This window comes from Coloeus monedula (genome assembly GCF_965178545.1).
Source record: "Coloeus monedula genome assembly, chromosome: 22".
Taxonomy (NCBI): domain Eukaryota; kingdom Metazoa; phylum Chordata; class Aves; order Passeriformes; family Corvidae; genus Coloeus; species Coloeus monedula.
This window is the reverse complement of record NC_138802.1, coordinates 3,464,595-3,602,481: the sequence shown is the minus strand read 5'-3', so window position 1 is coordinate 3,602,481 and position 137,887 is coordinate 3,464,595. Positions and strand designations below refer to the sequence as shown.

The 137,887-nt window shown below is 52.4% G+C and overlaps 8 protein-coding genes across 9 annotated transcripts; 5 read left to right on the top strand and 3 right to left on the bottom strand.

Moving 5' to 3' along the window:
* Positions 1-47,898: 47,898 nt before the first annotated feature.
* On the top strand, positions 47,899-50,095 carry LOC309581336 (UPF0688 protein C1orf174 homolog; the record flags this gene model as incomplete). Its single annotated transcript, XM_082295894.1, is given in 4 exon segments — positions 47,899-47,915; positions 47,917-48,094; positions 48,666-49,151; positions 49,934-50,095. Coding segments are annotated over 4 exon segments (798 nt in total). The 3' UTR covers positions 50,051-50,095.
* A 1,710-nt stretch (positions 50,096-51,805) lies between these two features.
* Positions 51,806-55,749, bottom strand: DFFB (DNA fragmentation factor subunit beta). Its single transcript, XM_082295531.1, has 7 exons — positions 55,616-55,749; positions 55,178-55,304; positions 54,910-55,098; positions 54,142-54,221; positions 53,810-53,983; positions 53,367-53,467; positions 51,806-52,917 (listed from the first exon to the last, which is right to left on the bottom strand). The coding sequence occupies exons 1-7, from the start codon at positions 55,727-55,729 to the stop codon at positions 52,701-52,703; spliced, it is 1,002 nt and encodes a 333-aa protein (XP_082151657.1). The 5' UTR covers positions 55,730-55,749; the 3' UTR covers positions 51,806-52,700.
* A 57-nt stretch (positions 55,750-55,806) lies between these two features.
* CEP104 (centrosomal protein 104) lies at positions 55,807-69,183 on the top strand. Of its 2 annotated transcripts, none has more exons than XM_082295551.1 (22): positions 55,807-55,874; positions 56,515-56,678; positions 57,200-57,373; positions 57,658-57,796; positions 58,420-58,485; positions 58,847-58,923; positions 59,067-59,235; positions 59,517-59,675; positions 60,274-60,501; positions 60,715-60,918; positions 61,415-61,582; positions 62,167-62,340; positions 62,692-62,868; positions 63,274-63,480; positions 63,958-64,068; positions 64,501-64,537; positions 64,616-64,697; positions 65,301-65,409; positions 65,684-65,822; positions 66,534-66,601; positions 66,837-66,927; positions 68,078-69,183. In XM_082295551.1, exons 2-22 carry the CDS (start codon positions 56,566-56,568, stop codon positions 68,209-68,211), a joined length of 2,826 nt encoding a protein of 941 aa, XP_082151677.1. In that variant the 5' UTR covers positions 55,807-55,874; positions 56,515-56,565; the 3' UTR covers positions 68,212-69,183. The 2 variants fall into 2 exon arrangements, with proteins under 2 accessions (XP_082151677.1, XP_082151676.1); XM_082295550.1 differs by having other exon boundaries at positions 63,952-64,068.
* A 2,100-nt stretch (positions 69,184-71,283) lies between these two features.
* LRRC47 (leucine rich repeat containing 47) lies at positions 71,284-76,296 on the top strand (the record flags this gene model as incomplete). The annotated part of the gene is made up of 7 exons (XM_082295641.1): positions 71,284-71,919; positions 71,995-72,441; positions 73,149-73,265; positions 73,570-73,685; positions 74,007-74,109; positions 74,500-74,589; positions 74,768-76,296. 7 exons carry the CDS (start codon positions 71,284-71,286, stop codon positions 74,978-74,980), a joined length of 1,722 nt encoding a protein of 573 aa, XP_082151767.1. The 3' UTR covers positions 74,981-76,296.
* A 1,733-nt stretch (positions 76,297-78,029) lies between these two features.
* On the top strand, positions 78,030-85,866 carry LOC309581316 (myo-inositol 2-dehydrogenase-like). Its single transcript, XM_082295864.1, has 9 exons — positions 78,030-78,094; positions 79,963-80,487; positions 81,362-81,432; positions 81,847-81,955; positions 82,090-82,220; positions 82,616-82,723; positions 83,618-83,736; positions 84,493-84,649; positions 85,103-85,866. The coding sequence occupies exons 2-9, from the start codon at positions 80,078-80,080 to the stop codon at positions 85,249-85,251; spliced, it is 1,254 nt and encodes a 417-aa protein (XP_082151990.1). The 5' UTR covers positions 78,030-78,094; positions 79,963-80,077; the 3' UTR covers positions 85,252-85,866.
* Positions 85,867-88,463: 2,597 nt separating this feature from the next.
* On the bottom strand, positions 88,464-105,992 carry TP73 (tumor protein p73; the record flags this gene model as incomplete). Its single annotated transcript, XM_082295927.1, has 11 exons — positions 105,759-105,992; positions 94,148-94,334; positions 93,928-94,043; positions 93,291-93,400; positions 92,812-92,954; positions 92,401-92,489; positions 91,982-92,106; positions 91,367-91,521; positions 91,127-91,259; positions 90,313-90,406; positions 88,464-88,784 (listed from the first exon to the last, which is right to left on the bottom strand). Exons 1-11 carry the CDS (start codon positions 105,975-105,977, stop codon positions 88,464-88,466), a joined length of 1,692 nt encoding a protein of 563 aa, XP_082152053.1. The 5' UTR covers positions 105,978-105,992.
* An 11,870-nt stretch (positions 105,993-117,862) lies between these two features.
* On the top strand, positions 117,863-133,240 carry WRAP73 (WD repeat containing, antisense to TP73). The gene is made up of 12 exons (XM_082295560.1): positions 117,863-117,991; positions 119,099-119,251; positions 119,799-119,915; positions 126,871-126,943; positions 127,749-127,852; positions 128,690-128,776; positions 129,314-129,448; positions 129,535-129,612; positions 130,892-130,997; positions 131,469-131,594; positions 132,307-132,498; positions 132,796-133,240. Exons 1-12 carry the CDS (start codon positions 117,923-117,925, stop codon positions 132,903-132,905), a joined length of 1,350 nt encoding a protein of 449 aa, XP_082151686.1. The 5' UTR covers positions 117,863-117,922; the 3' UTR covers positions 132,906-133,240.
* Positions 133,241-133,660: 420 nt separating this feature from the next.
* Positions 133,661-137,494, bottom strand: TPRG1L (tumor protein p63 regulated 1 like). Its single transcript, XM_082295661.1, has 6 exons — positions 137,288-137,494; positions 137,120-137,211; positions 136,471-136,647; positions 135,769-135,922; positions 134,808-135,033; positions 133,661-134,600 (listed from the first exon to the last, which is right to left on the bottom strand). The coding sequence occupies exons 1-5, from the start codon at positions 137,489-137,491 to the stop codon at positions 134,839-134,841; spliced, it is 822 nt and encodes a 273-aa protein (XP_082151787.1). The 5' UTR covers positions 137,492-137,494; the 3' UTR covers positions 133,661-134,600; positions 134,808-134,838.
* Positions 137,495-137,887: the final 393 nt, after the last annotated feature.

Here is a 137,887-nt window from a genome sequence, read left to right as displayed (position 1 = left end):
GTGGGCACTCTGTGAGGAGCAGCCGGGAGAGAAGGGGTTAAGTGTCTCCCTCCCTGTGACCACACCTGGGAGGAATTTGTTCCTTCTGAAAGGTTGAGGGCAGGGAGGGAGATCTTCAAAGTTTCTCCACAAGCCACTGAAGCTGAATTTTAATGGGGAAGAAAACAAAAATATGAAAGTGAACAGAACAAACAAGAATAAATTATTTATGAGGATGAAAGTGAAGAAAGGGAAGTTAAGCGAAACAAAGGGAACCACGCATTTCCCACAGCTGAGGTAGCATGATCAAAGCTCTCACGAAACCAAAGCCGATCGCTCGCACCCGCCGCGGCGATAACACCGAGGCTTTGATAGCGCGCTCTGAGCGGCGCGGCACAGCTCAGGCACAGCCCGGCACCCCGGCCCGGCACCGTGTGCTCCCCTGGAGCCTGGAGTGCTCCTCTCCCACATGTACCTGCCCAGGGGACACCTGTCACTTCCAGGGAATGGACTGGAGCAGAGGAAGGGACCTTAAAACTCATCTTGTTCCAACCCCCCTGCCATGAGCAGGGACACCTTCCACGGGCCAGGCTGCTCCAAGCCCAGTCCAGCCTGGGGCTGGAGGGGGTTGTGCCTCCCTATCACTTCACCTCTCAAATAATCTCCCTCTTTAGGGGAAATGAAAGACAAACTACGGTGCGCCCAGGCAAACATCTCCTTAAATATTTCAGAGCCGTTAACCTCTCTCCACACTCGTCGTCATCTGCCAGGTAATTGAAATGGCTTTGCCTAAGCAGAATTTTTCGGAGATCAATTATTTACTTCCAGCAGAAGGGTCTGGTTTCAGGCTTGTTTACGATGCAGCTGTTGCTACCGCTGGTTCCTCAGCCTTGTTTATCCCTAAGCAGATAAAAGCTGGCTGATTGGAGATAAAGTTCTTGATTTTCCCAAAGTGCCTGATGGATCTTGTTGGCCACACTTGGAAATTGGGATGCAATTCCTTCATTACGCTGTTGTCTTCCCTCAATTGCTGTTCTGCAAATAAGCAACAGGACGGTGGAATAAGCGAGCACTGGGAAGAGGAAAATCCACTTTGATGTCTCATCCCGAGGAGCAGCAGCCATGGATGCATGAGGACATGCTCCTCTTCCCTGGGGAAGCCCAGTGTCCCTGGATGGGAATCTCCCTGCTCTGGAGTTGCCTCCGCTTTTGCTGCCCTAAAGGCAAACGGGGAACGTGGAAAGTCTGCCTGCGAGGGAGGGTGAAGTGCGAACAGATCATTCGCTCTTTGCATGAATAATGTAATTACCAAGCAAGGCCAGCATGGGGAGGGTGAACGTGCATCGACACCAGGGAACAGCACAGGGTTTGAGGAGGGGCCTGGAGGCGCGGGAGAGGCAGTGGCTGCTCCGCTCCTGGGCTTGCTGTGCTGCAAACAAGCTGAATTTGACCGTATAAATGGTCTTATTCAAAGCAGAGAATTAAGGTAATAACAGTTCTCCAGGAAGGAGAAGGAATTCAATTTCAAAGCCAAATTAAACAAAGCTTCCAATTAGAGCAGATAATGTTTGCAGCGAGCTGAATGGCCTTTCTTCCAGCTCAGCCTGAGTTTAATTTTTCTAATCGTCTCTATTTTGCACCTCGGTTACTTCAAGGTGGCCAATTTCTTAGGAATTGGCAGATATTGACTGACGATGCCGGGCTCAGAATTGGGTTTTTTTTCCTCCAGCGCTGAAGTCTTTGATCGCTCACACACCACTGGCACCCAGCTGGGCTTCCAACACCAGCCACTGGCTGGGATCCCACCACTGTCCCCCAGCTGGGATCCCAACACTGGCACCCAGCTGGGCTTCCAACACCGAACTGCAGCTGGGATCCCAATGCCAGCATGGCCCCGATCCCTGTGGCACAGCCCCGATCCCTGTGACACAGCCCAATCCCTGTGGCACAGCCCGATCCATGTGGCACAGCCCCGATCCCTGTGGCACAGCCCCAGTCCCTGTGGCACAGCCCGATCCCTGTGGCACAGCCCCGATCCCTGTGGCACAGCCCCGATCCCTGTGGCACAGCCTCAGTCCCTGTGGCACAGCCCGATCCCTGTGGCACAGCCCCGATCCCTGTGGCACAGCCCGATCCCTGTGGCACAGCCCGATCCATGTGGCACAGCCCCAATCCCTGTGGCACAGCCCCAATCCCTGTGGCACAGCCCAATCCCTGTGGCACAGCCCCGATCCCTGTGGCACAGCCCCAATCCATCTGGCACAGCCCCAATCCCTGTGGCACAGCCCGATCCCTGTGGCACAGCCCGATCCCTGTGGCACAGCCCCGATCCCTGTGGCACAGCCCGATCCCTGTGGCACAGCCCGATCCATGTGGCACAGCCCCAATCCCTGTGGCACAGCCCCAATCCCTGTGGCACAGCCCAATCCCTGTGGCACAGCCCCGATCCCTGTGGCACAGCCCCAATCCATCTGGCACAGCCCCAATCCCTGTGGCACAGCCCGATCCCTGTGGCACAGCCCCGATCCCTGTGGCACAGCCCGATCCATGTGGCACAGCCCGATCCCTGTGGCACAGCCCCGATCCCTGTGGCACAGCCCGATCCATGTGGCACAGCCCGATCCATGTGGCACAGCCCGATCCCTGTGGCACAGCCCAATCCCTGTGGCACAGCCCCGATCCCTGTGGCACAGCCCAATCCCTGTGGCACAGCCCGATCCCTGTGGCACAGCCCCGATCCCTGTGGCACAGCCCGATCCATGTGGCACAGCCCGATCCATGTGGCACAGCCCGATCCATGTGGCACAGCCCGATCCCTGTGGCACAGCCCCGATCCCTGTGGCACAGCCCGATCCATGTGGCACAGCCCGATCCATGTGGCACAGCCCGATCCCTGTGGCACAGCCCCGATCCCTGTGGCACAGCCCAATCCCTGTGGCACAGCCCTGATCCCTGTGGCACAGCCCCGATCCCTGTGGCACAGCCCGATCCATGTGGCACAGCCCAATCCCTGTGGCACAGCCCAATCCCTGTGGCACAGCCCCAATCCCTGTGGCACAGCCCGATCCCTGTGGCACAGCCCGATCCCTGTGGCACAGCCCCGATCCCTGTGGCACAGCCCCGATCCCTGTGGCACAGCCCCAATCCCTGTGGCACAGCCCAATCCCTGTGGCACAGCCCCAGTCCCTGTGGCACAGCCCAATTCCTGTGGCACAGCCCCGATCCCTGTGGCACAGCCCCGATCCATGTGGCGCCGCCCCGATCCATGTGGCGCCGCCCAATCCCTGTGGCACAGCCCGATCCCTGTGGCACAGCCCCAATCCATGTGGCACAGCCCGATCCATGTGGCACAGCCCCGATCCCTGTGGCACAGCCCCGATTCCTGTGGCACAGCCCCAATCCATGTGGCACAGCCCCGATCCCTGTGGCACGGCCCAATCCCTGTGGCACAGCCCGATCCCTGTGGCACAGCCCAATCCATGTGGCACAGCCCGATCCCTGTGGCACAGCCCCAGTCCCTGTGGCACAGCCCGATCCATGTGGCACAGCCCGATCCCTGTGGCACAGCCCCAGTCCCTGTGGCACAGCCCAATCCCTGTGGCACAGCCCCAATCCCTGTGGCACAGCCCAATCCCTGTGGCACAGCCCCAGTCCCTGTGGCACAGCCCAATCCATGTGGCACAGCCCCAGTCCCTGTGGCACAGCACAGCAGCTCCTTGCACAGGGCAGTTTTTCCCCGTGCCGTGGGTGCCAGGGCTGCAGCAGGCAGCTGCCCACACTCCTGCAGCCCACATGTACGAGGCCCAGATTTGTGTTATTACAAGTGACCCAAAGAGCTTATTGGGTTCATGTAGATGAAAATATTGATTTTGCGCTTTCAGGAAAAAGCCCAATTAAGAAGATCTAATGGAAAGGCGACCCTTTATTGCCTCTTTGTCTTATCTATCAGGAACCAATATTCCACCGTTTAAATGAGGGAGAAAATCTGATCATTTTTCCTCTATTTCTTTCTTGCTACTTGTGGCAAGAAAGACTTGCTGAGCATGAAGGAATTCACCCCAAGGACAGCTGACCTGCTGACTGCTGTACCGGGCTCCCAGGGGAGCCGCTGCCTGGGAAACACAGGTGGGATGGGGAAAATCAGCCCCAGTACCACAGGGCAGCCCCTGTTACCCCACAACCGCTCCCCCACTTTATACAAGCCAAAGCGTAACAGGAACGAGTCATCAGCCTCGCCCGCTGATCCCCGACTCGTTTTCTCATTGATTTCTCTCCGGACTACACGACAGAGATGCCACTTCCCAGTAAAGAAGGGCTCTCCTGAGAGCTCATCCGCACTCCTGACGTGACACGAATAGAGCCTCCCGCTCCGGCCGTGCCGGGGAAGCTGTCACGGGAGCGGGGCAGAGCAGACAACATGATTGCCTTAATACGCGCCTTTAAGCAACTCCGCTCGCTGGGGAATCGCGCGGGGCTGACAGCAGAAAGGATGATCAGCTGCACTGGCGCTCCCACTCCTATCAGTGGGGACCTGTGGCCAGGAGCCTCATCCCAAATCCAAGCACCTTGCAGAGTTCCTGTTCATCAGCTTCCAAATCTCCCTGTGTTAAACCAGCACGGGAGGGGCCATCCCAGACTCGCCTGGTGTGAAGCTCTGCCCAGCACAGCTTCTCTGAGGAGCAGTTTGGGGGAGGTTGCTGGATCCAAGGCTCTTCTCCCTGCCTCTGCTGCCTTGGGGAAGACCTGATGGAGCAATGCCAGGAGGAGGGCGGGCTCCAGGACTGCCTCCCTGCCCCTTGATTAGAAGGAGGAGGGCTTGAGGCTGCAGTCCCAGCACCCATTCTCAGCCCTCGGACTGCAGTGCTTAAACCTTCCAGGGCCAATCTCTTCACTGGTTAATTATGTTGGAGGATTACACTTATTAAAACTTCCCACTTTGGCAGCTCATCTGAGATGAAATCCTCCGGCTTTGCAAAAATAATTCGCATCGGATCTGCTGCCTCATATTCCGAGCTCGCTTGTTAGCAGCGTGCTGGGCAGGTGCCAGCAGCCGTCATCCCAGACTCTCCGGGAAACGGATGATTTCCTGAGAATAAGCTGGTTTAATTTCTCCTGAATTGCTAAAGCACACACACTCTGGGATTTTCAGGCCACCTTCAGCGGAGGCAAGGGAAGGTTTGTTTTTCACACGGATCTGCCTCCCGTGGGAGCGCCGGCAGCAGGAGCTGTGTGAGTGGGGGCACTGTCCTGTCCTGCTGCCCACTCCAGGGGCATCTCCCCGGCCCAGCAGGCAGGAGCCCTCGCAGCAGGGTGGCCGCGGTGCGTGTGGCATTGCCCTCTCCCGGGAGGAAACAGAACTCCGTGCAGGAACTACCCGCAAGTAAAGAGTGACAGTAAGTGCCAGGAATAGCCCAGCTCCCGGCGACACGGGCCCTTTCCCCTCTTGGTCAGATGGCCATGGCCGGCACATGGATTGGCTTCTGCCTGTGGATTCTGCCAACAACGGAGCAGTGATAACGTGGATCCCAGCAGGAGCAGGACCTGAGTGGCCCCAGGTCCTCATGCAGCTCACAAACCACACTCTGTGCTTGCCCAGAGGTCAGAGTCCTAGAGGGATTTGCCTGGGATGCCAGCAGGGAGCCAGGCTCCAGGCTGCAGCTGAGGGACCACCTGCCCACCTTCCACATCCCTCCTCTTTTTTTTTTTTTGCCAGGTCTTTCTCAGTTCCAGCGCTGGCACCGGTTCTTTGGAGCGCGGGTTTGTAAGCGTGGCGCGGCTGAGCAGCTGCGGCACATCCCAGCAAAGCTCTCTCCCCCAGGCTTCCCAAAGGCAGAGCTCTGCCAGCCCCGTGCCAGGCATCTGCTCCTGCACATCGCCCGCCGGGACGGGGCGGGAGCTGTGCCGGGAGAGGCACCGGCACCTGGAGCAGCAGCTGCCGATGCCTCCAGACGAGGCATCCCATGGACAGGAGGATCTGCTCGGCTTTGCGTCCAAGGGATGGCATGGAGCCGGCTCCGAGCTGCTGCGCAGGAGGCAAAGCTTCTCCTGCTGCACGTGGGGTGAGGGCAGACACCGAAGGGCTCAGCCCCGGGTTTATGCAGAGCTCTCTCCCTCCTGGGTGAGTTCCCCGGCACGTTCAGAGCCGCTGCCTAAACCCGCAGCTGTTCCAGCGAAGCCGCCCTCGCACGGCTCCTCCGCCAGGAAAAGTGATTTGCAATTAGTTCAAACGCAGGTTTATCTCCTCCCCGCACAAAAGGGGCTCGTGCAGAGCTTTGAAATAAATATTGGAGAGAATAACCAGAGGCTGATAGAATAGAGCCGTCTACTCTGTATTTTACCTCTTTCAGGAGAAGAGTGTGAAATATGTTTATAGTCCCACTCCCAGCCATCCCTAGGAGCGGCTCCGTTGGGCAAATGGAGCTGATGAGCAGCAGGGATAAATCACACTTTCCCACCGCAGTCAATAAAGCTCCATCTCGGGCTGCTTAAAGCCTAACGGGGGATGGAGCCCGGCTTAAATCCAATCTGGATCCGGCGGCTGGGAAAGCTGAAGGGATGGGAGCCGTATTGATTCTCAGGCTTTGCACAGGAAACCCTGGGAACCTCAAAAAGACAAATGTCTGTTGGGAGCAGATTTGGAAAGAGGAGGCCTGAAAACAATAAATATGCCTCATAAGAAAGGTTAAATGCATTAGTCACATCTGCGTGAGGCAAACCAGGTTAGAGCCCACTTGGAGGGGATGGCTGGCAGAGCAGAGCACGGCTGGAATATGGAAATTCCTGCTAAGAGACGGTGATGGATAGACCTGAAAGTGAAATGGAAGAAATTGGTGAAATATGGAGTTCTCAAAGTCCTCAGGAGCAGTTTAGTTCCCAGGTGTGAAAGTTTTGAGAATGCAGCCAGCATGGCTGGGGCCAAGGCTTGGGATGAGATGGGGAAAAAGCAGCCCCAGTACCCAGGAGTGTGGGATGAGACGAGACGAGACGAGACGAGATGAGATGAGATGAGATGAGATGAGATGAAATGAGACGAGATGACACAAAATGATGAGATGTGACATGAGATGCTTCTCATGTGCTGGAGCAGGGGCAAAAACAAAACTTGGTGGCCTGGTGGCCTTGGGGTCAAGGTGTGACTCGCTGTGGCAGTGCTGGCAGTGTGTTCTGCCTGTCACACGTCACCGCCATGAGATGAAGCTGTCTGGATGTCCTGAGGTCTCTCCTGTGCTCCATCATCCTCTCCTCCTCTGAAATGCTAATGGCATTAATGTGTTTATCACTAACAAATGTTTTAAGTCCCAGAACTGGATCAAACTGCTGAGTCGTAACACCTCATTTATAATTTTCGTCCCCCGGGATGCCTTTGGATTATAAATACACTCACTGTTGCTAAAAACACATGGCACTTCAGGAGCCTGGTCCAGGCTCTCAGGAGCACAGTGATGGCTTTGGGGAGCGGGGAGAGCTCGGAATGCCCCCAGTGGAGCAGCAAAGCCCAGTGCTGTGGTGGGATGAGGCTCCAGGCTGTGATGGATGAGTGACACATAGGAAGCAGGGAGGAATGAGAGCAGTTCAGCACAGTCATCCCTGATGTGCTGGTGGCACGAGGGGTCTGGGATTGCCCCTTGTTCAGGGTTTGCAGAGCAGCAACAGACTCCTCCCAGGGCTCGAGGGTGGTCAGGCAGCGGCAGCGACGCTCTTGGGATCGCTGGGATGGCTGGTGTGACCTCTGGGATGGGGCTGCTTCCATCACCCACCTCACAGGAGGAGGATTCTCTCCTGCCAGCAGCCTATCCCGGTGGGAATGCTGCTGGAGAGCAGCAGCAGCACCGCAGCATCACCTCCTCCTCCTTCTCTCAGGATGCAGCCGGGTCACAGGGCTATGGACAGGTTACACCTCTCAGGAAGGGTTATCAGGATGATCACCACTGCTCAGAGTTACTGAGACAATGAGCAACAAACACCGGATCTATTTATAGAAGTTACAGGGAAATCTCGCTCGAGCCACAAACCCCCTTAATTGCGAATCTGCACAGATGTTTCCTTTGAATTTGAAAAGTGATTAATAAATAAATGAGAGTAATGCTTGTTTTGGCTGAAATAGAGCAATAAATAATGTCTGCAGCTCCTCGTTACCAAAACATCCCCAGCACTGGGTGAGGGATCTGACCTGGGACAAACGGCGAGAGCTGACAAGGGGGAAACAATTAACACCAGGCTCAAGCCAGGAATAAACTCAGTGCCACAAGCGCTGCTGTGGGTGTGCAGGAGTCCCTTGGGCCCCAGGGCACAGGCAGGACACGGCTCCTGCATCCTGGCACCCCATGGCATCACTCTGCCTCTGACTCCCACACCACAGGAACCTCCCTTGCACCCCCCTCCCTTGATCCCCCCTCTTCAAACCCCTGGCAAAGCCAACGTGTTTACTGTGCCGCTCGTGTTGACTTTTTTTAATTCATGCATAATTCAGGCTATATCTATAATTCCTGGGTAAACACAGACATAACTTTTCTGTTGACTATTCCTTGACCCACTTACTGTACAAACACGCCTTGGAATGGAGCAGCACTGGAAAGGAGAGACCTTCAGAGGCATCAAGGGCTCCCAGGGGGCCGGGAGAGCGTGGCCTTGCAGTGCCAGTGCCGTGTCAGTGCTGTGCTGTGTTGGTGCCCTGAGTCTGCTCACGGTGCCACTCTGTCCCTGCCAAAGCCAAGGCATTCCCAGTGCTGAGGGAATGACCAGTCAGCTCGGCAGCTTGCAAAACTGCTGTCAAATCCCTTCAGGTTTCCACTGAAATCGGAGTTTTTGTATTCATTTGTATTGTGATGAAAGCGTGTACCAGCACCGTATCAGAAACACAAACAGGGCAATCTTATAAAAATTTCATCTTTATCTATTTTGGGGAGAAATAGCCGTGTCTGCCTAATTGAAGCATCTGTCATTCTGACATTAAATAGTGCATCCATGGCTCTTCTATTATATTTCCTTGTATTTCCCATACACTGTTAAATTGAAATAACACTGGTGGCTTAGAGATAAAGGGAGATAATAGGTATTTCATAATGAGCAAAGAAGAGGATTCATCTGCAGTCAAAGCCCAGAATTGCTTTGGGGTTTTTTTATTTATTTTTTGGATGTTGTTATTTTTGTTTGGTGTTGTTATTTTGCCACCCTAAAGGGGGGATTCTGCCACTCATCTTTCCCAGTGCAAGGAGGAGCCTTTATCCACACGGGAAGGGATGCAAGCGCCAGCAGCTGCTCAACAGCATCTGAGGTGACACCGTTTCGACCGTGCCACTCCTTGTTTTGGCAAGCTGGGGTTTAAAAGAGGGATTTTGTGCACAAAATTAAGTTTAGTGAGTACCACTCCTGTCAAGGAGGAGCTGGAGCAAATCAATTCGGCCTTGGCTTTGCACGGAATAAGTAAAAGTGGAGCCAAAGATCCACGTGCTGCCTGCTCTGCTCTCTGCACCAACACCCGTCACCTCCCTGCTGGGACAGGACTGTCCCAAGGACAGGGACATCCAGGCCAGACCTCCCCAGCTGCAGCTTCCCCCCGCTGCAAACAAGCCCCAGAAAATTGAACGTGCCGTGCTTTCCCCGTGTGGATTCTGTAATTAAATCCCGTGCAAAACGAAGCAATTACCGAAAAAAGGCACCGTGTGAGTACAGATAATTATCAGCGAGGAGGCTCCCGAAGGTAGCTGGCACGGAGGCTGTGGCAGCCGCTCGCCCTGCCTGGTACCCACCCGCAGGGATGCTCCTGCTGCCAGGGAGGGGTGGCCTGGCCCAATCACCTCGCTGGCTTTGGGTGGCCCCCACTTCCAGAACTCCCCGTGGATCCCCGTGGCTCCTGCTGGACTCACCAGAGGGCACAGGGAACCGTGGGGAAGGAAATGGTGCTTAGGGAGGGGAAGGAACAGCCACTTCTTGGAGTAAAAGCACAGATATCTAATTGAGATTTCCTCGAAACCCACTGGAAATAATTAAAATTGACTTCTAATACTTTACAAACTAATTAGGAGTATTGGACTGGATAACTACATTGAAGTATAAGTGGCATTTAATTGGGATAAACTGAATCATAATTGGAAATAAATGCAGCCCAAAACAATAAACAGCCTGGTAGGAGAGGTTATGGGCAGCAGCGAGTGTGGTACTGGCTCAAAGCCTGTCCAAGGCACTGGGACATCTCTCATGGAGCCACAGAATCTCCTGAGATGGAAGAGATCCACAAAGATTTAACCACAGTTTAACTCCTGGCCCTGCACAGACCCCCCAACAACCCTACCCTGGGCACCCCTGGCAGCGCTGTCCAAACACTCCTGGAGCTCTGGCAGCCTCGGGGCCGTGCCCATTCCCTGGGGAGCCTGGGCAGTGCCCAGCACCCTCTGGGGGAAGAACCTTTCCCAAAATCCAACCTAACCCTGCCCTGGCCCAGCTCCAAGGTCCTGTCCCTGTTACAGGGAGCAGAGGTTGGTGCTGCAGACCCTGATGAGGTCTGACCTCAGTCTCCTCCAGCTGAACGCCCCAAGTGCTCTCAGCCGCTCCTCGTGTGGCCCCTCCTGACCCTTCCCCACCTTCGCAGCCTCCTCTGGACATTCCCTAACGTGATCTCTGCTGAAGTCTCTCCTGGCACACCTCTGCCAGCGCAGGCACATCTCCTGGCCCATCTGTCCTGGCACATCCTGAGCAGAGCACGGAGCCAGTGCCCCTGGCACTGCCAAAGGCGCCAGCACCAATTGGATCCATTACAACAACCCCAGAGACGCTGATCCCTCTCCAGAAGCCCCAAACTCCATTTCAGGAGCCCGATGTGTGTGAGCAGCCCCCAACCCGTGCCTGCTGGGTTATTTATCTGAGCTTTAATAACGCCACCCTTTCAGTGGTATCAAACAGCCTCTCGCTTCTCATTCCCCTCAATGAGCTGCGAACAAATGAAGTGGGTGCAGAGCTGCCGGCCCTTTGTTCTCCCTCATCTGCTCCACTCATTACTTTGAGGAGCCCTATTTTCCTCTTCTTTACTGCTTTCTTCTCTCGAACAATGGGCTCTGAATGTATTCAAGTAACTCTTTTATCATTCACTTCTGCGGAGATCTTTAAGTTCTCCACCTGAACAGTTGGTATTTCTATTTATGAAAACTTTCTTGCTGACTGCCGAAATTGGGATTTTACTCTTGAAACGACTGGTTAGCTCAATTATGGCCCATTTCGTTCCCCCCATTTAGATTTAATAGCTACAATTTATAAACGCCAACCTTCCCTCTTGTTTCCTCATCCCCCACACACCGTCAGCAAAGCCAGGAGCCTTCTGATCTCCCCCCGATGAGGATCCAAGGCGGCCAGGCCATTTTTTGTACATTTTTTACCCTACTAAAAGAAAACACAAAACAAATTGAGAAAACCCTCAATGCATTCCCACCCTTTTCATCATTTTCCCAGCAGCAGACCTCACAAAGTGCTTTAAGGGATGCAGGAAAGTCCTCCCCAGCCTGGGAGCCCCCTGGTTCCCCCGTAATAAAGAGGATGCTCCTTTTCACGAGGTTGTTTGTTCTTCCAAGCCTGGCGCAAAATATTAAAAAGCTGAATGGCTTTTTCTTCTCTCATTCACTTCACCAGCTTCTCTGAAGATCGTTCTGCTTCTTGCTGGTTCCTGGAAGTTTTCCCTCACTGGTGATTGCTGTTTGCACTTGTGGCTGGACAGTGCCCGAGTACAAAACCTCCTGCCCTGCTTTTGGGCTATCAGCTTTTCGTGCTGATGGCAGGTGCTGGGTGCTCTGAGTGGCAGTGACAGCGGGTGCTGGGTGCCCTGGGTGTCCTGGGTGGCAGCGACAGTGGGTGCTGGGTGCCCTGGGTGTCCTGGGTGGCAGTGACAGTGGATGCTGCGTTCCCTGGGTGGCAGTGACAGTGGATGCTGGGTGCCCTGGGTGCCCTGGGTGGCAGTGACAGTGGATGCTGGGTGCCCTGGGTGGCAGTGACAGTGGATGCTGCGTTCCCTGGGTGGCAGTGACAGTGGATGCTGGGTGCTCTGGGTGCCCTGGGTGGCAGTGACAGCGGGTGCTGGGTGCCCTGGGTGCCCTGGGTGGCAGTGACAGCGGGTGCTGGGTGCCCTGAGTGCTGGTGACTGGGGTACTGAGGGCCCTGCATGCCCGGGGTGGCAGTGGTGGCATGTGCTGTGTGCCACAGGTGCTTTGGGTGGCAGTTCCAGAGAATGGTGGGTGCCCTGGGTGCCCTGGGTGGTGGTGGCAAGGAGGTACAGGGTGTCCTACATGCCCTGACTGACAGTGGCAGTGGTGGTGGCAGTGCTTGGTGGCAGCGCTGGGTTTGCCCAGCGACGGGGCACGTGGGGCCATGGCTGGAGTCCTTCACAGCGTTCCCATCTCGGGGCTCTTGGAGCACTGGGAGGAGCTCCAGGGCTGCTCTCACTGGCTCGTGGATCAGCCCAGCTCCTCAGCTGGAAATAATGTTCTTGTTACCTCCAGCCCATCTGTTATCCCCTTCCTTTGCTAACAGAGCTTGGGTTCTTTATGGTTTATTAATATTTATTTAGTCTGCTTGAAACCTAAGCCTGTTGCAGGAGACTTGGGATACATCTACAAAGGTTTAATCTCCCAGCTCAGGTGCTGCTGTGGCATCAGAGAGCAAATGGGGTGTGGCAAAGGGATCCCTTCAGAGGTGGTGGCTGGTGCTGAAATCCAAATCCATGGGAGCTGCTCCTGCTCTGAGGTCACACATCCCACCTGTCCCCAGCATCTTCTCAGCGCAGGTCTGCCTCTGAATGATGCCTTAGCTTTTAACTTTTCTGTTTTTCAAATCCTGCACTGCCTGGTGTGTATCTCTGAAGTTTCTTGTAGCCTGTTCATTTCTGCTCTCGTGCTGGGCAGACATAACAAAGCCTCTCCGGGCCTGCTCTCCAAGGACATCCAGACTGTCCTAGGCCCAAAAAGTATAAACCAAAGAGCTGCTAAGGGGGGGTAAGCTGAGGGGAATTACAGCATTAAACTGAAGCTTTAATTGGAGAATTAACCCTGCTATGCAAATGAACAAAACCTATAAAAGTGTGAAGAACTCGTGACCTGTTGTCCATCTTGGGGTCCATCTCAGCAGTAGCCTCTGCCTCCCCAGGGGTACCTTTGAAGGCCTTTCAAATAAATACCTCCCTTTATTTCCTTACTCCTGTCTAGTCTCTGTTTTTAGGTGGCCTCTCAAGGCATCAGTTCTTTGGCACCACCAGAAGGGACAACGAGGCTTCCGAAATCCTCTGGGATTCAGAAAGATCCAGCTCATCTCTCTGCCCTCTGCCAGCACCTGGTGGGGCAGTTGCTGCAGTCCAGGAGGCAGAGGAGACCCAAAAGCCCATCCATGCCCTTCTGTTTTTAGGCAACTATTCTGGATAAAACCGTAGGGACAGCAGGGTGCCTGTGCCAGGACACAGAGGGAGCAGCTTGTGGCACCGTGATGAGACCCTGACCCAGAGCAGAGTGAGCCCTGCCCACCCCCAGCACCCAGCTCCTTTAGCAAGAGCCTTTCAGTGCCCTGGAAAAGTCAGGGATGGGAAAGGAGATTAATAAAGGAGCTTTTCCACGAGTTTGATAAGCACTAACACGCTGCAGGCTCGCGGTGAGCGGCGCAGACGTTGGCTATAACGAGCTGAGCAGCCTCTCAGGAGGCTACAGGAAATCAAGTTTAACATCAATTTTTAACTCTTGCTCTGCATTATTTAATAAGTGGTTTGAAACCTGCCTGGCATCACGAGAGGTTGGAACTCGTTCCTGCGCTGGAAGGAGAGAAGAAAAATATTTTGTTTTGTAATTAGAGGAGCATCCCCTCAGCTGCGGAGGCGGCATCGATCGGCTCGGCAGCCCGGGGTTTATAAAGAGCCCCCGGCAAAGCTTTTCTGCTCCTTTAATGAGATTGTGCAAAGGTGGAAGATGCAGGAGCTAATCTGAACCAGGGCACCTTGTGCCTGTGCCCTTGGGTGGCGCACACCCCTGGGGAGGTTTGGAACAGCCTAAAAATGAGTGTCCTGTCTGGTTTGGTGACCAGTGAACAGGAGCGGCCCGTGCTCTGTGCTTCCCCTTCCCATGCACAGGGACTAATCACACATCCTCCCTAATATTCCTCACCAAGCTGTTACAACATCACCCAAAACTGCTCTCTGAATCCTCACGCTGGGGTGTTTTATCTGTATTTTCCCTGGCTGGTGGCTCTTTCCAGAAAGGAGTGCCCGGCTTTTTGCCGGCTGCAGCTCATCGTTGCCAAAACCCCATGTGGAGAGTCCAGCAGTTGACAAAGCTGCTGAGTTGACCCCAAAACAGGGTGTTTTTGGCAGAGTGGCACCTTCCTGCTGGATCAGACCAGGGGTGGTGAGAGGAATCACCTGCAGCCTCACTGCTGTTCCCAGAAAGGTGGGGTGTCTGTGCCTCCCTGTCACCAGGCAGGACACAGGCTCCTCTCCAGCTCCTGCACATGAGGGGTTTGACTTTTCAAAGATTTCCAAGTATTTTCCTGTTGGAGTAAAACTCACCTTTAACGTTTTATGGAGGCATCAAGCTGTTCACGCTTTTCCATCCCTGTTTTAAGGGAGGCTTTATTAGGTTGGTCCATGGATTTTCCAGTTAAAATAATTGGTGTTTTACACCATGGGCATCAATACAAATGTAAACACAAGCCGAAACAGCAGCGGCAGCGATGCATGTCCTGGGTTTGGCTCCCTGGGCTGAGCTGGTCTCAGGTCCTCTAAGGAGTGATAGAGGAGTGTCAGACCGGATTGACCAGTTCTCCATGGACCTTCACCACCAAAGCCCACCCTGTGCTGATTCTGGAGTTCTGCTGTCCCTGCTGGGAGCTGTGAGGTGTGACAGGACCCATCCTGGTAGCAGGAGATGCTCTGAGCAGAGGGGACAGGGATGGGTATGGCAACCACTCTCGTGTTGGGAGGGCTGAGCAGCTCTTCCATGCTCGGGAAGGAGTTGAAGAATAGCTTCCAGCAGCTTCTGGAAGCACAATTCCAGACGGAATGTCACACCAGGACGCGGCATTCACAGGCACCGGTGCATCCCTCCCTACCTGGGCTAGTGAACTCACCCTGGGCTCTCTGGCAGAGGGGGAGGGAGGCTCTATATGCTATTCCATACTTCCTCCTCCATTTAGATGGATTAATTGACCTTTAAAAATGTGCCCAGAAAATAAATGACCTAATAAAATGAATTATCCTCTTCCACAGTGCTCGAAATCCACTGTAACTTGAGAGGAGACTAATGAAACATTGAAAGCATTGAAGAAACGACTAATGAAAGAAATAACCCTAATAAAGAATAATTGATTAGTCATTTGAAAGCACTGCAAAGCGCAGGGTGAGGGCTCAGCTGGGCCACAGGCTCAGGGCGGTGTGGGCTGGCTGGGAGACCCATTTTTCCCCCATTTCTGGTCCTCTGGTGGCAGGCAAGAAGGTGGGAGCTGCTGCTTGAGGCCCATGTGGGACCTGAGTGCCACCAGCATGTGCTCATCTCACGTTATCCTTCCTTGCAAAAAATCAAGGGTTAAAGAAAAGCTAGATGAAACTTCTGGAACTGCTGCCACTTCTTTAATCATAGTTTCCAAGAATTTAGCAAATTGAACATGGAAGAGGGAAGCTGGCACTGCTGCCACAGCCTCCTTGGGCTGGAACGACTTTGTGCTTGGGTTTTGGCACCACAGAGCCCTTATCTCACTGAGCTAAATCCGTGCCTTAATTTTTACGAGTTCCTCGGCGAGGCTGGTGGAGCAGAACGACAGCAGTATATCCCAGTTCAGTGAGGGGATATTGTTCCCTGGGTGAGAAGTAAAGGTGGAAGTGTCCGCAGCGAATTTACAGCTGGCCATAAGCAGGGTTTCACCAACAGTCCCCCAGCAAGTTCTGTTTATTGTCAGCCTCTCACTGCCCGGAGCTGTGTCCAGGACAGAACAATTCAGTGACACCTCAATTGTCTCCCATCGACCTGCCCGGTGCTGCCTGGGAATGCTCCTGCTGCTCCCTCCAGCCTTGCTGGCAAAAGATGCTCATCCCAAAGCTCATCCCTCTGGAGAAGTAACGGGACCAGGGAGCCTCTCCCTTAATGTCATCTCTCATTCTTGATAACCCAGCTGAGCCAGGGGATGAGGAGCATCTCCGCCGTCCTGACTCCTGCGGTGCTGGAGCTCCCTGCGAGTGACACCCGACACCGCGTTCTCCTTGCACAGGATATTCCAGAATTGTGGGAGGGACGAGCTGGGGAGGGGGCTGCAGACCCCGGCTCGGTAAATAACAGCCCCGTTGGTCCTGGCTGAGCCAGCCCTGCAAGGCTCCCAGGGGCAGAGCACTCGGTGATACCGGCACAGGCTGCCAAAGCACGGATGCATATTTACATATTTCTTTAAGCAGTCATTAGAAATTCTGCAAAAGAAGGTCCTGATGAAGCGCTCATTAATAATCCCCCGGCCCGCAGGTTGGCGATGCGGTTGTTTGCACAAGCAGCCATGTTCCACCATCCCAATAGGATGTTCTCCTGCCATGGTGCCATCCATAACTCTGTATTAAAAGTGTCACACGCAGCGTGCTCTCGTTCCTCAAACCTGCGCCTTCTGTTTGTTTATTTGTTCTTCCAGCACAAAACAATGCAGCCTCCACAGTTATTTTAAGCAAATCAGGTTTCTCTCAGCGTTTCATTTCCATTTTAAAAGGTGTCCTTGCAGGAGCTGCGGGAGGTGCGGGCGTTTCCAGCAAATCCATCCATCCTGGTTGAACCGTTTTTGTAAGGGTGTTATTAAAACTGGCAGCCAGAGAAGGGCTCCACAGGATGCCAGCCCGCTCTCCCACAAGATGCCAAATGTGGCAGAAAGTGGGGGCATGGGGGCAGCCAAGCCAGGGAGTGTTGCCCTCACTGGAACACAGCTCCAGGCACAGCACTCATCATTTCCTCAGCCTGATTTTCTCCTTGTCCCAATCACGACTGCCAGATTAGCTGGAGGTGAAAGGAATATTAAAACTTTAATAAAGTCGTCAAGACTGAGCCATGTCTGGGCTCTGTCCTTGTCTGTGTGCTACCTTTGGTGGGGATTTAAATTTTTATAAAAGATGTCAGATCTGGACTGAGCTGGGAGGAAGAAATCAGGCTCTCATGTAGTTACTGGTATCCCAAAAGGGAGGTGCAGCAGCATGAGTGAACTCCGTGCTGGGGATGGGAATGCAGCTGGGTCCACCCAGGGATGCTTCTCTGTGAGAAAAGGCTTTGCCCTCTGCCCTGAAGTGTCCACAAATCCCTGTAAATCTATACTTTTCATCAGTCGGGGCTTCTGCTGGGAAGATCCACAGCCTGTCTGCACAAGGCCCCTGAGAAGTGGCTACAGAAGGCGTTGGGAAGCAGCTCCAGCTGCCGGATCACTGTCCATTACTTCAGTCCTTGCCATCGATTTTCCTCCTGCCCGCTTGGCACATGATGTATCTGGTTAATAAAAGCTAAGTGGGAGCTACTGCTCATGCCACAGAGCACCAGTGCTGCTATCCCTTGACATCCTTGTCCCCAGCTCCTGATGTCTCCAAAGCGGCTCCACTGACATCTCCTGCATCTCTCTCCGGGGCCGGCCATGGTGCAGTGATGGTGACTCTGGGGTCTCTCACAGGGTGCAGTGATTGCTTGAAGCTGTTATCAGACCTGAAGGTCCTGACATCCTCTTTGGAACCAAATCCTGGCCTTCCCAGAGGGAACAGAGCACTTCTCCTGCAGGTCTGGGATGTGCTGGCGGGGTTTGGGATGCAGCAGCTCCAGGCACTCAGGATGCTGAGCCGTGCATCCAAACATCTTTCCCTAATTCCCCTCCACATCCCTGTTTGTGCAGCCCTGGATGTTCCACTGATTAATCACGTGCTGAGTGTCAAATCCCAACAAGCAAAAATTGAACCATAGTTCAAAACCAGCACTGAGGTCATGGCTCAAGGTATTGAAGAACTGTCTGTGAGGCACCATAAATCCTAATCTGGGTTTGTTAGGGCTTTATTAGGAGGGGACCCTCTCGGCTGGGGTGCTGTGGCTTTGCTGCTGCCCATGTGCCTGCTCTGGGCTCCCTGGGAGCTGGAGAATTCCCTGGCCCTTCAGACAGAGCACCAGGCCCTCTCCACGTGGCCTCAAGTGGAGACTCCTCATATTTCACACAGAAACTTGTCTAAAAATCTCAGCATGACGAGGGCACTTGGCACTAATGGAATGAAAAATGTTTCTGTTAAGCAGAGAAACTGTTAGGACAGCTTGAAGTATTGTGCTCCTCTGTCAACTCCAAAGTGGACCAATTTTCCACGAGGTTCTTATATGTATTTGTTCTTAACCTTAAGAATATGATTGCAGGGATAATAATTCAATCCTGCGAGCAGGAGGGAGAGCAAACAGAGAGCTGTCCCGCTGTTTGCCTTGGGAAGGAAGAGCCCAGAGCTGCAGCTGCCTTTGCCCTGGGCATCTCCTGAACGCAGAACTGGAGACCTGAAACAGCCTCTTTGGGGGTCCCTGGCTGCAGCCCCCCTTGGCTGGTTCTCCTGGGAGAGATGAGAGTGCTCTCTGTGGTGGAGTGAGTAATGCCATGAGTGTAGGCACAGTGACAGAGCCTCACTAGAAGTGAAATGAGATCATCCACCAGGTAGAGCGTAGGTAGGGAGCTCCAATTCATCACGACAGAAACGACATTCCAATGCAAATTTCCCAGCTCTGTTGGCAATTCTTAATTGGCCAGTCTATCAAAACAGGTATCGGAGCTGTTCCATCCCAGGGATGTGATACTTCCCTCCAGCTTTCAGAAGTGGCTTTATGTGTTTTCCAAATTGTTCTTCAGCTTTGAAAAACCTAATGTAGCCTGAACAGCCGAAATGAAGGACTGCAAACAGAGAGCTGGCTCCGTGCAGGATCCAAATCCCCGAGCAGCAGCATCGTGGTGGCTGGGGAGCGATAGCACAGAGCAAGGGTTATAAATTACCCAGGATCTCCTGCTTCTATTTTTTTCCCCCCACTTTTTTAGCAAAATGTGAATTTATGAACATGGACTTTGAATTATTACCCCAAAAAGGCACATTAGGTATTTTACAGCATATTTCATGTAGTTTCTCATCTAAAAAAGGCAGACAGGCAGAGGAGTGTAAGAACAAACTGTTCTTCACTAACAAAGTGTCGCCAAAGATAATCGGCAATTTCCTTTCGCTGTAGAGCCTGTACACGGGCTGGGTATTTATAGTTCCTTGTGCCAAGCTGGGCCCCTCTGTGCTTCCCAGCTCCAGCCACCACCAGCCCCCCAACCCAAAGGAAATTTTCCTTCCTCCCAAGCTTCTCCAGGGTGACAAAAATCTCTATTAAGCCCTTCAGCAGAGCCTAAAGCCAGTGGATCTGCCTGACATTATGATATAGCTCGGAACAGCTCAAAATCCACCCTCGCAAAGTCCACGGAGTAAGAGGATTAGGAGTGATGGGAAATTAAATGCCAGTTTCTCCAGAAGATGAGCGGAGGAGGCTCTGCTGGTGCCCTCCTGGCCATGGGCTTGGTGCTGAGAGATGCTGGTTGACAAAAATGTCCTTCTGGGAGAAGGAGCCAGCGTTGAATCCCTGAACTGTCCCCTCCCTCTTGCCCTTGGGTCTGTCCCAGCTGAGCCTGGCTGGGTTTTGCCTTTCCCAGAGACGTGGCCCTGGCACTTGGCTTTGCCTGCCCAGCCCAAGCTGCTCCTCCAGGATGAAGGGACAAGGTTTGCCTAAAAACATGAGGTTGAGGCAGCAAATGTAAATTGGATGTATCTGTCTGCCATGAACTACTTGACCTGGAGAAGAGTTATGGTGGCTTTGAGAGCTTTCGGGGAGAGGAGAAACACTGGGCAGATCGGTTGGAGCAAATGGTAACGAGGATTTATGGGGTCTGCTAGTGGCAAGAGTTTATCTGGGCTCCTGCAAAGTGCTCCTGAGAGAGGGGTATGGATGTGTAACTCAACAGGATGGCAGAGGCCACCAGAAGTGTCGCTCAGCCCAGCCCAGACATGAGCACTAAACTGGCCGCAACAAGAAATTAATGAAGGCACAAGACTTCATCGCGGCTTCTCCCCTGGAAAGCTGCTCATTTTGGGGTTCTTTGGAGCACACACAGCACACAGGCACCAACTGGGCTGGCTGCAGCTGCCAGCACTGGCGTTTCCTTCTGCTCCTCCGAATCACGGCCACTGGAATCCGCCTCCTCATATGTGGCAGCTTCCCAAAACTGTGCAATTAAACAAGTGGCTGGAAATGAAGCAGGAGAAGGGGCAGCTCTGCTGTGGATGCGGGAAAGGAAACAAATGTTTTCATATAAAGGGAGTTTACACTGCATATAAATCTGAATGCCAGAAGCTTAATACATTGTGGACAGAAGCTGTTCCATCATTCCAGGGCTATTAAATTTTTTAATCAAACGCTTTAGCTATTAAACTGCTGGGGGTTGGCAAGGGCTGGCTCTTCCTGTAGGTTAAACCCACCACAGTCCAAACAAATACAAAATTAATTCCAGGTGCCAAAGGAATGGAGGAGTCAATATAAGAGTAATATTTCCTGAGGCCTGGCTGGTACCATCCCACCTGCTGGGAGGTGACCTGAGCTTTGGAGGCCTGGGGTGCCTGTCCAAAGCCACCCAGGGAGATATGGCAGACCTTTGCAAGGACTGGCACTCCCCTGCCCTGCCCTGCCCTGCCCTGCCTCCTCCCAGCATCCCAGACCCCACCTAGGCACTCCGGGATGCTGACCCCAGCTGTGGCTGCCTCCATGCTGTGGCCCAAGTGTCACATCTGGGAGGAATCACACCAGGAGGACAAGAGCTTCTCCTGAACTGTCACAGCCCAGGGGAGGAGCTGCTGCTGCAGGTGGCTGCTCTCATCTGCAGCCCTGCCCTCGGCAGCTGCGCTGCACAGCTGGATGCCCTGCTAGCCCTAACCAAAATATGCCTGTGAAAGTCCAGCTCCCGTGTCCAGCAGAGCTCCAGCAAGGCCGGTGCCACAGGGAAGCCCGTGCTGAGCCCGTCTGCCTCGGCAGCTCTGCCGGCAGCCGGGGGCTCGCTCGTCCATCACTGCTGAGGAGCTGCGAGCAGGGGCACTGACACGCTGTCATGGAAAGAACCAACGCAGAGGAAGCAGTGGGAGGAAAATATCTGCAGCCTAGTGGTTAAAGCTGGTTTTAAGGATACAGAGAAAATTCTTGGTGGGTGAGAAATGTAGTTCACCTTGATTAAGTTGCCTGAAACACGGCGGCTTGCTGCACTCCTGCTCTGGCAGCTGGACTGGTCGTTACTCCTCATGACACTGCTGCAAAAAAATTCCTGAGCTGCAAAGATGCTGGGAACAGCTCTCCCACCTTGAGATCTGCCTACCTGGCCTCTCTGCTGCGTGGCTGAGGCAGGAGCGTGCCCGTCATCTCACTGTCTTCTGTCCCAAAATAACCCGTAACTGATGGTGCAGCAAAGTTTCAGGGAAGGAGGCAGCAGGTAATTATGAATTCCTGCCTGGACCTCGGCTTCTTGCCTCACGTACCGATACCCTTGTAGGTTTTCCCTCAGGCAGAATTGTAGTTTTGGATTTGCTCTTTATCCCTCTAAACACATAATCCACCCCAAACCCTGCTGGTTCCTTGCAGCTCATCCCGACAAGGCAGCACTGCATGTGCCTAATAACCCATTCTTTTAAAAAACATTTGATTTTATCCCTTCTAATTGTTTTTCCCTGCGATCTTGAGGGGAAAAAAAGCCACATAAAGCTGCCAGCTTTCAAGCCTAAGAAGCTGGATCTTTGAGCTCCCTGGGTTCAGGAGGGAGGCTGTGCAGGTGTCGGATGGGTGGATGGACAGATGGATGGACATGGACAGAGCTGAGCTGTGGGGTACACTGGCCTTGCCCCATCTGCTGATGTTTCCAGGGGCTCCAAGCCTGGCTGGGTGCCCCAGCAGCCCTGGCACTGCTGGTGAGGCACAGCAAGGACATATCTGGGAGGTCACTGGTGATGGCCAAAGTCACTTGCTCACCGCAGCTGCAGGTAAAGCAGGAGACAGGGGCTGGCATCACCCACCAGAGCCAGCTGCATGCCATTCCCGTCAGATCCCCGACTTCTTTTTTCCTTGCTGACCCCAAAATATATGTCACTGTGGGTCTCTTCACACACACATAGAAAAAACCCTGAACTTTTTGTCCTGGATTTCTAGGCACTGAAATAAGTCTGGAAAAGGTTAAACCTCATTTCAAGGTCTGCTGGGTGGAGGAGTTGCCCCGAACCTTTCTGCTGTTAAGTTTTAAGTCATGATCCTGTGAGCCCAATGCTTCCCTTGGCCATGCTGGAGAGCCCTGCACGGCACCTTCCCATCCGAATCCCATTCCCCATCCCTGCCCCTTTGGTGCTGACGTGTTCACCACTTTCATTACATCCTGTACAGTTAAGCTTAAAAAATATAGAATGTTATCAAATTAGAATAACAGCCAAGAAAAGACGGAGGCACTTAGCTGGGAAATGGAAGCGTGAGCGTTACGGTGGCTGCGGAGCACACACAGGCCCTGCAGGAAATTGAGCTGGGTTTCAATCACTGTAATGACACCTTGTCCAGCCACACAGGGAGAGCGGGAGCTGGAGAGCAGAGCAGTCAGTGAACAGAGACCACCTCTGAAAAATGGCCCTTGCTTATGGGCAGCAGGAGGGATTGCCTGTGGAATGCGGGCAAGGGAGCTGCGAGCAGCCTCCCTCATCCTTCCTCCGGCATGCACAGACCTTGCTGGTGCTCAGCACACTCCGAAAGAAACGTGGCTCAAGCATCAATGTTTTACTGTTCGTGGAGCAGCCTGGTGAGCACAGACCACCTCGGGAGCCCTGAGATGGGCGAGAGCAGAGATGGAGGCTGCGTGCTCATCCCTGCAGTGGGAACATCCAGTGGGCTTCGGGATCATGCATATCTTGGGTCTGAGCAGCTGCAGCAGCAGAAGGGGTGATGCCCTCAGCTCTGGGGGTTTAATGGGGGAAGGTTCAGAGCACCTCGAGCTGGGGTCACCATTGCACAGGTGGCACTGGCTGCTGTGTATGGCTCAGGAAAACAGGGCACTGTGTAATTAGCGTGTGCAAGGAGGGCGATGTGGTTTCTGCTTATTGGAGATCTCTGGCCGAGCTGAGGTGATACACGTGGCTTTAGGGACAGGGGAGTATTTTTCTTTTAAATAACAGGACCTATATGTTTAATTTAGGTAGCACAATAACCATAAACCCTAGAAAGCAATTCTTCATTTTAATAATTCATCTCCTCAAGTTTTACTGTGATTGATCAAAGATATTAAATTTAATAAGAGAATTTATCAAGGTTATCTGATGTCAAAATAAAAGAGCACCAGGGCTGTGTTCCCTGGCCGGGGGACGCTGTGTGTTTGTGCGTGTCCACATTGTATATCCAGGCATCACATGGGGGAGGGGGAAAACCGAGGTCATGCTGCTGCAGCTTCTTGGGAAAATCCTTCAGGAATGTGCTCCGGCTCCAGCTTCTCACCCGGATCCCAGTGGCAGGACTGAACCATGTCCCCTCTGGCTGCAAGCTCCGGTCCTGGTGTTTTTTGCATCGAAGTTGGACCCCTGCACGGTGGCACAGACCTGCTAGTGTGGAAGGTGCCTGCAGATCCATCAAGGAAAGGAATATCTCAGGAAAGGACAGGGAGAAAGGGCTGGCAGTGCTGGGGATGCTCGCAGGGACAAGGGCAGCAAGGAGCAGTCAGGAGCTCAGTCAGGGCAGAGCCAGAGCCCGAGCTCTCCCCTGGCACTCAGCGTGGGATGGGGAGGAGAGCAGGAGCAGAAATCAGGATCCCTAATTAACGTCCCCAAGCACCGGCATTGACGCCAGGAGTTTGCATCCATCACCCAGTGCTGCTGGTGATTAACATCATTTTGCCCTCAGTGCTGTAGGTGTGACTCGATTACAGAAGGGAAACCCCGCGAGTTTAATGCAGTTATCAATCTGAATTACATCGGGCTTTTTGAATCATGTAGCTCATTCCAGGAGCCTTTCCATGCTGGCTTTGTCATCATCCTCCTTCCTATACTTCTAAAAACAACTCACAAGGAAGAAACAAGCAGAGCCCGTGTTTGCCTGCAAACAGCTCTGCTCCTACCACCAGCCCAAGGCAGGAGGGGCCAGGCTGGGTGGCACCAGCGATGTCCCCGTGCCAAGCAGAGCAGCTCCATGCCGTGCTCCTGCCTCCTACCACCAGCCCTGACCAGGAATTATTCTGGTCATGAAGAGGGCAAATTACATTTTATATTTCTTGTTAATGCTTCATCCTTTCCTTGAGCTGAAGGATAAGCTCCCTTTATGAACGAGGTTCAAGACCCATCAAGAATTATTCAGACAGGTCAAGCGGGACCTGATATATTCAAATAATGACTGTAAAAAATGACCGTAAAAAATGTCCATTATCTGTAAATTAAAGCCAGGATGGCCACAACTCCTCTCACCCCTCTGCTCAGGAGCAATTGTGTTTTGGAAAGTCACATCTTCCAGCCCAGGAGTAAAAAAACCCCTTAATTCGCCTCGCTACAATATTGAATTACCATTACACCGCTGAATAAATAAAGAATGTGGTTTCTGGAAATTCCCATAGATCACCATAAAATGCCTCATTATTGTCGATGTGGCTTATGACAGGGGCTATTAACAGGGAATGGAATCAATAATGAGAGGGAGTGCAGGGAACAGGCTGTGATGGGAACCCCACAGAGAAAGGTGGGCTTTTGGGGCAGGCAGGGGTGGGTGGGTGGATGGGTGGGTGCCTGGGGGCTGCCCTGCTCTGCCACCCTACACCCTCGAGCCACTAAAACCCCACGGACAGCACCATCCATCGCGGGCAAGTGTCAGGTGACAGCCAGCTCTGGGCAAAGATGCTTTTCCAGATGCAGGAGGGGGAATTTGGGAGGAGCCCCTGGGCACCTTTGGCAGCTCACCCAGACAAAGCCAGAGCACGGCCCAAGGCTTCCCAGATGTAGGATGTTTTCCAAGGAAGTAGCCCTGCGGGCCAGAGAGGTGGAATCATTCATTTCAAAGACTAAAGTACATTCTGCTAATCAAGATTACAAAGAGCAGGGAAAAAGAAGCCAGCAACAACTCTGTCCTCTAAGTGCTGAATTTGCCCTTGGACACAAAGAACAAATTGATAATTGTTGTTCTAATTCTTTTCCCTGAAGGCCTGGCTAGAGAATCAAACCCTTGAGCTTTCTGGAGACAGAATACCCCAGTTTATAATTTGCTGCTTCCCAAAGCACATTGTCCTGTGGCTTCCTGCTTGCTCCAACCTCGCCTCCATCAGCTCCCACCACCCTTGCTCCTGTTAAGGGGTCACGGGGAGCCCCTTCTAATTTTTTCTGTGTTATAATGAGTAAATAAACTGAACTGGTGATGCAGAGTATGTGGAGATGAGGGGTGAGCACAAAACCCACCCCAGCACCAGGAGAGGAGCTGGGATGGGCAGGGGCAGGACGCTGGTGACACCAGGGAAGGGCTGACCTCAGCATGCCACCAACAGGCAACATTCCTGTTCCATTCCTTAAAAATCTCCTTTAAGAGTCATTCCCAGACCCACCACTCTTGCAGAGGGGTGAACCAGGTGCATAAAGCCCACCCAGCCCAGAGGGGCTCGACATTCCCGGGGTGTTAACAGCACCTCAGGATGCTTGGGCATGGTGAGGCACTCAACTCCCTTCCCCTGCCCAGGACACTTCTTATGCCAGCAAAGGGAAGTGCTGCTGAAATGTGTTTGCTTTTCAAGTTAAAAGAGAAGCTCCAAAGTGTGAATTAAGACTGGCTTAAAAGGCCTGGAACACAAACGCTGAGGTGGCAAAGCACCCATGGCTGAGCGACGGAGAGGACAGCCCCATCCATCTCCAGGCTCAGCCCTTAAAACCCAACCAGGGGTGTTAAAAGAGAGTAGATTTGAAAGATACGCAGAGTCCAATATTATTTAAAACCTCGTAAGTCAGTAATAATGCTTTAAAATCCTTCCCTAAATCTTGCCAGCGGCTGGGGCAGGCTGGTTTGAGGCTGGGAGCGGATGAGCTGTGTTTGTTGTGCTGTGAACAGGGATGGAAGGGAGCACAAAGCAGGGTCAGTGATGGGTAGCACCGGGGTGGGGAAGAGAGAGAGGTCTGAGGTGCTGTGGAGAGCTCCTGCTCCGTGTGGGACAGGCTGTGTTGGCGCTGGCAGCGGATGCCGATGTGCGGTGGTGAGGTGTGCCAGCTCCTCGGCACTCTCTGGCAGAAGTGTGTCCAGCTCAGTGCTCCCACGGGCTGTGCCCGTGCCCTTGTGCTGAGCCACAGTCTCACGGGGACAAACTCATTGCCCTCTGGGCTTCGGAGCGCTGCCACCGCCGGGCCCATCACCGCGGTGCTGCGCGGCAACCCGGCTATTTATAGCCAGGAAAAGATGTCAAGCGCCTCGGAGACAAGGGACAACGTCTGGGGATGGAAACAATACGAGTGCATTATGTGGCCTCCCTGGCAGCCAAAGGGGGGCTGAGGGCAGCAGCTCCTCGTGCTGAGCCCGTGGGCGCTGCGGTGCCGGCGAGGACCGGCACGCGCGGCACAGGACGCGGCACGGAGCCAGGCGGCTGTCAGGATCCTCACCGCCGCGACTCGCTCGTCACAACGTGGGCTGGAGATGGGAGATCTGTTTTTCCTGGTTAATAAGGTTTATTTTTGTTCTGAATGAATAATACATGATTAGTGTCAAAATAAATTACAGTCCTTCCATTATAAACCACTTTGCTGTTCTGTATCTTCTCCTCTCCCTGTCTTTCTGTTTCTTTCAACTATCTTTCTTTCTCTTTGGCTTCTTCTCTCTCTTTAAAGCTCCCTCTTCCTCTTGTCACCGTCACACCACTCATTTCACAGCAGCAGAACAGAATGTAAATGCACTGCCTTAGGGCTCGTGGAAGTTAAGCGCGTGTTGCGTGAGGAAGCGCTGATTGGCCTAAATTATGTAAGAGCACCCCGAAGCAGCTGGGATTTCACTCCTTTGATAGAAACAATAACAATTTCAAGATTTAAATGCCCGCATTTTCCAGCCACACTGGGGTCCCAGGCTGAGGGAGGGAGCAGGGCTGGGTGCTCCCTCCCACATGGAGCCCGCCCAAGGGCTGGGTCCCCCGGGGTTGGAAGTTCAAGCACAAGTGCAGCTCTGATGGCATCTTTGAAGCATCCCTGGATCTGCCCTTTGATAGAATAATGGAATCATAATATCGGTTGGGTTGGAAGGGACCTTAAAGATCATCCACCCCCCTGACACAGGCAGGGACACCTTCCACTTGATCAGGTTGCTTCAAGCCCATCCAGCCTGGCCTTGGACACTTCCAGGGATGGAGCAGCCACAGCTGCTCTGGGCACCCTGTGCCGGGGCCTCCCCACCATCACAGGAAAGAATTTCTTCCATTTCTTTCCCCCTTCAGTTTGAAGTCATTCCCCCTTGTCCTGTGACTCCAGGCTCCTGTAAATAGTGTCTCTCCATCTTTCCTGTAGGCTCCCAGCAGGCACTGGAGGCACCGCTGCCACTTGCACCCCCACAGACCTTCACACCATCTGGGCTACAGAGTGTCTGGAGCTCAGGGAATGCACATCCCCTCCCTGGAGCACACCATCACCCACCAGCAAGGAGGTCCCCAATGCTGCTTTGGCCGCTCATGCCACTGCCATCACCTGCCTGTGCACCGTGACCAGGGGGCCGGAGGGAGCTGCGGCCTCTCCCCTGGCAGAGCCATGGCATGGCAGCCTTCAGCCAGAGCCTGATCGCTTGGGCAGCTCCAAGATGTATAATCTAACAGAGGATATTCCATTGCAGACTCCTTGCTAAGATGCCTGGAGCAGGTGACTCAGGTACCGCAGGCTCCGAGGTGGGATTGTTGCATTTCCCACCTGTCACTGAAGAGCCAAGTGGCTGTATTTTTCTTTATTCCATCATTACAAAAAGAAGCAGCTTCATAAAATATTTATATTTCTAAAAATAATTGATTTCCTTTTAAGATCCTTGAAGTGAAACCTTAGGGTGGTGTAAGAGCTGTCCAGGTCACATTCCAAAGAGAACAAACCATAATGAAACTGCTGGCACAGCCACTTCAGAGGGAGGACCGACGGCTTTATTTAATTACTTTATACAATCCAGGCTCTACTTCTCAGCCTCAAACAATGGGAAATGATCAGAATCTCTGCAAGGACCCACAGCTCAAGCCTGCTGTGGTTCCTGATGGAGCTGCTGAGGCGCATGGGGCTTCAGCAGCTCAGGGAGGGTGGGGGGATGGGAAAGGCAGCTTGAAAATTTGGGAGTCTGAGGGGACCTGGGAACCTCAGCCTGGCCAGGGGGAGCAATGAGGTGGGAACACCCATGTGTTAACTTGCTCCAGTGAAAAAAAAATGACAAAAAAGATGGTTCCATTTGGGTGCTCTGAAGTTTCTTCAAGTTTTCTCAGTTTTCCCACCTTTGGGCGCTGACTGGCACATGGCCGGGCAGCAGGTGCTGACCACAGCTCCTGTGAGAGCAGCACAGCACACAAACACTGCATTACAGAGATTTTCTCTGCAAAGGGTGGGCTTGCACAGGTTGGCCTCACCTTGCTTTGCCCACACCAACCTGCCCAGAACAGCCCTGCCCCAGTGAGGGCAATCCATGCCTGATGTATGTGGAAAACTGTGGGATTCACAAGGCTGCCAAGGTAAAATGGGATGGGAGCAGGCTCACTGTGAGGCTGAGAGGCCTGGCCTCGCTCTGCATCATTTTACTATGAACTTCCTTTCACCTCAAGGTTTACAAACAAACACTCACTGGCACCCCAAGGGCAGCTGCCCTTGGTCTTTTGTTCTCCATAAAATGAGGCGCACTGCGGCCTTTCCCAAAGGGGAAAGGCAATCTCAGTTTGATAAATTCCTGGGAACAATGCGCATCTCATTCCGGTTTATTACCCTTGTCAGAAGGTTACAGAAATGCTCACTCAGATTATGGTGCTTAACCCACTGCCAGCCCCAGCCATAAATCCCAGCCACTGCCTGCACTGGTACCTGGGGCAGGGTTTGGCCATCAGGTGGATCTCTGGAGTGCTGGGAAGCCTGAGCTGTGGGTCAGAAACCCCCAACTGCTTTAACCTCACTCTTCCCAATAAATCTCCTTTAGGGCATGAGGATGTCAGAGCTGACTGGTTTTTTATGGGCGTGGTATTTCTGCCTTCCTGAGGTACAAACCCAGCCAGGGAAACATCTCCCGGGTTGATTTGTGCCAACAGCTGAGTCATTTAACTGGTGGGATTTATACAGGCAGGGACAAATTGGACACCTGTGCTGAGAAAGCGGAGTTCAAGCCAAAATAAAAATCAGCCCCCGATTGTTCGGAGGTGGCTCTGCTATTATCCATCAAGGGCATTGTCTTCGGGGAGACAATTCCTGCTATGAGCTCGTCCCCAAATCGTCTGTCACAAATTCACGTCCATTGTTCGAGATGACGACATGTACATAATAATCCTGTAAATTCCAGCGTGCTTCAGCTTTGCTGTTTAAGCATCAGCAGCCGGTGAGGGATGAAGGTTTAACACACAGGTGTTACCTAACAAAGCTCTTGCTGCCGTGGAATGGGGAGGCAGATGGTTCCCAAGCTGCAGACGGCTGTGGACTCGGCTGTGCTCCTGGATGGCTCTTTTGGAGGATGGCTGTGCTGGGGTGTTGGGCAGGAGATGAAAGGAGCCAATGACTGAGTCCTGTTCAGGAGAAATGAAATATGAGGGCAGAGAGTGGTGGCCACAGGCTCTGATTTCCCCTGCAGCAGCAGAATGGGCTGAGCAGGCTGGAGGATCCTGTGTGGGGCGGGAGGTGCCGGTGCCGCACGAGTCGGGGTCTCTGGGGTCTTGTGCTTCCAACCCACAACGGCTTCAGCCTGAGCTCCCCACACCAGGGCTCCTCGCTTCCCTTTTAATCAAACTTCAAACCCAGGGTAACGACTTAAAATCCTCAAAGGAAGCAGCCAAGGGAGACATAAGGGTTTGCTTGATCTTTTTCTGAAAGGAGAGTGGGAATCAATTCCTGACAGAAAATGCATAAGGACAGTGCTGGAAAGAAAAGCCAGAACAGAGCTGGGACCAGTCACATGTGGTGAGTTTGTGCTCCCAGGACATGTTTGGCACCTCGAGGGCAGCAGCCAAGCGGGTGGCGTGACCAGGCAGTGAGTTCAGCACATATTTCTCCTTGGATTGCATGCGCAGGCAGGGAAAGCTGTGAGGATGAGGCCAAGTCCCCCTGCTGGGGTGGGGGCCCTACCCGCTGGCAGGCATGTCCATGCCACAGCCTTCCCAAAGCTGCTTCAGCAGGAGCTGGAGCTGTGTGGAGAAGGAGGAGGAGGAGGAGGAGGAGGAGGAAGAGGAGGAGGAGGAGGAGGAGGAGGAGGAGGAGGAGGAGGAAGAGGAGGAGGAAAAGGAGGAGGAGAGGTTGGAAGAAGGTTAAAGCCCACGAAATGTTGATTCTCACTGGCACACGGGCGCTGCAGGCGCGGGGCTGGCAGGGAAGCAGTGCCAGCCTCCCTGGCTGTCCTGAACACACATCCCCTGGGACATCCTCGCCAGCACTCCCATCTCCACCATCGTGAGCCTCCAGTGCTGCCTGGGGTGCTGCTTTTCAGTGCCAGGATTTAGAAGAATGAATTCTAAAAGCTGGCAAGAGACACGAAGGGAAGTCGCTGCCTCCAACAATAACGGCGTATTTCAGTAGCTGAATTGAGTGTGACCCTTCCTATGCAGCAGGTCAGCAAACAAAGCAGGGGATTAATTGCTGCTGTCGATACATATCTCAGCAGCATCCAAACATTTATAACTCTGTGTTAGCTCTGTGGTCATGCTGCTGGAGCTGGCGTGTCCAGGCCTGGCACCGGTGGCTTCTCCCACTGCTTTCAGGGACGTCGTCTGGGTCACCCATTCTTCCAGCCCCACGCTGCACAGTGCTCTGGCCTACTTCTAGAGCCAGACATGCTCAAAACAGGGTTTCCCCAAGCTGTTTTTGGCCCTGGGTAGTCCTCCCTGCTCGCTGCATGCCCACAGCCCACAGCACCTCGGTGGCTGTCCCCATGTCACCCTGCTAATGACAAGCCTTTCAGAAGGGGGTGGCTAATAATCGCAGCACGCTGTTTCTCACGTTCTCCTTGGCTGGCAAACTCTGCCAGCAGCCTCAGCCACTACGTCAGAAGCAGGAAAAGAGCAGAGATGGCTCAGCTGTGTGCTCTGAGTGGAGCTGTGGGCTGGGGAACAAGGACACTCTGGAGAGCGCAGAGGGGAGCTGGGGGCTGAGCTGGCAGAGCCGGGCTCTGCTCCACTGGCAGCCCATCCCCATCCCCATCCCCATCCCCATCCCCATCCCCATCCCTGCCACTGCGAGCTGGCCTCGGCAGGGACAGGGACAGCAGGGAGCCCTGGGATGGGGCTGCACCCTGGAGACGGGCTCCAGGCTTCAGGAGACAGCACTGCTTCTGTTTGTTATTTTAATTCTGCACCTTAGATTGTATCACTAATAGAGCCAAACAGTATTGAACTGGAAATGCTGTTTAATTATTTTTTAAAAATAGACCACGGAAAGGCAGTAAATGGAAATACCAGTGAACACGGAGCACGGCGCCAGTCTCACAGCAACAAATGGGGCCCCGCTCTCAGGACAAGTCAGCTGTGACTCCATCGAGCCACTCGGCTGCAAATTATTCCTGTCCTCTGGTGACTGTCATCAAGAAATCACAAGCCCTTCTGCTCCTGAAAGAGCTCATAGACAGTTAGAATGACCTGTTTGTATTCATGTTTCCAACACGGGGATTATTAATTAATATGCTTTACTGGTTTTGTTAAAATCACCTGGGCTAATTTTAGGGGGGATTTTGGCAATATCATTGCATTTAGGACAAATAACCTGGAACTAAGGGATTGGTTTTGTGAATGTGGATATTAGTGCCTCTCCTGGAGCAGTGCTGTGGCGGGGAGGAGAGGCATTAATGGTCCCATTACGCTGTGTTACACAAATGGCATATTGCCCTCATGGAGAGGATTTAATGGCTTGGTGCAATAACAGGCTAAAAGATGGCAAGGGTAAGATAATGGGCTGTAAAAAATGTATGTTTATTGACACTTTTCCTCGTTGTTTGGATTTCTGCAGGGTGAATCTCCTCGGTGCGCCACGCAACACTGCATGGGAAGATGCCAGCACAGGATGAGACTCTCCTCCAGTGGCTGGGGCAGGTGGGAAGGGGCCTGGCATGTGGCCCCTCTGAGATGCACTTGCCAGGCATGATGCAGCTGGAAAGTCACGGCAAACTCCCCCACGTAGCACTGAGTGATGCAATGAGCCCCTGCCTAAGATCAGATGGATGCACTCCACAAACTGGGGAGCACAGCTCAGCCCCCTGCACCTGCACATGAGGGATGCTCGCCCGTCTCCCACAGGAAGGGCAGGTCCTGATCCAATTTCCCTCTCCCCTGCACACCCAGGGAGGTGAGCAGCAGCCCCAGCCAAGCTAGCAGTCAAAATCTGGCTGGCCCCTCCCTGCAAGCACCAGCTGATGCTGAGGAGAGACAGCCTCGGGAACTTGTGCAATGAGTGTTCCAGCACAGGCTCGAAACACCAACTTAGTGAAGAGGCTGTGACACTGCTGGCTCCAGGTCCTCAGAGCCACTTGATCATCTCCTTGCCAAAGCACAGAGCCTCCCAAATCACACCGCTGTGGGCAAGGAGATAAAATCCCCGCTGAAGATGTCACAATCTGGAACTGTCTCATCTCTGCCGCACAATGAGGTGTCACAGCTTGGCCTCTGAAGCCCGAGATGCATTTTCCAGACTTTTCCAGAATGAAGTTTAGTTTGAAGTCCCAGTGCCTGGTCCGCATTCCCAGGGCGTATTTCCTAACCCATCCATGGAGTCTGCCACCACTGAGGTCCAGCTGCAGACAAGGGTGTGCTTGTCTTCAGCTTCTGAGCATGGGGTTACAAGGAAAAGACATCACTTGGCTGCTTCCCCAAGAAAGTAAATGCTCTCCCAGGCCTCCCCTGGTCCTGACAGCTCTGGTCCCAGGGCTGCCAGCTGTGGTGGAGCATTGGAGCTGCTTGGAGCTGTGCAGTGTGATACAAACCAAGGGGTGGGAGATGTCTGTGGAGACCCAGACAGTCAGTGATACAGCACTTGTGATGATTGTTCTGCCTGGAATCTCATGCACGGGTAATTATTACTCTCCTAATTCCATTATTCACAGTTGTGATAGGTGGTTTCACCTCTATTTCTCTCTCACACACAAACCCCTTATTAGCATTCCCTGCAATGAGAGTATTCCCCACCCTGCAGCCAAAACAAGCCAGGAGCAGGCTGGAGCACAAGATCACCATGTCACTGTTGCCCTTCTGTGGCTCCCATTTCCCATCCCTCCTCTGGGGCCAAAAGTGGTGTCATTGGAGGGTGGTGCAGGGCCATGGTGCAGCTGTGGGACACGTGTCCCTTCCCAGGGAACCAGCAGCTCCCCTCCACCTGTCACTGCTCCCTGCTCCAGACCACACCAAGCCATTCGACTCGGAGTGTTTGATCTGCTTCCAAAAAAAAAAAAATTAAAAAAGGAAAACTTCCACTTAGCCTTTCTTATGATCCATAAAACCCTGCTGGAGGCTGAGACAGCTGCTGGTATAAAAAAGTTGCATTAGGGAAGGAGAACTTATTGTGGCTGCACGGGGTGCCTGGGACTATGGATGTCTGGGACTGTGCAAGTGCTGGGCTGCTACTGATGGAATAGAACACGGCTGCTGCTGCTGCTGCCATTCCCAGATGAGCTCCCAGAGTGTCATGTGCCAGCAGGGCCTGGTGTCTTAGGCCTGCAATGGCACTCATGGGTTTCTGACTCCCTGGCTGGAATGTCTGGTGCTGTCGATGCAGAATCACAGAATCATTTATGTTAGAAAGAAACCTCCGAGATCATTGAGTCTTTGCCCCAGCTGGAAGAGAAGGGGGAAACAGTGGCTGTGTAGAGGCTGAAGGAGAATCCTGCCACCCACCTGAGTGGGCTGGAGGTGAGGCTGGACAGGCTACATAGAGCTCAAAACAAGTCCCTGCAGCCCTCCCCATTCAAATCGGGGAAGCCAGCAGTCCCCAAACTCACATCCATGATCCATCACTTTGTTCTGCCTCCTGGCAACTGCAGAGGGGGAGGCGTAAGGTGGGAGGAAGGGGTGAGTGGAAGACTAATTGCAGCTACACCTGGGCACCTTGGCACTGCAGGTATTTCAGATGGGAAAAAGCAATTTTCAACAGCAAATTGGTAACTGGCTCCTTAATGTCAGCCTTCAACTCCAGAAAGAACAGCGACCTGTGGTGATGCCTCGGCACAGTGTGCCGGGCAGGGAGCAGCACAAACCCAGGCATCATCCAGAAACCAGATCAAGACCAGGATCAGGACCAGGGTTAGGATCAGGATCAGGACCAGGACCAGGACAGGGTCCTGTCATGACTGTGGCCCCCGTGACGAAGCTCGCAGGGGGCTGGCGATGCTCGCGGAGGCCTCGATACAACTGTTTAACAGCAGTGTTTAAGAAGAGGAGTTGCCATGGCAACTGCTACCCGGGATTTTGTGCCCTGGTACAGGAGGTGCTGGCGCTGCGTGTGCCCGACAGCCACACTTTTCTGCCCTGAGGCAGCCCGCGGTGCCCACTCTGCTCCGTGGGGGCTGCTCGTGGGGTCTGAGCTCCCGCAGCCCAGCTCGAAGTGAGGTGGCCGCAGCTCCGAGCGTGCCGGGCTCCTGTCCGAGCTCTGGTTTCCTCTACAGACACTTCCTTGCCCTTGCAGTTCCCCATATGAGCACAGTGGGCAGGAGTTCACACTCTTCAGGACACGGTTTTCCTCCCTAAAGCAGCGGGTGTGGGGGTGCCCAGCTGCTGCCTCTGGCACAGGGCACGTGGTGACACGGAGGCAATGGGTTATTCCCCATTTGGAATCACCTTGTGAGCTGTGTTAACAGCTTAGCTGCTAACTAAGACTAGATCTCTGGTAGTAATAAAAGCAGTCCCTTGGTGGGTGGGTTTTGGCATTTCATCTCGATTCCAAAATGAATAATTTATACAAGGCTTTATTGGAGCCCAGAGTTATACAATAAATGTTCCATGCAAACACGCTCACATATTTCAATGTTAATATCTCTCCAGTGAATTTGCCTGGCAAGCCAAGCCAGGCTGGGATTGCCACATTGCTTATTTACGTAAAATATCATAATCTCACTTTTATTTGCATTTCTGAAGTGCCATTAGGGTGATTTGGAACATATGAGCCCAGCCAGTCGATCGCAGCTGCAGCTTCTGGGCCAGGGTAGGAATGACTTTCAGGCCTCCATGGCCAAGAGTAGGAGTGGGTTTTGGCAAGCTGGTGCTGCAGGGAGGCAGAACCCACGGGGTGAACGTCAGGGCACAGAGGATGAGCATTTGGGGGTTTTTAGGGGTGGGGTGTTTGCATGGGCTGAGCAGATGGAGATGGGAACAGTGTGTGTCACTGGGGGCTGCTGCCTGAGCCTCCTCCTGTCCCGCTTTGGGGAACGAAGCCTTAAAGGCAGCTTAAATCCAAGGCAGTTCTTGCTAGGAAAGGGTGGCAGCTTTCTGTAGTGATAGGCTGCAAGCCCACTCCTCCCCAAACCAACTCTTGAGGGATTTCTTCCTTTCTCAGTGAGGTGAAACAATCCCCATCTCCAATGACTTCATTGCTTAAAACACAGTTGGAGCCTCCAGAGACTAATTACCTTCTCCCTGCATTTGCATCGTTTACATTCAAGTCAGTTTAAGGGATGTGTCATGTTTTGGAAAGAGATGAGAAACTCAGAGGCAAAAATCTTCTCAGAAGCAAAGGGCTCGGGAGGAAGATGTGGGTACAGGCATGTTGTGAGCGCAGCCATTCTGTGGGGCTTCCACCCTCCCTCCCGTCAGGACAGGGACAGGGGAGGTGGAGGAGGGTGAGCGTCCCTCCGACGAGCCCTTGCACTGCTCCAGCCGCAGAGGAGGATGCTCCAGCGGGAGCGGAGGCGTGCGGCGCGTGCTCCTCCGCATCCCTCGGCAGGAGCTGACAAGCACCAGCCTGGCTGTGCGGTGCCTGTCTGATCCCAGCTGTCTGGCTCCCGCATGGAGCTGCGCTCACAGCACAGAGGCGGCTTTGAGACAGGCAGAGAGGACTTCCAAGTTGCTTCTCTGTGCTCTGCTGCCCTCAGCCACGCCGGCTGCTGCCGGGGCTCTCTGGCATTCCCTGTGAGACGGGGGTCTGGTCTGAGCTCACGGATGCGCAGCCACGGGGTGATGGGGAGGAGGGGACGGTCCCTCCCCAGCCAGGACAGCTATGGACATGACCTCTGCTCCATTCTGCTCCAAGGCAGAACACGGCAAGGATTCTCCAGGAGTCTGTTCCTGCCATTCAAACCTCCAAACTTCCTCCGCTGTCATCTGTTTCTCTTTTGTCTCTGCAAATTCCATCTGGAGCTGATGATCCAGCTCAGAGCTTTCCTTGCTCATGGAGCGAGGGCTCTGCAGAGCAAAAGTGGCAGAACTGTCCCCTACTGTGCCCAGCTGGGTGGCCACTGCAGCTCCGCTCCTCCTGGCTATTGTGGCTCTGGGGAACGGGAACTTAAAATGCGATGGGTGAGCTCAGTGGGAGAGATTCCAATGAAAAGCAGGAACGGTTGTTTGAGAAAATTAATTGAATTTATTTGACAAATACTTGCAGATCCAGGGAGCAAGTACACACATACCTGGAAGAATTGCTTCAAAGAAAGCCTATTGTGCTGCTGCCGCTTGTTCTGCTCCTTTTTCTTTTTTTTTTTTTTCTCTTGGAACTGCTCTGAGCCGGAGAGCCGGTGACAGAAGAGTGCATTTCATCCACAGCCAACCCAGCGGCACACGGCCTATTCCGGAGGATCTCCACAGGCCATCATTGTCTGGCCCTGCCGCTGTCTGGGCAAATTTAGCACATAGCCAGTGGGCTGCTTTAATAGGAGTGCTGCGATTTCAGGAGAGCTGGAAATTTATATTCCCCTGTAATTGCCACAGCACACCTCAGTGCTGCTGCTGCAGCAGGAAAATGGTTCTCCCCAGTGCATTGGGGACTAGGCAGAGATGCTGGCACAAACAGGATAATGAATGCTAAGGTACCTCGCGTGTCGCACAGACTGAGCTTAAATATTGAACGAGCAGTATTTCTGAAAGAGCCACATCCCTTCCTTGGAGAGGGGCAGAACATTATCTTAAACCTGGGGAACATTTTGCCCTCTGCACACTGGGATTTGCACTGGGACTTCACTCCAGCAATAATGGGATTTGAGAGTTTGGGACACATCTTAATGCACTACGTCCCTCATATCTCTTGTCTGAGTAAAATGAGTTTGAATTTTTCATTTTAATTGCAGACTTGTGATCTGGAATAGATATCCTTGTATGAAAAGCATCCGCTTTTAGATGCACTCCTCGGGGCATACAATGACACAGGCACCTCGTGTCAGGCGCTGCCTGTCAGAGCACGGCTGGATGCCGGCGGTGGGTGCAGCTCCGCAGGCATTCCAGCCGGGCGGAACAACTCAGGAAAGCCTCGTGGCTCAGGAATGGCTCCCCTTCTCTGGACAGGCAGATTCAAGCAGGATTTTTTGTGCCCTGACTGACTACTGAGCTTGGAACAACATTCTCAGAGCCCAACCAACCCCAGTTCAGATGAATCACAGAATCCCAGGATGGTTTGGGTTGGAAGCTCATCTTGTTCCAACACCCTGCCATGGGCAGGGACACCTTCCACTATCCCAGGTTGCTCCAAGCCTCATCCAACCTGGCCTTGGTCAATTCCAGGGATAGGACAGCCACAGCTTCTCTGGGTAACCTGTGCCAGGGCCTCGCCACCCTCACAGGGAAGAATTTTTTCCTAATATCCCATCTAACTCTGCTCTCTTTCAGTGGGAAGCCATTCTCCCTTGTCCTGGCACTCCAGGTCCTTGTAAATAGTCTCTCTCCATCTTTCTTGTCAGCTCCCTTCAGGCACTGGAAGGCCACAGTTAGATCATCCCAAAGCCTTTTCTTTTCCAGGCTGAACAATCCCAATTCTCTCAGCCTTTCCTCAGAGGAGAGGTGCTCCATCCCCAGCGGGGAGCAGTAAAGCTGCTGCAGGCTGAGTGGCACCAAGCCTGGGGATTCCCCATCCTATGCCAGCCCCTGACCAGCTGTACCATGTTGGCCAGTCCCTCATATCCCTTGGGATCACGCTTCCCTGGCCTCAACAGCGAGCTCAGGGGTTTGGCTGTTGCTGCTGCTCTGCAAGAGTCCTTAAAGTCACTGCTCTACTGGAATAAGAAATTATCTCTAACCCTGTAGGGATTTGGCAAAGATGCTGGCACAAAAATAGTTTGTAATGAGCTTTAAGACATATTAATGAAGAGAAGTATAATTATTATTACCGAGTTCAATTACAGCCCTTGGATTACAAATATTCTCCCACAATCCCTCAAGAAAGCAATGCATCTTGTCTCTGCAATTAAATAAACTGTGTATCAGGGGGAGGGAAGAGGATTAAACTACAGAAGAAAGAATTGCTTCAACTTGACTGTGGTGGCCCCTCTCCTCCTCCTGCCCAGCTCTCCCTGCTTTGAGGAGAAGAATCCTCACTCAGCACAGCTCAATGGTGATAAAATATTCCTTGAGAAACTGGTGGTTGGCTTCCTTCCAAAGTCTCCGGCATCTGTAATGCAGCAGTTGCCATGCTAGTGGAATCTAATAAACTCCTGTCTGCAGTACTTATGGAAGTGCACACTTACACAGTTCTGCTTCCCAAAGATGCAACCTAGGCACTCCAAAGGGGTTTCTCCTTCCGTGGTTACTGAGTGTGGAGACGAAGCCGAGGGATGTGCCTGTTTCCTGCGCAGGAGTGTGAGCGAAAGCACGAAGCGCTGAGAACTGCGGAGCTGCGAATGCAGAGCCACGGGTCAGGTGCGGGGGAAGCTGCACACGGAGAGGGAAGCTCAACCTTGGCAACACAGCAGGAACATCAGCAGTGGTAAAAACAGTGCTGTCCCCGGGGAACAGCGCAATCCAGGGGCTGCTCCAGTCTTCTGACTTCTTGACCAGAGCAGTTTGTCTCTGGAGAGCTTAGAGGGGAGGAGAAGCTGGTGTTCAGCTGTGTGTGAGCAACAAGGAGCACTGCACTGCTTTCCCTTGCTGGAAGAAATCCATTACAGAGAGGATCACCCTGCCATGGATGCTGGCTGGCATGGGGCCAGGCTCACTTCCAGGGCCAGAACAGCTCTGCTGGCTCTGATGCTGGTGGAGAAGAGCCTAACAGTGTCTGGAAGGTGGAACAGGCAGTCTGCAGGTGGGACAGGAGGTCGGGGGTGGGACAGGAGGTCCACAGATGACAGTGCTGCTGCCTCTGGCCCCTGGAGCAGCACAGGATGCTCCAAGCTGGCCAGAACAGGGGTTAGTGCTTTCTCGGTCTCTCTCCCCTAAAATCTGTCCTGAAACACTTCTGATACCAAAATGCACTGAGTTAAGCACAAGAGCAGAAGTCTTTGGTGATGTGGCTGGGTGGCTGAGAAGCAATGACAAACCTTGGCATATGGATGGGCACGGCAACTGTGCCAGTTGTGCACAGGTAAGTTACCCACTGCCTTCCTGGGTACTGCCTAGGAACCTGGTTTACTTCTTTTCCTATTAAGCAGGATAACAAAAGCACAGCCACACAGAGTGTAGCAGCTTCTCCTTAAACAGTGCTATTGTCTGCAGACTAAGCCAGGCCAACGCTTGTTTCAGTTCCCTCAGAACCCTCTCTCTGAATGGGATTCTTGTGCACCTGATTGTTGTTCAATCTGTCCTGCCCAACCTGGTGTACACACGGTTCTGGGGCTCGCTTTTGATCGCACTGGCTGCAGGACACTTGTTCCTCCTGTGAACGCCGCTCCTTTGTTCCTGCGAGTGTGCCACCCATGGGGAAACCTTTGTCCAAATAATCCCAGATTCCCCAAAGAGCGAGAGCTGCCAGCTTTGCTTTCTAGTTGAAGTGACAGCAAGGAACATATAGATTTATTCTTCTATTCACTGGTGGCTTTCTATTCGTGTGTCCTCGCATCAAATCAAAGCATCAAAACAACAGCCCCGGCGGCTCCTGCCCACCAGACGGACATGTGAGGAGCAGGTATTTTTAGCTGAAAAGGATAACCAGCAAGGGTCATGTAGTGAAGAAAATTACCCATGACAATGGTAAGAAGAAACCAAGGCACTTCCACTGGAACTTGGGAGGATTGGGATTACGCCAGTCACCCCTCTTCCCTGGGAAGAAGCACAGAAAGGGACAGGAAGATGTGGCAGTCAAGTTTCTGGCTCTGTGAGAGCGTTATTAGAACGCTCTGAGCCCTAAACCCTCTTCCTGGGCGGTTTTTAATTCCAACTCTGTGTTAAGAATTAAGCACTATCAGTGCATGCAGAAAAGAGCCCTAGAAACGCGCTGCTTGAGCAGGAGTGCCTGGCTGAAGTCTTTCTCTGCTTACATGATTAATCTGTCTCTGAAGAGCAGCTATTACACACTGGGATGGTGTCTGGACAGTTGTGTGACATCTTCTGTACAGGATGCGAGCAGTGCAGATGACAAAGGCACGCAGCTGGCCCTGTGGAGAGGTGGGAGATGACTCAGAGCTGTGGCATCGTGTAATGGAGCTGCTCCTGGAAAACCTGCTTCAAAAGAGTCGAGACACAGGAGATCAGCAGCGATGCTTGATAGAGGCAATACCTGATGTAGGAAGTACAGACTGTAATGAGGATGTGGGTTAGTACGAATTGTAATGAGGATGTGGGTTAGTACAGATTGTAATGAGGATGTGGGTTCATTACCAGAGCCTCCCAGGGCTGATAACGGAATCACTCCTGTTGCACTGCATTCCCCAGCCAGAAGGAACGCGTAAGAGCGCGGCGCTCCGGGCCACTGGAGCCGCTGTCCTAGCGTGATTCCTACCAATGGAACAATATTGCTTGCTGTTGCATGAACAGAACATGTCTTCTCTGATTGTTTTTTCCTGCTCTTTTGAAGATAGATGCTGTCTGAGGATCCCCATCAGTAGAAGGTCCTCTCCGAGGTGCAGTTACAGCTCTTCACACACAACCTCCACCACTGGGAACCAGACGTAAAAAGAAAGAAATCCAAGTGGGCACCTTTTGGCACTGAGTTTGCTCCTGTTCTGGAAGAAGGCATGAGACTGGACAAGGGACTGACCTCAATAGCCTGTTCCATAGCCCTGCTCCACAGTGTTTCAGCTGTAATTATCCTTTTTTAATTCAGGGAGCTACTGAACTGTGATGAGATTCCTGGAAGGGCTTAAACTCCTCCTCCTGTAGGATACCAGTGAACGATACACCGCTTCAGGAAAATGCTGATGGCTTCTTGCTCTGCTAAGAAAGTGCCACCTGGCTCAGCTGCCTTCTCCATCTCAGGTGTTCATCCATGGGCAGTGCCTTTGCTTGGACCAGCTCTGTCCTGAGACATTTCATCTGCCCAAAAATTGGTGACTTAAATGTCAAGAATTAAACTGCTGAGGGGTTTTAAACTTTATGTATTGAGTTATTGCAAGACAGTGAAGCAAGGAAGTGAGCAAGAGTTAATTATGTGACAGGGAGAGAAAGTGCCACTGTGCAGCAATCCTTTCAAAGGCAAACAGAAATATTTATAGATTTGGGACTGCACAACTTGCCATGCTCTGACTCGAGATGTGCTACTAATTCACAGGGCAGCACTTTCAGATGGGGCTCTGGTGTGGGCCACAGTTCTGCTGAAAGGTAGGTCTCACCTCAAGCTGTGTTCAGAGGCAAGTGCTAATGAGAGAAAATCTGGTAGGATTTTGTCAAATCAGAGTTTAAAAACATCCTGGTGATGTCCTCTTTTCAGTCCCTTGGTGGATTTCCCTTTCTGCATGGCTGGCAGAGAGGCTGTGAGTGCTCACCGAGGTGACCCCAGCCCACACCACACCACCAGCTCTGTGGGGACAGTGCCCTGGCCCCTCTGGATTTGGGGCACACACACAGCTCGCACAAGTGCCCATTTCTCGGGTCACAGGGTGCTTCTGCTCCATTCTGCCTTCTAAGCAGAGCTGCAAAGTGCAAAAGCTGGGAGAGGAGACAAACACGATCCTGAGAGCTCAGACAGCCGAGAGACTTCAAACCCAATCAACATCTGTGAGCAGCGACCCCACGGTCACCCTCCTGTGGGACGCTCCCTGCTCTCCCACGCTGCTCCTGAGGGTTACCCTGGGCAGAGCCACCCTCGGTGGGCACAGCCTCGGCTGTGTGCCCTCCCACAGCTCCATGCCTGGCCTGGGCTCTTGTCGCTATTTTCAGGGACTGACTAACCCTGATGGGAGCAGGAAGAATCTGCTGTTACCTGCAGAGGACAGAGGGAAGGAGATAATTCATTCCCATCCCCAAAGCAATCCCTGCAGGCAGGTTTTGAGTCAGATTTCCAATCATCTGCCTTTGGAGACCACCAAGCAGGCTTTAAAGAAATCTTTATATTTTTAGCAGTAACATAATAGTGCTTGAAATTTAATAAAATTCACCATCAAATATTTATCCCGTTACATTGGCTTAAGTAATTGAAGATGCTGAAATCAACATGGTGGGTTTATATTTAATGAGCCTTGTGTAAAACAGCCACTTCCACCCTTGTCAGGTGTGTAGAGAAGACACTTGCATTCACTCAAAGAATTTTTATCTCCCCAAAGATATGGTGTTAAATAATGTACAACACTCACCAAAATGTTACCTGTCACTGGTGGAAAATCAGGCTGGGGCTGGGTGAGCCTGATGTTCACTGGCATGTAGGACAGAGGAAGGGCATTTTTAAATTACTATTATTTTAAATCTAACTAAGCAAATTATGCTGAGATCAGCCTGGGCTCAGCTTCTGGATGAAGTTCAGCCTTGCTGAGTGTGGTGTTCCCAGCTTGTCCCTCTGACAGCAGGGTGGCAATGCCAGGACCAGGCTCAGCTACCTGGGGGCAGTGGGGGCTGGAGGAAGCAGGGGGAAGCTGTTTGCTCCTGAGATCCCCTTTGCCAGCTGGGAGCGGCACACTCAGAGTTGCTGAGCACAACTGCCCCAGCTCCCTGGGGTCCCCAGAAAAGCAATCAGGCAAAATCTGAGCATCTCTCCCATGGAGGCAGGCTGGGAGAGCTGAGGGTACCCAGCCTGGAGAACAGGAGGTTCTGAGGAGACCGTAGAACCCCTTCCTGTGCCTAAAGGGGCTCCAGGAGAGATGGAGAGGACAATGGACAAGGGCATGGAGTGACAGGACAAGGGGAGATGGTTTCAAACTGAAGGAAGGAAAACATAGCTTCGATTTTAGGGAGAAATTCTTCCCCGGGAGGTGGGGAGACCCTGGCAGAGGGTGCCCAGAGAAGCTGTGGCTGCCCCATTCCTGGAAGCGTCCAGGGCCAGGTTGGACGGGGCTTGGAGCCACCTGGTCAAATAGAAAGTCCCTGCCCATGGCGGGGGGGTGGAACGGAATAAGCTTTAACGTCCCTTCCAACCCAAACCATCCTGTGTTTCCCCTGCTTTGGGCTCCTGGCAGGAGGGCAGAAAGGCTTGGCGGGGGCTGAGCCTCTCACGAGAACCGGAGAGAGCTCCCTGTCCCTCGGTGCCCGTCCGTGTCCTTTATCTCGCCATGTCCCCCCGTATCTCCCGGCGTCGCCCATCCCGCGTGTCCCCCCGTGTCCCCCGTCCCCCCGAGAGGCGCGGCCACACCGCCGGTCTCACACTGACCCCCAGCGTCGGGCGGCGGCTGAGCCCGAGCTGCTGCCCCGGCCGGGGAGTTCGATGGGAATTAAACCCTAATTAAACCCTAATTAAAGCCTGTAGCAAAGCGACGTGACGAAGCGGGAAGCGGAGGCGGGGAGCGCCTGTTCCCACGGCTGCAGTTACTGCTGCCGTTAAATTGAGCCAGGAAAAGGTTTCTGTAGCTGAGGCTTTTTAACAGCGAGGCCAGGTTGCCAGTAAATCATTAAATCCATGTAATCAGTCTCCTGGAGCAAAGGTAAGGATCTGGACTCCGCGAGACGCTTTGTGCTGTGAGAGATTTACTTGTGGTTTGTGAAACACTTTAAAAATCAATATGCCAGGAGCAATGAGGGGCTTAGGGAGGGCAGGAGACCTGGGGCAGGTGGAATTCACTGGGAAGTGTTTGGAGGTACCTTGGGAAGGGTTTGCCATGTAAACACTAGGGATTGTTATGAGAAGTGGGTACGTGGATCAATAGCAGGGGGACAAAACCATTAGCAGCAAGGCTTCAGGCAAGGGTTTGGGAAAGGGTCCATGCAGAGCTCTGGAGTCTCCAGCTGTACCCATCACAGGGAGCCCAGTGCCAAACAGCCCCTCAGACAGGTATTGCAACCCCCCAGCCTGGTTCTCTGCACTCGCTGTTCTCCCATGTCCCTTATGGTTTGTCATTAACGAATGTCACAGGTTTCCTCTTTGTTGCTCTTTCTCACAAAGCCCACATACAGCTCTGTTGTGTTAATTAATTTCTTCAGATATTGCCTTTCCACATTTGGTCCTTGATAAGACACTTGCAAGAAATCCAAAATAAGACTCAAAGAGATTTCTCACGTGGCAAGCATAAAGTTTCATTATGTACCATAAATTCCCTGTGATTTCTGTGTCAAGGCTCTCTAGCTACTGATGCGAGCACTCCTCTGTGATGGAAATGAGGGGCTTATTCCATGTGAGTGGTGCAAAGGTCCTCAGGGCAGCAGTGCTCATGGCAGCTGCAGATCCTTGTGAATATTGAGTTCTCGATGGGGTACAGACTCCCAGAAAATTTCCCAGGAGACAGTGTCCAAAACTGGCAGTTCATAGAATCATGGAATCACAGAATGGTTTGGCTTAGAAGGGACCTTAAAAATCATCCAGTTCCAACCCCCTGCCATGGGCAGGGACACCTTCCATAGACCAGGTTACTCAGAGCCCCATCCAGCCTCAATGCTCACCAACATTACCTGAGCTGGTACGACAACACCGTGTGATGGAAGGCAACAGCAGCTAAATATTTTTTCCTTCAAATCTCGAGCACAAGACCAACTCTTCCTGCTGAGGAGGCAGCCAGAAGGATGCAGCAGGGAGCGAGGATCCTGGTCCTGGTTATTGGGAAGTGGATCCTCCTCCTGCTTTCTCCTCAGAAGATTTCAGCCACTTGAACCCAACCCACCTCTCCCGTGGCAGGAAAAGGCCAGCCAGCGCTCCTGCCGGATGGCTGTTGAGCTTGACAGACCTCACATTCAACAGTTAACAGCCAGCATGTTTACAGGCAGCATTTTTTTTGGCTGCTGTCCCTGGCATGTCACTCATGTTTAGCCAAATGAACTGGGAGGATTATAACAGACAGGGACACTGGTGCAAGTGACAGGCGCAGAGACAAGTGCTGCAAGAAGCTCATTTACACATCGAGTTTCACAGCCCGGCTCTCCCTTCCTGCTCCATAAGCTCATCAGCTGCTGCTGCAGAGCCACCAGTTTTCACAGCAATGATGGAGCTCACAAAACCCTCTTTTTATTTTTTCCTCCCTGCCTGCTTAAACAACAGATTCTAATATAACCCATTTTTTAATATTGAGAATAAGCCCCCTTTTATGTGGAAATGTGGGTTTAATGTAAATAGCTCGTGCTGCTCTGATTCTCTCCGAGGGCTGTTGGCTGTTGGCAGTCCCCCTGTCGCCTTTCAAGTCACTTGGGAGTCACTGCTGCTGAGATGGGGATGGATCTCAGAGGGATCCGCAGTCTCTCCTGGGTGCTTCCTGCGCTGTGTGACACTTTTTATCTCGGCCGTATTTCAGAAAATGCAGCAACATCTGCAGCTGTGAAATTGTCACCACCTGCCCCCAAAATAACGTGGTTAGAGGGGAGAACAGGGTGAGCGTGACACGAGAGCTCTGGAGGGAGCCCTGCCCTCCCAGCTCCATCTAAGCTGCTGTGTCCTTTGTAAGTGTCCAAGGCCACCCCACAGAGTCTCAGGTGCTTTTAGTTGTGTATCTCACCCCACGCCAGGTCACTGAAGGCCACGGGACTGCTCAGGGCTTTGCCACCCCGTTCTCAGTGCTCAGTCACATCAGCTTTCCAAAGCAGCTTAAAAACTGAGAAACATACAGTGTTGTGAAAAGTATTTATTAGAATTGGCAACATTAAATTTTCCTTACTATTTTCAGTTTGTTGTGGAAATTAAAACAAGAACCACGTTTTCCAGCTGCAGAAATGCTGCCATTCAGCCAGTTTTAGTCTGCGGCTGTTTACAAGACAGTATAAGTGTTCACTGCCTAATAAAAACAATCATCTGTATTCCATGGCTGCAAGAAACAACACTGTGAGAGAGTGGAGCAAGTCGAGGAGGTTTTGGAGAAGAATATGAATTATCTCACCCAGAGAACAAAGCACAGACGAACCCTGAGCACCAAGGGAAATTGCACAACAACGTGCAGGCGAGTCTCCAAACCTGCATGGTTTAACTGGGGGATTTTATACTTTTGAGAAAAAATGTATTTCTTGAATATCCCCATAGGTACAGTCTTGCCACTTACTTCTGCAATTTAAATTGTTGCTTCTGTTTTTTAAGGCCGGGATGAACGGACAAGCATTTAATCAGCCAAGCTGGATGAAGGAGCACAGGTACCACTGAGACTCGTGGGATGACTCTGCAATGAGCAAGAACATTAAAGGCTGCTATAAAGAAACAAGCTCCTGTGCCCTCAGATGGACAGAATTATAAAAATCCCCACAGCATCCCCAAAGCACTGAATTAACTGGAGAAGGAGCTGTGTTTAATGTGATGGATGGAGCCCGCGGGCCCCATCGCGGAGACGTGGCCGTCAGGGCACCGGTACCTGCCATCGCTCCCCGCAGCACCTCCCCGGGAACATCAGACAGGATAATTACGTACTTAAATCTGGGTGCTTTACTACGCAGAAATTCATCTGCTACCCTCTGAGTCCTTGAAGTTAAAGAGGGATTTGAGTTACTGACATAATTTGTTCCCTGAGGGCTGTGGAAAGCAGAGAGAGGAACATCTGAATAATAACTCTCCGACCACGTCTTGAATGGGAGCGAGCACTGCTCCAGAGTGAGACACAATGGGAAGCAAAAGATATCAAATGTTTATAAGCTACATAGTTCCCAGGCAGGATGGGGCTGGGTTTTTCCCCAAGCAGCAGCCGGGAGGGAGGTCAGTAAGTTCCCGTCAGAAACTGTAATTACAGCCTTCCAATACCTGAAAGGAACTTACAGGAAAGATGGGGCAAGACTATTTACAAGTGCCTGTAGTGATGGGACAAGGAGGAGTGGGTTCAAACTGATAGAGAGTAGGTTTAGATTGGATATTGGGAAGGAATTGTTCCCTGTGAGGGTGGGCAGGCCCTGGCACAGGGTGCCTAGAGCAGCTGTGGCTGCCCCTGGATCCCTGGCAGTGCCCAAGGCCAGGCTGGATGGGGCTTGGAGCAGCCTGGGCTAGTGGGAGGTGTCCCTGCCCATGGCAGGGGGGTGGAACTGGATGATCTTCAAGGTCTCTTCCAACCCACCCCACTCTGTGATTCTGTGGCCTGTGACGAGCTGCTTTATGTTCTGTTTGCAAAGCTTCTGTTAAGGTGATGCTGTCTGTGGTCCAAGCTAGCGGCTGCTGTGTGTGAGGGGCTGTTGTGTGTGAGGGGCTGCTGTGTGTGAGGGGCTGTTATGTGTGAGGGGCTGTTATGTGTGAGGGGCTGCTGTGTGTGAGGGGCTGTTGTAAGGACCGTGGGCTCCCCGACCTCACCGGGCGGGATAAGGCTGCCCTTGGCCCGGTGCCCTTATCCCGGTGCCCGGTGCCGGCGGTCGCCCCAGGGCTCCTGAGCCGAGTGGCTCCACAAGATGGCGAGCGCGGGCCCGCGCGCGGCCCAAGATGGCGGCCGGTGGCGCGGCGCGGGGCCGGAGGCCCTCGGACACCCGCGGCCCCGCTCGCCCGGCCCGGCCACGGCCACGGCAGCGGGCCCGGCGCTCCGCGACGGCGGCCCCGGCAGCCGACCCTGCACAGCCCGCGGGGGAAGCAGCCGACACGGCGAGCCCGGTACGAGGAACGGGGCCGGGTGGACTGGTGCGGGAGGGAAAGGCCGCGGGGCAGGGCGGTCACCGCGTGGGGGGATCGCAGGTAATTATTACCAGCTACAGTCTAAGCATCACGATGTGGGAATTATCAGGAGAATTTGAGTAAATTTATCGCCGTTCCCCCTTCTCTCACGACGTTGTTTGTGCCAGTGCAGAAATACGAGCAGACTTAGCCACTCGCCCTGCCGGGTGATGACAGTCAGGCGTGGCACAGTAATTCCTATTAGCATCATCCTTAAGAAAATAAGAACATGGTGATTGACCTCGACGGTGCTAGTTTATTCTCTGAGAAGTGTTTTCCACTTGCCGGTGATGGACTGTACATTGTGGTTTATGTAAGCTGTCTGTTCCTCTTCTCGTCTCTTCACATGCATTTTCTACTAATTACTTTTCTTAGAAGGTTCAGATCAGGATGCCACTCGTGTGATGGAGCGCCTCTGTTCCACAGCCAGCTTTGCAACTAAAGAGATACGGTGATTTTATTCTTGTTTATTTCAAGTGAGCTTTAGGATCTTGTCTATTTTTTTTAACAGTGTTCATCGCATGAAGCTGTTGAAGGACAGCACGCAAAGAGGATGAAATGTGAAGAAAGCAGTCTAAAATCAGAGCTAGAAGGGCTCACATATGAAAGTGGAAACCTTGCTGCACTGGGGGAAACACCTAAAGCATTTGATGGGGATGTAGGTTCAGAAGATCCAGGAGACAGCAGTATTATCCAACAGGAAAAAGATGAAAGCATTCCAGAGACTGATGAAGGGAAGCAGGAAAAGGAGCATGGTGTTTCTCTGGAGCCACACTCAGTAAAATCCAGCGGTACTCCATTAAAAATGGGGGGGTTTCTGCACCACCATCACCTGTTCAGCGAAGAGGAGAGCAGCTGTGGGAGCTTTGATGGGGCCACCTCGGAGGATGCGGATTGCCCACGGAGGACGATGCTCCTGGAGCACAGCAGCGGCCTCTCGGATGAGGACAGCAACCAGCCCATGCCAGTGCACCGGTTCTTTGGGGATGTTGAGCTGGTGAGATGATGAGTCTGTTCCTGCTTCAGACTCAGCCCTGGTCTGCTTAAAACTTGCCTCAAAACTCTTGGCGAATTTGTGTTGTTGGATACCTGGAGTCATACCCCTGTATCCCAGATAGAATTGTCTCCATCAGAGATGAAACTACTTGCCTAGCCAAATTAATTTCAGATGTAAAATCTTTCTTACTTAGATTTTTTTAGTCCAATTCCGTAAGATAAGTATTTTTACTGGTAATGACATTATGGAGACACAGCATTATTGGCAAAATAGTTTCTTGCAAGTCTTTGGTTCTTAACAGAATCATAGAATGTCTTGAGTTGGAAGGGATCTTAAAGATCACGCAGTTCCAGCCCTGCTGCATTGGGATTGTTTGGAATGGAAACTGGTTTCCGTCTACCTCAGCTTTTGAACTGATCCAAGGGCCAGAGCTTTAAATTTGAATGCCTTTAACAAGCATAACCTGGGGGGAAGTGATGCCACCCTCTTTTAGGTATTTCCCGTGGTATTTAGGGAGCAGTGAGGATTTGTTTAGGGAGCCCTTCACCCTCTGCAAATCCTATCACACCTGTGGAAGGAATGCCAGCCTTGAGACTGCCCATGGATCTGGTTTGGGCAGACTCCCCTCAAAGCCCCACAGCTTCAGCTTTGGGTTTGTGCCACTGCTTGCAAGCTGAGGGTTGGTTCCTGCGTCAGCTGAGGGAAGATGGGAACTGGTGGAGGCGGGAGTTCTGCCATTTGCCACCACAGATTTCCTTACTGATTTGATCTTTTCCCTCCAGGATCTCCCAGCAGTTGTGCTCCCAAGCATGACCAGGAGCAGGCGAGAAGCCAGGAAGCTCCATTTCATCGCAAAGGAAGATGATGATGATGATGATGAGGAGGAGGATGTTGTCTAACAACAAACTGTAAACAAATTAAATGCTTCTTCTTTTTCTTTGTGACCACATGGCAATGGCTGTGTCAGTAACATGAGGTGTCTGTTTCCCTTTCCTCAGGGAGAGAACTGGGACAGTTTGTTTTGCTGGAATTGGCAGATACAGTATTCCAGTGGTTATCTGGGGCAAAGACCGAATTTTCAGTGATTTGGAAATAAAATATAATTTAGCACTTTACCACTGATATTTAGGAAAAAAACCCAGGGAAAATAGAAGTTCTTATAGCCTTTTTGTAAATTTGAGCCTTGTATCTTGAGGAAATACTTGTTTTCACTCCTTTTTTTTCAAAACAGTCAAGAAAAGGATGCTGGAGCGAGGTTCTTTTTCTTTTAATTCTGTGATGTCCATGGCATCCAGGTAATAAAGGACCAAATTGACTCCCTGGTACAAAGAAGGTCAAGGGTCTCCCTTGTGTGGGTTGTTTACACCTAACTGAGGACCAGTTAAACCTCTAAAATGCAGTTCTGCTGGCAAAATGAAATGCAGCATGTCAGAGTGGGTTCAGTGTGCTCATCTCTGGGAGTTCAGCACGTTTTCATTGCACAGCAGCTCCCCAAACACCCACACCCTGGTGCTGCCTCCTCCCTCCACATGCTGCTCTAAGTGTTGTCCTTCAGCGATTTTCAGCTGATTTCCAGCAGGGATTTTGGAAACAAATGCTTTGGTGGTGATAAACAAGCAATATTGGATTTAATGGACAGAGGAAGATTGCTAAAGCTGTGGGGCAGCCCCCTCTGCATGTTTAAAAAACAAAGGAGCAACCTCAGCTGATTCCAGGAACTCTTAATTCATCCAGTGTTTGTGGGAATATTTCTTTGAAACTGTGATTATGCAATAAGCTTCCAGATATTTATTGTTATAGCTCCTTCTATGTTTCTAAAAATAAAGAGAAAATGCTATCAGCAGATGGTTTAAATAAATATTAATTTCTACAGCTAGAGCCTGTTAAACATTCAAAAGTTGTAAGGCAAACAAATTGCATATGCATGGCATGGTAATGCATTCCCATTTCCACTCCAGCTGATGCATTGTTTCTGTCAAAGATATTTCTTGGCTCTTTTTCACTCTAATTCTGTAACACAGAAAAATCCAGATTTTTAAATCGCATATTCATGGTTCCAGCCCAGCTTGGTGTTGCAGCAGCTCCTCCCAGCATTCCTTCAGTGCTGTGTTTACTGCTGGCTCTTTCTAGCAAACACAGTTTCACAGACATTCATTTCACTGTGCAGAATGCATTTTCAGTTTGGGGCACACATGCCACATGGGTGACACTGGGTTTGTCACCAGAACCCTGCCGGTGCTGCCCTCCCCAGTGTCCAACAGTGCAGGAAGGGAAGCTGGAAGGATCAACTGCGTGCAGGGGAATGGGAAATCCTGTGTTTAAAATGCATCTCCTTACTTTTCAGATCACAGTGTTTGGAAAGAGACTGAGTTTGTTGTTTAAAGTAAATCAATACTCTCTATAGCAAAGCTTCCAAGATCCAGTAATTCAGAGCTCAGGCAGAAACACCATTTCCACACAATTCCACGTGGACTAACTGATCCAGGACCAACAATATGGGGGAAAACAAGCTTTTCCTAGTTATTTACAGAGCAGGAAGCAGCTGGTGCTGGTGCTCCATTCATAAACACGTTTCCCTTCATGCTCTATCACACCTGATTAATCTCTAGTGCACCTCCACGTACTCACACACACACAGATGTGGGGGCATTTTTTTATTTAAAAAGTTCACATGATTTACACTGACAATCCCAAAAGTTCAGTTGCTATCAGCTGGTATTAAAAAAAAAAAAATCAAGTAAAAAATGGAACCATTTGTGATTTTGTTGCCTGAGGTAGGAAATGTTTTACCAAAGCAATATTTTCCAAGGCAGTGAGTAAATGTTACTGTAAACATGATCATTATAGCTGTCCTTGCTGCTGGTGCTTCAAGCAAACTCAAGCTGAAGAGGCAGAAAGTGTTAGAAAGGAGAGGGAAATCAGCAGGGAAGATGGCAAATAAAGGTGGGGAAAGCAAAAATGTGGGGATATGCCATGGCCTTGCTCTTCTTTCTGGGAGATGCATGTTTGAAACAAGGGCAAAGGGGCGGTCGGGGATGAGGGCAGGAGTTTGGCACAGGTGAGGTGGCAGCTCTGCTGCTGAATCACCTTTGGCATTCCTGAAATACACTGGTTGCTACCTGCAAAAGGCACCGAGTAAAACATGATTCTAAATCCTTCTTTGTTTGGCTTAATCTTCAAAGGAATAAGAATCTATGAGCCCCTGCAGATTAGTTTGTAAGAAATGTTTCATCCAAGTTTCATTTCTGTGTACTGTGAGTTTTGGGCCAACACTGGCCAGAGATGACAGGGTAGAATCAGTGTCAGCCTCTGGCTCATTTTGTGCCTTTATCACACTTGATTTGAGCTGAGGGAAGCTTGTAAGGAGTGGGAAGGCAGGAGAGGAGAATAACAGGATATTGGAGTGTGCTTTGAGAGGTTCTGGTTGGGTTACCCAGCCAGTCTCGTGCCAGGGACTCTCAAATAGTTCTTATTTAAGAAATTGGAGCTATTTAAAACCAACAGGCTGACATGATTGAAAAAAGCAGCAGGTCCCTTCCAGAGACAGCACTAGGAAATCTCATGGGTTTGCTTCCTCTTTCTGTAAATTCTGGTTTTGTCACAGCTGAGGTTATGATTGGTTTTCTTATGACAAGCAATATGTACGAGTTTTAAATTATCCAGGGTAAACAGCAGCTGATAGAAGTATTCCCAGTTCACTTCTCTCCCGTCTCGTGTTTTGACAGCTTCTGCCAGTTCTGGGACAACAGCACGTTTCTTCTCAATTCTTGGGGACACAAAAGAGAAGACAAAATTGCCATCAAGAGTTTTTTTCAGAATAATCAAACCTCCATCTTCCTTTCAGAGCCAGGCAAAACTGGAATTCGTTCTCCATAACTAGTTGTATGATTTTTTCCCCCAAGGAAATCAGTTTAGCAGATCTTGTTTGTTTCACACCTACATTTGAAATGGGTCAGAGGGGGTTTTGCCAGAGAGGAGAATTCACATGGCTAGTGCAGTGAGAAGGGGTTCCATACAAAGCAAAGCTGCTAATGAGAGGCAGCATCTCATCTGTCTTCAGGGTTCTGTTCTCAGATCAGCTGCAGCATCCCAGCACCTTTTCTCACAACACATTCCCAGCAGAGCTGACTGCACAGCGGGGGCAAAAGGACTAAGGCTTCTGATGCAGCTGAAGGGCACAAGGCAGGTAAGTCTGGATTAACGCTTTGTACATACATGTGGTCGAGATTCCAGGTGCTGAAGAGGATCCTGCTTTCCCTGTTGCTGTAGGGGTTGATGGAATGCTTACACGGGCAGTCATCTTTGTCGAAAGGGCCCTGTGAAAGGTGTCACACTCATCCTGCCATGTGCTAGTGATCCTGCACCCCACATCCCCCCCAGCCTGACCTGCACCCAGGAAGCCCCTTCCTTCCCCTGATGCCAAAGGGGGAATGGGTTCAAACATAACGAGGGGAAGCTTAGGTATATGGAAGAAATTCCTCCCTGTGAGGGTGGTGAGGTTGCCCAGAGAAGCTGTGGCTGCCCCTGGATCACTGGAAATGTCCAGGGCCAGGTTGGACAGGGCTTGGAACAACTCTGGCAGGGAGTGGAATGAGATGATCTTTAAGGTCCCTTCCAACCCAAACCATTCCGTGACTCTTCAGGAAGGCTGCAGGTACCTGACAGGAGAACCACCCCTCTGCCGTGCACAGGCGCGCTGCCTCCTCCTCCTCCCTTCTGTCAAAGTAGCACCCATTGTACTTCACAGATTTCAGTTTATCTGCCATCAGGTCGATTATCCCTCTGTAGGCATCTCGTGCTGCAGGATGAACGTTTGAAATAAAACCACTAACCTAGAGGGGGGAAACCCAGCAATCACTCCTCCGTTCCTGTGGCAGCCTGAGGCTCTTTTCTACAATCACAATGTTACACTGTAAAAGTACTTTATACTCCTGTGGCCACAGAATTACTGTTACAGCTTGTTATAAGTTACTTCAACAGAAACTTTTACCTCTCTCATGTAGCCCCGCATTCTGCTCTCACAGCTATGCCGCAGGTAGCTGGATTTGTTCTTGAACCGAGACTCCAGCCCTGGAGGGAACAAGATTGTTTTGTACCTCAGCACAGCTCCTGCCCAGCTGGGAGTTCATCCTAGCTTTTCACTAACACAGGATGCACAGGGGTTTTTTTATTTCCCATTTTTATTTTACTAGTTCAGGACTACCCTGCTCTCAGCACTTAAAAGAATGCTGTAGAGCATCTGCTGAGAGAGCCGTAGCTGGTATTGTTAAATGTTTCTTGTTACTGCGTCTATGTGGAACACCAAGAGATTGTGAAAGGAAAACAGAATTGTTGGGGAAGAACTGCAGTAGTGGCTTGGGAATGGGAAGGGGGACTTGCAGAGCGTAAAGAGAAGATAAACCAAGATTAGCTGGCTGAGATGTGCAAGTTATCAATATACTATTAGTAAATCATTAAAACATTATAAATGCACGCTTATATTAATGGGGGAAAATGTATTTCAGAGATATCTTTGATAAAGCAATAGGGAACACCATCTCTTAAAAACGTTGTCTGATAGAAAATATGCATATACTTTAAAGAAACCTAAAGACACAGGATGGAAGGGATAACTAAACCCCAGACCAAGTACCCAATCCCACCAGCCAGAAGAGTTCCCAGACTTTGCCTTAAGAGCAGCAAAATTTACAGAAGTGACTTCTCAGGGCAGGGCAAGACCTGGGAGTCCCTTAGCAGCCTCCTACGGCAACAAACCCACCTTCAAACCATTTCTTGTCGTCTTCCTTGTTCTCGGCCAGGATGTTTTCGCTCAGGTTGTGGATGAGATCCGCCAGCAGCTTCTGCCTGTGGGGAGCCCGCTCGTCCGTCAGCAGCCTCCGCGCAGCCTCCACCACAGCGTCCTGCTGGCTGCAGAACGCGGCCAGGAGCCGCTCGATGTCGCTGGCACCTGGGGCAGGTGAGGCGGCACCGGCTGAGCCCCCGGCGCCGGCGCTGCCCCCGCGCCCCCCGCCCGGCGCCGCACTCACAGCCCCGCCAGCTCTCCCCGGGGCCCAGCAGCACCAGCTCCGTCTGCGGCGGCAGCGCTCGGAAGTAGCTCTCGGTCAGCTCCGTCCCGTCCTCGTAGAGGCAGAGGCGGCTGCCTGGCAAGGGAAGCTGCCCCGCGGGCGGGTGAGACCCCGGCTCCGGCCAGCGCCGCACCGCACTGCGAGCGGCTCCAGCCCCGGCCCGGAGCTGCGGCACCCGGTAATCCCAGTCCCGCACGGTCCCGTCCCGCATCGGCAGACCCGCCCCGCATCTGTAGCAGCATCCCAGCCTGGTACCGTCCCGTCCCTGTAGCACCCAGCAGCTCCCCGCCTGTCCCGCACCATCCACAGCGGCAGTGCCCGCTCCGCCCCGCACGGTCCCGTCCCACGCCTGTAGCACCCGGCGGCACCCAGCCCGGCAGTGCCCGCTCCGCCCCGCACCTGCAGCAGCCGGCAGCCCTTCCTCAGCAACCCCCGCAGGCTCCCGGCCGCCACCCCGAACTTCTGCGGGCCGCCGCACCCGCGCAGGCGGAAGGGCCGCAGCGGCTCCGCCATGGCCGGGCCGGGGCCGGGGCCGCTCCCCGCCCGGTGCCGGGGCCGGGGCCGCCCCGCGCAGGCGCCCCGGGGCGGGCGGGGCGGTCGCGCCTGCGCGGCGGGGCCGCGTTGCCATGAGAGCGGCGATGGGGCCGCGCTGAGCCAGGTGGGGCCCGGCCCGGCGCTTCCCCCCCGCGCTCCGCTCTCCCTCCGCCCCGGGGACCTCCCGAGGTCCCTCCAGGCCCCCGCGTGCTTTGTCCGCCGCCCGTCCTGGCCGTCCCCCCGGAGCGGTGCGGCCGTGACCCCTCCGGGCCTGCGCCTCCTGCGGGGCCGATGGGGGAGGGAGGGACGGGGCCGGTGTTGGTGCCGTAACACCGGCACGGCCCGGGCTGGGCAGCGGCGGTCCCGGTGCTTGTCTTGTGTCCCCAGCAGTAGCCGCGGTGGGTGCGTGGCGTTCCCAAAGAGACTAAACTGACCTTGTGCTTTGCTTTTTGTTCCTCTGGCTCCAACACACAGACCATGGAGCAGGTACAGGTTTGGTGCAGGTTGCTCCTGTATGCATTTGGAGTTCTTAGTTTCAAGCTCCATCTTGGATTAGCAGGTTTAATGTAATGTCAGACTGCTCTGCAAGTGAGCTATGTCCTCGTTTTGCTCAGCACTAATCAAACCGGCACCGTAAAAACATTTATGGTGCCAATGTTAATTAAAGGGAATGTATATTTGTACTCATCATCTACTGACTTGACAGACCACAGGATGCAATTCTTTGACTGTAGTGTCTCAGTGGGTTTTTATCATCCTTCCAGGGATGAGTTTAAGCTTGAAGGCCGTGGCTGTGACCAGCTCAGCTCCCCAGGATGCCACACAAGATTGGTTTCACCGTGGTCAGTTCGTCGGGACACGAGGATGGGTTCAGTGCTCGGGAGCTGATGGTTCATGCACCAACAGTGAACGGGTGGCGGTCGCCCAGGTACTGTGAGGAGATGGTCTTGGAGCACTGAAGTTCTGAAGCACCAAGTTTAAAATGAGTGGCAGATGTACTGTGCGTGGTCAGAGCAGTTTGTAGCATCCCAGGCTAAACTGATAAAGCAAAAAAGTTACTTTAATCCCATGGAATCGTCATCCTGGGGGAAAAAAGCACCTTGGTTAACACCTAAAGGCACTGCATTGCATTTAAATGAAGTCCTGGAAAATGAAAATTGGAACTATTTGTGTTCTTGGCAGTCTTGGAGTTTGCAACTGCTTTGGCTTAGTATGAAAAATGTGTTTGTCTCAGCACATCCTCTAAACGTGTGCGGGGCACCTGAACGTATGCACACAGTAAAGGGAAGGGAAAAATGTTTCCACTCTACTCTTGGGATTCTTCTTACAACAGTTATGATGTTGGCTTACAATTAATAACTTGAAAGTTCCATAATTAAATATTGCTCAAGTTGGAAGTGAAGTCTTCTTTAAAAGGATGATTGAATTCTGAAACCGTGTCTCTTTCAGGCTCTGTCAGTACCCCCAGGAAATCATCCTGCAGTTGGTGGAGAGGTGTCGGATCCGGAAGCTGCAGCTGCTCGCTCACCAGTACATGATTGCAAGCAAAATTGAGTTCTACATCAGTGAGAGTCTGCCCGAATACTTTGCTCCCTATCAGTCAGAGAGGTTTCAGAGACTCGGGTGAGTCAGAAAGTTCTGAATGAGTTTATTGTCTTGATAAGAAAAGCTTCAGGGGAAAATAGTACTCACTGTGGGTTGTGTGTGATGTGGACACGCTGTGTGAGCAGCAGAGAGATCCTGGGCTTGTGTAGCTCTGTGACAAAGCTGGAGATGCAGGTGAATTGTGTTGCCAGGAAAACAGCACACGTTGATTCACTTATGAGGGAGTTTTAAACCCGAGGAGCAGAAATCCTCCTGTGTGTTTGGATGTATCCTCTGCTCATGTGTTACGTTTTCCTTCCCAGTTATGTCCCTCTCTCAGACAATGAGAAGACTGATTTCAGAGCTCGAGAGTTGAAATCTGTGTACATGGATGCAGTTGGCCAGTACCTGAAGCTGATTTTCCATAAAAATTATGCCAATAAATACAACTTGTACGGGCAGGTGAGTTGAAAGTCCTTACCTGGTAACCTAGGTGACACTTCCCTAGTAAAGAGCAGGCACAGAAATCTGCTCCCTTGATTTCTAGAAGCAAAAAATGTTGGTAGAAAGCTCCTGTATTTATTTTAGTTTATTTTAAAGCACAAAACACAAATAACAGGTTAGAATTGAGTTGGGATCAGCTGGATGCACCTCATCCAGAACAAACGAGTCAAGGGCACATTCTGTCACTCTTGTTTGTGCTGAGGTTTAGCCCACACAGCAGGGTGTGTGTTGAGGACAAGGAACTCCCTTTGAGAACAGCTTTGGGGTCACAAAGCCACTCCTGAGTGTTTTGGACCTGTTGTGGCATTAAGTGAAGGTGTTGCACAGCCACTGTGGTACAGACACACAAACACCTGCCTCAGTTCTGCAGGGACTCACTTCAGCTCCATCCCAGACCAGGAAAGGGAACAGCACAACGGGGTTGTAGATTTGGTGATACATTTTCAGTGGAGCAGGAGGCACATTTAACACTCAGTGCTTCTCTCTGCTTCCACACCACCCTGATGACCACAGGCCCTGGTTTTTGTTCCAAGAAGAGAGGAATGAGCTCACATGTTTCCATTTTCTGTGAATCTCTGCAGGTTGCCCTGGTAGCTGTGAACATCATTGGGGATCCAGCAGACTTTGACAATGACAGCATGAGCAGCGTAAGTGCAAAGCATCCCTGTCCTTTTACTGATGCTCCATCTCTTCAGGAACAGGTTCCTGGAGTGAGGGGATGAACCTTTCTTCTGCCAGTTCTGTGCTGTAGCAGAGCTGTGTTGCATTAATTTATTTTTAATGTTCTCTTGAAGCAAGAAATTTGACCCTAATATGGGAATGCAAAAATTAAAACACAATTAGTTGGGACATTTTCATTTTCAGCCTCTCCTTGCTTCAATGTGCCCCCAAACAAAAGTGCTCTACGTTGCGGAGCTGATGCTGGTTGTGGAAAGTCAGAATTCTGTCTTGAACACACACCTGATATTGGTGAATGTGCATTAAGATTTTTTTTCCACCCTTCCAAAGCCTTCCAGAGAGAAGCTGATAGATCACTACTTGGGAATTAAATCAGATGACCCTGCCTTAGATGGAACTTACCTTGGGTAAGGATGTTCTTTGCATATACCCTGGCAAAACCTCTGCTTGGTGTGAAGTAATTGTTGGTCTCTATGTTTTGTTAATTCCCTGCTAATGAAAAGAGAAGCCTGGCTTATTGTAGATTATTTTATTCACTTTATGCCTTCAGGAAACGTGACTCCATTTCACCTCTGGACGATTTGGCCTTTGACATGTACCAGGACCCAGAGGTGGCTCAGATAATCCGGAGGCTGGATGAGAAGAAGCGGGAAGCTGTGCGTCACGAGTGCTACGACCACGCCAAGAAGCTCAAACAGGCCATTGCAGACTTGCAGAAGGTGGTGTTGAAAGATCTTTGGCTCCGAAGTGGAGCAGTGCTCCAGTGGCCCATCGGGGCCTTGCTGTTTGTGTGGAATCGTAATGATTTTCGATATATTTCCCAAAAGAATAGTTTTAAAATCAGATAGCTTGATTGAGTCATTTGGCTGGAGGCAATGAGGCAAGTAGAGTAAGGCGATTCCAAGAAATGCTCAGTAAGGTGATTCCAAGAAATGCTCAGTAAAGTGATTCCAAGAAATGTGCAGGAATATGATTCCAAGGTGATTTGTACCAATCCTAGGTGGGGGAGCGACTCGGCCGGTACGAGGTGGAGAAGCGTTACGCGGTAGAGAAGGAGGATTATGACCTTGCCAAGAAGAAGAAGGAGCAGATGGACGAGTACAGGCTGAAGGTGTACCAGCAGCTGGAGCTGCACGACCTCCTGGATGCACAGCTGCTGGTGGGTGCTGTTAATCCAGACTCAGGAGGGTGTTCTAAATAGAAATGGCACAGCAACCCAGCTTAATTCACAAGTTAATGGAAATTTTGAGATTTGCTCAAGATTTTCAGCTTTCTGTTTGGATTGGGGATTTCCCCAACCTAAGACTCTCAATGTGGTGTTTCATGAACATGCTTAGTCTCCATAAATCACATTAAACTGTTGAGGTCTCAAGAAAATGGCATTAGGATCCTGAAATTTTTGCATAATTTCACATGATGCACATGAATAAGGTACTTTCTCCTATTTTGGAGGGGTAGAGGAGGCTTAGGATGGTATCAAGGCTAACCATACAGAATCCATGCGATTTTGTACATACATACAATTATGTAATGTTCTCAGAACAGGAAGTTTTATAATCTCTCCACACATGCACCCACACAGAATTGTTTTTTGACTGTTTCATAAAGCTGCATCCAGTGGGAATGATGACACACCTGTGAGCCAGGTTTAATATTTACTTGAAACCCCCGGAATCCTGTTGGCAGAGTTGTAGCTGTACTGACTGATTTTAGCACATTTTTAGCCTTGCTGTAAAAAATCTCCTTCCTTTTTTCAGATCCGAAAACCACCTGCGTTGCCTCTGGGGTCTGTGAGTGGCACTGAGAGCCCCCTGAGCTCCCCTCCTGAGCCTGCAGACCCACCCCAAGGAGAGCCCCAGAGGGCAGAGTCTGTGCTGGAAGAGCAGTTGGTGGATCCCACTTCTGAGTCTGTTGTTCCCTACCAGTCCCCTCTTTCTCCTCAGACGCAGCCCACAACTTCCAAGGAAACATTTTCCAAGGAAAATGTGAGTAGTGTTCCCTCTGTTACTGCAGAAATCTGTCAGAGCAAACAATCTGATGTCCAACCTTCCAAACAACGGGGTTATTCTCGTGGTTAACTGGGGAGTGATGCTGCTTTGATGTGAGAAAAACTGCACTGAGGTGAATCCAGTTAGTGTTAAAACCACTTCACATCTGAGTCATTTCCAGAACAACAAATTTTTTATCTTTTCTGCTAGGTTGAATTTTTACCTTACGATGAGAGGCCTCTCCCAACCATCTGCAAGCAGGTGGATGAAGCTGTTGCCTACCTTGAGCCAGAGGTGACTGAAGAGGATGTGGGTGATGCTCCAAGGACTGGCAATGCTGGGGAACCCAAACCACTCACAGAGAAGGCACTGAGGGAAGCCAGCCCTGTTGTGGAGGTTTTTGGAGAGACTTTGGTAAGAACCAGTAGAACAAATCTATGGTTATTGTGCTCTGTGTTGAGTTGAGTGGATTTTTATGTGTTCAGAGCTGCTATTTAGAAATCTGAACTTAAAATCAGGCCTTGGCTTTATGGATGCCTGCTTTCAGTATTTCTACAGATCTGTAGCTTTGGTGATTGATTACTTGCTGTGCTGACAAACAGGCAGGATCCAGCAGGCTGCTTTAGGATATTGGTCCAGAATACCCATAACTTGCCACTATCTTTTGCAGAGAGAGAGAAACCCTCACTGTGTCTGGAAGGGCTCCATGAGCCTGACCTGTTAATCCCATTTCTGTGATCACATTCCAAAATGTGTGCTTTTAATAAAGCCAGATTCCTGTGGGGAACACCTGGGGATTTCATGCTTCAGTTGATATGTTCTTTGTGAGTCTGGTTCTCTGTATAAATGTTAAATATGTGTTGAAATATCTGCAGGGACCTTTTAAGAGAGAAACTTGTTCTGTGCTCAGGTTTCAGGAGCGTATTCCAGAACTTGGTCGTGTCGAGAGGACGCGTTACTGGCTGTGTACAAGAAGCTGATGGAAGTGTCAGTGGACACTCCAAAGGAGGATTTAAGGAACATGCTGAGAGCTGCTGTTTTCCTTGTGGAAAGGGCCATCAAAGACACCGTGTCTTCAGTAAGTTGGGATAGGTTTGATGCTCCAGTGAAGAACTGGCAGCCAAAATTGCAGAACCGTAGGGTTGAGATACTTGGAACAAATTGTTTATAAATCTGCTGTTGAGTAAGTCCAAACCCAAAACCCCTCAAAACTCTAAAACAACTGGGCAATATCTGGCATTGAGCAGATGGAACACTACCCTGGGCTGAGCCATGAGCTTGAGAAACATCTGCTGATGCAGTGAATGTGCAGTGAGGTTGGGCCTTTTTGTTTGTTAAAGTTGAAATACAGCAATGAAGTAACTTTTAGTTACTTCACTTGAGAGCTCAAGGGACTGCACTTAGCTGAGGGACACTTGGGCATCAAATAAACCTTAAATAAGAAGAAAAGAAGAAAATTGAATTGTTACTCTTTATAAAACAATTTCTGAAGCCTTTCATCTAAGTCCTAGCAACAGGTTTTCTGGAAGAGAGTTGTCTGAAGTAGCTTCCATTAAGGGTGTTACTATAATTCCAGATTAAGAATAGATTTTACTGTATTGTCTGAAAACAGGGGACTCTGTGTTATTTTTGCTCAGTGTTTCCTTTTTCTTTCTAACTTAGGTTTTTCAGGCTTCCCTGAAACTTCTAAAAATGATCATTACCCAATATATACCAAAACACAAACTAGGGAAGCTAGAAACTTCTCATTGTGTGGAAAAAACCCTGCCACATTTGCTTTCTAGAACAGGAGACTCCTCATCCCGTCTTCGTCTTCTGGCTTCAACCTTTATCCAGGTGGGTGTTTCCCTTCAAATTTGGGAGCTCACAGGTGGGAAACACCTGATCAGGGTGGGCTGTGAGACCAGGGTTGGCTGCTGTGAAGTGTTACAGCTTACCACAGAACCTTATCACAGAATCTTATCAGAGAATAGCTGGGGTTGGAAGGGCCCTCTGGAGATCATCCAGTCCAACCCCCTGCCAAATCAGGGTCACCTGGAGCAGTCTGGGGCTACCTGCTGCTGCTGCAGGTGTGACTCGTGTTCTTTGTTGCAAGTGACTTACAGAGATGAGAAAACTCTCCTTTGCAGAGACAGGTAATTTTCCTCATGCAGTGTCTGCCTGCTCACTGCCTCTGTGTGTTCCTAGGAAATGGCACTGTGCCCTGAAGTGAAACCTCTCCAGATTATTCCAGTCCACCTGGTTAAAACATTTAAACCAAACTCCCCAACACACCTGGCAATGAGCCACGTGGAATTGGTGGAATCTCTCTTGAGAGCCATGGGGACTGAAAACTCTGGGTTTACCGTCAACAACGTCATGAAGGTAAGAGGTTGAGGTTACAGCACATGGAGGATTTTCTGATGGTTTTCTGGGGGCTTGCCTGGCTGGTTTGGAGTGCTTGAGAATTTCTGAAGAGGTGTATTCCCCTGATCAACCTGGTAATTTTAGACCAGGTTGGGCAGGGCTTGGAACAACCTGGTCTAGTAGGAGGTGTCCCTGCCCATGGTATGGGGTGGAATGAGATGAGCTTTAAGGTCCCTTTCAACCCAAACCACTCTAGGATTCCATTAATCAAGATATGGGGAAAAAAGAATCAATAGGTTAAAAAGTATTTGCAGAACCTGTCTTGTAGGAAGATTTCTCCTGCTGCAGGAGTGTCTTGGACTAATAAACAAATCCTTAAAAATGCGAGAGAAGAGAGACATAATTGTTTACAATTATTTTCAGTTTGCCACGGGGGCTCTGGAGCACAGAGCCCACGAGGTGCGTGAGGTGGTGCTGCGGATCATCTTTGCCCTGTACAGGGAGCACAGGGCAGCCGTGCTGGAACATCTCCCTCCAGACGACGCCGGCGCCCGCAAGACCGTGCGCTACAAAACACTCTTCGATGGGTTTGCCAAAATCGACGGGAAATCTTCTGAAACTGAAATGAGGGTATGCAATGAGAGGGCAGAACGTACAGGGCCACTTCAGACACGGCAGTTGGCTGAGTAGTATCCTGATTTTGTGGCAGGTTGGATGCTGCACAGGTAGCAGAGTGTCTTCAGGTGTGTGGTTAATGTTCCTTAGTGTAGCAGGCTCAGTGTGTTCCCTATACTCACTGCTGGGAATAAAGCCAACAAGGAATACAGAGATGGACAAGCAGTTGGGAAAATGCACAAATGCTATTTTCTGCTGTCAGCCCTTGGGAACAGTAAGCCCAAAGGCTGTGCTGTGTGTTCCTTTCAGGTGGTGCAGAGGAATTTGGGAGAAGGGAGGTGTCGCTGTACCACACTCATCACTTAACCAAGCAGGAGATTTCCTGTCCTCTATCAGCCATGAGCACTGTGCTGATGTGTTTTGCAACATCTTGTGTATGAGGGATGGTTCCAAAGCTTTTGGAACTGACAGAGTATTTCCTGCCAGGTGCAGAGGAAAGCAGCAACAGAAGCAGAGAAACAGACAAAGGAGGAAATTAAAGTTCTAAAAGGCCACCCAGCAGCTCTAAAGTTAGAGTTATTAGACGAGGTTGAAGCTGAAGAGGTGAGCATGTTTTGGTTTAAAGTTATTTTAATCCTTTGCTCCTCGGGTGTCATGGACTTAGACAATGAGCATTGGAGTTGGCTCATTAAAAAGAGAGAAACTCCAGACATACCCTGGGTGACTTTTCTCCTCAGCAGTCCAGTTTAAAATCTGGGGTGTTGTTTTTCCTAGCATAGTGTAAAATCTGGGATGTTGTTTTTCCTAACATAGTGTAAAATCTGGATTCTTTATTATAATATAACAATATAATAATACCTTTATAATATAAAATAGTACCTTAATACAAGATGTTTGCCCTAGAACCAGAAGCACAAACATTGTAGTGCATTGGCTCTGCTTCTAAATTTTAAATTCCAGACAGAAATCAGAATATAGTGTGTTCCCTCTCTCCCTGGAAGGCAAATTTCTGAGTTAAATTTCTTTGTTCAATAGGAGAAAGAATCTGATTTTTGGAAGACAGAGATTCGAGGTAGGTAGTTTCAAATAAGAGTTAAGAAACATAGATGAATTAAGATGTGATTTTGGTTTAATAGTTCTCTCCTTACAGGTTACCAGCTATATGGAAGCCCCCAGGCTACAGCAGCAAATATTCAGGAGGAACTTTCCTCTGTTGCAAATTACCTGGATAAGTAAGTGAGATGAGCCTCTAATCACCTTAAGCACTTGGTGTCATCTGTGAGCCCCTAACAGTAATAACGTTTTTCCAGTAGATCAAAGCTAATACCTTCAGCAGTGAAACAATAAAGACTAAAATCTCCTCTAACACATTTGGAATTATCGCCAGGCAATCCTAGCTGCTTTTTTTTTTTAAGTTCTTGGATAGTGTGACTTTGTACTTTTTTTTTTTTTTCCTGAGTGTTTGCTTGTGGGATAAGAAATAGCCAGAGTTTAATGTTCAGCTGCCAGTGTGAAATAAGGGGAAAATATGGTGTGGCTTTGCTGGGTGTTGTAGGGGGAGGGTGGAGAGGAAGCCCTTGGGAATTCTGGATCCAGGAAAGCCAGTTTTGGTGGGCTGCTGTCAGAACTTTTGTGGAATTTTCTATAGGAAAAAATGCTCTATAGTTGTATTTACCCTAAATTACTCCCAGTACCTGCCCCATCCTCAGGTCAGCACTACACAGGGAAAAGAACATCTTTAAGATATTGGCTGTTTTTCAGAATAGCTTGGAACAGAAGGAACAGGGGTCATCCATTTCTCTCTGGTGTCACTGATGTTTGTATTTTTTTCCCAGCTTGTGTATTTTTTGCGGTGAAAGGAACAAGTCCTTCACAGAGGAAGGGTTGGATCTGCATTACTGGAAGCACTGCCCCATGTTAACCCGGTGTGAGCACTGCAAACAGGTCAGACTGAGCTTCCCACAGCTACTAAAGACATTGACTGCTGTTATTGTGGTTTAGAGGCACTGTCAGATATTTAACGCTCAGGCAGGTGAATTCTGAACACACCTGTGTGATTTGGGTAGCGCTTTTGGAAAAGAGCAGCATTAGAAAATGAATTAATAAATGGACTGAAATGGAATTTTCCCTTTGTCCTTTTGGAAGGTGAGGCTAAAGTGATGTTTTTTTAAATCCCATCCCTATTTGCTCAGCACAAACCTTCGTGGCTGTGTTGCAGATGCTGGAGATCGCCAGCCTGACGGAGCACCTGCTGACTGACTGTGACAAAAGGGACAGCTTTGGGAAGTGCCCACGCTGCAGGGAGGCCGTGCCCAGGGATGAGCTGCCCAGACACACAAAGAGCAGGATTTGCAATCGTGAGTAGCTCCAAACAGGAAGGTGGAACATCAGAGGTTCAGACTTTCGAACACCAGGGATCTTTGGCAAGTCAGGCTGCTTGTGTTTCAGCCTTAGGGATCTAAGTAAATCCTCAGGAGGGAGAAGATTTGGGATAAATGCCTGAGTTTTACAGTGCTTGGCCTCTGTGAATGTGTGTGGGGAGGGTGAGTGAAAAGACTGGAAAATCTCTACCATATCCCTGTGGATTGAGCACTATCCCAGCACAGAAAGGACATGGACCTGTTGGAATGAGTTCAGAGAGGGCACCAAGCTGATCAAAGGGATGGGTCACCTCTGCTATGGGGAAAGGCTGAGAGAATTGGGATTGTTTAGCCTGGAGAAGAAAAGGCTTTGAAGTGACCTAATTGTGGCCTTCCAGTGCCTGAGGGGGCTACAAGAAAGGTGGAGAGAGACTGTGTACAAGGGCCGAGAGTGGCAGCACAAGGGAGAACTGGATGATCTTTAGGATCCCTTCCAATCCAGGCAATTCTGGATTCTGTGATTCCTTTTGATCTTGTTTTGATGAAGATGATTAAACATGGAGCTTCTTTGGGAGTAGTTAATGATAATGGGGCAGGAGCTGGGTTAGTCATGGGGTAGTTTTATGCTATTTGCTGTGCAAATTCTCTTCTTGTGTCTGAAATTAGCCTCTCTTTGCAATTCTTACATTATTTTTCAAACAATTTCAGCTGCCAAACCAGAAAACGTGGCTAACCGTTGCCCTCTGTGCCATGAGAACTTTCCCCCTGGAGAGGAGGTGAGGCCACCCTTCACTCTGATGTTGTTATGGGTTGTTTTCATGTGACATACCTTTCAAGATATATTAAAATAATGGATATATTAATTTCTATTCCATATCAAGGATCTCACACTTTGAAAAAGCAGATTAAAGTGCTGTTGCCATAAAGCCTGTACACAATTATCATTTTCCCCATGTGACACTGGCTAATTTTGCTGGAGTTGTACTATCCCTTCTTTGTAATTGACTTCAGGCCTGGAGATCTCACCTGATGGACAGAGATGGCTGTAAAATGAACCAGCGGAGGACATCCCCCATGAACAAAACCATTCTGGTGCAGCCTGGTAAGACATTAGTTAGTGATAATAACATTTGCTTAATAAGGAAAGTGTTTCATCCCTAAGAGCTGGGTCTGTGCAACTCATGGTTTGCATTTTTGTGAGCTAAGTGATAGTTCTTGTGTTGGAGCAGTGTGCTTGGGGAGCAAATTCCCAAAATCATGCAATAACAATCATGTTAAAAGGAGGACACAAGCTCAGCTGGTGGGGAAAACTGGCAGATTGGATAAATTGATCAGTTCAGGGTTTTTTTCTGCGGAACAGGATGACCATGAATAGAACAATCAGCTGAACAGTGTTCTGGAAAGCTCCTGAACGCTGACACAGGGAACCAGAGCCTGATTTAGCTTTTAGTGGCCAATCAAAGGCTTCTAATCTGATCCTAATTACAGGGTGAACTGAACAGTGAGTGCTGTGCACTGCTTTTCCTTTCCAGTCCAGACCCAGGAACTTGACAGATTTATCATTGTGCAGCTTTTTTACTGTCAGAGAGACTTTGATGCTGATGTCAGGTGGTGTTTTTTTTAACAGTTCTCTTTATGAAGCACGTGGAAAATCCTTTTATTTCCAGAACACAGAAGTTAAACAAACTGCCTGCAGCACCAGAACTTTCAGCCAGTTACATCCAAACCTTTCCTCCTTCAGACTCTGGAGATTTTTAGTCAGCTGCATGTTCAGAGTTCACCTGCTCTATCCGAGCTGTGCTTGCTCATATCTGCATGTCAGTACTCCAGGTTCCTGGAAGGAGCTCTGGAATTGCCCATTCCAGCTGACCTTAATGAATCATAGGGGTTAAACTCGGCACTTCCCAGTCTCAAACTGGATCCACAGTTCAGTCTGTCCTCAGCTTTGCTGTTTGTCCTGGCTGATGAGATGCCAGGCAGTTGTTAGTTTGTTGCTGCTTAGAATTTGGAAACAGAAGCAAATCCTGCCTGCATAAACTCTGATTCCAGAGCTATTTCCTAGAGATAGGAAAAGGAGCCCTGACCATGGAGTCTGACCACTGCTGGTGTGGAACATGCTGAGGCACAATGCCCAGCTTCTGGTTGCTTCAGTCATTCAGACTTAACAGATCTTGGGAATCAAAACAGTGGATTAAGTTCACTGCTGGGACTAGATGTGCTTGCAATAATGATCTCTATTTTTCTCTTCACAGCCAAAGTAGGTGGCTACTGTTTGAGGAAACCAGGTCCTTCAGGAGCAAAGTTTCAACCTCCTTCAGTAGGAAACAGGATCCGAGCCCGAGGGGGCCCAAATAAAACCAGTGGCAAAACATACTCAAAGCGATGACAGGACAAGTATTTCTTCCTTTGTCTTAATAACTGGGCACGTGGCTGTTCAGAGCTATTTAAGAATTGTGGGCAACTTGTATCATCTTTTCTGTGGGCTGTTTTTAGCCTTGGTCAGTGCCCGGTGTGATCCCCACGGCCATCCCTTGGCGTTGCTGTCACTGCAGCATTGGGCTTTGCTCCTAAGAATGCTCCTGTTAGAAATACCAAATATTCTGGGCCACAAACATTATTTTGACAGATAACTCTGCTCTCCTTTCCAATCCCATGTCTGTAATTTAATGGGTTCAAGCACATTAATTATGTCAGGGGAGTGAAGTCTCTTCCCTGGGTCTCCCGAGGTGCTCGAGGAACAGGAGCCAGGTGTGGGGGAAGCCTGACCTTACATGTATGTCAGATTTAGGGTTCTAAAGACAGCAGAGCTGTACCCAAAGCACTGCTCAATCCCAGGAATTAGCACCAAATGGAAAATCCAGAGGGCTGGTTGGACGTTCTCCTGTGTTGTGCTGCTGTGTAGGAGGTGACAGGACATTGTGGCCTCTCTCACTGTGCACCAAGTGCCTTATGAGCCCACTTGGCAGGAGGGTTAAACTAAACCCTCCAAGTCTGTGTCCCCAAGAAATGGCCCCTTACAGAAATGAAAAAATAAACTTGGTTGGGCCCTGAAGAGTTGAATTAGTAAATTTAGACCTTTTTGCCTGCTTTAGTGCACTTTCAGCTCAAATACTGAGCTTTTCTAGTTAGATCTTGATTAACACAACCAGCCACAGACTGCAGCATGTCTTTAACAGCTTCAGAGAGACAAAGTCTATTAAGACCCAAGGCATGAAGCTTTGTACCAAAGCAGCAATCCTCACATCTCTACCTGTAACATTCCAGCTGTTGCTTTCCAGGATGGAATTGGTACCATGGGCATGGGAATGAATGATCATAATAATATAAGGGGAAATTTGGGGGTTTTTGCTCCCATGGAGTGAATGTGTGGTGGTGTTTAATATATAAATAGCTGATTTTGTAATACAGTTTTTCTAGTTTGCCTGCAGCCCACTTAGCAGCTTCTGGATTTTCCAGGTAGATCAGTATGCTTGGATTTCAAAAAATCTTCGTATAAATTGTTTCTCTAACTCTTCCAAATACATATCTCAATAATTACACACACATTAGGAACATACATACAATCATATCTATATTAACAAATACACAGGTATTTTTATTTTCCCTTTAGTAACACAGGTTCCTATTTGAGAGCCTAGTATTCTGTATGCTGAGTAAATAATAAATATCTAGAAATAATCATTGATCTTGCTCAGAGGTGTAAGGATGAAAACTACTCTGTGGTACGATAAGGAAGTAACTTAGCAGTGATAAAATGGCAACTTTTTAGAATGTGAAAGGACCCTTTTGGAACACAGTAGGACCACCAGTGTCATCTTTAAAAGTGGATTTCCTGGGGCTGTCCCTTAATAAACAACCTGGGTTTGCCACAGTGGCAAAATAAGCACTGGGGTGAAAAACACGGTGAGGTTTAATGCTGTGCCATGAGGTCTTGAGCAAAATGTTCCAGAGGAAAACCATTGCACGGGTGCAGGTCTGAGCAAGGGAAAGAAGGTCTGCAAAGTGTTGGACTGGAAACTGGATTTGCCAACAACAGGACCGCAGTGGGAATGCAAGGAAGGAACGTGGTCCTGAGCTCAGGGCTGGTTTCTGTGTCATCTCTGTCTGAGTGAACTGTGCGTGAGTGTCAGTTGAGGTGTTTCCATCTGTGTCACTTCAGATTATTCCAGAACAGCCCATGTCCCTGTGTGCAGGAGCTGATCTCATCCCAAAAGACCTCTTGGTGTTCCACTACCCCAAGAAAGCAATTTATAGTGATTGCGTGTTCCTAAGTGCTGGATGAAGAGAGCAAGTATAGATATCTGGGAGATTTTCTCAAGAAAAGGAGTCACTTGTGTTAAATGTCAGTCATTTTTATTGCACATATTTAATAAATTACTTCAGCCAGTCTGGAGGGTACCTCTGCATTTTCCAGCTGCTACAATGGAAATCGGTGCAGGGGGGAATGAGGGCATGGCTCCTGCAGCACCTGGGGGTACGTGTGTGTGCTGTACCTGGACCTGTGTGAGGTGTACCTGTACGTGTGTGAGCTGTACCTCTACCTGTGTAAGTTGTACCTGTACATGTGTGAGGTGTACCTGTACGTGTGTGAGCTGTACCTCTACCTGTGTGAGCTGAACCTGGACCTGTGTGAGGTGTACCTGGACCCGTGTGAGGTGTATCTGTACGTGTGTGAGGTGTACCTCTACCTGTGTGAGGTGTACCTGCACCTGTGTGCGTGTACCTCTACCTGTGTGAGGTGTACCTGGACCTGTGTGTGCTGTACCTGGACCTGTGTGAGGTGTATCTGTGTGTGACCCCTACCTGTGTGACCTGTGTACCAGAGCGTGCTGCAGCTGTGTGAGCTGAACCTGGACCTGTGTGCATTGTACCTGTACATGTGTGTGCTGTACCTCTACCTGTGTGAGGTGTACCTGGACCTGTGTGTGCTGTACCTCTACCTGTGTAAGTTGTACCTGTACATGTGTGAGGTGTACCTGGACCTGTGTGTGCTGTACCTCTACCTGTGTAAGTTGTACCTGTACGTGTGTGAGCTGTACCTCTACCTGTGTAAGTTGTACCTGTACATGTGTGAGGTGTACCTGTACATGTGTGAGGTGTACCTGTACGTGTGTGAGCTGTACCTCTACCTGTGTGAGGTGTACCTGTACGTGTGTGACCTGAACCTGGACCTGTGTAAGTTGTACCTGTACGTGTGTGAGCTGCACCTGGGCCTGTGCAGCTCCGCTGGGGCAGACGCGCTGCTCGGCGGCGACGCAGTCCCGTGTTTTGCCCTTGTTTCAGGTATCACTATCCAGGAGCAGCGCCCGGCCCCTCCGGGCCGGACCGCGCCGCCGCTCTCCCGCTGCTGCGTTCCCGCAGCGGGTTCGGGTCGCGGCCGGACCCTCCCCGAGGGCGGGACCTGTGCCGGGGGCGGTCCCTGGGCGGTGGCTCCGGCCGCGGGCGGGGTGTGGGCGCGATGGCGGCGGCGGGGCCGTGGCCGGAGCTGGAGGCGGCGGCGCGGGAGCGGCGGCGGGAGCTGTCGCTGGCGGGCGCGGCGGTGGCCGAGCGGGTGGCGGCGGGCGGCGGGCGGCTGCCGGAGGCGCTGCTGGCGCTGCCGCTGCTGCAGTCGCTGGAGCTGAGCGGCTGCGCGGCGCTGCGGGAGCTCGGCCCGGGCGTGGCGGCCGCGCTGCCCGCGCTGCACACGCTGGTGCTGAGCCGCAACGCGCTGGGCCCGGCCGGGCTGGGCGCGGGGTTGGGCGGGCCCCTGCCCGCGCTGCGCCTGCTCGACCTGTCCGGCAACGGGCTGGAGACGCTGCCCGCCGCGCTCGGCGGGACGGGGGACGGCGCGGGGGACGCGGCCCCGGCCTTCCCGCAGCTGCGCAGCCTCAACCTGAGCGCGAACCGGCTGCGGGAGCTGGGCCCGGGGCTCGCCCGCGCCGCGCCGCAGCTGCAGGAGCTGCTGCTCTCCGGGAACCGGCTGCGAGCGCTGCCCGGCGGCCTCCTGCCCCCCGCCGGGCCCCCCGCGCCCTTCCCGCTGCTCAGCCGGCTGGACGCGGCCGACAACGAGGTGGAGGAGCTGGGCGCTGACATCGCGGCGCTGCCGGCGCTCAAGGTGGGAGCGGACCCCGCTGCCCCGCCCCGGGTCCGCATCGCGCACCCCTGACCGTCCCATCTCTGTCCCCTCCAGAGCCTGGATGTGGCCAACAATCAGCTGCGGGAGCTGCCCGCCGCGCTGGCCGACTGCCCCCGCCTGAAGGAGGCCAACTTTAGGGGCAACCAGCTGAGGGACAAGCGGCTGGAGAAGATGGTCAATGGGTGCCAGACGAAGGCCATCCTGGAGTACCTGCGGGCCGGGGGCCGTGGGAAGGGGAAGGCCGAGAATGCCAGAGAAGAGGTCAGGAAGAAGAAGAGGGAGAAGCAACAGAAGAAGGACAGTGGGGATGGAGAGCAGGATGAGGTGGAAGAGGCGAGCAAGCTGCTGGTGAAGGTTCTGCACGTCTCCGAGAACCCAGCACCTTTGGTGGTCAAAGTGAGCCCGGGTGTCAAAGATGTTCGAGCCTTCATCGTGTGCTGTGTGCTGAAGGGAGTGAACTTAAAGCCGGGAAATGCTCTCAAGAGGTTCCTGTCCATGCAGGTAACAGCTGCGGTCTCGTGGTACTCATTTGCAATGGCAGAGTTGGAAATAGACTGTTCCAGGCTCCTTCCAGCAGATGAGTTTGTGAAACTTAGGGTGAGCTCCTCACCCTGCAGGTGTGAGGGTACAGGGTGAGTGGTCCCTGCCAGCAGCATTTGCCCAGTCAATCCAAAATCAGCAGGACTGGTTGTTGGGAAGGGCCCATCATAGCTCAGGTATTGCCATGAGGGCGGTGGATGCACTCATATTTGTGTTGTGACTGTAACAGCAGCTTGTTAGTGCTGTGGAACCTGTTGAGAGCTAAAAATAACCCTGTGTCCGTGTGTAGAGATCCCCCGCATTAGCTTCAGGTTCCCTGATCTGTGCTAAAGCCATGTTTCACACCCAACTTTCTGACTGACGTATCATGCCCACAGACCTGTCCCTTAGGTGGCAGGTGGGAGCTGCTTTCAGGTTGCAAGACTTGAGTATTTGGGATCATTTTCTGACATAAAACTTGTGTTCCCTGTTGAGAAAGGTGTCATGTGTTGTCAGGCTTTGCTACCTTTGCATTTGGACTGTAGTGCAGATACAGGTGAAGGGATGGGCTCTGTTTCATACTCACCTGGCTGGTAGTGCTGCTAACATTAAAGAGAAGAATCCGCACACAGGAGGGGTAAATTATGTTGACTTTTTGATCTATTTTGATGGCATCCTTTATGTTTCAGACTAAGCTGCATGAGGACATCTGTGAGAAGCGCACAGCGGCCACGATTGCCACCCATGACTTGCAGCTGGTCAAAGCTCCTCTGACATACGATGTTCAGCCTCCTGATGCGCTCAAGGTAGGGCTTTAGGGTAGTTTCTTACCCCATAGAGCCTAGAAAACAAACTCCAGGAACTTTACTTTAGAGGTTGTGCTGTTTTCCCTGCTGTACCAGGTGCCTGGTTTAGTACTAGTGACTGAGCCTGTTTTTCAAGTGGGTGTTACAGCAGTCTGTGTGAAATGGAAATTTTTCTGTGCTGAAAAAGACATGACAACTTGCAGGAGTATTGTTTTAATTATTGATTTGCTTAACAGGAGAGTGTTATAACCCTGGTGTTTGAGTGAAATTGAATTCAAATGTTTTGTTTTCTTGTGTGGTGCAGATCATGCCCCTGGGTCGGAAGGAGATCAAGGCAAAGGACCTTCTCCGCCAGCTGCAGCTGGAGGCTGAGGAGCAGCGGAAGCAGAAGAAGCGTCAGAATGTCTCTGGGCTGCACAAGTCAGTGCCCTGTTGTGGTTTACCCCATGTACATTTAGGTGACTGCACTGGGGATGGGGCAGATCTGTTTAGAACAGCAGACACAAGGGAAGCAGAGAGGAATGAAGTGTGTGTGGTGCACGTGCTGTGAGCTAAGTGAATCAGAGATGAGGTAAAGCTGACAACGCAGCAGATGGGCTGTAAAGCAGCATGTGGCCCTGCCCTGTGCGTTCACTGCTCGTGCAGAGATCACACACTAATTCTTTTTGTCACTATTTCTTGCCATTGTGTCCAGCTGCTCTCTCAGTTGCTCACTTCTTGCTGCTTTGTTTCTCGTGGCAGGTACCTGCAGCTGCTGGATGGCAAAGACAACTACCCATGCCTGGTGGATGCTGAAGGTGCTGTGATTTCCTTCCCACCAATAACCAATAGTGAGAAAACAAAGGTACTTCCCGTTCGTTGTTAATTTACATTAATAATTAAAGTGTTTCCCTCTACTGAGAGGTGTTTAACTCGAAGACATACGCAGTTCTGTGAAAGTTGTGCTTGCATTCCACATACAAACTCTCACAGCCTGTGTCATATGGGCCCCACTGTCAGACTGAGAGGGACCTGGGAGTTACAGTTTTACCTCTGGAAATCTGTTCCAAAGCACCAGCCTGCCTGTGCAAAAGCTTTGTGGAAGGGCAAGAACGTGGTTTTTGACTGGTAAAGAACAGCAGAGCTTTGCCCCTGCTTAAACTGAGTGAAAGCCTTCAGCTCTTTGTACTGGGACGTGTCCAGGGGGCTGTGGGTGAGGTGCTCCTGACTTGCTTCATCTCTGAAACTCTTGCAGATTAGAAAAGAGACCCGGGACCTGTTTCTGGAAGTGACGAGCGATACCAGTTTACAGATCTGCAAAGATGTGATGGACACCCTTATCCTGGTAGGAAGTTCAGGAAAATATCCTTCTGTTCTTGGTGGGGCTTCTACCAAATGTGTCATTGCTCACATGCATTGAGAAGAACACGGAAGCTGATTTGTATTTCAGCAGTATTATTATTCCCTCTCATTCATTTTCTGCCACAGAATTGATCTTGTTCTCTGTATTTTGCTTTTAACAGAAAATTGCAGAACTGAACAGATCTACCTTGGAGAACAAGGAAGGCTCTGGTTCAGATATGGAATCAGATGCTCTTTGTGGACCAGGGAATTTGACCCTGCCCTTGGTGGTGGAGCAGGTGCGAGTGGTGGACACGGATGGGAACTTGAAAGTACTTTATCCTTCAAAAACTGACCTGGCCACAGTTTCCTCTCTGCTGACTGTGATCCGTTAGCAGCTGCCTGAGCCGAGAGAGGATTCCATTTCCTTTTTTTTTTGTTTTGTTCCCATACTCAACAAGGCAATTGGTGCACAACGAGGTGGTTTGGGTTTTTAAAGAAAAGATGCGGAGCATCCTGCTGGGAAGGCAGCAGCTTCAGAGTTTGATGAGCTACAGCAAGGAGAGTTGGGATCTTTCAGCCTTAACAGAGATCGTCAGTGTTAGGCCTGGGCAGAAAGAGCAGCATCTTCAAATGTGGGCTGAAGGCAGAGAAGGTGCTGGATGTCAGAACGCACTAGAGAAAATCATTACGATGTTTAAAGCAAGCACAGTCACATTTTTCTGCAAGATCACTTTTTCCTCCTGGTGTTTCATCTGGATCATTATTTTGGCAGCAGAGGAATGCAGTAATTGACAGCGTGGAACCGAGGTCCTCTGCTGGGTACAACCTGGAGTCAGAATGCCAAAGCACTTTGCTGACATCTTGTTCTGCACAATTTTATTTTTATCTGGAGTAACCGGACATTTAGTTGCTGTCAGAAGCATTTAATTGCTGTCAGAACTTGAGGGATGTGTTTTAACATGATGGTTTCTGTGCTCAGGCATGAGCACAGCTTCCATTTTTAAGGGGTTTGTTGAGTCAGCTGCAGGGTTTGTGTGTCCCAGTGCATTTCAGGGCCATCCTCCATCCCTGTGGCAATTGTGGTGGCCCTGTGTGTGCCTGGAGAGTTACTGTGATCGAACACTGGCTTTGTTCTTGCTGAGGAGGTTCAGGTCCATCCAGAGCTGCCTCAAACTGACACTGCTGAACTCCCTGTCCCCCCAAAATACAGGCACTGATGCCCAGAGTGATCCTCCTGGAGCTTTCTGCCCCACCCACGTATTTTTACCTTCCAAAATACGGGCAGTTGGAGCAGTTCTCGTTTGGCAATCTGTGGGTGACCTCTGTGCGTGGGTGAGCACTGGTGTGAACTCACACCTCTCCCTGAGCCAGGGTGACCTCCACATTGACTCTCTTCTGGTAAAAATGGTATGTCAGAGCTCTAACTGAACTGATACTGTGTCAAATACATCCCCGTGTTGGGACTTGCACATGGAATGGAAAAATAAAGCAGCTCTTGCAGCCATGGCACTGTCGCTCGTTTTGGCATTGGTGGACGTTCAGTTGTGTCACATGAAGCTTCCCAAAGGAAAAATGGGAATTTCACACTTCCCAGCTGCTTATAGCCAAGTAATCCTTGTGCTTCAGGCTTCTCTGGGCAGTCAAGTGTTAACAGACGAAGGACTTAAAGTGACTTGTGCTCTGAGTCGGCTTAAACAATTGAATCAGATACTCCCACAGAACCTGGTGTCAGTAAAATGAGTTTAATTTGTTGTTAAGTCACCAGCTCAGAGCCGAGAACCCAGAGCCTGAGGCTGGTGATGGGTTCTGGCTCAGCTATCAGGGTGGCTTTTCTATCTTGGAAGAGTACTTTCTCCTTGCTGTGGTAGGTGAGGCTGTGTGGCTGTCGCTGCTGACCCGGGACACCCTGCTACCCTTGTTCTTCAGCATCTGCTGGAACTCCGTCCGCTCGTTAAAGATTTTCTGAAAATCAGCGATATGTAAAGAGGTGGGAAGGCTGAGAGCACCACTGCAAAGTGTTCTCTTACCTCAGCAGTCCTTTCCTGGCTGCTGGAAGTTGTTCGGAAGAGCCACGTACCTGCATTGCCTCCAGCACCTGGTCGTCCGTGAGCTCACCCGGGGGGTCCTGGATGCCCTCCATGCTGAACGTAGCCTGGATTATTTTGCTTCGATACCTTTCAAACTTTGCATAAAAAGGGAGAGCAGGTGTGTTTAGTCTTTTTGTGCAATTCCCTTGGCATTTGCATGGATTTACAGAGACTGCACTGTCAGTCTCTTGGGCAAAGGACTGGTGAACGATGAGATGGAAAGTGTCTATGAAATTACAGGCAGTTTGGGCTTCACTGAAAGTGCTGTGGTAATCATGTGGGTCTAGGTGGGCCTAGGCTCTTCCCCAGGTACATCTGCCTGCAGGGAGATGACTTTAAGGTTCTTGTTACCTCGAGTCTGGTACGATGTTAGAAATCTGGTGATGTATCTGATCTGAACTCAAGTTTCTCAAGCGTTTCTGGTATTTGAGGCCTGTTTGCTTTATAAACAAGCAGCTGGGGAACAAATGGACTCAGATTCCCAAGTGTGTCCCAAGAGGGAGACAGGGTTCTGAGGTGGAAGAGGCCACGCTTACCTTGGTGCTGATGCGTTCCAGTGCCACTCTGGTTTGCAGTTCCTTGAGCTGCAGTGCCTCAGCCTGGCTCTGGATCTCCTTCTTGGCCTGTTTCTGCTCCAGGAGGTGGAGGCGGGTGGTCACAACCTCGGCCCGCAGCTGGCTGATTGTCTCCTGTAACTCACTGATCAGCTTGTTCTGCTCAGCCAGCTGGGATTCCTGTTCCATAACAACCTGAGCAGATACAGAAATCCAGCTGTTACTGTCGGGAAGGGAGCAGTTTAGGCCTTATCTTCCCAGTATTTAGTCCAAATGCTTCCTGGGCAGAATCTACAGACTAACAACCTCACCAGTACTGGTAGCTGTTATTACTTGGTGTTTTCTCTAAAACCACTTGGATTGACTAGGGGTTTTATATGGCAAACTCTCCCAACCCAATGAAGCAGCAAATACCAGACTTTTCTCTAGAGGCTTTGCACAGATTCACCTGTTGAAGGTTGTGGTTCTCCTCCTCCATCATCACCATCGTTTCTTCCTGCTTCTGTTCTTCTGTCAGGCTGCAAAACTGGAAGGAGAATATTTTACACTTCAGTTTCGCAGCTACAGGTGCCCCTCCTGCCTATGAGAGAGGGAACTGTTGCAAAAATCCTAAATTCCCAGCTGCCAGCTTTCCTGCCAGCCACAGCCATCACACTCTTGGGCTGTACCTTGTCAGAGACAGCTTGGAGCTGGCCTTCTTGCTCTCTGAGCTGCTTCTGGAGCATTTCCTTTTCAGATCTGATTCTCCGAAGCTTGGATTCTTGGATCTCCATCTGTCTTTGCAAGGAAGAGATGGCACCTGTAAAGTGGGAGTACTCTTAGTAAAGCAAATCCCTGCTGAATGCACTGTGGCTGCTTTTTGCAGGTGAGCATAAGCCACTGTGGGAACAGTCTGGGAACAGACTTGGGTCACGTTAATGCTGCAGCCACAGTGATTCTGGGTGATAATGTGGTTTGTGGTGCTTTGCTGGGATGTGGGTTTGTACAGCCTGGAGAAGAAAAGGTGGTTTCACTTCAGGGTGACCTAGTTGTGGCCTTCCAGTACCACAAGGAGCCGACAAGAAAGATGGAAAGAGACTGTTTGCAAGGGCCTGGACTGACAGGACAAGGGAGAATGGCTTCACATTGATAAAGAGCAGGGTTAGATTGGATATTAGGAAAAAATTCTTCCCTGAGAGGGTGGGGAGGCCCTGGCACAGGGTGCCCAGAGAAACTGTGGCTGCTCCATCCCTGGCAGTGTCCAAGGCCAGGTTGGACGTGGCTTGTAGCCACCTGGGACAGTGGAAGGTGTCCCTGTCCATTGCAGGGAGTGGAACTGAGTGAGCTTTAAGTTCCCTCCAACCCAAACCATTCTGTGACTCCATGTGTGTTAAACCACCGGGCTCTGTGTGCTCTGTGCTGCTCTGAGCACACGGGGAGTGGGCACCTCGAGTCCCGCTCTGCCACTGCGTGCCCCAGGACTCTGATCGGGGCTTTTTCTGCTGCGTTTCCTCATGTTCTTCACTCCCAAGGGGAGAAAGAAAGTGTTTTCAAAAGAAGCGGCTTTTCAGCCTCGCTGTGTGAGCAGCACCCTGTAATGTTCTCAAGGTCAAAGGAGCCGAATTGAATGAGACCTAGGCAGGTAAAGGTGTGCGCTGGGCACCTCCCGCGGTACCTATGGCCATCTTGTGGTCATCCTTGGCTTTCCGCAGCTCCTCCCGGAGCTGTCCCACGGCTTCGGTGAGCGCTGGTCCCTGCGAGCCGCCATCGGCTTCCATCGCTGGGCCGGGGCCCGGGGCCTCTCCGGCACCGCGGGGCTCGGAGCGGGGCCGCTGCCGGGCAACGGCGTGAGGCGGGGGGGCCTTCCGCTTCCGAGTCAGCGGGGCCGGGCCATGGGGCGGAGGAGGAAGACGCTGCACGACTACGCGGCCGAGTTCTCGGAGCTGTCGGTGCGGCGGGAGCCGGCGGGGCCGAGCGCGCCGGGCCCGGACGGCGCCGTGGAGACGCTGTTGTGCACGCCGTGCCAGCTGCCCCTGAGGGTGCGCCGCGACCGCATCCTGGAGCACCTCAGCTCGGGCCGCCACTGCCGCAACCGCCGCCTGCTCCGGCAGCTCGGGCTGCGCGCCGCGGGGCTCCGGTGAGGCACCGACCGCTGCTCGGGCTCAGCCGGCCCTTCCCTGCCTCAGCCGGCCCTTCCCTGCCTCAGCCGCCTCATCTCTGCCTCACCCGACCGACCCCTGCTCGGGCTCAGCCGGTCCTTCCCTGCCTCAGCCGGCCCTTCCGTGCCTCACCCACCCCATCTCAGTCTCATCCGACCCCAAAACAATGTCTCCAGCAGGACCAGGGCAGTGCTCATCCCTGTGCTGGGCACTGCTGAGGCCCCTCGAGTGCCTTCTGTCCACTACAAAAGAAAGATTGAGGGGCTGGAGCGTGTCCAGAGAAGGGCACGGAGATGGGGAAGGGTCTGGGGAGTCAGTCCTACGAGGAGTGGCTGAGGGAGCTGTGGGAGGCACTTAGTGCTGTGGTTTAGTTGACAAGGAGGTATCAGTCAAAGGTTGGCCCTGATGATCTTGGAGGTTCTGTCGAACCTTAATAATTCTTTAATTCTCTGTCTCACCCGACCCCATTCAAAAAGCGTTTAGACAATGCCCTCACATGATGGCGTTCTTGGGGTGTTCTTATGCAGGAGATGGGTTCAGTGATCCTTGTGGGTCTCTTCCAGCTCAGGATATTTTCTGATCTCTGTCTCCTCAGCTCTGCAGGTCCCGATTCCAGCCTGAGCCTGAGTCTGCCCTTGCCGCTCGACGTGCCCTCCCTGCTCTCCCATCCCTCCTTCATCATCACCACTGGATCCAGCACCGGCTACAGCATGGTCCCCTCGCCACCCTCCTACCACAAGCTGCTGGTTCCCCACCACCCCATCACCGCCGCGCACAGGGACGACCCAACACCCTCCACCTCCGCCAGCCACCCCTCACCACTGGCCACTTTCCACACCAGGATGGCACCTCTTGGCCAAAGTGGGGCAACACCTGATGCCTCCAACAGCCCGGCACCCCCCTCATGTCACGGTGGCAGCAGCGTTGGCCTCGTGCTCTTCAGCGCGGGGCTTGTGAGCAAAGCCTTGTTGCAAAGCCTGGCGGAGGAAGCGGGCTGCTGCCTGCTGTACGTGGTGGAGGATCGGCCGGAGGAGGTGGAACGTGCCTTCGGCGCCGAGCTCCCGGCTGGCACCAGGGCACTGCGGCAGCAGGACGCCGCCGTCGCGCTCGGCGATCCGCGGTACTGGCGGCCACGAGCTCCCGTGCGTGGCTCTGCTCGGGCGGGGGGCTCCATACAAGTCTTGCCTCCCCCTCTGGAGAACTGTAGCAGTCCCAGGCTGCGCCTCTGGCCACACGTGTGGGAGTGAGGGGCCCTTTTGTCACCTACCCACGGGTCCTTCAGGAGTCTCTGAGAAGCTTAAGTGAACTCACATACCCAGATTAATGGAAACTTGGAGGTGTTTAGTTATAGGCAGTTTTGTTAAGAAATATAGAAAACCCCATTTTCCTCCATTCCCAGAGAGCAACAATAAATGACACCTTCCCTGCTGCCTGCCAGTTTTCCTGTGTCAGAGCAGTTGGCTGAGTTTGGTGGTTCTTGAAACTCTCAGAGATAAGTGAGGGTTGGTGTAAATAGGGAGGAGTGTGGCATTTTGCTTTACAGTTGAACTGAACAATTGTAACATCACTTCAGTGGTGTTGTTCCAGTCAGGTCTAAAATTTGTGTTTTAAATACTGCAGGAGCAAAAGGCAGAGCATTTAGGAAAGACTGATTTGATACTAGAAAGTAAAGAATCGCATTGATCACTTGTTCAGCAACTCTACCACATGATTAGTTTGGATTTCTGTGTGTGTTAACTGACACCTTTAAAAGACTTCCTCCTTTAAGATGCAGGAAAAGCAGTACAATTCTTACATACCACTTGTGATTTTAACCTATGTGTGTCACTCAATATTTCATCCTTGAAGCAGACACCAAGTTCCTTTAATAACCAGCTGGCTCTTCCAGAGCAATGGGGTTTTAGGCTTTTTTAACTAACCAAAAGGAGCTTTTGAGCATTGTTCAATCTGGTGCAAACCTCGTCCTCACTGAGGATCTCTCTTGATTCCTGAAGGGTCTCTGGAGCCATTATTTGTTCCCCACCTGATGAAGCCCCTGAGATGATAAGAGATGCTTTACGAGCAGGTAAGAGGAGCAGCTGCACGTTCAGCTCTTCCCTGTGCCAGTTGACGTGCACCTGTGAGCGTGTTTGTGTTTCAGCAGCAGCCCTGGAGCTGTGCAGACTTTCCAATTATGTAATTAAAGTGATGGAGATCATTGCTGGTGTTAATGGCTGGACACCAGTGGGGTTTGTCCTGCGACAATCCCAGTATGACTGGGCATTATCTCATCCTAAAATCCTACCAGGACTGCAGAAAAGCTGTCACCAAACAGTCCTGCTCCTGGGATCTGGGACAGCTGAAACCACAGCGGGCAGGCAGAAGGGAGTAAATGCCATCAAAAACCAGAAACGTGACGAGCTGTGTACATTACTGCAAGATGGAGGTGTTTTGTGCAGCTGTGTCTCCCTGAGCCCCACGTGTGTCCTGTTTTGCACAGGTAAAGGTGTGTTCTGCGAGGGGCTGCCCAGCGTGGACAGGCAGACAGCAGAAGCCTGTTTCGATGAGGCTGACAGGTGTGCGAGGCCACTTGTGTGCGGGTTCTACAAGTAAGATCAGCAATTTTCCTCTGATTTAGTCTTCATAAAATCATGTGTCTGGAAGCAGCACTGATTCCTCAGTCTTTCCTGACTTTGTCCTCAAATCAGCTTGGTTTCACCTCATTCCTTGTTTCCCTTGCAAGGCGCTTTGACCCAGCCCTGCAGTTCTTGTACAAGAAGGTGCGGGACAGCCAGGTGCTGGGCAGGATCCACCGGATATCCACCATCAGCAGCCTCTATCCAGCAGCCTCTCTGAGCCTCCTGAAAGCCTCAGGTACCCAGCAGGTTCCTGCTGAAGAGTCTGGGCTTGAATTGGAGACACTTGGGTGGGAAAGGACTTGAAAGCTCATCTGTTCCACCTGCTGCAATGGGCAGAGACACCTTCCACCAGGCTAGGTTGCTCCAAGCCCTGTCTAACCCAGCCTGGAAATGTCTCTTGCTGTGTGTTCTGTGGGAATTCCCCTGAGTTTGTGTAGCCTTAAGATCCATGGGGCTTTTTTAAGGAGTGTTTTCTTTACCAAACTTCATTGCTGTGCATTTTTTTTGTCCTTTTAGTATTAGTTCCTTCACTGTGGGGGCTTTTTATACCGTCTCTGTTGCAATTCAGAAATGTACATTGACTGTGGGTTTCAATGTGGAGACCTTAACTTGCAGTTTTGGTTCTTCCAGGTGGAATTTTTTACAACGCTGCCGTGCATGACATAGATATTATCAGTTTGTTGTTGGGAGAGAGTGTGCCAGATACAATATTTTCCCTGGGCCATGCCTTCTGTGCAGGTAGGAATGAGCCTTTTGATGGTTTATTGGGTAGCTCTGGACCTCAGTGGTAAAATTGGGAAGAAAGAGAGAATGAGAGCATGGTAGCCACAAGCATTGTTCCATCATGGAGCAGTTGTAAAAACAGGCTGGTGAAACAGGTTCCTTGGGGGTATTTGGCGAGGATGCCTGAATGTGGTGAATTTCCTGCTGATGTGAAGCAGTTGCTGTGGAGTTATCATTGAACGTTACTCTGCAGGACACCAGGTGTGGAACCAGAGTGCAGAAAACACTGAGCAAAGCTCTGAGCTCACAAGAATGTCAATGAAATGTTCATTCTCTGCTTTTTCTGGCCCTTCCCTGTGGATCCCAGCACAAAGCTGTGTGTTTGCTCTGGGTCGTGTCGGGCTGACAGGCACGCTCTGGGTTACCACACTCATTTAAACGATCCATAAAAGGTGGAAGCTGCCATTTTTGAAATGGAAATGCAGAGTTTTAATAAAGGTAATTGCAGCAGCTGCCAAGCTTGGCTGGCTGGGGTGAGGAGGGGCAGGATGCAATGCTCTCCTCCATGGCACAGCACTGAAAAGCAGCAAACAAGAGCCCTCCAGGAGGGTTCTGTACCCTCTGCAACGTGCTGGAAGTTGCCTGATCCTGGAAGCAGAGGTGAATGCCCTTGTTAGGGAGAGCTGCAGGCTGGGAAGGTGGAGTTGGGCCTGGGGCTGTGTGTTCCTGCAGAGCTGCCCGTGTTCGCCAGGAATGCTGGTGAAAGCAGCTGGAGTGCTGTCACCAGTGCGTCCTGTGGGAAGGTGTTACGAAGCCAGTATCACCTCCTGAAGGAAGAAGAGCAGTTTGTAGCTGTGGAATGTGCTGGTGTGCTGTTCCTGGGGTGAGCCAGGCCTGTTTTGTCCCCAGACATGGGCTGCCTGAGGGACGTGGACACGGTCGCCATCAGCATGAAGTTCCCCAGCGGAGCCATTGTCACTCTGGATGTCAGCCAGCACTGCACCAGGAGCTGTGACCAGCGGCTGGAGGTGGGGTCCTGATGCTCAGTCCAGTCTGTTTTGACTCCACAGCCCAGCACAAGTTCTCCCCTCTGAGTGTGCCTGCAGCACGTTTCCCAAAACCCCTCTGTGACAGAATCACTGAGGTTAGAAAAGACCTCCAGGATCATCGAATCCAACCTGTGACCAGTCCCCACCTTGTCACCCAGAGCAGAGCTCTGAGTGCCACCTCTGGTTGTTGGGCTGTTGCCTCAGCAGCAGTGGCTTCTTGTCCTTTTTCAATCTACGATCCACTTTCTCTTTTCTCACCCAAATTTTCCCTCTGTTCCATGCATTCTGTGGTGTTAGGAGCTGCATGAATCATAGCTGAGCAGGAGCTGGTGTCAGCCCTCCCAAGGCTGAAATTGTCCTTTCCAGGGTGGTTTCAGCTGTGTGGCAGGAGTTCAGCTTATTAAAGGGGAAGAAAAGTGTAAATGCCTACAGTCGTGAATAATTACAGCTGTGGGGGCTGGTCTTGGGAAGGAATTTGTGTTAAACACTTAGAAAAGGGGCTTTGCTCAGGTGAGGTATCTCACAGGTGGTATCACACTGTACTAAAGCACATCCCTGGTGTTTCTGTCGTGTCTGAGCCATCCCAGGGCTGGGGCAGGTGGGACTCCTCATTTCAGAACCTACTTTTGTCTTGGTTTTACACACTAGGGCTTTTCTAACCTGGCCACGTGTGTGAGATCAAAAGTGTGGTAACTTAAAAATGTTCTTTCTTCCCCGTTTTACTCCTTCCCTCAGGTTCACGGGTCTCAAGGGACGTTAAGGGTGGACAACCAGAACCCCCTGGGCATCACAGAGCACGGGACTTCTGTGTCCATCTGTCCCCAAACCCAAGCTGAGCGCTACAGAGACGCACACAGGGAGCTCTTCCGGCACTTCCTGAGAACCCTGAAAGGTGGGACAAGGCTTGAATTGATGGCTGGTGTTGCTTTGGATTGGCTTTGTTGGGATATGCACTGTCAGGTCATGGAGATGGGTGGGATGATGATCTGAAACTATGTGCTTGGAAGAAGTGAGAGTTGGGAGGGGAAATTGCCTTGGACCTCAGTGTCCTTTGTGATGAAAGCAGCTGTTTGTGACAGCCAAGAGATCCTCAGCCAGAGTCCTAGCTGCCCAGAAGGGATAAAAATCAAAGAATCATGGACGGGGTTGGGTAGGGAGAGACCTTAAAAAGGATCTAGTCCAAGAGATTTTTGTTCCCCAGTATTTCAGTTGTCGTGGCTGCACTGACAGGGCAGGAGGAGGGGGCTGAAGGGTTTTAAATCCACAGTGCCGGGAGCTGCTGTGGTGGGATCTGTGCTCACAGGGGACTGTGGGTTCCATGCAGCATTTCGGTCTTGTCCCACAGGCCAGGAGCCCCCCGTGGTCACCAAGGAGCAGCTCCTCTGGACAATCCAGGTCGCTGCAGCGGCCGAGCAGTCCTGGAGGAAGGGATCTGCCGTGGACTTGCGCAGCGGTGCCATGGATCCGGGCAGAGTCAAGGCCGAGGTCGTGTGACAACCCCTCAGCTGGGACACGGGGAGGAATTCCCACCTAGTGGCCTCAACGTCGGCCTGGATGGAGGTTTTGATGTTCTCACTGGGAATGCCCAGCAGACAGAGGCACTTGTGAACCCGGAGCACTCGGTGCTGGGGTGGTGCAGGATTCCCACCACGTCAGCCAGAGCCTGCAAGACATTCCACGTGGTTTCGTCCAGGTGGCTTTTCCTCCTGGAGAGTGCTGCTGGCCACGGAGCTCTGTTTTCCCAGGAGAAGGGTGAAATGCTCCTTGGGCCAGGCAGGGTGGTGTAGGACCACCAAAAGCTGGGATGAGGGAGAAGTCTCCCCTTGGAGAGGGAACAGCCACTGCCTGCCTGGAGGAGAAGTCACAAGCAGGTTGCCTTCCCAGTGTGACATAATGCTCAAAAAAATACAGGAGCACCTGGTCTGTGAGTATGTTTGGATTGGATATATGGAAGAAATTCTTCCCTTTGAGGGTGGTGAGGGGCTGGAATGGATTTCCCAGAGAAGCCCTGGTTGTTCCATCCCTGGAAGTGACCAAGGCCAGGTTGGACAGGGCTTGGAGCAACCTGGGATAGTGGAAGGTGTCCCTGCCCATGGCAGGGGGTGGAACTGGATGAGCTTTAAGGTTCCTTCCAACCCAAACCAGTCTAGGATTCCATGATCCTGTTTGGGACACCGACCCCAGCAGAAGGCAGAGCCACAGGCCAGTCGGTGGCTCTGACAGGAGCTTTGTCATGCGTGGAGCTCTCTGCAGGTGTGTGGCTCTGACGGTGCCTGTCTGGCTGTCACATGCCGGTTTTCAAGATCTTTTGAAAGCTTTTTTTATTGTATTTTTATTGAATTACAACAACATTCTTGCCTTCTTCCATTTCAGGGTGTTAGTTTATAAACTTCTTGCAAGAACCTGTAGTTCAATCAATTTCCAATTCCTACCTATGGAATATATACTCCTAAAACTAGAAATAGTGGTGACATTTGTGTTCTCTTTGGGAAATTGTTTTTAACTGTAATTTTTCAAGCTCTTAATGCTTGTTCTACATTTCATTCGCTATTTTTTAGCCATTTATTGAGGGAAAAAAAAGAGTTTTATGTATCCAGAAGCTGTCTTTTGCCTCTCTGTACTCACTGTAGCAGTTTAGTACTCACTGGTGGGTTTCTTTTTGGTTTCAGCAGTTTCAGGCCCTCTGAGGTCCTACAGGTGAAGGTTTACTCTGGGTTAGGAGGGCACTTTCTGTCCAGTTTTAATTGCCAGATGCAGCAATTCCCACATGTGCTTTTATTGTGTTACAAAAAAAAACCAAACAAAACCAACCCAAAACATCTAAAACAAAACCACATCTATAAAAATAACACATTTCCAAAGATAACCTTACAAAAAATGTAATTCCTGCCAGTGATCCATGAATACTGCTGGGAACAGCCCTGGGAGCGCTGGAAATGCGAGTGGTTGTTGCAAAAGCTTTAAAGCATTAAAGTGCTTTCCTGAGCTGTTTCCTGGGGCCACAGGTTCACTGTCAGCCACGCCTGGGGAGTTCCCAACCCCAAAGGAGTCAGGTTCCCAATCCCGGTGGTGTGAGGGGTGGGATGGCCTCAGGGATGGTGACTGCACCTTCGGCTCACCAGCACCCGAGGGAGAGGAGGGACAAGAGGTCACCTCTGGGTGCTGCAGGCTTGGAGCTGCTGTGGGACACCCAGACAGGGCCTTGGAGCAGGGTCCGGGGCCCGGGGCTGTGGGTGCAGCACGTCCAGTGGTCACACTCCTGTCCCCCCTGGAGAGGGAACTCTCTGCCTGCCACTGCCTTCCTGCAGGAGAAGCCGCATCTCAGGTGAGCCCTGGTGGGACTTAAGCTGTTCTTCTGCTCTTGCTTAGAGGGTCCAGGGCTTTGGGAAGGGTATCCAGCCCCTTCCGCAGCCTGGGGGTGATGGGATGAAGGTGCAGGGCTGCATTTGGAGGCCTCCAGAGGGAGGGTGCAGCAGTGGGGATGTGCTGGGTGGCACCATCTCTGTGCAGATTCCCTCAGGCTGCCCAAAATCTTGAGTGACCAGGGCTGAGGGGACAGATGCAGCAACTCCCTGCCTGCCCTCCCTTCCACAGCAGCAGCTCCTGTGACTTCCAGTGCTTTTCCAAGACCTGTTGTGGGACATTGCCTTCCCAAATGTGAAGGGAATGAACATTCAGGCAGGGAACACACCTGTTTATGTCCTTGCTTTCTGTCAAGGCTTTTTTCCCTGTCTGAATCAACAAAGAAATTACAGCTGGGAAAAGTGACCAGGAGCAGAACAGAACTGGTCACCCAGTCCATGCCATGCTCCAAAGAGATGGAATTTACACCATGGCATTCCAGCTTGTCAGGTCTGACCTGTCAACAGAACTCTCCAAGGGAGCAGAGAGGGATTATCCAGACCTCTGACCTCCCAGGACAATCACTGGCTTTCCCCCTCCTCCACAACTGCATGCAAGAGATTCAGAGGAGGAAAAAAACTGAGTTTTGAATAGATAAGGCTGGAGACAGGATTCGCTGCATGTTTACATGCTACAACATGAAATTAATTTACTTGACACTGCAGTGTCTCAGGAGTCAGTATCAATTTTTATAGCTTACATGAAAATAAATCTTTCTCTCTCCTTACAGCACAATGAGTTTACTGTATGTACATTCTGTTTATATACACCAACCTTTAAGTACAAGAACACATTGGGAACGGACAAACAGGTTCTTTCTGGCTCTACAGAGGGCTGAGGGAAGGGGTGTTTTTGGCAGTCCATGGAAAAGCAGGATGTGGCTTCACACCAGTCCCTGGCGGTGCCTGCACAGGTCAGGGCTGAGTCCGTGTCGCAGTGACAAAGCCCTCTCAGTTTGGGACACCACGGAGAACACGGACAATGAGCAGAGATGAGAAGAACGTGCCATCCTTACACTGCTGGAGGCAGGGACACTCCAGGAAAACACAAACCGGCCCGTGCCTCCCGTGCCACGGGCAGGCAGAAATCCTGCTCTGGTTGCTGAGCTGGCTCGGCCGCCCTCCTCCTTTTCTTCCTCCTCCTCACCTCCAGTTTCCTCCTCAGGGCAGGCACCTCCTGCCTGGCTCAGGGCCTGCAGTTCCCCTGGATAACAAAATTAAACTTCTCCAGGTGCGCAAGGCTGCAAATACATTGCAAGGGGGGGAGTTTGTCACCCCCCTGGTGTCTCACACCTCTGGAGCCCCTCAGTTGATCTCTCCCTCCGTGAACTCCTCCTTTATGGACTGTTTGCGGGATTTGCAGTCCGGGAGGTCGAAGCCGAAGTCGGCCCAGTCGTCGGCCGCGCCGCGGTTGGGGATGGTGATGGTGTGGCGCACGCGGAAGTGCACGGCCTCCATCACCCGCTGCCGCTGCAGCTCGCCCGAGCTGCCGATGGAGATGGTGGAGGCGTTGCTGCTGGAGCGGATCAGCTGCTGGGCCCCGTAGTCGTGGCTCTGTTTGAGCTCCTGCAGGCCCCGCCAGATGATCATCCGGTACTGCTCCGGGATCTTCAGTGCTCCGAGATCCTGCAAGGACAGCACCGCTGAGGCACGGCCGCCAGAGGAGTGATTGTACCAGCAGGAGCGAGCCCTGGACCCCCAGGTCGTGCTTTTGGGGGGACACGTGGGCACGATGACCAACGGACCTCCCACCATGGCCATGGGTCCATCACCCCCTGGGTTATTTCTCGTTTGTAACCCAGTTACTCCACTGCAGCTTTGCAGGTTGGAGACTTTTTGCTGTTGTTTTGGCAGGGGTTCATATCAAACAGATGTGGGAGGGAAGGAAGGGAACGTTCCCCTTGGACACAGGTGGCAGAGCAGCGTGTGGAGCATCCTTGTGCCTGTGCACTTGGGACTGCTTCTGCTCTGGTCCTGGCCCGGGAGGCTGGAATGGCACCTGCCTCGAGCACTGAGGTGTGGGTGACAGCGGCTCTCGCAAAGCCAGGAGAGGTGGGTGACCTCAGACAGGGGAGCTGTGCCAGCACAGAGACCAGCACAGCAGGGAGCTGCCAGGGATCCATGTTAATGCCACAGAGACTCACGGGAGCGTTAACCGGAGCAGACAGCGAGTACGCAATTAGTAGCTACAAACGCCGACTCAGACACACAGCTCTGCCCTGACACAGGTTTTGGCCATTCCTAAACATTTTCTTGGACAGCTGACAGACAGTCACAGAGTTAGTTCAGCAAATGGTCCAAAACCAGGCTCAGGTTACACAACTGGCCCCAGCCACCAGTGACAAATCATCGTCTCTCCTGCAGGATGTTGTAGCTGCCAGGTAGAGACACTGCTACGCCTGCCTGGGGCAAAATGGGGTTGGGCAGGAGCTCTGTCTCAGCAAAAACACCAACTCCAGGATTTACAGGGCTTGCCACGGCTCAAAGGGTTCAGGATTTTTTTTTTTGTTTTCCTTTTTCTTGTTCCCCTGATGGGCTGGGGAAGGCCTGGCTCAGGTGCCACCCCTGATACCAGCATCGCAGTGTGGCAGCAGCAGAGCTCTAGGCACACACAGGTACTTCCAGCATCCCTTCCATGCTTCTTCTGACATCTTTTGCCTGACCTGGGCTATTTCATTCCAAGCTTCCATTAATAAAAATGCCCTGGGCTCAACTCCTTTATTTTAGCCTCTTTCATCTTAAAGATTAGCAGGGGAAGAGGTGAGACCAGGTTAAACCTCCCTGAACTGCAGTGGGGTGTCCCTGCTGGCTCAGTGGGATTTGGGGTGTCCCTCTGAGCACCTCAGCTGTGTTCTCTGTGTTAGGTGGAAAATCTCCCTGAGCTCAGGCCCCGGGATCTTTGATCTCTGCTGTTTCTGAGAGTCTGGAGGAAGCAGCTGAGACTGGTTGTGGTTTCTACCAAGGCCTGAGCTATCGCTACCTCTGAAGGACCACCAAGGGGGCAGGAATGAGAGGCATCAATCCTGGGAGCACATGTTCTGTGTGAGGGGTTGGGGCACAGGTTTCCCTTCCTCCAAAACAGTTTTGGTTTTGCTTTTCAGACCAACAGCTGCTGGAAACAAGTGGTAAGAACAGATCTCCCCAAAGCATTTACCTCTATGGATAGGTTCTGCAGGTGGTAAATATTCTGTAACCCTTGTGAGGTGAAATAGTCGATGCAGTTTGGACACCCCAATCCTGTTAAAAAACTGCAGAGAAAGTTTGGAAAATAAAGTGGCATTAAGTTCTCATGAACAACAGCTGTGTCCCATCTCTGTGGGACAGACCGTGTCAGGTGGGGGACGTGGAGAACTCCACTGCCACTAAGGTCAAAGCAAAGTGTGGGGTTATGTTCATTCCTTAAACTACAGATGTTTTTCTCCTGATTGTCTGAGATTTTGGCTCAGGAACTCATAATACGAGGGAGCTCCAGCTACTGGGGAGGGGGATCAGGGCATGCCCCGGGTTCTGCCCTATGCAGATGCTGGCCCAGGGTCTGTGAAAACATCCATGGTCTTTTTAAAGGCCAAAACTTTAAAAATCTGCAGAGCTGTTAATGCATTCCTGATGAAAATAAGCCACATGGACCCATTTCCAGGTGTTGCTGGACGGAAGGGGAAGGGGGAAGTTCACGAAGCTACATGCCAGTGGACATGTAGGGCAAGACCCTCATTTGGATGTACTTAATTTCTGATGGATCAGGGGTGGATTCCCAGGGAGCTGCATGAGGGCAGTGGGGGTTTCTGACTGGTCGGTAGCTGGGCTTTGGTGGCTGAGGTGAGAGGAACAGTCTGTGATTGCGGAGCAGTGATTTCTCAGTTGGGGCCAGTGGCCAGTTGACCAGTTGCCAGACAGATGGGAAGGTTAGAGCGAGGGACACAGCAAGGAGCAGAGGACAAGACAGACAGGGCACCAGGCACCTTCCTTACCTGACGAGGCTGGGGTCGGGGTTGTAGGGTGGCGGGGGGGTGCAGTGTGACCCGGACACCATGGACTGGGACGAGTGGCCCCCGTTCATTTCTCCGTTGGGCTGCATGGGGTGGCTGTTCAGCATTCCGGGTCCTGGGCAGTGGCAACAAATGCACCCCTTAGATACCACCCAGACCTGATAACCCTGCACTGCCTGGGCAGGGAGAGCCCCGTGCCCGGCCTGGCGATGGAGGACGTACCCATGGGGCCCAGGCTGGGTGCAGAGCCGGAGCTGTGCTGGGCAGGCTGCCCCACCAGCTGGTTCACAGAGGGCAGCTTGTTGATTCCTCCGCCGTGGACTTTATTCATGGGGGAAAGGACAGGGCCGTAGGAGGAAGGTGTCTGCAGCTGGCTCCTGTTCCGGGAGGGAACACGCTGGTCAGACTGGGATGGGTGGGATGGAGCTGCCCTGCTCTGGGCCTGGAGCTCCACTCCAGCCCATCCGACCTCCCTGCCAAGGGTGCTCAGGGGCTGTGGGGGTCTCAAGGGGCTGTGGGGGTCTCGAGGGGCTGCAGGGCTCTGGGGGGACTGTGGGGGTCTCAGTAACTGTGGGGATCTTAGGGACTGTGGGTGGTCTCAGTGACAGGAGAGGTCTCAAGGACCATGGGTGTCTCAAGGGGCTGCAGGGGCCTGGGGGACTGGGGGAGTCTCAGGGACTGTGGGGGGTTTCAGGGACTTTGGGGGTCTCAGGGACTGTGAGGGTCTCTGGCTGTGAGGGTCTCAGGGACTTTGGGGGTCTCAGGGACTGTGAGGGTCTCTGGCCGTGTGAGGGTCTCAGGGACTTTGGGGGTCTCGGGGGCTGTGGCAGGACTCACTGCCTCTGCAGGAGCTGCTGCTGCTGCTGCCGGTAGGAATCCACCAGCTGCTGCGGGACCAGGTCCACCAGCTCCAGGCTCTCCTTTATCTTCATCAGGATCTCAAAGTTCTCCCGGCCTCGCACCTGGAGGAGGGAACAAGACCAGGACTTTGCTTTACTCCCATCCCACCTTATGCTCCATTTTTCCACCCAGACAGACTGTCACTGTGGCCAGGGACTGCTCGGGATGCAGGAATCCCTTGGACATGTGCACCCATGCATGCTTTTGCTCCTATTCAAGGCCCCTGCTGTCCTACAGGAGCCCGTGCAGCCCCAACCCGCCCGACATCTCTTCCCCAAGATGCTTCTGGCAGAGGGGACGGTGCCAGCGCTGTCCCAAGCCAAGTTCTGACCCCGTTGCAGCTCAGCCACACTTACGGGCACGTAGTACATCTCCTCCTCCCCGTGCCTCCGTTTCTTAATGCCGGTGCCCAGTGCTGGGATGCCCTGGGGGCTCTGCTTGAACGCTGGAAAGGAGAAGGGAAGAGAATTGGTGGAGTCCTGGGAGACAGGACATGGCAGGGAGCACCTCAAGCCGTGCAGGATGCTGAAACCATTCCCTTGCGGCCTGGCATGGGAGCGTCCCTTTGTTATTGTCAATAATGAATAAATGTATCTGGCCGTGGGAGCCGTGCACAGGCATCTTTGGGCTCTGCAAGGGGGTCCGATGTGTGAGATTTAGTGGGGAAAGGTCAAAGCATCACCCCTGAGTGTGGATTTGAGCCCAAACTTCGGGAGTGCAGGGACTTTGGGTGCCCTGAGCCCCCCGCCCCCTGTCAGGGGACTCACTGCGCTTGTTGGCGTTGCCGTTCTTGGCCGCGCTCTCGTTCAGGGCTTGCTGCTCTCGGAAATGATCCTCGTCGGCTTTCCGGTCCCTGCCGGGACAGGCACAGATCCGCCCCTCGAAGGATCTCCTCCCCAGGACCTGGCCGCTGGGAGAGCAGAGCAATCAGCGGCCCTGCTGCCGCTCGGGAAGGGCGCTGGGACTCAGCCCAGGCAGAAACCAGACCAGGGAGCAGCAGAGCCCCTCAGCAGCTGGCTCCTGGGGAAGAGGCGCTCATGGGGCAGAGGAAGGCTCCAGCTGCTGGGCTGGGTCCCTGGTCCCTCCGTGCCAGCCCTTTTCCAAGCTGGCAGAAGGGAGCATTCCCGTGCAGCGAGCTGGGGCTGCCCCATCCCGTTCCCTGGGGGTGCTCCCTGCAGGGCAGGGTTCCTTCCCCAGCCCTCCCGCGGTGGGAGGGATGCCCATCCCTGCTCCCACAGCCACTCACTCTCTCGTCTCCAGGGTGATGATGATGAGGATGGGCCTCCTGTTCATCCCTCCCACGCAGCTGCTGTTGCACATGAAGTTGTACAGGATGGTGGTGAACTCGGTCCCCACCTGCCCGAGAGGGGAGAGCAGGTGCTGAGCGGGAAGTGATGGGGGGAGGCAGGATGGCACCCCCCGGGGAGTGAAGAAGAGGAGGGGAGGCAGGCTGGGATCCCCGGGGAGTGAAGAAGAGGAGGGGAGGCAGGCTGGGACCCCCGGGGAGTGAGGAATCAGGGCTGGACCCTCTGGCACAGGGCTGGTGCCTTGGCAGGATGAGCAGGGGAACACCAGCGATGGTGTGGGCATGGTCCCGGCTGGAAAGAGGGGACTGAACCAGGACTGTGGGGGCACCCAGGGCAGGGCTGGAGGGGGTATCCCATTACACCCCACTTCCCAAGACCAGGCTGCTCTGGGATGCTTCACAGGGCTGGGAGCTGCAGGTGCTGGAGTGTAGCTGCCACCGCTGCCAGGGGCGAGCAGTGAGTGGTCTAAGATGTGCCAGGGCCAAGGGGGACACTTGGACCCTTTGCCCTGTGCCAAGCAACCCAAACCACGGAGGCAGCAGCCGGTCCCTCCCCCCGCCGCGAGCAGCCGGGTACCTGCGGGGGCTCGTAGGGCACCATCACGCTCTGCCGTCCCGTCACCGGGTCATCCACGTACTGGGACAGGTTGTTGCCTTCCACCCGGATCAGGTGGCTGGCAGGGGCTGACTGGCCTGCAAGGCAAACCTCCAGTTAGAGCTGTGGCTGCCCGGGGGGCTCACCCTGCGCACACGAGGGCTGTGACACGAGGGACACGCGGGCAGCTCGGAGCCCTCACCGTCGTTGAAGTCGCGGCCGAGCTCATGGTTGGGGCAGCGCTTCACCACCTCGGTGACGTGCTCTGCCTTCTTGTAGACGGGCATGGCCCGGATGATGGTGCCCGGGGGTGGCGAGGTGGACACCTTGATCTGGATGGGGCATGTCTTGGCGATCTGACAGTAGAGCTTCTTCAGCAGCGGGGAGTACTGGGAAAGAGGAGACATCCCTCAGGTGAGCATCACTGGTGGGGTGGAGGGTGCTCCCCTGGCCACCCTCGGCTTCCTCTGCTGCTCTGGTGTAAAGGCAGGGTTCCTTCTCTTCCCTTTCCCCTGGAAATACTGAAATCTGACCATTTCACCCACACTATGTGGTATCTGCTTTCCACATAAACCAGATACAGCCACCTCCTGGGGCTGGGAAGGGTTTCCCAGATGGGCAAGGGCTCTGGCAGAGCTGGGTCACTGCTGCACTGAGGCAGAGGGAATCTCACTGAAAATCAGCAAAGCCCTCGTTCGTGCATCGCTCAGCCTGTTTTGAAAACATTCCCAAATCTGCTCTCACACATGGCTCCTGACCAAGGGCTGGGAGCACCGAGGGCACTGGCGCATCACAGCCTGAGGAAATCGTGCTTGATGTCCTTAGCAGTGTCACAGCTCATTAGACAGGACCTGGGAGTTTCATTCTGACACAGATGGGTTTGTCCTGATCCGGACTCCATCCTTTGCAGCAGCAGTGGTTCATGGAAGGGACAGGGTGGGGACATGATGGGGACCACTGCCCGGGCTGGCCGTGGGAGGAGGATGCTCTGTGGCAGCTGGAGGCAGTGCCCACAGTCACTGCTGAGTAGAAAACGGTTTGTGGCCACCAAATTCTTCCCTGTGAGGGCACAGTGGGGTTTGCTCAGCGGCAAACTTCTCTCACAAGGCCCTTGGATGGGGGAAGCTCTGGAGGCTGCAGCGTGTGCCCCTTCAGAGCAGGGCTGGGGAAGGAGAACTTGTCCTTCACCTTCCAGGAACTGCCCATGTGTGGGGATGTGCAATTCCCTTCCACCTCATCTGTGCCATGCTGTTTTCCATCTCGCAAGGAATGTGTTTGCTATACACCAGCCCACCCCTGTGCTCGGAGCAGCCCGTCTCTGCATGGCAGGGCATGTTCCCGCTCCAGGTATTTTATCTCATCCCCACAACACAGTGCCCGCTGCCAAAAAAATACCACCGTGCAGAGTGTTTGTGGGGATGTTAAAGCTTGTCCCAAGCCATCCAAATACAGGTGTGCCCAGGGGAGGCTCTGCTCTCCCGCCGGTGGGGGGTTCCTGAGCTGGGGCTGCCCATAACGGGGGCTCAGCACAGGGCTGGGGGGTGTTCAGGGGCTGACATGGATGGCTCAGTCCCCACTTTTCCTGGCCATGAGCATGTCCCAGTGCAGCTGTGGATCAGGCAGGAAGGATTTGTGTGTCCCAGTCCCCCTGCCCTGGCTGCAGGAGCGGATCTGCCTGTGGATGAGCGAGGTGCTCCCACCACCAGGACCGGGACAGGGCAAACAACATAAAGCATTTCCAGGTTTGTCTCATTTGGGTGGTCTCTGGGGAAGTTCTGGGAAGACATAAAGGTCAGAGGCTCCACCAAGGCAAACAGCAGCAGTTCCTGCAGCTCCTCCAGCACTGGGCTGGTACCGGCTCCTGGAGGCACAACAATGGGGTGTCGTGGGTGTCCCGAGATCAGAACCTGCTCGGTGCTGGGGGGAGCAGGAAGGTGCTGTGGTCACTGGAGGGTGGTGACCGAGAGGTGTAACACAAACTTGAACCTGACAGCAAGAATTAACCCTTATTTTTGTAGGCACTTGGACTTGCCCAACCAGAGAGGATGCTTGGAAACACCAACTTCTACTGAAATCCCCAAATTTTGCACTTACACCTCAGGATGCTGGCTACACCTTGCCTCCATGGCCAGGCTAGCTTCTTGGGTGTGACCCTGCACCCCCAGCAGGGATTCTCAGGGATCAGGCCTGAGTTGGAAGCGCGGGCTCCACTCAGAATGTGGTGACTCTGCTCTGCCTGGCCAGAGAGGAAACTCCCACGTGGCTGCAGCCCACGGAACCCACTCGCCCACCACGATGGGGTTTAATGTCCTCGTCTAGAGGAGCCACTGCGGCAAAACAAGAGTTATTTGGAGGGGGCTTTTGCTTGCCAGGTGTTAAAATACTGACAACTCCTGTCAAAGGATCTTTTCATGTAGACATTCCCGGGCAGCCCTCAACATGCCTGGGAACTGTAACTGCTCTGGAAGAGCAGAAGTGCATTATGGCAAGTTCTTTGGTAACAAATTCTCTCATTATACCATGTTATGACATGGATAAATCTCTGTTAAATAGCAGAGGGATGCCCTGCAGGGGGAAGGCAGCCGCTCCGCGCAGACTTGCCTCCGCTGATAACCTTATCGTGTCCCAACAGCTCCGGGATCACCTTCAAAGATCCCTCCACAATAACAAACTATTCTTTTAAGGAACTCCCTACTGATAATTCTGGGCAAGAAAAGTCCAGGCTGTGCCCTGGGCGGCCGCGCTCCTGATTCCTCTCAGTGTGGAGCCGTCCTGTGCCGCATCTCCAGCCGAGCGCTCCCGGTCCCACAGACCCAGGCTGCTCACGGCCACCAGGACAACCAGCATCGTGGTTTTGGGATCCCAGGAGGTCCTGCAGCCCCAGCTGTGCTGCATCCCCAGCTTGGCTATGCACACTCTCTGTAGGGGACAGCAAAACCTGTGCTGAGCAGTGTCCCTGGGCAGGCACCTCTCCCCTTCGTTATCTGTATTTGCTAATTACCCGCCACGCACATCTCTGCCGGGCTGTGCTGCATCACCTGAGGCCCTGGTACCTCCCAGCACAGCCATACCCTGCACAGCACCCTGCAGGGACCACAGGCACCACATGCTGCTCGAGTGTGATGTGAGGCAGTAGCAGAGCAGAACCCAGAGATCAAAATGCTGGGATGTAATCCAGACCAGCGCGGCCGCCTCGCTGCTTCGGCTCTCTGTGTGCCACGGTCGTGCTCCTGCCACCTGCACTGGGGGCAACCTCGGTCTGTTCACTCACATCCTCCCCACTCTGCAGTGTTTGGGCAAACTGACCTCTCAGCACTGGCCACATGTGGCAGCTGGGTCACAGCCAAAGCTCAGGTCACTTGGGCTGCTGCCAGCTTGCTGTTGGGTGTAGGAACAACATTTTGGGGCACCTGTACACCTTCCTGGTACACCCAGACCTCAGCTCCAGGATTCCTTTCAGACCTACAAAGGAGCCTGGGTGTGTTCTGCCCTGGGCAACTCCTGCCTGTGTCTCCAGACCCTGCTCTGCCCTGGGGACTGCTGGTGTCTGTCTCCGTGCTTACATTAGGACTAAGGTCCATCTCTGTTCCTGGAAAGCACCGGAGAGTGTCTGTTACTGGGTGTCACTGTGTGTTTGAGGAACACAACAGGTTTCTGTGGCTTGTGGGTGCTGGATTGCTCCAACCAGCACAGAGCAGCAGCAGCAGCAGCACTGACAGTCTCCCTGGAGCCTATGGAACACACAGAACCTGTATTCCTCTGGGGTTTCCTGCAGCTTCCAGTGTCGCCCTCAACTTCTGGGCTGATACTGCGATGGCAGATCTGTCTCTGTCCCTTCCCTGCCAGTGCTGTCTGTCCAGAGCTCTAGGAACAAGCTAAAAAATGGAAAAGCCAAATTATTTAACCCCTAGCAGCCTATCAGCTCTAAGTTCTGTGTCCCCAAGAGCTTGGTACCACAGAAGGTCTCTGGATGTGTTTGAAACGCAGCTGCTTTTTGGGTGAGACGAGGCTGTGCTGCACCAGTGCCAGATGGAACAGGACACAAACAAGTCACCCCATGGTGGCACCGGCCACTGTGAGGCTTCACCATGGTTATCCCAGTGCTGCCGCCCCATGGAAACGTTCTGGACACCGCAAGATTCCACTGAGTGAATTCCCCACAGTGGCTCGTGGATGCAGCGTTGACATGGAGTCTCAGCATCCATCACTGCCCACCCTGAGACAGGATCAGGGGATGGTTCCACAGGCCACCAGCGCTGCCACCCCACGCAGAGAATGAGCAGGGAGAGGTGGTTTTCCTCATGGATGCTGACAGCCTCACACCAAAAATAACCTGAATCCTCTGCCTGGAAAGACCTCCTGGCGAAGTCCATCTTGCCCAGCCCTTCCTGGGCAGCAGAACCGCTAGGAGGATGTGTCCCAACAGATTTGGAGCTGATAAAATCTTATTTATCTTCAACTGTTGACACCGAAGCGTCTAGACTTGCCTGTTGGGGAAGGCGCAGCCAAGGCCTCCTTTCCCTCTTGAAGGAAATGATTTGCTCAACAATTGCTTTTTCCACAAATCCTCCCCCCCTCCTCCCTACCAGCCACCTCCTCCTCCTCCTCTTCTTCTCCTACATTCCAGGCTTCTCATTAGCTCTACTCAAGACGTGTCCAGGACTGCAGTCAATGGATCCCCAATAAAGCCACTGGCCTGGCAAGGCAGAGAGAAGAAAAGTGCCGCCTCCGGCTGCTAATTTCCTTGCACTCCCCAGCAAGCAGCTGCGGAGCTGCATCCTGGGACAGGTTGGGGCAGATCGCAGCCGAGAGGTGATAATAACGTGTCTGTCATCTTCCCCAGACATGTAGCATCTTGCAAACCGCAAATACCGTTAACCGGCTCGGACGAATCTGTTACGGCAGATCCTGGAAGACGTGCCGGCGGCACAGCTAATTTTTTTTTAATAGCCATTTTTTAATCACCGGCCTGTAAACTCCTCACTGAGCTGGAGATTCCTTCCCAAGCTACTTTGTTGCTCATTTACTACGAGCTGGGTTTGAGTATGACTGGTGCTTGAGAGGAGAGGGGAGTGTCCTGAGGTACCTGTCCAGCACACAGGTGGGCTGGGCAGTCGGGATACTGCCCTGGGCATGGCTGTAAGAGGTACCCTGGTACCCCTATCTCCAGTCCCTGCACCACAGTGGTGATGGATTGGGGCGATGGCCATAAGGGATACCCCAAAACCCATCTCTCCATGTCTCCATTCCCTGCACCGTGGTGGCGATGGATTGGCCCTAAGGGATGCCCTAACACCCACCTCCCTGTGCCTCCAGTCCCTGCACCGTGGTGGTGATGGATTGAGGTGATGGCCATAAAGGATGCCCCAAAACCCACCTCCCTGTGCCTCCAGTCCCTGCACCACGGCAGCGATGGATCAGGGTGATGGCCATAAGGGATGCCCCAAAACCCACCTCTGTCTCCCTTCAGTCCCTGTACCATGGTGGTGATGTCCATAAGGAACACCCACCTCCCTGTGCCTGCGGTCCCCGCACCATGGCAGCGATGCCTTGGGGTGACACCAAGCCACCACCTGCTGTGCCCAGGACAGGGGGTCTCAAGGCACCCAGCAGAGCCCCCCTGATCACCCCAGCCATCATCAGCTGCAGGGGACCTCTGTCACCCACAGGTCCCCCAGCCCTACAGACCACTGAGGTCTCAGGGCCCCCGCTAGAGCAGCACAGGGAGGCTACCAGTGCTCCAGCCTGAGTTCTTATACCTTAATTAGCATGCCATTACTGCTAATTAAAATCCCTTGGTTCGCCCGCAAAGGAGTCCTCTCCCTGCCTTCCACAGTGAGCACATCCTTAAGATAACTTCCAGCTGGGATCTCTCTCAGTCACTGCTGAGCCAGCGCTGGCACTTCTGGGGTTTAATCTCTTCTTGTAGGTCTGACTCCCTCTGTGTGGTAGATGCTCAGATCCCCTGACCAAGCCAACCCCTTCTCTCCCACCCAAAAAGGAAGCCACAAATCCAGCAAGGAGGTTACTTCACACTGCCAAGGATGCAGGGAGCGGGCGGGAAGGGAAGGGAAGGGAAGGGAAGGGAAGGGAAGGGAAGGGAAGGGAAGGGAAGGGAAGGGAAGGGAAGGGAAGGGAAGGGAAGGGAAGGGAAGGGAAGGGAAGGGAAGGGAATTGCTGCTGGGAATGAAATATGAAAACCAGCACAGCTAAAGCAGGGTTCAGGGGAAACCACAGGCTCTGGAGCATCCCAGGAGGGCTGTGCCATGGAGGAGGGGCTGCTCCTCTGCTCTCTCTCAGCTACTGCCTGAGTGGGCATGGGGAGTGAGTGGGTTTGCCAAGGGCACACCAGCATCCTTTCCCCCTCTCATGCACCAGAGATCAGGGCTCCCAACTCTCTCCCACCTCTCTCCCACCTCTCCTGCCTTCCCGATGGAGCAGCATTGCCAGGAAGCCATTCCCTTGACCTGTGCATACCAGACACGTTCAAGATAATGGAGCTGATAGCGGGATCGTGTTGGAACATCACACACCGAATTCCTTTGCCTTTTTTTCTTAATTCCGTTGTGTCTGGAGCTCCTGGAGCCTCATCCACACCCTGAGAAAGCTGGTGGAAAGCCTCCAGTGGGTTGGCTTCGATGGGTTCCAGAGAAGGCTGGTGCCGAGGTTGCTTTCCTACTTCTGGCATGGCAAAATACCCATGCTCATCTGCACACTCAGAGCGTCCTCAGGGCGTGTGGCCCCTGATCATCTCCAGGCCACGGCTGTTGGACAGCAACCTCCCTGGGATATGGGAAAGTGCCAGAGAGAGTTTGCAGAGGGATCTCTTGGACAGTAGATGCTCCTGAAGGTTTTCCCCTCCTCTTTATATCTGCCTCTACCCCAACAAGCCTCAGACAGCGACCAGCAAGGGAGAGCCTGCCTCCCACCACACCAATTACTCCCATCCTCCTCATTCAGTTGGGACAGAGAAATCATTTCAGCTCCCCAGTGCCCGTGCTCCAGCTGCAAGATCTATCAAGCAAGTGGAACCAGTTCCGCACTGCCATCTCCCACTGGCCGAGCACTGGGAAGCAGACTGGCTTGCTGTGGGTGGCTGCCGGACAGCCATCCATGGCAGCAGGAGCAGCTCTCCTTGGCTGTGGACCTGTCCAGCCTTTCCCTCGCAGGCTGTTTGCTCCCCGAAACAGCAACAAGAGCCTGGGTGCGGTTCGAACCCTCCATGCCTGTGTCAGAGACCTCCCTGCCTGCTCAGCTCGGGGGCTTGTCCGTCTCCCCCCGGCTCCAGGGGCTCCGTGTGAGCCCGGGCAGCTCCCCCGCACCACGGCCCCGAGCCCCCACGTCCCTTTGCAGCCCGGCCGCGGGAGGCCAAAGACCCCATTAACACCTCTGCAGCTCCGGCACATGTGACAGCGTCCGGCGGGGAGGGAGCCCCGCTCCGCCGCCAGCCCGACTTGAGAAAAATCCTAATTATCCGTCAGTTACCAGCTGGCTGGCGTGGCGAGGGGCTGCGGCGAGAAAACCGCCGCGATCGGCTGCGGCTGCAGCGTGTCCGGGCAGCTCCGGGCAGCGCAGCCCCGGTGGCCCCGGCGGGCGGGCAGGATGCCGGCGTGCCCCGTCTTGCCGTGCCGCAGCTCCCGGTCCTCGGCCCGCCCCGCCGCAGCAGCCTGCCAGAGGGGGGCTTCCAACCCACAGGGAAAACCTTATTTTCGGCATCTGGCCGTTGCTCTCTGCGATAAGAAGGCCATTAAAAATGAAAAGGGAGGTGGCAGCAGCCTGGAGGGCTTCTCACAGCACGGACCGGCGCGGCTGCTGCCGTCCAGAGCTGGTGGTGACGCGCAGTGCTCAGCCCAGGGGTTGGGACAGCCAGTGTCACCCACCACTGCCCAGAGTCCCTCTGCGAGGGCACACCTCAGTCAGTCCCAAGGCTTCACCTTTCTCCGTTCACCTCTTTTCTAAAATTAGAAAATCAGCATTTTGAGGCAAGAAAGAGCGGCTGATGATGCTCCGGTCCCATTGCCCACAGTGCTGCCCTCAGACCCCTTCCTTCTCCTCCTGCATTGAGTCAAGGGTTTCTGCTAAAGCACATCTTATCTCTGGAGAGATATGCAGACTCCTCATTTGAATCCTTCAGGAGTTGGGATTCTTTGGGTACATTCCTTGGTAAATTGTTCCTATGGTTAATTATCCTCCCTGCTAAAAAAAAATATTCCACCTTGTTTCTAGTCTGAATTTGCCTGGCTTCAGCTTCCAAGTGCTGGATCTCATGTCTTTTGCTATTAGATTAAAGAGCTGGCTGCTATCAGGAACCATCTCCTGGACACACCATGACTGAGCCCCCTTGCTCTTCTTGGGGGCAACTTCCATGCAGAACATTTCTCTGGTGTTGCTCTACAAGGCATCTGTTCCAAATTGTTCATCTTCTTCGCATCTCCCTCCCAAGCCATGTCTGTTCTGTCAGCAGAAGGTTTGAAGTGCGGACAGGAGCACTGTGTGTGTGTCAGGGCCTGGGGACACTTTGCTCCCCTGGGTGACACTGGCTTGCCCAGCCCTGCAGAGCAAGCACTTGTCCAGCTCACTTGCCCAGAGTGGCCAGCTCACCTGGTCCTTAGGAGCCTCCTCTCCTAAGTGAGGGAGAATGGATAATGCCACATGTTCCAGAGGGATTCAAGTCCAAACCCTTCAAAACCAGGAGGCCATTGGGCTACACACTTCCATCAGCCAAAGCTCATGATTATATCAAAAAATGATGCTGAATCGTTTGACAAGGTGACTCACACAAACCATTTGCTTTGGCACTGCCTGCTCACCAGCTGTCCATTCCTCCATGGCCAGATCCTCCATGATTCAACCCCAGACTGCAGGAAACCTTCAGCTGAGACTCCTTCCACTGCAGGAAGCTCCAAATTTCTGCTCAGCATGTTGGCTCTGCCGAGCTTGTGGTCAATGCTTGGTGGAAATTGATCAACCATCCTGGCATAAATTATTGGGCACAGCGAAGCTCAGCGTATCAAAAGCCATGAGGCTTCTGCAGGAGGAACAGGCTGGGTTGGTTCTTCCCAAGTGCTGCCCCAAACCACGCGTGTCCTGCAGAGCAGGTCGGTGCTGCTGTGCTTGGTGTGACCATCACTGCACTGTCACATGTCCCTCTCTGTCCCCAGCCCTACTGACCGGACATTTACCTTCCCTTCCCAAGTGCCTGCATCTGCCAATGGCTTTTCCTTATCTTCCATGTGTGCTCCCACCTCCTGTGGAGGCTCACGCTGTCCCATCCAGCATTATTTGTGTGTTCACTGACAGCATGGGGCACATTTGTTTTGCTGAGCTCCTTTCCCCGTTAAACCAGGACGAACTCTCAGGTGTGGCAGTGGCGCTGCAGAGCTCACGGTGAGTGGGAGGAAGGCAGCAATCTCATCTTCCAGCACTGACCATGCCTGTGACAGCCCCAGCCAGGAGGACACGGAGTGACACCAGCTGTCACCGCAGCAGGACCATTCCTCACATGGCACCGTGGCAAGCCGGACACACTGCACCCACCTTGGCAATCCTGCAGGAATCACTGCTTCAAATGAAACGTCCCCTGTGCTTTCCAGGGTACCAGATGCTGCCAACCCACTGCTGCTGCCCACAAGGCTCAGCTCCAGCACAGGTGGGCACTGGCCCTGCAGCCAACCTGCTCTGGGGGATGCAGCCACCCCGGCATGGTGGCTCAGAGGGCCACACACCTCTCACTGCCTTCCCAAGTGTTAAAGTCACTTCAGGCACTCACATCCTCACTGTGGACCCTTCCTAAGACCCCTCCTTGCAGCCATGGCTCCCAGCCCCGGCTGGTGGGCGCATCCTCCCCGGATGCTCCCAGCCACTTCTAGAATGAGCGTGTTCTCCGGGCAGCTCCCGGGTCCAGCTGCTCTCCCGGCATCGTGTGCCTGCCCTGATCTCCCTCAAAGGCCTGGGAAAAACAGCCATATGCTATGCTGGTGAGGACAGGAGCTCCCAGTGGGACACGGCAGTTCCAGGAGCACAGTGTGATGAGGGACAGCCTGAACTCCCTTTAGTTAGAACCGTGGAAAGTTCCCAGGGGAACGGGATGGCTTTCAGGAGGGGAGCCCTGCTGCGCTGCGTCTGCTCCATCCCAAAGCCATCCCCCGGCACTCCTAGCTGGGGACAGTGGCAAACAAACGAACATCGGACACGTTCTGGTCCCCATGCCTGCATGTCAGGACAAGACACCCTGCAGCGCCTTGTTTCGGTTTCCATTGGGACGCGTGAGTGGCACGGGAATGCCTCCCTTCCCTGTGCAGCTTTACCTGTAACTGAGTTATCCCCCAGGAGGGATAGGAGTGGGCTGGAGTCACATCCTGCCCGAGGACCTCTGGTTTCTTCAGTTCCTAGTGAAATGCATCCCTGAGCAACGTCCCGCAAGGAAAGACAGTGGAAAGAGTGGAGACTTTACCACCCCTACGAGGGCAAGTCCTGTTTAACCAGGGCGCTGCCCCAAGCCCCCGGTGCGTGTGAAGCTGCAGCCACCGGCTGCGGGGAAGCTGCTGGGCTGCACCAGCCGGGAATTCGGCTGCGTTCAGCCGCCCGACCGCTGCCGGCTCGCTGCTGCTTTCCCACTCCACACACCCACTGGCTTCCGCAGGACACAGCCCCAGCGCTGCGGCCGCTGCCGGAGCCCGTCCCCTCCTGCATCCTCCCCAGGACAACCGGGAGCATCTCGCCGGCCGCTGCCCGGGGTGTTCCTGCACGACAGCATCCAAGGATGCTTTCTGTCTCCCGCAGGAAGGACCGTCTTGGCAATTAAACACGTCACCTTCCGCAAACAAAGGTCATTATCACGCCCGGGGCTTAAACATCGCTGGGCTGCTCTGCCCCTTCCATGACAGTGTCAAACCTCAGCCCCAGAGGAAACTGCTGCTGCTGCGGTGTGTCAGTCGTCCCGCCCCAACCTTCCTGCTCTGCCAGTGCTTCCCGGAGGAGAAAACCCGCTCGGCTCAAGCGTGGTGAGCGGCTCTCCCCGGTACTCCAGAGGCACCCGCTGTGCGAATGCCTCCGGCACCGGCCACAAGTGCTGGTTCTCCTTAAAAACGCTGCGCTGAGCCAGTAGCAAGGATGCGAATTTAGCACCTTTTGCCACAAAAAGCAAAGCAGCCCCCGAGCGCTCTGCCCGGTCCCTGGGTCCCTGCTCGCAGAGCTCTCCTGTGCCGGGCAGCAGGAGGGCGGTCGGAGCAGCCGTGGACCAAAGCTGCATCCCGGCTCCCGAGCAGACAGCACGGAGCTGTGCAGCCATCCCTCTGTGCATCAAAACCTACTGCGCTTAAAAGCCCGCTCTCTTATTTGCTGTGACTTGCAGGGATTACATTACTCCTCTAGTACGGGATGGAGAAGGACTGTAAATGACAAGCAGGCACTTACAGCGAAGCTGGGAGACACGAGCCTCGTCTCTGACAGCACCCGCTGGCAAATACTCCGGGAAGCACCGTGAGAACAAGGCAGGTACTTCCCCAGGACATTTCTTTTCGGAGGACATTTACCCACAGTTTAGGGAATTGCGCCGGGAGAAGCGACATCCCAGCCGCTGTGCTTCACAGCCCTTTGGGAGAAGCCCCCTGGAAAGCAAGCGCCGATGTTTCCAGCACGCTTTGCTTCCCAGGGCCACCGCCTGCGCCGGTGAAGTCCCCATCAGTGGGGGCTGCACCCCGCAGCTGCCCCGTGAGAGCCTCCCCACCGCCGCCGCGCTGGGTGTCGGCGGGGAGGACGCGGCCGGCGGTGCTGAGCATCTCCCTAGCCAAGGTAGAAGACACGAAACTTACTGTCCAGGTGGCTGACTTGGCGGTGCTGGACTGCTGGAAGGTCACCTCGAAGTGGTGGGGACCAGGGTAGTCGGTGTTGGAGGGGATGACGGGAGCCGGGGACATGGCGTCGAAGGTAGAGCTGGGCTGCGAGTAGGGCGAGTGCGTTGGGACATTGGAGGTGTGCTCGGAGCTGTAGGGGCTGGTGGAGGCTGCTCTGCTGCCGATGCTCTGATCCATGCTGTTGTTCAGCAAATTGAACTGGGACTGGAGGAAGGGAAAAGGGGAGGAGGGAAAAAAGAAAACACCAGCCAGTTTAGAGACAGGGAAACCTCAGCCACCTTTCTCCAGGGCTGGGGTGTCCTGTTACAGCCTCCTTAAAGGGCCAGCGTGCAGGAGGGGAGCCAAAAGAGCTGGTCTGGGTGGCTCGGGTTTTCCGACAGGTCACCACTTGTGTGAGGGATAAACTCCGTGTGCTTAAATCACCCCCCTCGAGCTGCTCCATCCTCGCTGGAGGCAGCGAGGTGCCACAGTCCCGGATTTCTAGCGCACCTGCCTTGGGGAAGCCACGCTTCTGACAGCGGCGAGAGGGCAGGGACGTTGTGGGGTTTGCTCAGGTGTGGGAAATGTCCCTCTGCAGGCAGGGAGTGACAGCCCTGTCCTGCACGCAGGGCTCTTCTCCACGGTGTCCCTTCCAGCAGCCAGAGTGTCACAGCTCGGTGAGGCCACCCTGCCAAGGAGAGCAGCAGTCCCTGGCGATGACATCGCTCCATCGCGACGGCGATACCGAGCGGCCGTCCTGTTTTCCGAGCTGCCCCTCGTGGGCTCGCTGGTCACGGACACACACCCACACACCGCTCCCGGGAGTGCTGCCCTGAGCCAGCCAGCCCCGAGCAGTGATTTGTAGCTGGTTTCCCAGCGGGATGTTTGCTCCCAGGGCCCGATGCTGCTCTAATTTGGGGAAAACCTCAAACCTACAAAGCACGCGGCTGCGATGCAGCGCACTGCAGGAAAGTCACAGGGCAAACGGACCCACTTAGGCAGGTCCCGGCTCTTATTCCAGACCTGTTGGACCAAATCATGACTTTTTACAATTTTTTCCTTATTCCTCCTCTGACCAATTACTCTCAGATTCTTCCAATAGGAGCTGGCAGCTCCTTTACCCGCAGGCACAGCCCAAGCACAGCGACATTCCCAAGAGCCGTGTGGCTAAAGCGACCTTAGCATTTCATTGGAAAATCAGACTCAAATACAACTGTTTCTCAGAGCAAGTGGAATGGTTTTTTCCCCAGAAATCTGCAATTCCCGAGTTGCTCAGGGGTTGCTCTCACCCTGCAGCCCCGAGGCAGTGGCAGTGCTGGTGACCACGCGCAGTGTCCAGTGCATCGCCGTGCGTCATCCTCGCTCCCTGCACTGGAGCAGCGACACAGCCCCCCTTGACTGCCCTCATGCCTGGCAGGGACTGTCCCGTCCCTGTCCCCAGCACCCACTGGGGCAGCTCTGGGAAGCCAGGAGCTGTGGAAGCAGCCATAGGCACAGCCAGCAGGCTCAGCTTTCTCCAAAGGGCAGCAAGGCTCACGGCTCAGGAATCAGGAGACGTGTTTTAACTTGGGATCCCAACCTCACCCAACCCTCTACGATGTGGAATGGTTTAAAGGCAATCATCCTTCTCCAGGGAAGTTCTCCTGTTGCCTGCATCTCTCACAAGGTCGTTGGAGCCTGTGACTAACTGGAGGAATGCTGAACAAGATCTGGCTTGCTTTTACACATCCAACCATTTTCTCCCCTAAAATATGTGCCTAAATCCCTCTATTCCTCCTTGCCGCTCTATAAATAGCCCAGCCGAAGACAAGCCAAGCTTTCCTTAATCCAGGCTTCACCTGGAGAAAAACTTATGAGAAACTCTGGCAAAACAGGCACGTTAGGAAAGCTCTTGCCATCCAACTGGGAAATGCAGCTGCCGTGGGGAGCAGTGAGGTGGCACAGGCAAAGCTCAGGGATCAACCAGGAGAACAGCAGCAAGGGAAAAGGGATTGCTGCAGAATGGGGCTGCACACAGCCCAGATGATCCAGGAGTATCAGGACTGAGCTGTTTTGCTCTCATGCTGAGAGCCAGGACCATTCATGGCTGAAGCCTGTGGCTGTAAGTGGGCAAGTGAATGGGGACCCACCACAGAATGGAGCATCCTGAGCTCTGCATGGGAGGAAACCTTCCCTCAGGAAGAATGATGAGATAGGAGACCCAGGGTATCACCTCTGCCAGCCAGGCTGGCTGCCCTGAGCTGGGCTGCCTTAGCACAAAGCAAGAGGCAGCATCCTGAGTGCTTGGGCTTTGGGACTCTGCTGGCATAGACATCCAGAGTCAGGTGCATCGTTTGCAGGGCAAAACGATGGACTTGCTGTTCAAAATTGATGACATTATGGAAACATTCCCCTAAAAAACCAATCGAAGGCAGGTGTGTGTGTGTGTGTGTGTGTGTGTGTGTGTGTCTGTAAATATGTACCTACACACACAGGGATAATTATTCACACAACTGCAGCAACGACCTCCCACGGAACAGCCCCGACAACGGGACACATGGGCTTGGTACCAACACACTTAAGGTAAAAACCAGGAATGAAGTGATTTCCTTCTATCTCCAACTGCCTCTGTGCCTGCGCTGGACTGTTCCGAATGCCAGGGACAGACACAACCCCCTTTCCCTAAGGAAACAACCTCAGCGCTTGAGGACAGGGCTGGGAATGTATTACCTGCAGCACAGGTCCTGCTTCACCCGCTCGACCCTCCCAGGGATCCCCACCAGGGAAAGGAAGCCTGCCAGGGGAGGCAGGAGTGTGGTGTGGGCTTGGCTGGGGAGGTCAAAGTGGTGCTGGTGGTGTCCAGCACCTCCAGGTGTTCCTCGGATGGATGCTCCAGCTGACATCCCTCCCACCTGGGTACACACAGGTAGGTGAGCCTGCACCCCTGGCACCTTGGGCTCTGCAAGCACCAGATGGGGCAAAGCAAGAGGAACAGTGACCGATTGCTGAGGCTGCAGCATCCTGCACCAACACGGCTAGTGGCTCATGAGCAGGGCTGGACCAGCCCCAGCTCCTCCGTGCAGCTGCAGCATGGGGATGGGCGTGTGCTGGGACAACCCCTGAGCATCCTGGGCAGCAGCAGCCAGGCTGGGCAGGCAGAGCCAGAGCAGGTGCCCCAGCGGTGGAGGATAATTCTAAGCAGAGCATCAAGGCAACCCCCGCCCACAGCAAGCAGCACCTACCGTGGTGTAATGCTGCATCGGGTCGCTGATGTAGAGCATTTTAGTTGTCTTGGGGTTCACGGAGCACCGGGAAGCCTCCTGCCACGGGAGTCATGGGGTCGGGGCGGTGGCCGGGGTGGGGTGGCGGGTGGAAAGGAGCGCGGGAGCGGGGCCGGGCAGGCAGCGCCAGGGATGCTGTGCCGGCCACCCGTGTGCCGCCGTCTGTTGGCTTTTTTGCTTTTTTCATCTCCCTTAGTTCTGTCAACTCGCTGCATCCAACAACAAAACGGGGCCCACCCCTTCTGTCCCTCATGACTATTCATTAAAGCACAGGGCAGGCCCCAGCTTGCCCAGTGATGGACTGGGCGATACCAACCATTCCCACTGCAGGGAGAGCAGGGGTCCAGCTCCACCACCAAACCTGCCCACATCCCGCTCTCAAAAGCTTCTTCCAGCCGCACGGGGCTGGAGACCTGCTGGGCTGGCACCTGTCACCAGCACACGGAGGTGCCCACCCTTGCCCTGAGCAGGCAGTGCAGTGACTCTGTGAGAGCTCCGTGTCTGGGAGATACGGAGCTGTCTCTATCTGGATGGACAGATACGCATCCATGGTGAGGATGGATGGATGGGTGGATGGATGGATGGATGGATGGAGGATGGATGGATGGATGTATGGATGGATGGATGGATGGATATCTAGAGGGATAGGCAGGAACAGATAGGGATAGATGCCTGACAGAGCATTGGGGTGACGTGCTCGCAGCCACAGAGCACCAGCACCACTCTGGCACCACTGCGCGCCAAGAGCAGCGGGAATCAGCACGGACCCTGCGCAGCCTCTCCCCTCTCTCGCCTTTCCCTCAGGCCGCTGGCATCCCGTTACCAGAGCACTTCTTGTCATGCCCGCCAGGCTGCTCCGGCCCCGCCGGGCTCGGCTTAGGCTGCAGCGGGAGCGAGGGGAAAGGCGAGGGCTCGCCCAGCGAGGGGCACAGCCCCGATTAGCAGCGCTCTGCCCAGCCCCTGCCCGCTGTGAAAGGCCGGGGAAGGGAGGGAAAACGAGCGGAAAGCGAGGGAAAAGGGGCTGGGGGAGGGGAGGCAAGCTGTCGGCGAGGGAAACGGCGGCTTTCTGGAGGGAAACAGCGGCTCTCCGCAGGGAGATGCAGCAGAGAGCCAGGGCAGCCTCAGGGATGCTCCCGGGAGCCACCGAACACGCGCAAGCGGCCGGGATGTCTCGCGCGCCCGCGATGCTTTTCCAAGACTTTGTCTTAGGCAGAAGCAAAGGCTTCTCGCAGGACGGGCACCGGCACGGAGCTGCGGCTGCGGTGGGAGCAGAGCTGGGAGCACGGCGCGCCCCTCCGGCAGCTCTGCCCCCGCAGCAGCTCACAAATGGCTTTTACTCCACACCGTTTGTCCCGGAGCGAATGACGCTCGGCTCCTGTCCTGGTACTCCCCCAGAGCTCCGAGCCCCCGCTGCTGCCTGCACTGATGTTACCCAACAATAAATAGTCATGGTTTTATTGACCCCTGAGATTACAGGTGACCAGACCCTGTGCCAGTGCCAGCAGTGCTGCACCAGCAAGGCTGGGCTCGGTTTATGGAGCAGCAAACACCCCAGAGCCTCCTCCCAGAGCCCCCAGCCCACCCCTGCAGGGAAATCAAGTCTGTGCCTGGTGCAGGTCCCCGTCCCTGCTGTCTGAGCACACTCACCATCACCGAGTCAGTCATGCCTCTCATCTGGAACACGTCCATTGTGACCTCTGTGCGGTTGGAGACCTCGTTGCTGCCGGTGGGGTTGGCTGGAGGGAGGTCGAAGTAGGTGCTGTCTGGCTCCCTGAGGAGAAGGTGAGGGCACAGTCATCTCCCCAGCTCTCCAACGCAGCCTGTGCCACCCCCACCACACCCCTACCAGCAACTCGCTGTCCCCTCAGACCGTGTCCCTTTCCCAACTTCTTCCTCCATCCTCTGCTTTTATTTCCACATGGCAGAGCAGGCTTTACCAGGCAGGTAAAGCAAGCAGAAATATAGGAAATTTTGCATCCACCCAGCTGCTCCAGCATATCTGTCCCCCTGGGATGTCTTCACATGAGGGGACCAAGGGAGGAAGAAGACAAAATGAAGCACAGTCCTTCTCCCTTGCTGGATTAGGGCATGAGGCCTAAGGGCCAGAAGAGTTACAAATGTCTTGGTGGGGCTGGAAGATGTTTAATTTTGGAATTAAGGGTCCCAGCTTGAGGGGAGCTCTGCTCTGGCCCGGACACCATCCCCATGCTGCCCTGGAGCGCTGCAGCCAGGAGGGAGCTACCCATGAGACAGACAGTGCCGTGCTGTTTGGCAAAAGGAATCCCTGGGCAGAGAGTCTGGGACCTGGGAGCAGAATTCGCCAGGTGGCAAAGGCGTCTGTGGAAAGCAGAGGATGCGAAAGGAAATTTGCCTTTGGCATAGAGCCACCAAAGAGCCACGGCTGCCTCCGAACACCCCCATGGGGAACGCTCACACCCCACTTACAGCGTGCTCCAGAGGTGCTCGAACGTGGTGCCTTCGTCAGCTGCAGACGACTGGGACATCTTCAGAGCGGGGGAGTCCGACAGGGGATAAATCACTCTGGGGGCAAAGGGAAACAGCAGGGTTAGCACTGCCAGCATGCCATGCCGTGCCGTGCCGTGCCGTGCCACGCTGTGCTGTGCCATCTCACTCCAGCAAATCAGCCAGCCAAGGGCAGGAATTCCTCAATCCCAACTCGCTCCCAGAAGCACATCAGGGACCAGAGACCCTCTCAGGGCCCGTTGTGGGGGACACACAGGACCAGAGACCCCTCAGGGCCCCTCGTGAGGGACTCCCAAGACCAGAGACCCCCAGGATTCATCGTGAAGGAAACACAGGACTGGCATCCCCAGGGTTTTTCATGGGGGACACACGTGACCAGAGACCCCTCAGAGCCCCTTGTGGGGGACACACAGGACCAGAGACCCCCAGGGCCATCATGGGGACACACAGGACCAGAGACCCCCAGGGCCATCATGGGGACACACAGGACCAGAGACCCCTCAGGGCCCCTCGTGGGGGACACACAGGACCAGGGACCCCCAGGGCCATCATGGAGACACACAGGACCAGAGACTCCAGAGCCATCGTGGGGACACAGAGGACCAGGGACCCCCAGGGCCCATCACAGGGAGACACACAGGACCAGAGACCCCAGTGTCCCTCATGGGGGACACACAGGACCAGAGCCCCCCAGAGCCATCTTGGGGACACACAGGACACCCCCATGGGCCATCATGGGCGGCAGTGCCCACACCCCCAGCAGTGCAGGCCAGGGCAGCAGGCAGGGGTGACCCAAGCTCAGTGGAATGAACCCGTTTTTCAGCCAAAGCCTCCTGGATGCTGCTGCACAGTCACAACCAGAGCCATGCTCAGTCCAGCCCATTCCCCTCACCCCTGCACAAGGATTCTTGGCCTCTCTCAGGCGTGGAAGGAAAGCAGCCCAGCCCAGCTCTCCCTGTGTGCCCAGAACCTCTCGGACCCAGCAGCCGGAGCCGGAGGTTGCACGGAGCCATCTTGAGCCTCGTGCTGCCTCGATGGGCAACCATCTTCCTGCCCCCTCACCCACTCCCTGGAAGCAGCAGGACCTCTCCCCTGCCCTGGCTGACTCGGATACGCCCCAGGCACATCTGGCTGCCCCTTTCACCCCCGCTGGTGTCAGCATCCCGTCCCAGCCGCGACATCTCATAGTGAAAACCCAAAACTTCCTGCTTTTTGGGCTTGAGCTGCCGAGCCGAGCTCTCTGAGTGAGGGATGCTCGGGGTGGCCCGGGCCCCTCTGACTCAGCTGGAGACCGGGTGGCTGCAGGGGAGGGAGTTAAAATGAAAGCAGGGAAGCTTTCCCCGTCAGCAGATCCCGTGAGCTGATTTCTACAAAACACAGCATCCGCAGCCACCCTGCCTGGAGGAATTCCCACGGCTCAGGAGGGCTCAGGAGGGCACAGGAGGGCACAGGAGGGCACAGGAGGGCTCATTCCCCACAGGTCCCATGCCAGGGACAGCTAACAGGCAGAGCCTGGTGTCCTCCTGTCCCTCCTCATCCCACGTGTGACACACAGAGAAATGAAAGGACCTACAGGGCAGCTTTGAGAGGAGGAAAAGCCTAGAACAGATGCAGGTGACTGCTGGTGGCCTTACCCTTCTTCCATGCTGCTTTCCCTGGCTCAGAGCAGCTTCAGGAAGTAGCCAGGCCTTTTCCTCCAGAGGAGAAAGCACCTCCGCACCGCCCCGGCTGTGTGGTCATCACGGGTGACACCAGCTCTAACCACGTGGCTGCTCTCGTTTTCAAAAGGAAAGAAATCTGACTATTTTAAGGGCGTTTTGGAAGTTCCCTTTCACTCTTTCAAAGCACAGGCTGAGTGTGCAAAGCCAGGCCAGCCTCTTCTCGTGTTTGAGCTCTGAGCTAGGCGGCACAAAGGGAAGCTGGAGTCGGTGGTGCTGTCAAGGCACATCCCTGCTGCTCTGATCCCTGCTCCTCCTGGGAAAGCGCCTCTGCAGCAAGAGTGACAGCCTGGCACCGGGCACCTGGGTTGGTAAAGAATTTACCGACCAATTTACTTACAAATAGGGTTCCCCAAATTTTGCCTGGTGCTGGTGAAATCCCCTCTGGAAGGAGGTGCCATTTAGAGCCCTGTTATGCAGGGAATGGTGGAGACATTCACATTTGGGAAGCTGGGAAAGCTTTGTGGTGGTGGTGAGGCCCTGCAGAAGGAAAAGACACCTGGTGGGAAGCAGTGGGAGCTTTGTGCGCATCAAAATTAAACTGGGAAGAGCCTTAGAGCCTAATTCTGCATTGCTCTGGAAGCATTCCTGATGGCTTGGGTGCAATTCCCGTTCCCAAGGATGAGTAAATGGCACCTGGGGCTGAGTTCACGACCAGCCACAGCCCAGGTTCAGCTCCCTGCCCCACCCAGTCTGGAGCCTCTTCTGCCTCTGCCCTGTGTCAGCTCCGTGCTGTCACCAGCTCCCCACACCAAAGGGAAGACCTGGGCTATCATCCTTGACTTCTTCCAGCAAGAGTCCTCCAGCCATACTCCACCAGGAGGATTAATTAGCACCTCCAGAGACCCCAAACTACTTATTAAAGTGGAGATCTCCTCGCCCAGGGAAGGGTCCAGCAAGGAAATCTCCGTCCCTTCTGCTTCGATGTGGAAGGGAGACAGTGGTGGATGCTTGGCACGGCTGGCACAGCTCGGGAGGGACCTGCACTGGATTTATTGCAGGTTGCTAGAGGAAAAGAGACCAAAATGTGCAAACCAGGGGGTTGGTGCTGGGATCCAGGGCTGCCGGAGGGATTTGCCGGCGGGATTTGCCGGCGTTCACTGGGAGAGGCGCACTCAGAGCCGGCTCCGGCGTTCGCTGGATTGCTGCTTCCCTCTGTTGCTGGCCAGGGCATTGCAGGGAGACTGCACACGTGAAAAGAGCCCGGCAGCGGGGACAGAAAGCCTGCGAGCAGCGATCCTCCACCTCTGCTCCCTCTGGGGCGGCCAGCCCCGGGATGCGGGACCCGGCGGGGTCGCACCGGGTCCGGTGCCTTCTGCCAATGAAACTTCCCTGGGAACTGCCGCTGAAATAATTTCCAAAGATTAGTGTGGAAAAGCTCCACGTTCTCAGTTTCCCACGCTGCTGTGGAAAACCCAGCCCCAGAGACAGAGGGAGAAGGAAAAGCACGGACCAAGTTCCTTACAGCCACCCCAATACGGGAGAAGAACTCCCTGGAGAAGCAGAGCAGATGAACCTCTGTCTATCCAACCGTGTTTCACTCACGGTTCCTGAGCCTGAATAAATTACTAGAATGATTAAAACTCAGCTTTTTTTCGTCACAATGAGGACGGTGAAGGGCACCGTGGGCTCTCAGCCTTGCTGGGAGCACTGCCTGCCCGCTGAGTTTCTGCACTCTCTGGAAGGAGCATCTCTGATCCCATCATCAACTTTAGGGCTCGGGTTTAGCACTCAGAAATGCCCGGTATTTGTTATCACTCGCAGATAACAAATTCACAGCTATCCCGCCCCTCCAGCAGCCCAGAACGAAACACGGCAGCGTTTTGCAGCCACCTTAAAGGGAGATAAATGCCCAAAGCCGATGTAACAGGGCTATGACTAATTCCTAAGGGCTCTCTGGGAGAGCAGGACTTCCCACGGAGCTGCTCCATGACTTGGGAACTGGCCCTGGACCTTCTCTCCTCTGCACAGTGAGACCTGTCAGGCTCATCCAGCCCACAGCAAACAACTTAATGTTCGCAAAAATGCTGCCAGTCCCAAGATGCCAACGCTGCCCTGTGCTATCATTCCTTTGTCCCGGACTGTTAAATCCACACCTGCAAAATGAGGTTTGTGAAAGCAATGGAGAGCGAGTGAGTGAGCTTTCCTGCAGTTCACTTGGAATCTCAGGAGCCCTCCTTGGGGTCCAGCAGCTTATCAACGATTTGCTTTCCAAGGAGGAGGCAGGTTGGACAGAAACCCTCTCTGGCTGCACTCACTGAGAGCAGCTCGTGATGGGGCAGGAGGCTGAGGCCGCTGCTCCCCCTCCCTCCTCGGCAGCCCAGCCTCAGCCCCACTCGGGGACCTGCCTGTGGCCGCCGGCCCCCGCATCCCACCGGCATCCAGCCCCTCCTCTGCTTCGCCCGTTCAAGGCTCCTCCGCAAGTGCTTTAACTCCAGAGCCAAGGCACTTGGGAGCAAACTTTCCAAGACGCTTTAATGTTGTGCCACAAGCCCACGAAGCAAAGCGGCCGCAAATCATCTTGCAGCCGCGTTATCGAGCGCTCAGGAGAGGGTCGTGCCGAGAAACTCACACATACCCATAGCAAGGGGTTTCCTTCCGTAGTTTTTTTCCTTCCTACCTGCGTTTTGAGTTCCCCCGGAGGTCTCCCGCAGACAGGAGTAGCCTGGGATTGAGGATCTACGTTATTTACTGCACTACACCGGAGTAGCGTCCCGGTCGCCAAGGCAATGACATTGGAGCCGCGGAAAGCTGTGTGAAAAGTGAGGCAAAAGCTCCTGCGCGCCTTCCTGGAATAGGAGGCAGTTGCAAGGGGGTGGGGAGTGCTCAGCCAAGCGTGCCAGGGATTTAAAGCTGGTCACCAGCGCCAAAGTGACGCCGGGGCAAGTTGGGTGTGGGGGCTGCAAGAGTGGCGGCCACCCGGCAGCATCGCGCCCGAGGCGGCTGCTGGGCTTTAATGACAGTCACAGAATCAGGGAATGGTTTGTGTCGGAGGGGAGCTTAAAAATCATCCAGTTCCAGCCCCTGCCATGGGCAGGGACACCTTCCGCTGTCCCAGGGTGCTCCAAGCCCCGTCCAACCTGGCCTTGGGCACTTCCAGGGATGGGACACCCGGCAAGGGACGCTCAGTGTAGATGAAAGGAGGCTCTTCCCCTCATCGGACTGATGGACTGAGCGGGTTTTGTGTTTGCATTCAGCCAAGTGACCGGCTCATCTCTCCTGGAGCCACCGGGACCACCTGCCTGGGGGATGGGGAAGGGCTCCAGGATTTCGTGTGCTGCTTTCTCCAGGGAACAGCGACTTGCCAAGGCACACGGAGAGGGGCAGGGGGTGACGGCTGAACATTTCTGATTGAAACCCATCACCCACAAGGCTAATTATCTGCATCCTGTGGACTCACCCTGTCACACTGACACCCTCCTCACAAGCTCCCGTGTCGCTGGTCACTTGCCCTCGGTCACCCGGGGCAGGCAGCGAGCACTGCTCATCCTTGGGCAATCACCGCTTGTGTTCAGATCCCCCGTCCCCACTTGGGGACCAACAGACACTCCCTGCCCGCAGGCACCCCCACATCACACGTGGGGCAGATGGTGACGGCAGAGCAGCTGTCACGTCTGTCCCTCTGTTGTGGGGACAGAAAACCGATGCATTCAACCCCCCCAAAAAACATCGGTGGGGCTGGAATCAGCTTCTGGAACTCAAATAATCCGTAATGAAATCAAGACTCGGATATTTGCTCTGATCGTGAGGTTTATTTTTAAGTGATGGTGATTGTGGCCCCCAAACAGGGAGGGGGTCCCACCCGGACTGTGCTGTCACTGGGATGGGAGCCAGGCTGCTGCCGCCCAAAAAATTCCGGGGGTACAGACCGGGCGGACAAAGGGAGGCAGTTGTGCATCCCCCTGGCTGTTCAGTGGGGAAGGGATGCAGAGCAGCCTCAGCCCGCGCGATCGGAGAGTTTTGGGGACACTGACTATGTTTTGGGAACACAGACATCCCTGTAACCCTCCTCGTCCCCTCTTGGCTCTTCTGCTCCCTGGCGGCCGGCTGCGCCGGGAGGGGGCTGTTTCCCAAAGGAATATGTCCCCTGAGAGGGTTATCTGGGATCTGCCTCTTCCCTGCTGTGCCTGTATTTATTTATTTCTCTATTGATCGGTTCCAGTCAGTTCACATCCTTTTTGCTGGGGTATCTCTACTGCAATTGTTAGTTCCTCGGTCCTGTCCGGGGAACTTGGAGGGACATCCCGCCTGTGCTGCCGTTGCTGTTAGTAATTAGCCGGCAGTGGTGATTAGTCGGAAACGGTGATTAATTAGCCAGAAGGGCTGATTAATTAGCCCGGGCAGTCCCGGGCGCGGGACGCTGCCCGCGGAAAGGCGCCAAATAAGGGGGGGTTCTCTGAGGATGGGGAGAGGAGGGGGAACACGCCCCTCCGTTCATTAATCGCGTCATTACCCGGCTTATTAGCGGCTCATTTGCATACCAATGCGGCTCACGCGGCGCTTTCCCGCGCGCTTCCCGCCGCCGGGCGCCCCCTGCCGGGCCGGCGCAGGGACCACAACTCCCGGCGTGCCCCGGGGCGGCCCCTCCCGCGCGGCCCCGCCCCTTCCGGCGGGCCCCGGCGGAGCGGAGCGGGGCGGGAGGAGCGCGGCGGGTTCGAATCCCGGCGGCGCTGCGCCCGCCATGAACTTCTCGGAGCTGTTCAAGCTCTCGGGGCTCCTGGGCCGCTTCTCCCCCGACGGAAAGTGCCTGGTGAGTGCCGGTCGTGGTCAGCGGGGCCGCGCGGCCCGGCCCGGGACGGGGCGGTTGGCGGGGCCCCCGAGCGGCCGCGGCGCGGGGCCCCCGGGCCGGGCCAGGCTGAGGGCGGACACGGAGCGGGCAGCGGTGGAGCCCCGGATCCTGCGGATCTGAGCTCGGAGGCTGCTGCCGAGAGGCTTTGGGTCAATAAGGGTCAGTACCGGAGACGTGAGTTAGGTTAAATTAACCTTAATCAGTTAGATGAATTAGTACTTTAAATTCAGTAGTACCTGAAGGGAGCCTACAGGAAAGATGGAGAGGGACTTTTTACAGCGGTTTGGAGAAGCAGGACAAGGGGGAATAGCTTCAAACTGCCAGAGGAGAGGGTTAGATGGGATATTGGGAAGAAGTCCTTCCCTGTGAGGGTGGGCAGGCCCTGGCACAGGGTGCCCAGAGTAGCTGTGGCTGCCCCTGGATCCCTGGCAGTGTCCCAGGCCAGGCTGGACATTGGGGCTTGGAGCAAACTGGGATGGTGGAAGGTGTCTCTGCCCATGGCAGGGAGTAGAACTAGATGAACTTTAGGTGCCTCCCAAACCAAACCATCCTGGGATTCTCTGAAATAAAATAATAGTTATAAGACAGAAAGTAATTTTTTGAAAACTGGAGTTACTTAGCCAGCAGTGATGGAATCAGCAAGGATTCTGTTTATTACTGTAAAACCCCCTTTCCCTTGGGTTAGCTGTTCTCACAGTAGTTTGCAGTGGAGCTCAGTGCATATTGAATAGAATTGTAGAATCCCCATCTGGTTTGAGGTGCAAGGAACCTTAAAGCTCATCTAGTTCAAAGCCCCTGCCATGGGCAGGGACACCTTCCACTATCCCTGGTTGCTCCAAGCCTCGTCCAGCTTGGCCCTGGACACTTCCAGGGACCCAGGGGCAGCCATGGCTTCCCTGGGCAACCTGTGCCAGTGGCTCACCACCCTGACAGGGAGGATTTTTTCTCTAAAACACAATATTGATCCTCTCTGAACTAAACCTGGGATTGCAGCAAGCCTGGCAGGGACAGTGCTGGTGCTCCATCCAGGATCCTGCCCCACCTCAGCCCTGTCCCTGTTCCCCCCAGGCCTCATGTGTGCAGCACCGTTTGGTGGTTCGGGATGCGAGCTCCCTGCAGCTCCTCCAGCTCTACACCTGCCTGGATCAGATCCAGTACATCGAGTGGTCCTCGGACTCCCTGTTCATCCTGTGTGCCTTGTACAAGCGAGGCATTGTCCAGGTGAGGATGAAAGCAGGACAGGGCGTGTTCCCTGCTGGGATTGGGGTGTGATGTGAGTGAGAGCTTAACAGCCAGCACTAGCGTGAGGCTTTGCTAAAGCACCTGATGGTATTGATAATGCAGTTCGAGCATAACACAGCATGCCAGGATTTTGAAAGCCATGACAAACATCTAAGTTTGAAAAAGAATATTTAGGATAAAAATACCTAGCAAAACAGATCAGAATTGGAGATTGTCTTACCAGTTTCTTACTGCAGTAGGGAGTAAATGCATGCAAGCTTGTTAAACGGACTAAGCCTGTTTAAATGTTGGATATTCAGAAAAAAACAACCCCACATCATTTGCCATTTCCATTATCACCCAGAGGCGTGGGACTCACTTTTGCAGCGGGATCCAGCGCCAGTCCTTCATGGCTGCGGGTGGCTGGGTGTTCCTGAGCTCCCTGGGGTGGGATGCAGGAGCCTGTTGTCAGCTGCAGGGAGTCCTCCTGAGCAGAGGTTTGGGTCAGCTGTTGCTTCCTGCGCTGTCTGGTTGCTCCCTGCCCCAGGTCTGGTCCCTGGAGCAGCCGGCCTGGCACTGTAGGATCGACGAGGGCTCCGCGGGATTGGTGGCTTCATGCTGGAGTCCGGACGGTCGTCACATCCTCAACACCACCGAGTTCCATGTGAGTGTGGAGGCAGGGTTGCTCCCCACAGTGTCAGATGTTGCTGTCTGCCCTTTGCCTCCTAAAATAACCCAACCCTTAAAGCTGCAGCGGTGGTGGAGAGCACGGATGCAGCTCTGTATTCCTGTGTGTAACTCAGGTTAACTCCAGGTTAGGTGTTTGTTATTCTGCTAGCACTTTGTCCTCTTGCTTCTGGTGATAAGATAGAAAATGAACACTTAAATTTGAAGGTGAAATTATGTTTGAGAACATGTCTTGGTGTTTTTGATTTTGATATTTTGATGGCATTCAACAAAGCAGTTTTAGAAATCCAATATATTGCTTTCACAGTGAGAAAAGCTCAGGATTTCTAGTTAAAAAAACCCAAACCATAAACATTTCAGAGTGATTTTAAATTAAAACGTACAGGCTTAGGTTTATTGACCTATGAGATGAGATTTAGATCCAGATCCTGGAAATATTTTCCCAATTGTTTGATTTGACACATAGGAGCCAGACTGCTGATGGAACTGCTTGTAAAATTAAAATTAAAACACCTTAAAGTGCTTATTAAGACCCGTATTGGGGAACACACACTGATGTAGAATCCAAATTGGTTTGTGGATGGTGGGTTTGTTGGAAGACCTGTGATGTCTGACTCTTCCACCCTTGGATTAGAGCTGATGATTCCTGTTATTCAGTACAATAATGAAGGGTCAGAAAACAGCCAAGAACTGCATGTGAGACACTTTCTCTTTGTGTTTACTCTTTCCAAACCTGTGGGTGGGTTTTGGGTGGCAGGCTCTTGTGCCATAACACTGGCTAGCACAGAATTCTCATGCTGCAATGCAAGATTCCCCCTTTTTCTGGGCAAATCCCAGTGTCAGTGGGATATGGATGGGGACTCTCCCCTGTGTGTGTGTGTGTGTGTGTTTGCAGACCCCCCCTTCCTCGCCCTTTTAGGTAGGAGCCATGAGTTTAGGCCTTGGTTTTCCCAGGTGTGAATTGCCCTGAGAGTGGCAATAAAAATTAAAAACAAGCCCAGAATTCCAGCCTGGAGGCAGCAGAGCCATCCCTGCTGGTCAGGCAGCAGCGGAGGAGTCAGAACTGCAGGCTGGGGCTGTGTGAGGCTCCCAGAAAGGATCTTGTGGCACGTGCGTGTGGGGGTGGACCAGCGAGGATTTATTGCCTCCCAACAGAACTCGGTTTGACCTTAGAGGATTTCATTAAGCCTTTGCCAAGTTGGCATCTGTGTTGGGATAAGTTTCCTTTCCAGCTGTAAACAGGTTGCTAAATTAGCTGTTGTCAGACAGCTGCCGGGGCCGGGCCGCGGTTGGAGCTGTGTTTACTCCCTCCCTGCTAAATCCACAGGCTGGGGGGATGGATGTGGGCAGTGCTCAGGACAAGCTTTGGGGATAATTAATATCAGTGTGTTATCAAATCCAGAAATTGCCTGGAGGGTTTGGGGCTTCCCTATCAGGCAGCTCAGCTGGGCTTTGGTGGCTTGATGCTTTCAAACAGCACCAAGTAAGCAGTTCTTCTCGTAATTCTTCAGGTCCATGTGTGAACTCCACTGAAAGCTCACAAGGAACTTCCTTATTCCCTGAGTTTTTTAAAGGTTATGGTTGTGCTAATTTCCTTCTAGCAGTCTGTACTTACCAGTGCCTCAGAAAAATCATTACAGAATCCCAGAATAGTTGGGGTTGTGAGGGCCCTCTGGAGATCATTCAGTCCAAACCCCCTGCCAAGGCAGGGTCAGCTGGAGCAGGTGACACAGGGACACATCCAGATGGGTTTGGAATGTCTCCAGAGAGGGAGACTCCACACCTTCCCTGGGCAGCCTGTTCCAGTGCTCTGCCACCCTCCATGGAAAGAAGTTCTTCATGTTGAAGTGGAACTTGTTGTGTTTTAGTTTATGGCCATTACTCCTTGTCCTGTCACTGGCACCAAAAAAAGGAGTCTGGCACCATCCTCTGACACTTGGAATTCATCAGCTAATTTGTAGGGTTTCTTTGTGGTCAGTGTTCCTTCTCTGCTGAAATCCACTCTGGAAGGCAGTTCCACGTTATCAGTGTGTCCTGTGGAAGGTGTTGAACCCAATGTGACTCCTTCCAGTGCCATCATTCCACCAGAATTTACAGGCACAGGTAGAGCTTAACCAAGAGCTGCAGGTGAAAGATCTGAAGGAAAGCAAATGGATCCTCTTCACATTCCTGGAAGTGCTCAAAGCCAGGTTGGACAGGTCTTTGAGCAGCCTGGTCTAGTGGAAGGTGTCCCTGCCCATGGCAGGGGGTGGGATAAGATGAGCTTTAAGGTCCCTTCCAACCCAAGCCATCTTGGGATTCTGTGATTCTCTGCTTCCTCATGATCCTCGTGTTTTGGGATAAATAGTGTGAAGATGTTCTGGAGTGTTTCTCTGAAGAGCTGTGCTTACAAACGACATACTTTGTACTTTGTCTCATTCCATGTCAGGTCCTTAAGCATTAAGGAGCTTCTTTGGAACTCCACAGCAGGGAGAAGTGTGTGTTTCTGTGTGTGTATCCCAGCTAATCCTTAGTAACTGTGCGTGGCTGCATCGGCTGAAAATTGCTTCCTGGCGAGGAATGTGCTCCGAATAATCTTCTGAAATCCAGTGCTGACAGACACTGCTATGTAAGGGGACCGAGTGACCCAGTCAAGTCTGGGACAAGAGTTGACAGTCATTTGAGCTGTAGGTTGTTTAAAAGTGTGTTTTTGTCTGCTGAAAATCACCAGTCCTACACCTGCCTGGAGCTGTCAACATCGAGCCGTGGTCCTGGGCCCGGCGCTGGAGACTGTTTATCACGTTACCATCTAAATACTTTTTATTTCTCAGCTGTTTTCAGGCTATTTTAAAAATGCTTCTGCTTTTGGTTTGTTTTTCCACTGCAAAACAACAGCTGAAAACTTCTCAGACACCATTATCATGAGGATTTGAATTCGACAACTCCACTCAATGGAGTCATCTATGCTGAAGAGAAAGTATCCCCCAAAAGGAGCAGTGGAGAATGGCTTGCTGCAACTTAATTGACCACGGGCTGTTCTCCTGCTATAAAAGCAATTGTCCCTTCTCCATGAATTCCCTGAGAAAGGCAACGAGCAGCAATGGAAATTTCCTGTCATTTTTGAAGCGTTTGGTTTCTTTTTTCACCCTCTCTGTTTGGTGTTTCTGTTGCTCCCGATCCTGTCTGCAAGCTGTGACACAATCCTTCTAATCTTCTTCATCTCATTTATGTTGGCAACGTAAACGAGACTGTGGAATGTTCCAGGTGGGAATATGAGGATTTTCCCTTTCTGTTACAATTGAGTTGTAAACACAATATTAAGGGAAGGGGGTGTGAAATCCACACATTAAGCACGTAATGTGAGTTTCTCAGTTTGTAGGAATGTCTGAGCGGGTACAAATGGAACAACAGGAAAGGATTCTACTTTCAGGAATCAAAATGATTTGGTTTTGCCTGTTCCTAGCACTAGGCTGAACTATCAGGTTGTGTGAGCTGGGTGAGAAGTTACAATGGAGTTATGGAATGTATCTGTGTGCTTCCCTCTGAGCCTCCAGCCCTTGCTGGAGAGAGTGGAGTTGAACAGACAAAAAGCGCCAGGATGAGAGGACACAGCCTCAAGCTGTGCCAGGGAAGGGTCAGGTTGGACACCAGGAGGAGTTTCTTCATGGAAAAGGTGGTCAGGCATTGGAAGGCGCTGCCCAGGGAGGTGGTGGAGTCCCCATCCCTGGAGGTGGCACTCAGTGCTGAGTGACAAGGTGGGGATCAGGCACAGCTTGGATTGGACTCAGTGATCCTGCTGGTCTTTTCCAACCTCAGTGGTTCTGTGAATAGAGGATTTGAAACAAGATGATCTTTAAGGGCCTTTCCAACCCAAACCATGCGGTGATTCTGTGATCTTATTAGATGTTAAAGGCTGATAGATGGAGTGAAGATGAGGGCTTTGCTTATCAGACACTTAGAGGCATCTGGTTTAGTTGTAGTCTGGGTTTTTGCAGGTGTATTTTTGTGTGTGTGACTGTGCCATGAAACGTGTGCTGGCTGTGCTCTCTGGGCTCTCCCCAGTGCTGCAGAGGCACTGGGGCAGTTTGGTGTCCATGGTTTTGGGCATGCAGGGCAGGGCAGTGCCCCCCCAGCAATATCAGGGTGTGATGGCACCCAAATATCCGGTGCCAGGAGCGTGTGCTCAGTTGTGAAGAACAGGGAAACCATTATTGTCCTGTCTGAGGAGTTATAAAGCTTGACCCTTTTGGAGAAGCTTCTGTCTTTACAGCAAATGGAGGTTTAGATTGGATATTAGGAAAAATTTCTTCATGGAAAGGGTTGTCAAGCATTGGGACAGGCCCCTCAGGGGAGGGATGGAGTCAACATCCCTTGAGGGATTTAAAAGACATTTAGATGTGGTGCTTGGGGACGTGGTCTAATGGTGGCCTTGGCAGTGCTGGGGAAGTAGTTGGACTCGGTGGTCTTTGAGGGCTTTCCCACCCTCCATGACTCTGTGGCTCCCTGATGGAGCAGAGATGGATGCAGAAATATTTCAAAACAAAGGTGGCTTTGCCTTTTCTTTGGCTGAGCCTCGGGCAGGGCAGAGGTGACAGTGGGAACTCAGTGGTGTTTCTCATCTACAGAGATTTCTCTCTTCCTGTGTACCTGAACTCAACATGAGCAGCAAGGTTTTGCCTCCTGAGGCTTGAAGCAGCCAGTGTGGTCCAGGATGGAAGTGTGTGTGATGCCCAGCAGGCCAGGGGAGCTGTTCATGAGGCCGAGCAGCAGCACTTAAGATGCCTTTGTCAGGAAAAATGATGATCCAGCCCTCAGCATTCAAAGCCTGCAGCTGCTAAGCTTGTATTAAGTGGCTGGAGAATGTGTGCTGTGTGTTTTGCTTAAGGGAGGCAGGGCAGCCAGTGCATTTAGGGCTGCAATTAATAGTCCCCAGCAGCATTTCAGTGCTGCAGTTGCTGCAGAAGAATGTGTGGAGGCATCGCGTTGGTATTTTTAAAGTAAATCTTGCCTGAGGAGCAGACTGACAACGCTGGGTTTGGGTGGCCGGAAGTGAGCAGGCCCAGGGATAAAAGTTGATTTATGTTGTTCATCTTGTGGATTCCTCCAGGAGCTGCTAAACTTAGAGGAGGAGATTCTGCCCCTCTGCCCCGCTCAGGTGAGGCCCCACCTGCAGAGCTGCCTCCAGCTCTGGGGTCCCAGCATAGGAAGGACATGGAGCTGCTGGAGAGAGTCCAGAGGAGGCACCAAGATCAGAGGGATGGAGCAGCTCTGCTGGGAGGAAAGGCTGGGAGAGCTGGGATTGTCCAGCCTGGAGAAGAGAAGGTTCTGGGGCGACCTAATTGTGGCCTTCCAGTGCCTGAAGGGAACTTACAGGAAAGATGGAGAGGGGCCCCTATATCCAAGGGCCTGGAGTGACAGGACAAAGGGGAATGGCTTCACACTGACAGAGGTTAGAGTTAGGTGAGATACTGGCAAGAAATACATCCCAGTGGGGTTGGACAGGGCTTGGAGCAACCTTGGTCTACTGGAAGGTGTCTGTGTCCATGGCAGGGGGTGGGGCAAGATGAGCTCTAAGGTCCCTTCCAGCCCAAATCATTCTATGATTCCATGGAAAAAAAATTTCTGTGTTGTTTCCTCAAATCTCAGAAGTTTGTCTGACGTGTAAGGCAGAAGGGACTGTTCTGGGACTCCACGGATCTCTGATGGGGAGGCAGCATTTTTTGGGATTCTGAGGCTTGGTTTGAACCCTGTAGATCCCTGGAATTGTGCTTCCCACCAAAACTGATCATGTCAGCAAGAAAAAACCATTCGGGTTCTGTTGCAACACAGCCTGCAGTGTTACCAGTAAAGCAGATCCATAGGGTGCTCCCTCAGGATCCTTTGTCACCACTGAACAGTACTTCAGGGAAGGAAAAGGTGTGTTGAGGACTAACCTGCAAAAAGGTGTAGCAGAACCTTCCTCCCAAGACTGCTGGGATGCTGCTGGGCTGTGTGGGATTTGGGAGGAGGAGGAAACGGAGACGGTGCTGGTGTTTTACATAATGGATCAGAATTAATTTTGGCGTTCAGTGGTTCAGGGAAAGGCAGCTTCGTGATGGAGGTGCTTCACTGCAAAAAGTTCTACCTGTAGCTCTTCCTTGGTGCAGTAAAATGCAGGAGAACACAAGTTAAAAACCTGTCCCTGGAAGCATTCCTTGCTCCAGCTCCAAATGCAAAGGTTCACGTGCCATGCTGGTGAATGCCCATGTGTCTGGGGCTGCCGTTGCTAAGGGAGAGGGAGTATTTGTTTTTAATTGGGTAATGTGCAGATGGCGAGGCAGGGCCTGGAGTGCAGCTGTGACCTTGGGGAGCTGTGGGGAGGCTGGGTCTGCAGCTGCCTGCCCTCTCTGCAGCTCTGGGTGCTTGTGGAAGCACAGTTCTCCAGAAATCCCCCAAACACCAGTGTAAAGCAATGCTTTGCATTAGCAGGTTTTGGATGTCTTTGAATTTTTCAGTAATTCTGTAACGGTGCCTCCTTGTGCGTGGCTGAGGAGGGAAGAGCAATAAGGGCAGGAAACTCCCCATCTCTCCTCCTGATTCTGTGATGGAATGCGTTTTTCCAACTGCAAAGTGACTCTGGGCAATAGATTGGGAAGACACATTTGTGCTAATGTCAGGAAATTCAGTATTAGTGAAGAGCTTTTCTCCCTATCAGTGGTTTGAATTTTGTATCCCCATCTAGAGTACCCATTTAAGCTTGGGGTAAATTCCCTGCTAACTGCCAGAAACTGGGAGACAATTCCTCATAGTTGCTTCCCAGGGCATTGTGTTATCCAAAATAGCTGCAGAATTAATTAATCACAGAAGGTTAATTGATCCACTTAGTGTTGCTGAATTAGGTTGATGTTTTCCTATTAATTCTTTTATTTTTAATCTACAAAAATAACTAAAACTGTTCCCTGTCTCTCCGCCAGCTGCGAATCACGGTGTGGTCCTTGTGCACCAAGTCTGTGTCTTACATCAAGTACCCCAAAGCGTGCCAGCAAGGTAAGTGTCACACATCCACCTGGGAATGATCCTTTAATGGGGCAGAAAGGGAAAGCGAATTTAATGTAGTGACAAACCCCATGTTTGGGAACAGGGGCTGGTCCCGTCCCTTCTGAGCAGCACCTGCAGCCAGGTTGTGGTCTCTGAGTGAAGGATTCCAGCTGATCCACGTGCCTGCTCTTCACACGTGCATCTGTGTTGTGTTTGCTTTTGAGGGATCCTTTAAGACATTAAATTATGCTGGATGTGCTCGTGATGAAAAACATTAATCCAAAGTGACTTTTATCATCTTCTGCACATGGGAAGGTTGGAAAGGGAAGCTTGTGTCAGGGCTGTCAGACCACATGGCTGTGGTGAGCAGGTTGCTGCCCAAGGCTTGTATCCCACAGATGACAAAGACAATTATGTGTTCCATGCAAAATCCAAGTGGATGGGGAGCAACGCCTGGGAGTTGGTGGAGACCCGATGGTTGCATAACTGATCCACTTAGCCAGGCTAAATGAAGTGGTTATTTGAAATCTGTTGGGTTTCTATAACAACTGTCAGTGGTTAGATGTGTTTTGAAGCATGCTGGAGCTCTGCATCCTGAGAAATTGTACATTCCAAGCTTAAAAATTGCTGACACCATGAATCAGTAACACTGTGCTTTGCCTTGATTAATGTGACCGTCTGTGAAAAAATTGTCTCCTCTTTTATTTCTGCTTTGAAATGGGAGTAACTGTTCCTCGCTGAAGACTCATCAGCTCTTCTGCCTTGTTGTCTGATTTCTATTTAAGCCAGTTTTAATTAATCTGTCCCATGGCAGGGGTGGTTTTCACCAAGGACGGGCGCTACATGGCCGTGGCAGAGCGACGTGACTGCAAGGATTTCATCAGCATCTTCGTGTGCAACAACTGGCAGCTCCTCAGGGTAAGCTCTGCCTCTCCTCCCACTCTGCTGGGGGGGTTACATGCACATACTGAACACTACTCCATTAGTGACAGTGAGAGAAGCAAGTGCTTGGTACTCGGGATATGTGATATAAACTGTTCACACATGGGATCAGGCCATGGAGGGTGGCATTGGCCACGGGCTGGATCTGAGCAATTAAACCTCACTAAGAACTTGTCTGTATGTTGTGTCACCTCTAATTTGGAAATTCTGAGCCTCACCAGAAGGTGGTGAGAGAAAATCTGGGAAATACCACTACATGTTTGAGAGAGAAAATCTGGGAAATACCATTATATGTTTGTTGTGCTCCTGAGCTCTTTCCTAATGAACCTTGTAGTGGAAGCTGGGGCTGCCCCTGGATCCCTGGAAGTGTCTAAGGCCAGGTTGGACAGGGCTTGGAGCAGCCTGATCTAGTGGAAGGTGTCCCTGCCCATGGAACAAGATGATCTTTAAGGTCCCTTCTAACCCAAATCATTCTGGGATTCTGTGAGACAAGGAATTAGGCTTCCTACTAGGCTTTGAGACAAGGAATTAGGCTTCCTGGGTTTTTGACTGATTCAGTGTAACTAATTTAATTTTCTTATGAAATGCAGTTCATTTGAAGATATAGAAACTTTTGGCTTTTCTGTAAAGGGGATCAAAGATCCACTGAATGCAGCATGTATTACAGGAGGAAATATTTCTGTTGCTACTCTGGCACACAAAAAGCTCTTTTGTGTTTGTGGTAGCCCTCGAAAGGTTAAAACTGAGCATTCTGTTAGCTTAGGATTCCTTGACATATTTCAGATGGTTTTGTGGTTTCTCTTTTGTGAGCAGCATTTTGACACTGAAACCCAGGATCTGTCTGGGATTGAGTGGGCTCCCAATGGCTGTGTGCTGGCAGCGTGGGACACGTGCCTGGAGGTAGGAGGAAAAGCAGATTATTTTCATGGAGAGTTCAAGCTGGTCTTTGGCCATCATGTATAAAGCAGTGACTAAAATAATTAGTGTTTAAAAAGTTTCTTTTGGACATAGAAGGTTGTGGGTCCAGCTTTTGTTAAATATAACACTTGTATTGGGGATGGGTGTCCTTGCAAGTGGATGTCACTGTTCTGTAAATCTTTAATGACAGCAAATTATTTCTACTTGCAAAAAAAAAAAAAAAGTGAACATTGCAGAACCTGCTTTTGAAATAATGAAAGAATAATGGAAGAACAACATTGGAAGAATTAAGAGTCTTTTACAGCTTTACTGGCATTGCATTGCACAGTGATTTTACAGTTAATGAAAGTACTCATCCAAAAAGAGAGCAATGAAGCCTCTTAACTCATAGATAACCATTGGTACCTTTGAATTGAACTTGCTGCATGTTGAACAGGCAGAGTTTGGCAGGGATGATTTGCCTGCCTGTGGTTTTTAACACCTTTGCTGGCTTTTAGAGTGGCTCTGTCTGTGTTTCAGTACAAGGTCCTGCTGTACTCCCTCGATGGGCGGCTGCTCTCCTCCTTCCGCGCCTACGAGTGGCCCCTGGGTGTCAAATCAATCGCCTGGAGTCCCAGCAGCCAGTTCCTGGCCATTGGCAGCTTTGATGAAAAGGTGAGAAGTGTTTCCTGCCTCTTTTATCTAAACCATTTTGAGAACTTTGTCCTAACAGTCTCCCCTTGCCACGCTTCCTGAGCCAGGTGCGTATCCTGAACCACGTGACGTGGAAGAAGATCACAGAGCTTGACCATCCAGCAACCATTGCCAGCAAAAAGACTGTAAGTGTGGATCCCAAATCCATGGAGTCCTTAGCAGAGCTCAGGTGCTGCTGTTTGTATCTGAAACATCCTGATGAATCCTTTTGATTCTGGAGACTTTGCTTTTTCCCCACTAGGTCTTGGGAAATTGCATGGCAACCTCGGAATGTAAGAAAAATGTGGGAATCCTTTCAAATTTGATGGAGTATGTCTGTGATCATCTCTCTTGAGCAGTAATAGATTCTCAGATGCTCCTGTCACGTGCCGGTGTATTTTGGTGTAGGTGGTGGCTGCATTACAGGTTTGGGTGTGCAGCCAGCAGCAAACTGGAAAACTGAACAGGAGAGATTTGTCCCAGCCTTGTACAATTCCTGACTTTAAACAGTGCTGGAACTGGATTGTGTTCAGATTTTCCATCCTGTGTGGACAGGCTCATCCAGCTCACCTAAAGGGCATTTCCTGGAACATCTGTCAGCATTGATTTTAATCCTTTGTACCTGTACCTGCAAGGCCTGACGGATTCTGGGCTGTTGGCAGCAGGTGCAGAGCTGCTGTTCCCAAAACCCTGAGCTGATCTCATCCCTGGAGGTAACGAGAACGGTATAGAGGGACTGCACAGACCTCCTGGAAGAGTTTGTATGTGGATTGTAGGCTTGCAATATTCACATGACTCTGCCTCTTAACCAGAAGCAAGGCACGAGCCATTAAAGCACCTCAGCAAAGCTTCTCACGGCTGAATAATGCCTTAACTTCCAGTTAGGTGTAAAATATGTCATGGAAAACAAATGGAAATAGCTCTGTTAATCTCCACTACACAGACAGGAATTGCAGTTGCTGTGTTTTGTCCTGGTGCTTGTGTTTGGGAATATGTTGCAGGCACACGAAAATATTTTTGCTATTTTCCTTCTGCAGTGCTGCACTTTATTTGTGACAGAATCAGATTAAACAGTTTTGGTTGCAAAAATGAGATTCATGTTCCCACTGTAATGGGGATGATTTATTTTGCTGTCAGAAATACTGAACGAGGTGCACTCCCTCAGACTTACTGTTTGTAGACTTTAAGGTTTGTGTATTTGTCACAGGAGTGTTTTTCCTGATCAAGGTTCCACGTGGCCCACGATTCACTGGGAATACTGGATTCCATATCTGCCTGCTGAAGCCCTTTCCTCTGTTGATGAACCAGGGGATGCTGAGATGTAATAAATGTGCAAATGAGTCAGTGGGATGTGGGTATTTGGTAACAGCCCATGTTCAAACTCTCCGAGGCCCTTCTGTAGAGCTCTCACTTGTTTCTTTGTAGATTGTGTATAAAGAAGTGGAGAAATCCCCAACTGTTGACACAGAGAGACTTTCTTTCCCTCCAACAAGAGAATTGGCTAGTTCTCTCTTCAGCACAAAGAGTAAATGTAAGCCAAAGTTTACTCAAACCAGACACTTGAGTTTGCCTTGGGAAATCTTTTAAATAAACATTGTAGGTGACCTCTGCCCCTTGGATGGTGGAACAGATCCTCTGGATGTTCTCAAGGGCAGTAAAAATCAGAAGCAGTGTTTGTGGCACTGTAAATCACCTCTGATTAACACTGTTTGAAATATTAGTTAAAAGGTAGTAGAAAAATGAACCTCTCCTCATTTTCCTGATTTAATCTCAGTCTTTCCTGAATTTCCAGCCTTTCCTTTTCTGTAGGAGGGCAGGAATAGTAGTAGGGTGCCTGTGTGAAGATGTGATATCTTAAAGCAATTGCAATTTTGATTGGAACATCTTGGAGAAGAGTAAAATTTGGTCCTATCACTTGAGAGATGAGAGGTTTTAACAGTTGGATGTAAATGCATTGTCCTTCCAGGCTCACTTAGTGAAATACTTTCATTTCCCGTTCCAGATGACATTTCCCAGGTGCCAGTTTCTTTACAGTATGTCAAACCAGTTGCTGACAGGGCAAATCCCAAAGTGGGAGTTGGGATGTTGGCCTTCAGTGCAGATAACTGTTTCCTGGCAACCAAAAACGGTAAGTTCCGACTGCCCTGCCTTAGAGGGGAAACCATGTGGCATGTGGGGGGTTTCCTTAGCAGAAATGATCCTTTGCTCTATAAAAAGAGTCATGGCCCTGTAAAATCAGCTCTTTTGAGAGATGTAACTACAGAGGAATCCCAGCCTGTCTTCTAGTGTGTGTTAACTGTTGTGAGCTGCCAGAACTGCTGATCAGGGCATGAACTCAGCCTTGGCTCTGTATTTAATGAAAATAGTGGGGTTTTATGTTTCTTCAAGTTTATATGAGCTCACTGTAAGGAAACAAATCTTCCCACTTAGAGCCTGGGTCTCTTGAAAGGCAGAACTCTGCACAACCTATAGCAAGAGGAATTCTGAATAGTGACAGTCATGGAATTAATGTTCCATTTTTCCCTTTGATGGTCCTGAGGGGCTGTTCATGCCTGGATGCCAAAGCTCTGGGTCAGGTGCAAAACCCATCAGACAGACTAATTTGATAAAAGCCAGGGAAGGACTGGGAGATGGACTAGGTCACTTTTACCTTTCTTTGCAATATTTCCAAGGCTGACTATTTCCTGAAGGCTCTGCTTGGCAAAACTCAAGTGGTGGTAACCCCGGGGTGTACCTAAAGGTTTGTGTTGTATGACTTTTGTTTGTTACTGTGCATTTAGAAAAACCAAGCGTGATCCTTTTATCCTTCCGCTATCACACGATTGCTGCTTCCTCTCCAGACAACATTCCCAACGCCGTGTGGATCTGGGACATCCGGAAGCTGAAGCTGTCGGTGGTGTTGGAGCAGCTGTGCACGATCCAGTGTTTCCAGTGGGATCCCTGCCAGCCCCGCCTGGCCGTGTGCACAGGCACCAGCAGAGTGTACCTGTGGTCCCCAGCTGGCTGCATGGTGGTGCAGGTGCCTGGGGAAGGTGAGGCCCTGCAGCAGCTGCCACAGCCTCTCAGCAACTGCTCAGTGACAAAATGTTATTCCATTTATAAATTGATCTGAGTGTTGTCATGGAAAATAGCGCAGGTGTGTTCTTGGAGCTGCTTAAAAATGGGTGTTTTCACCCTTGGAAAAAGAGGAGTTCCTAAGGGGACACAGCAAATGTCTCAAGGGCAGCACGGGGCCAGCAGGGATTTGTGTGGCTGATTCCAGCTGCCTTTGTCTGGCAGGAGGACGGGCTGCCAGCTCCTTGCTGACACACTCTGATTTCTTCCCGCAGGTGACTTCCAGATTGTGTCTCTCTCCTGGCATTCCAGTGGGGACTCCATGGTTCTCCTGAGTAAGGACAACTTCTGTGTGTGTTACTTGCAAAGAGAAGAGGTAAAATAAAAGAACTAAAATGCATTAAAAATGCTCCCAAGTCTGAGGAAGAAAGAGGAAAGGAGTCAAAAGCTGTTGCCCAGTCTGAAGTGTTTGTATTTATAAGTTATTTATTTGGAGGAGCTCCAAGCTCAGTGTGTGAAATACTGTGACTGCATTTGAATGAAGTGATGTAGCAAGTGAAACGTAGGGAACGAGCCTCTGTTGCAAGAAAACCTGAGTATTGATGGAGTTGAACATCTCTTTTTCAACTCTGAACTCTTATTTTCTAAGACTGTAGCTCTGTGTGTATATAATGTATAGCTATTATTTAAATTTTCTAATTTCCAATAAATATTTTGATAGTTACAAACTATAAACCCACACCTCTGCACTTGAAAGTCTGTTTCAGTGTGATCAGTGATGTGATGATGTAGTGATTTATCCTAGCACAAGGAAACTGTTGCTTGCACACAAATAATTTGGGGTGACAGTAACTGTGCCTGGGCCACCATGGATTTGGTACATGGAATCTTTACCAGAGGGATCACAACTGACACTTCAGGACACTTCAGGTAACTGAAATGGGAGTTTTTGTCCCAACTCTGGTGCCAAATGGGAGTGGATGGTTTTGCAGGGAAGGACCAGTTGGATATCCTTCCTTGTTCTCTCCCCTGTGTCTTTCCAAGGAGGGAGCCTCTTGTTTAGGAATTTACTGGATGTTTTTTCTTCTGCTACTTAATTTCACAGCCTCAGTCTCCAGAAAATGAAGAACAAAGACCAAATAAGAGTTGAAATTTAACTTTACTGCAAGGTTAATGAAAAGTGACCAGATCACTTAGAAAATGCATGGAGAAGCTTGGAAAACTGGAGTCAGGATGGTCTGCAACAGGAGTTTCACAAACACCTACATTAAGGTCAAAAAAACCCCCACCACTGCAGCACAGTGTTTATCCAGCAGATAAATGCTCTGATTGAAAGGGCATGGAGAGAAGGTCATGCACAAGGAAAAAGCTTGTTAGAGTCGCCTCCTGAGCAATTTCAGCTGTAATCTCTTGGGCTGCTTCTGAATTTCATCCCTGGATGAGAGGTTCAGTGCAGGAATGTATGAACCAAGGCTGACACACAGTGCTGAAAGTTTCCTCTGTCTCCATTAAAAAGTCCTGGCCCAAACTAGAGTAGGTTTAAGAAAAATGGCTAAGAGTATCAATCTAACCAAAATAGAATTCCTTTTCAGTTTTACAAAGAACAGCTTTGAAGGCAGACGTGTTTGTGAGGCTTTTGGCAACGTTCTCTCACAACAGTCTTTATTCTGTGGCTGCAGCGAAGAAACAGAAGTAGAGAGGAAGTTCCAGTAGGTTCTTAGAGGGGTTTTTACAAGAAGCTCATAAATGCATATGAGTTCACAGACTGCTGCTGAGCAGGTGGGACAGTGCAGCTTTAGCAAAAGCCAGCAAATACTGTTAAAGATTGACTGACAGCCTCGAAAATTCCTAACAGGCATTAATCAGAGCACTGAGATCACGGTGATTGGAACAGCAGCTCCTCTAAAAGCACAAAGCAGTCCCAAGCACACGACAGGATCTGACACCGTACACAGGGATACAGCAGGGCTGTGGCACAGAGGTTCTGCTCTGCACTGGGGGTTTTAGCAGGTTCCAATGGCACTTCATGGACTGGGAAGAGCAGGCACTGGGACACGGAACACGCCACTGCTCATTCATCCTGTGTAAGGACCAGTGAGGGCTGTAAATCAGGTGCACAGTACAAGACTGACACCACCCTGTGTCTGCTTCAAATCCAGCCTGTGCATTCCCCAAACAAGCTGGGAACTGTCCTACAACCACCCCCTTCCCCTTCCCCTGACAACTCTGCTTTATCACGTGCTCTGCCCCTCAGCACCCTCTCCCCAGGGCACCACCACCAACTCACTTGCCCTTGAACAGATGACACGCAAGGGGGTTTAAAATCCAATTTTGCCTCTTGTCATGGAGTAACCCAGCTTGGCCTCGTTGTTGATGAAGGACATCAGTCCCAGGTAGGTCTCGATGAGGATGGGCCGCTCCAGCACCAACACCCCATTAGTGCTTCCTGGCACTGGGCCCTCCTTGTGGGCTTTCTTCACAGCCTGGATCAGCTGTGTTTGAAAGTTTTCCAGCTGAAAGAAAAGAAATCACCTTGCTTTTGCATTGTTTTACAAACTGTTAAGACAAGCAGCTGCTGGTAGGGAATGGTGAAGGATTAGCACTAAAGCTGTAGCTGTCAGGGCTGTGTGTGCTGTGATAGTCACATTCTGATGTTTAACCTCAATGATTCAGTTAATTTCACACGGGACACTGCTGGGGTGTGACTTACACAGGGGCTGGATGGGTAAAGATGTGTCAGTGACCACGTGTTTATTTCTGACTGTGGTTCTGCCCTGATCACTGATGTGTTACACTTAATAGCGTTCTAATTTTAGGAAAACCTGCAGAGGGAAGCACTTCTTGCAACAAGAATTGAGAACCACCTCGGTGAAGGTTTTCAGTGAGCAATTAAACCAGCTGTTAATTAGCTGGCAGCCCTAGATGAAAAGTCCATCAGCCTGTCAGGTAAGTAAGAGCACGAATAGCCCAAGATCCATATGCTTTTGGGTTTTACAGGACTCTGCACCTTTGGAGGTTTTGGCCTCCTTCGTGTTTCCGCCAGTTATGGGTGGCTGGCATAAAGTGGGCACTGGGGCCACCCTGCAAGTCAAAATTTGGAGACTGGGGAGATGGAGCTCCCAGCTCTAAGTTCTACCTCTGATATAACTGATTTTGTTTGATTAACTGAGGTATTGGTTCAAAATAATCTAAGTTATGTCCACCCTAGGAGCTCAGTGCTGCCTGGAGCAGCACAGGCCATTCCTTACCCGGCACAGGGACGAGATCTTCTCGTCAGCATCTGCCATGGGGTGCTCAGTGAAGGTCACGTAGGGGATGTTGGTGGACCAGGGGTTCCACCTGTTGATGAAGGAGGCGCGGCTTTGCTTGTCCCACTGAATGCGGATACCGACACCTTCCCTCCTGATAGTGCAGAATGAACAGGGTAAGGCTTTCCAGTCTTTGAGGCAAGATTAACTAAACATGTTCTGTCTGAAAAAGACCTGCTTGAAACTGGCAGCTGAAATAAAAGTGATAGTAAATTTTACTGGAGACAAGAAATGCAAGGATTCAGCCCCTGAAACATGCAAAGGTGAAGCTCCTGGGACACCCTGGCCATCCTTCACAGCCTGTGACAGTCCCTGTGTATCGGGGACCTGACATTCACAGCTTTCTAGTCATGCTAAGGTGGTATTACTGCTTCTTACTGCATTATGTAATGGTGATGAGCTTCTGCTCCCTAATCTACTCATCTTATCTTGAAAGTCCTTGAGCAACTCCCTGTTACTGCAGCTACTGACCATCCCAGCAAGCCAGCAGCTACTCTGAGGTCTTCCAGTGCAGCTTCAGGAATCGTTTGCAAAGTTAAGCAAGCAAAAGGAAGAATTCTCAGACCTTTCCAGTGGTCAGGCTGACAGCTCAAACTGTTCCCAATAACCATGTAAGACTTACATGTGGCTGTGGCAGCTTACTTGTTCAGAGATTTGGGTGGGAACTCAAACTCCCCCACGGAGATGGTGTCCACGGCGCTGAGGGCAATCCTCGTCACATGCTGGCACTGCAGGCTGATGAAGTTGTACTTGCAGACCAGGAGGGACCAGTCTGTGATGAGGACAAGGCGCTCCTTCTCATTGTTCCAGTGATCGATTCTGTGGAGAGAACACAACTGAGCGTTAAATGGTTTTGACTCCTGGCTAGAAACACTCAACAGCGTGGCAGACAGGAGAGTTGCTGAGGAGAACAAATCTGAAGTCCAAGTGCTGCTGTATTTTCTGTTACAGCCTTTGCTTTGCAGCAGCAGGGCCGGTGCAGGGTGTTAGTTTGTTAAAGCTACGTCCGTGCTTTACCGCAGGAGTAGGTTTTCTGTGGGACTGCATTTTGTAAGGGGTTAACTGGGAAGCGTCGGTCTGGATCTGGAGGGCTGGGTTACACAGAAATAATGAAGTAACGATGGCTGCAGCCAGCCTGGGCCATTCCGGGCCTTGCGCGCGCGTTAATATTCACCAGCTTTAATAGAGAAAAGCGCTGTGCGGCTCTGGCCCAATCCCGCGGGGCCGAGGCTGCTCTGGCTCTCCTCTCCCCCCGCCCCGAGCGCCCGTCCCCTCCCGCCGCGGAACTCACTCGGTGAGCAGCCACACGCTCTGCACCTCCCCGTCCTCGGCGGGCAGCACGACCACCCGGATCTCGCTCACCGCCTGCTCGATGGTGCCGGGCTGCGGGGGGAGAAGGCAGAGGTCAGGGGGTGCGGGCCGGGGCCGCGGCTGCCCCCGCGCCCCTCCCGGCGCGCACCCGGAACACGAAGTACTGCCGGAGGCGGCCGGCGCGGCCCGCGGTGCGGACACTGAGCGGCCGCAGCGTCTGCCGGGGCGGCGGCGAGGCAGCCTCGAAGGGCGGCCCGGCCCCCCCCGGCACCAGCGTGGCGGCCCCGGGGCTGCCGGGGCTGCCGGGGCCGCCGGCCGGGCCGGACTCGTCCGCGTCCCGCAGCTGCAGCATCGCGGTGGCGCCGGGCGGGCGCTCCGAGCCTTCCGGGGCGGAGCGGGGCGGGCGGAGCGCCCGGGGCCGCCTCTCGCTCCGCGCCGGGCCGGGAGGCGGCACTGCAAGCCCGCCCGGGATGCTGGCCGGTACCCGGGCAGAGCCCGCCCGGAGGGATGCGGGGTGCGGGGCACGGGGTGCGGGACACGGCAGCGCTCCCCGCTCCGCTGGCCCTGGGTACCGGGTGTTGGCACCGTCACACAGCGGCGCCTGTACCTGGGACCGTCACCACCGCACACCTGGGGCCGTGCAGGGTCGTGGGTGCTGTCAGTGTCGCTTGCTCAGAGCGATGCCTGGGTACCAGGTGCTGTCACTGTCACACACCCAGGGCTGTGCCAGGTATCAGGTACTGCCACC

Excerpts from the sequence above, each read along its gene's own strand:
- DFFB (XM_082295531.1), bottom strand. The coding sequence starts at position 55,729 with ATGGCGGAGCCGCTGCGGCCCTTCCGCCTGCGCGGGTGCGGCGGCCCG. Across the intron at positions 55,099-55,177 it reads CGGGGAGAGCTGGCGGGGCT|GTGCCAGCGACATCGAGCGG; the intron begins GTGAGTGCGGCG and ends CACCTGCCCCAG. Across the intron at positions 53,468-53,809 it reads AGGGGTGGTTCTCCTGTCAG|GGCCCTTTCGACAAAGATGA; the intron begins GTACCTGCAGCC and ends CACCTTTCACAG.
- CEP104 (XM_082295550.1), top strand. The coding sequence starts at position 56,566 with ATGCCACACAAGATTGGTTTCACCGTGGTCAGTTCGTCGGGACACGAG. Across the intron at positions 57,797-58,419 it reads AATACAACTTGTACGGGCAG|GTTGCCCTGGTAGCTGTGAA; the intron begins GTGAGTTGAAAG and ends GAATCTCTGCAG. Across the intron at positions 60,919-61,414 it reads AGGTTTTTGGAGAGACTTTG|GTTTCAGGAGCGTATTCCAG; the intron begins GTAAGAACCAGT and ends TTCTGTGCTCAG.
- LOC309581316 (XM_082295864.1), top strand. The coding sequence starts at position 80,078 with ATGGTCCCCTCGCCACCCTCCTACCACAAGCTGCTGGTTCCCCACCAC. Across the intron at positions 81,956-82,089 it reads CTTGTGTGCGGGTTCTACAA|GCGCTTTGACCCAGCCCTGC; the intron begins GTAAGATCAGCA and ends TTCCCTTGCAAG. Across the intron at positions 84,650-85,102 it reads CTTCCTGAGAACCCTGAAAG|GCCAGGAGCCCCCCGTGGTC; the intron begins GTGGGACAAGGC and ends CTTGTCCCACAG.
- WRAP73 (XM_082295560.1), top strand. The coding sequence starts at position 117,923 with ATGAACTTCTCGGAGCTGTTCAAGCTCTCGGGGCTCCTGGGCCGCTTC. Across the intron at positions 130,998-131,468 it reads CTTCAGCACAAAGAGTAAAT|ATGACATTTCCCAGGTGCCA; the intron begins GTAAGCCAAAGT and ends TTCCCGTTCCAG. Across the intron at positions 132,499-132,795 it reads GGTGCAGGTGCCTGGGGAAG|GTGACTTCCAGATTGTGTCT; the intron begins GTGAGGCCCTGC and ends TTCTTCCCGCAG.
- TPRG1L (XM_082295661.1), bottom strand. The coding sequence starts at position 137,491 with ATGCTGCAGCTGCGGGACGCGGACGAGTCCGGCCCGGCCGGCGGCCCC. Across the intron at positions 137,212-137,287 it reads GGCAGTACTTCGTGTTCCGG|CCCGGCACCATCGAGCAGGC; the intron begins GTGCGCGCCGGG and ends CTCCCCCCGCAG. Across the intron at positions 135,034-135,768 it reads AGATCTCGTCCCTGTGCCGG|CTGGAAAACTTTCAAACACA; the intron begins GTAAGGAATGGC and ends CTTTTCTTTCAG.